The sequence below is a fragment of the Myotis nattereri genome (genome assembly GCF_964212035.1).
Source record: "Myotis nattereri genome assembly, chromosome: 6".
In the NCBI taxonomy this organism is placed as follows: domain Eukaryota; kingdom Metazoa; phylum Chordata; class Mammalia; order Chiroptera; family Vespertilionidae; genus Myotis; species Myotis nattereri.
The window spans coordinates 82,304,394-82,420,411 of NC_138081.1; the positions used below are offsets into that span (position 1 = coordinate 82,304,394).

A 116,018-nucleotide genomic window follows, 5' to 3' on the forward strand; every position below is an offset into this window, starting at 1 on the left:
CTACTTTTGTAACTATTTTAAACCCAGCAGAAATATACCCTAAATGAGTACAGAGCAGTCAAAAATCGCTCTTCTGCTGATCACTACACAGGTCAAATTATAGCTGTTAGATATGTGAAGGAACAATATAAAATACAAAAAGTAAAACATGGTTTGAAAAAGCCTTTTTATAACTATAAATATTTCATTTTCATTCATCCTTCTCTCCATCATTGGAATAATGAACAAAAGAAACTATCAACAAGCCATAGCCCTCCCCCCATCTATTCTAAACAAGCTTAACTTCTCACCTGTAGCCTTTTTGGAGCGACCCAATAGTGTCCGGTTCTCTAAGATCACAGTATTTGAAATGCACTTGCCTCCACCAATGATACTTAATCCAACCAATTCACTTTTTGTCCCGTTTGAATTGATTACTTTTTCTCTATTTCCATTACATTCATGTAAATAAGATAAGTAAGTAGCCCATAGTAGACCTTCCTATTCTACAGGGTCCTTTACAGCTGACCTTATGATATTTTTGCTGCTCCACAGAATGCCAAGTGTCACTGTTTCTCCATCTAAGATTTTCCACCACCCAAGGACTTCAACTTCTTCCCCATGTTGTAGAAACTGCATCCCTTCAACATTTCTGCATAACATTACACTGTTTCTCAAAATGATGATACCAGTTTATAATCCTACCAGCCACAGGCAAGACTTTCTGTTGCTCCATATCCATTTCAATATGCAACTTGATCAAACTTCTAATATTTCAAAAATAAGGTGGGTATGGTATGGTAGTGCCGGGGTCCAGCCCCAGCGGTACAGGGGTTCCCAAAGGTGTGGACGGAGTTGGAGAAGAATGAAGGACACGGAGACAGCGTTCAGATGATCAGCATAGCTCTCTTTATTCTCCGTGGATCCTCCTGTGCCTGGCTGAGGCCACAGAGAGAGATCCAGAGGCAAGCTGAGCCTTTATTTTATTGTCAGAGGTAAACAAGGTAGTGGTTACCATAGTTACACTGTTCTTATGAGTTTCACTTGTTTTGGCAGCACTTCCTGCACCTCCCTCAGCCCATTAGCTTCCCAGGTAAGATCTAGGGAGTGTTATAAAGTCAAGCCTAATTATGCTAAGAGGACTGTGCCCTCTAAGCTGGGTCTTGTTTGTGACTTTGCCAACAGGTCAGTCCGAGGCTTAACCCTATAGATGCTCCCCACATGGTAGTCCAAGTATGTTTAATTACATTTCCTTTTTTCTTTTTACTAATAGGTTGAGTATATTTTCTATATTTATGGGGTCATTTAAGTTTGTTCTTCTAAAAACATCAGCTTTTCTCTGTCACTAAAAGTCTACCAATCAATCCAATCCCTACGCTGAACAGCTTCTATGTGCCTAACTCCCTCCTGGAGATAATGAGGGAAATAGGAGTATTACTTAAAGATATTTACCATCTAGGTGAACAATTACAAAATAATCCAAGACTAACCAAGTGTTTCTTTTCTGTTTGTTTGTTGTTGGGGTTTTTTGTTTGTTTGTTTGTTTTTGTTTTTTAATCTTTATTGTTGAGATTGTTACAGGTGTCCCATCCCCCGCCTCTTGCCTCCCTCCATCTGATTTCCACCCCACCCCAGGCCTTTGCCACCCTATTGTCTGTGTTCATAGGTAATGCATATATGCATACAAGATCTTTGTTTAATCTCTTCCCACCTCCCACCCCCCTTCCCTCTGAGAATCGTCAGTCTGTTCTATTTCCATGCCTCTGATTCTATTTTATTCACCAATTTATTCTGTTCATTAGATTTCTTATTCATTTATTTTGATTTTTAGATTCAATTGATAATAGGTATGTATTTGTTGCCATTTTGTTGTTCATATTTTTTATCTTTATCTTTTTCTTCTTCTTCCTCTTCTTAAAGCATGCCCTTCAACATTTCATATAATATTGGTTTGGTGGTGATGAATTCCTTTAGCCTTTTCTTGTCTGTGAAGCTCTTTATCTGACCTTCAATTCTAAATGATAGCTTTGCTGGGTAAAGTAATCTTGGTTGTACGTCCTTGCTATTTATCACTTTGAATATTTCTTGCCACTCCCTTCTGGTCTGCATAGTTTCTGATGAGAAATCAGCTGACAGTCACATGAGCATTCCGTTATAGGTAACTAACTGCTTTTCTCTTGCTGCTTTTAAGATTCTCCCTTTGTCTTTAGCCCTTGGCATTTTAATTATGATGTGTCTTGGTGTGGTGCTCTTTGGCTTCCTCTTGTTCGGAACTCTCTGTGCTTCCTGGACTTGTAAGTTTATTTCTTACACCAGGTAGGGGAAGTTTTCTGTCATTATTTCTTCAAATAGATTTTCAATATCTTGCTCTCTCTCTTCTCTGGCACCTCCATAATATGAATGTTGGTACTCTTGAAGTTGTCCCAAAGGCTCCTTGAAAGTCTCACTAAGACCCTTGGAGGTTTCTAGAAGATTCTTGAGTAATCTTATAGCTATGATTTTGAACTCTACTGGCCAGTAGTTTGTTTTCCTTCATTTCTTTCACTTGTGACATGTTTCTTTGTCTCTGCATTGTGGCTGCTTCCCTGTGTTTGTTTCTATGTATTGGGTAGAGCTGCTATGTCTCCTTGAGTTGGTAGAGTGGCCTTGTGTAGTAGGTGTCCTATGGGGCCTAGTGGCTCAGCCTTCTCAGTCACCTCAGCTGGGAACTCTAGGCGCATCCCTTTATGGGCTGTGAGCACAGTATTGTTGTAGTTGAGAGTTGATTGCTGTTGGCGTCCCTGTGAGGAATTGACCTCCAGGCCACTTGGCTGTGGGTACCAGCTGCGACTACAGTGGGAGAGCTGCTATGCAGGTGACACTTCTATAAAGCAGGACTTGCTCCAGTGGGGCTTTGGTGCTCACTGAGTCTGCCCCTTGAGTGTGTCGCTTATGGATATGTAGAGCTGCAATCTGGTATGGTCTTACACTCATCACTGGCTATAGTGGCTCTTGGGTCTCCAGGGAGTTGCAAAGTCAGCCACTGCCTGGAGCCACCCAGCAGGAGCTACAGAGATAACTGCAGATTCCTCCTCTTTGTATCGGGTTTGGAGGTGCCCAGACTAGACCCAGCTATGAAGCAAGGGAGGCTGGTGCTGGTGCCTGGTCTGGGCCTTTTATTGATAGGTTTGGGATTCCCTGACCCAGCTGCAGCTTATTTGAGATTTTCAAGAGCAGGCCATTCATATGAAAAAGCTGCTGCAGGCAGCTTGGTGGAGTTGTAAATTAGATGAGGTGGGATCTTAGGGAATCACCAGGGCGGAGCAAACAGAAATGGCTGCCAGTTAGCCTTGAGACCAGAGAGGTCCCAGCACAGGGACAATAATCCCTGCCAGTACCTCCTCTGGGAGAAAGCCACCCCAGTTTCTGCCCTGATGCCAGACAAATGTGTCCCCCAGAGCCTCACCCTTGTGTTGAAACTCAGAGGAAGCAGGACCTTGTAAGTTCAGTTCATGATGCCGGCCTTCTAAGAGGAACAGCTGGGTCTCCAGCAGCTTCTGTGTCACTGAGCTCTAATCTGCACTGGTTTTTACAGCCCGTAGTTATGGGGACTTCTTTTCCCAGCTCTGGGACCCTGGGATGGGGGTTGGGTGTGGGGCTGAGACCCTTTGCTCCTCCAGGTGGCCTCTGCAGAGACGATCTCCCTCCTGATTAAAAATTCAGCCCATGTGGGTGCCAGACCAGCCTGTTCCACTCTTCCACACCTTCTACCAGTCTCAATGTGCTTTCTTCTTTACTTCTCTAGTTGTAGGACTTCCATTCAGCCAGCTTTCCAGCGGTTCTAGATGATGGTTGTTCTGTATTTTAGTTGTATTTTAGATGTGGTTGTGGGAGGTGGCGATTACAGGTGTTTACCTATGCCACCATCTTGGGTCCCTCTAACCAAGTGTTTCAAGTAGTGTGGCAATACTTATTAGTTCTATAGAAATTCAGGAATGGTAGAATTAGGTGCAAGCTAATGTAATACTATTCCTAAAATATGAATCATGACAATAATAGCTAACATTTATTGACAGCTTATAATGCCAGGCACATAGTAATTATCACATTATTTGTTATGATGAGTGCATGTCTCATGCACCATAGAATTACCTTCACCATTTTATAATAATAATCACATAAATTAGGTACTATAAATAAACTGAATTCAACAATATGTGTTAAACATATAAAGAAACAAATGAGTGAGACAAAAAACCTGTGGCTCAAAATATTTAAAAATTTGCCTAAATTTATATGTTAGAAGGATTAGAAACTTAGGATAAGGCTTAGAGTATAAGTAGCTTTTGGACAAGAGAAGAAGGGCATGCCAAATTCACAAAAAACAACACAAAAAAACAGCAAGAGGAAAGTACATAAGCAGAATGAGACCCACTTGCTTCTGGGGAAAGAAACAATAAGTCTAACTAGGACAGGGAGTATGTGTGGTGAAGTATTAGGGAGTACATTTTGGGGAACAGTGCAGTTTCTTGAAGTCTAGGAAGAGTTTGAAAATAATGTAGTAACTATAAGCAGAGTGACATGTATTTTTGGTTTAATAAAACTGTAAACTGGTAACATTAGATAATGTGGATTTGGCAGGAAGAATTTATCTAATATAGAATTCCCAGTAGTCTAAGAATAGAATTATGAGTGTGTAGATTTTGGTAGCCATTGCACAGGAAATAGAAAAGATAAGTGTAGAAAATATTTTAAAAAGTAACTATAGAAGAGAAGGGAAAAGATTAAGGAATGGAGGAACAAATATTTAGTGGGAAGGTATATCAAATGATGATATCACTAAAAGAAAAATAGACATAGAATATATTATTTACCTTCATCAAAAGAAAAAATAGAATAGAGATTGATATCTGTTAAAGGAGAGAGAACAATTTCATATGGAGTTTGAGGTGGTAGTTTTCTCTCCAAATATAGTCTATGCATAAGTAAGAAGAGCAGACTAGGATAAGATAGAATATCAGGTTTACAAATACAGATTTTAAAGTCATGGCATGAAAAAGAGACACATAGGAAGACTATAAAAAACATTTAATGAAAGAGAGGATCCATTTCAAATTCAGATTGTGAAATTGAACTTGAGTAAGTCATTTAACACCTCTGAAAAATAGCTAGCTACTCCATGTTTTAAGCAGAGAAGAAGTATCTACTTCACAATATTTTCAGCATACAAAGTGGAAGGGCTTTGCAAACTGTAAAGCAATGTAGATAAAGATAGAGTTGCATGGTTAAAGTCATGAGAATGAAAGGTAGATTTTTAAAATTTTATCTTATTGTGGAAAGTATTACAGATGTCACCATTGTTTTTTTTTCCCATTGGCCCCCTCCACTGCCGGGAGCCGGTCCATGCTTGCTGTTTCAAGGGACCTGGCATATATGGCATACTGTTCTTAATATGTTTGCTCACCTTCTTGGCACTATGTGTTTTAACCAAGGTCTCTGAGAAAGGTTGTTTCCCCAGGTAGGGATTTTCCCCTGAAGTTAGGGAGGGAATAAAACCTTTTAACTAAGTGCCAGGCGGGTAATTAATCACTTTAACTATGAACAATCATGCTTAAGCTACATAATCTTTACTCCCTGGAATGGAGATAAGAAGCGCCCTAACCTTTGTAATAGAGATTGATAGGATTGAATCAACTGGTATAAATACAGATGTAACAAGACAGCAAGAGACAGAGAGAGAGACAGAAATTGGCACAGAACCTACACAGAACGTTCTCTAGAGACAGAAGAACTTCGCTGGAGAGAACATGGCAAAAGATCCTGGACAGAAACTGGCCTCAGAACCTAGAGACAGAACCTAGCGAGAGAACATGGCAAAAGATCCTGGACTGAACCTGACTACAGAAATTGGCAAGAGAACCTGACTAGAACCTGGTGACTGAACCTGGCTGGAGAACCTGGACAGAACCTGGCTGGAGAACCTAGCAAGAGACCATGGACACAGAACCTGGCTGGAGATCCTAAACAGAACTTCGCTGGAGATCCAGACCAGAACTTGGCTGGAGATCCTGGCTAGGCTGCTGATCAACTGAACACTGTCTCCGTGTCCTTCCTTCTTCGCCGACTCCGTCCACACCTTTGGGGACCCCTGGACCCGCTGGGGCTGGACCCCGGCACCCCACCCTGCATCCAACCTCCCCCCCACCCCCCACCCCACACACACCCGGCTTTCACCACACTATTGCCTATGTCCATAGGTTATGCATATAAATTCTTTGGTTAATCTCTTCCTTCTGTTCCCTCTGTTCCATCAGTCTGTTGCATTCTTCTATGTCTCTAGATCAGGGGTGGGCAACCCCTAGCACGTGTGCCAAACATGGCACGCCAGTAACTTTTGCTGGCATGCGAAACCCTCTCTTATAATCTTCCATTTACAATTGTGAATCTTTGTTCTCAGTGATGAATTTTGTTAAGTCTCGTAATAAGAGTAGCCTGACAGATGAAAGTAGTAGCTAGTGCATATCTCTGAAGGTCACAAAATATAAACCTGATGTAAAATCTCTGTCATCAGTGATGCAGCAGCAAAAGTCCCACTGATAATATCAAACGGAGTCATAAAGTTTTCTGTCGGACTATCAGTGTACATGTATACATTAAAAAATAAATGCATTTTTCATCATCATATACTATGTTTTTGTCGCTTGAATGAATTTTATTATTTCTTCAAGGTTCTTCACATACATACACCTTAAGAGATATCAAGTAGGTGTAACATGTTCTCAAAAAATTAGGGTTGGCACGCAGAAGAATTTTGAGTCAGAGATTTTGCTGGTTTTGGCACGCACTCACAAAAAGGTTGCCCACCCCTGCTCTAGATACTATGCAGCTGTAAAAAAGAGGCTCTCTAACCCTTTGAGAGTATTATGCTAAGCAAAATAAGCCAGTCAGAGAGAGACAAGTGTCATATGATCTCACTCATCTGTAGAATCTAATGAACAACATAAACAGATGAACAAAATAGATGCAGAGACATAGAAGCATGGAATGGACTGGACTGATGGATCTCAGAGGGAAGGGGTGGGGGAAGAAAGAGATTAACCAAAGAACTTATATGCACAGTTAGAGGCCCGGTGCAAGAAATTCAAGCACGGGTAGGGTCCCTAGGCCTGGCTGGCGATCAGGGCCAATCTCTGGGGCAACCGGTGGGGCAATGGGGGGGGCCTCCCTGCTGGTACCCGTGTTGGCCGGCCTGGCGCTGCCCGCTCACCAGCCCTACCCCCTGCCATTGCTGCTGGTCGCCTCCCTCTGTGGAACAACTGGTGGGACGATCGAGGGGGTGGGTGGGGGGGGGCCCTGCTGGCACCAGCCTTGGCTGGCCTGGGGCCTGTGAGCTGGGGGAAGCTCCTGCATTGAGCGTCTGCCCCCTGGTGGTCATTGCAACTGGTCGTTCTGCTATTCAGTCAATTTGCATATTAGGCTTTTATTATATAGGATATGCATAACCCAAGGACACAGACAATAGTAGATTTAAAACTATGTTTTCTTAAGGGCTTTGAATTTGAGACTTTAGCCTTCTTTTCTTGATTGAAGACCCACATCTTACTGTGTTACAGAGAAGATGTTTCATTATTACAATCATTAAAAAGGTCCTTGGCCCTATCTTCTTCTAAAACACGGCAAAAATAATTCCTTTCTAAATTCAGACAAATCACTGAATAATCTTCTCTGAGGCTTGCTTAATTTGAAGATATATAACTTTAACTGGCAAATAAAGGAATAAGGAAGATAATCCCAGTTCAAAAGTTCTTGTAGCATATTTACTTTAATAAAGAAGTATCTTAAATATCACTTATACTCACTGTTTTTTTTTCATTTTCAACCTTGAGATTGCACACTATATTATTAATATACACATTTAAGTATATTGACTGCATGATAATAAATTCTTGATTTTATTATTTCTAAAGTTACTAATTACATTAAAATAAATGCTATCTTAGGAAAAATTTGAAACATAGATGCTTGAACAGTGTATAAGTTCTTGGAGAAGCAGGGCCAGGTATGTTTTGTGTTCTTAGACTATGTTCATAATATAATTTTTAAAAATTAATGCGTAAACATATTTTTATTCATTTTTATCCATTTTGGTTGAATGATACCTATGGATCTTGGCATCTCTTTAGGAAATCACAACTCAAATTTGGATACATAATGAAAAATTGCAGGATATAAATTCTAAATAAATGATTACATTTTACTTAATTTTTATTCCTCTATTTTCCATATGCTTCTCAAGGTCTGAGCTATTGATTACAGGTGTCATAGATATCACATTCCACCGTCCAAAGTCTCCAAAGGATTATATGGCAATTGTTCTAATCCTTAGTCTATAGGTTTGAGCATCCTCAGAACAGGGATTATTTCTTAATGTAATCTTTGCATAACCAGCACCCTGGACAGTGCCAGACATAAAATAGGCACTTATCTATTTTGGAGCAGATGATACATGAATGATTTTGCCATGATAATATACTTATCTGATATATAGCTGGAGATTTGGTTCACCATGGCTTGAACATCCTTTTTATTTTGCTATAATGATATTGCTTGTATGCAAACTACTACTAAATTGTTTCAACTTCGTTTTAATGAGAGATGTTACACTTGGTAAATAAAATATTACACTGAAATTCATGTTAGTATAAAAAATTATTTCAAGGCATTCACCTCCTTTTAGATACAAAACCACAATATTAAATGTAAGAAAATTTTAATTTTTAAAAATACCCTTTTAATTTAAAAATTTTTAATTTTTAAAAATACTTTCTAAAGCAGTGTTTATTTTATTCTCATCTTTAAATTCACTAAGGAATTCTTAGAGGTAGGAGGAGACCTTCATGTTTTCCATCCCACTCCCCACTCCCCCCCCAAAAAAAAAAACAAAAACAAAAACAGGGTGGTAAAAGAGAATTTTCCAGTCAGATTCTTTTTAAGTGTTATTATTGTGGAACAGTATGGACCAGTGTACATCTTACAGGCATCAATTCTGAATCGCCCACCAGCCCAATTCCTTAAGCTCGTATCGTATAAATACACTCGTGATGATTCCTGTTCCACACATGCACTACTATCAAGAGTATGGATCCTAGCAATCGGTGCTGTATTCGCAGAGAAACGAGAGCTTGATGGAGAAGCAAATGTGCCGAGGGCAAACTCGGCTATACACGCTCTCTGTAAACCGGGATTTGTTCTGTTTGCACTAAAGGAGTCGTGGCATCACAGGAACCCTTTGTCTGTGGGATGGTGGGTCTGGCAACCATGTCTACTCATAAAAACGACGTCTGCTGACTCCGCCCGGGCTGGGGGTGGGGACGTGCACCGCGTGGAGAGCTCGACTGAGAATTAAAGTGAGCGAACAAAGAGAACTCCCAGCAGCCGCCTGCCAGCGCCTCGCAGCTGCATCAGGAGACGGTCACGCCCGGAAGGCTGTTCACATCCGTCTCCCGGCGAAAAGAATCCAGCGAATAATTGATGGAGATTGAGCGAGCCCAGGACAAAGCTTTGCGGAAACACAGTGCATCGGATTTCGAGCTGTTTGGGAACCATCTGCCCAGTACGGGGTACGGGAGTGCAGCAAGTACTTTGAGCCGGGCTACAGAGCTTCCATCTCGGGCGTGGCTGGGCCTTTTTGTCTGCTTGCCACCCCCCACCCCTTCCCCCGTCCCCGCCTTCTTCTCCTTCCTCTTGAAAGTAGCCTCTCTTTGGTTACTTCTACTGTGTCCTCCCTTGCAATCCCGCCCCCTCCCTTGCCTAGCCGGTGAGGTCAGCTCATGAATATCATTGGGCTTCCTGGGGAGCGTCTGGCACGGCTTGGTACCTCCGCGGTCCCCTGCTCCGAGCCGCAGCTCCAGCCCGGCCGCGGACCGCCTGGAAGGAAGCCGCTCCGGGGGCCGCTGAGTCCACAGGTCAACGCCATTGTTTGGAGAAATCCAGTGGGTGTGGAACTGGGGCCGGTGGGCCCAAAGTCCTGCTTACTCAGAAAGTCGAATATGATACTACGAAGTTAAACGTTCCTCTCTCTGGACAAAACAATAAACCCTGAGGTCGCTGGAAGATCAGAAGGAAAGCTGCTGATTTGCATCAATTTCCAACCATCTCCTCTGCTGAGAAGTGAATGGTTCTCCCGGATTTCTAAATGGATGGGGATGAAAGACAGGGTAGGTTAACGGGTAGATAAAATTGCAGATTAAACGTGTTCCTTTGGGCTGTTCTGGGGTTGCTTGGTTGATAATTTCTGCGGGGTAGAGACACAGCATCTTGTCACTTGGGGAGAACCACGTGACAGCAGTCAGCTACCTTTGCTTGTGGAAGCCCAGCTTTCTCCTGGGCTAGGCCTGTCTGGGGACCGAGTTTGGTGTTCTCCGGTGGCTCTCAGCTCCAGGATGATTCTGCCCAATTCAAACCAAAAATAAGTTTGCATTGGCAAAATAGCTTGTTTGAGCGATGAACAGATGAACCAGGCCACACATTCCAGGAGTATGTGGCTCAAAGAGAACAGTAGAAAATAAGTTGGTGGACAGCTTTTACCCCCCTCCCCAAGTCTTCTTTGTTCACTTTTATTTTCCAAACTGAGTTGGAAGGAGATCCCGAGAAGAGAAAGGGAGTTGGAGACGGCCCTCTAGTAATATTTCTTTATAACATGAGGATTTACTGCGTGTTGACTAAGTTATGCTACTGAAAATAGACAATAATAAGAAAAAAGCTAGTGAAGTAACTAGCAAGTATCTCGTCTCCTAACAGGAAGATTTTTCTAAAGCAGAACTTTCTGCCTAGTCATGCCCTTTACAGTGCTTTAGAGGAAAATTGTATTTCTAAGGAAAAGGCACCTAATTGACTAGCTGACTAGCTGACTAGCTACCTGGATCACTAGGGAGAACCCAGGAGGCAATGGTTTGCTATGTTCCAGATTTTAAATACCATGGACGGCTTCTTCTTTGAAAAAATACACAATAGAAATTGGTCTTATCACCATGAGTTAGGATGCACCAGCCTTCTGGGTGCAGAGCGAGGATGCAGCAGCCTTATTGGTTGCAGGGTCATCCTGTCTCAGAATTTGGCTCCATAGGAGGGACTGGGCACTGGAAAAATATTACTCTGCCTATGATATATCATCTGAGAAGATGCTTAAGAATAAAAATATTTTCTATCCAGCAATTACACTTAAACATAAAAAAATTCACAAAACTATGAAATGTGGATAAGTGTAGAAAAAGTCATCACCTGTATTTTAAAGAAATTGTGCGCATCTGTCAATAAACTTTTCTAAAAGTTTTTAAAAATTATTTCCCAACGCTTAAAAAGTAAAATCCTTTCAGAACTGCTAATGACTAAACTATATAGATGATTTCTAGTGCCATTATTTTCTTGAAAGTGACATTCATTGTTTAAATATATATATATATTAGTAAAAAGGAAGTTGGGTGCGTTTTTCCAACTAAGAACATTGAGAAAAGTATCATTTATCCCTAGGAAATTTTCTTCAGGAGCCTCCTTCATAACCCTTTTCCTGCAATTGACACTGGGAATATTAATTAAACAGAACCCTCTCCACTAAAGTATGCTATAAATTGCAGTTTTGAGGTGAGAAAAACCAAAGTTGAAAAATTAGGGTATTTACAACTCTAGTTGACATCTCCTTTTCCTCTGAAACTTCTGGATTTTAACCCTCTTTTTTAAAAAAAAAATCTTCCTTGCCCTCCATTCTTTTTCTGGCTCCATGTCTCACCCTTGCCAAAACATGCTACTTTGAGAATGTAAGGTTCAACTGCTTTCACATCGCCATCATTTTAATGGAATGGGTTGGAGATAGCGCCTCCCTTGGCAAAACGAGAATGGACAATTCTGCATCTTACTCCTGAAGTCAAGGCCTCTATTAAGCGCCTTCCAAACCTCATTTTCAAGGACTTTTCTTGCATTGCTCTGTAACAATGCAGACAGCTTGTATGTTTTCCTTCTTTTGTTTCTGTTCCAGATTAGAAAGGAAGTTTGGTGGCGGTGAGGAGGGAAGAAAGTGATCTGGCGATGGACCACTCTAAATCGCATCCAGTAGATTCTTCCTAGACAGCCATGAGTCAGCCACCGACCGGGGGCGCTGCCCCTGCCACAGCCGCAGCTTCCGCTGCCACCGCCGCCACCGAGGCTCGCCTGCACCCGGAGGGCAGCAGCAGAAAGCAGCAGCGAGCTCAGTCACCCGCTAGACTGAGGGACAATACGGTCCGACAGGCCACAGCAGCTACCCGGTCCCCGGTGGGGGCAGGCACTAAACTCAATTCTGTTCGGCAGCAGCAATTGCAGCAGCAACAGCAGCAGCAGCAGCAGGGCAGCAAGGCCGCGGGCCGCGCGGTGCCTGGGGCCGGCAGCCGAGGAAGCGGAGGCGGGGCGGAGAAGGCGGCGCCCCCGGCTCCCAAAGGGGCTGTGCCGGGAGCTGTCCAGCCCGCGGCTGGTGCTGAAGCGGCCCCCGCGGCAACCCTGGCCCCGGTGGGCGGCCGGAGGCTTGGCCCCACGGAGGAGCCGCCGGGGAACCTCGAGCCCGTGTCCTCTAAACTCGGGGAACCCCCTCCGCTCGGGGAAGAAGGAGGAGGGGGTGGGGAAGTAGGAGGAGCCGGCAGCGGCTCTGGGGAAAGGGAGGGGGGCGCTCCGCAGCAGCCGCCGCCGCCCAGGGGCTGGCGAGGGAAAGGAGTCCGAGCTCCGCAGAGGGGCGGCAGCGGCGGGGAGGGGGTCTCCCCTGCGCCATCCTCCTCCGCGGTCAAAACCCCAGGCCCCGGCAGTAGAAACTCCGGAAGCGGCCTAGTGGGGGGAAGCAACAGCGGAGGGAGCTACTGGAAGGAAGGATGTCTGCAGTCTGAGCTCATCCAGTTCCATCTCAAGAAAGAGCGGGCGGCGGCGGCGGCGGCCGCGGCTCAGATGCACACCAAGAACGGTGGCAGTGGCAGCCCCCGAAGCTCCCCGGTTTCCGGCGCCCCTGCCGGTGGCGAATCTCCTGCCGTCCCTGCCTCCTTCCCGATGGCTGCGGCCGCCGAGGGTCCCCAGCAGAGCGCGGAGGGCAGCGCGAGTGGCGGCGGCATGCGGGCGGCGGCGCCCCCTCCCTCGCAGCCGCACCCGCACCCGCACCCGCAGCAGCGCCAGGAGCAGGAAGAAATGCAGGAGGAAATGGAGAAGCTTCGAGAGGAAAACGAGACTCTCAAGGTGAGGAGGGTGGGGGTTGGCGGCTGGGGGAGGGGAGGTGTGGGCCCCGGAGGATTAGGGCGTGTCCGGCGAGGGTGAGAGGCTGCTAACCTGTTAGGGAGCCTTAAGGAGGGAGGGGCACAGGAAACGAGGGGAGGGGGGTGCCCTGGCCTTTTCCGGTTTTTAAACCGCCGGAGATCGGTAGCGTTAGGTTTTCCTGTAAATCCAAATCTGGACCTTCCTTTGCCTAATTACCATGGTCTGCCCACATTTTCATGGAGAGGGCTCGGTGGAGTAGGAACGCGCGAGGAGGCCTCAAGAGGGCCCGTTTGGCTAAGTTTCCCTGCCATTCCTGTCTGCTGGAGAGGGGGCAGTAACGCTGAGGATTTGAAATTGGGATGGGGTGTACCCGGTGTGTGTCAGAGGGGTGGGGGGCGAGGGGGATTTTGACCCGCGGCCTGTCACCCCAGAACGAGATCGACGAGCTGAGGACCGAGATGGACGAAATGAGGGACAGCTTCTTCGAGGAGGATGCCTGTCAGCTGCAGGAAATGCGCCACGAGTTGGAGAGAGCCAACAAGAACTGCCGGATCCTGCAGTACCGCCTCCGCAAAGCCGAGCGCAAGAGGCTCCGCTACGCGCAGACCGGCGAGATCGACGGGGAGCTGCTGCGCAGCCTGGAGCAGGACCTCAAGGTCTGCGGCGCGGGGACTCGGGGCGCGCGGCAGGGGCGGCGGGTGGGGGCCAGGGCCCAGGGCGGGTGGGAACTCCGAAAGGCCTTCAGTAATGGCTGGCAGAGGGCTTTGAGGACACGGAGATTCGCAGTTCTGACCACAGAGTATCAGTGCCGGAAGGAGAAGGGAAGAACAGGCAGGTGGATGGGAAGAGCCCAGTGTGTCAGGCCTGATAGAGAGCGAGCTCTGTGGGCTCTCCTGGGAGTGACGTGGCTCTAACAGAGGCGGTGGGAAGAGGGCGCCCCCCTTCCTGGCGGAAAGCAGGGTGTGGCAGAGCGCAGGCTCTGGCCTGGGTCTGGCCTCCAGAATCTGTCGTGCCAGAGCAGGCCCGGTGCAGTCAGGCGCTCAAGAGCAGAGGAGTTGAAGCCCTGATAGGAACAGCACTGGGAAGAGTTTGAGATTTCTCCCTGCAAGACCCCACCTATCTTCCAGGAGTCCTTTGCAGTACTTACCACTTCCAAAACTCCCCCAAAAGGAAACTGTCCAACTTAAGATCCCTTTTGGAGGTAAAGGGAGAGTGAAGTAAGTAAAAGAAACATTTCACATTATTTTTAATGGGAAGTCGCTTCTTCAGAATCTCCCCCAGAGGAGAAATTTCAACTTGGAAATGCGTTTTTAGGCAGGTGTGGTCTGTTTAGTTCGGTTTGACTGTAAGTCAGTTGTTATCTGCATGGCCTTGAATAACCAAAAATATAATTTTAATTATATTAACTTCAAGATAGGAAAATCAAATGTAATTATCCTACATTTGTTTTCAAAAAAACATTTTATGAAAGTGTATTATTTCTTCTTCTTTTTCTTTTCTTTTTTTTTAACCTTTGTTGGGTATTAACTTCGTTGGGCACTGGGCACCATGGCAAGCATTGTTATATATACAGTGTGTCCCCCCAAAATGTACACACACTTTAACAGTGGATAGCTCAATTTTGAAAATGAAATCTATTTTAATAAACACTGCCTTTGTAATTATTTAAAGTGTGTGTATATGTTTTTGGGGACACCCGATATTATTATCTCATATATTTCTCAAGGAAAAAAAAAACTATAAAGTAGGGATTATTGATAACATCATTTAACAGGTACTTATCCTGAACCTTTTTCTCAGGTTGGGTGCCCAGCCTCCATCTAGCCCTGTAAGTCAGCTGGTAGCTAGCCAGGCTGGCTCCTCACTCCATCTCAAACACAGCCCACTCCTGAGCCACCACACAAGACTGCTCCACTTTTCCAAACCCTAAAATTTCCAGGGTAATTTTAGAACAGGAGGCAAAACTGCCTACACATGATAGATACAATTGAACATTTATTACTACAATGCAGGGTAGAGCTTAAGGGAACAGAGTGGAGAGACAGACTGCTTGCTCACTCATAAGCTATCTGACCTTGAGCATATTACTTCACATATCCAAGACTTAGAGTTCTCCATCTATAAAACAGGAATGATAATCATACCTATTCATGGGATTGTTGTATGTGAACGGCTTATATGTAAAGTATCTGGAATAATGCCTGCATATGGCATATAAGTATTGGCTCTTACTACTTTTAATATGAATATATTTTGTTGTCTTTAATTATATTTTGTTGTTACACACACTTTAATTTAGGTTGCAAAGGATGTATCTGTGAGACTTCACCATGAATTGGAAAATGTGGAAGAAAAGAGAACGACAACAGAAGATGAAAATGAGAAACTGAGGCAACAGCTTATAGAAGTTGAGATTGCAAAGCAAGCTTTACAGAATGAACTGGAAAAAATGAAGGAGGTCAGTATTCAATTATTTCATGCTGTGCTAATTATTTTTAGCTCTTTAGGAAACAATTCCAAGGATTAATATGATTGTTAAGATATTTTGATTTTTTCATGATTATAAGACAGTTTGTTGCCTTCACCCAATAAATAACAGATAGATGAGTTTGTACTAATAAATGAGAATTTGACTTCAGCCCTTCCACTTACTTGATCTATATGAGCTGTGACTAATGTTCTAGCCTATGTCATCTAAATACATGTTAATGAAATAAATTACATTGCTATTCCAAACACAAAAGGGTGTCAAGCATATGAAGGAATAAGCCTTGAGTAAGCAGAGGGGAAGAAATGGTTTGATAATATTACTACTGAGTTCGTAGAACCATGCACCTTTAGGATGAAAATTGCCATACAGTCCATTTAATCTAATATAATACAATCCAGTCTATCCGATCTAATCATTGCTTGAACCCTTTTTATAACAGTCTCCAAATGGTCTAATGCTTAGAACATCAGCAGTGACTAACCCTTAAAAGATCTGCTGCAGCAGCTAATTCTATCACAGCATACCTATTTTTAAAGGTTTCCTTTGTTTGAGTTGAAATCTATTTAATTGGTAGAAGAGTCAGATTTCTCTTCCACATCAGCTATTTCAAGATTCCTTCCATGTGTCCCCGAATCTTCTCAAAAAACTCAACATCAAAAGAAATAATTGAAAGAGAAAAACAAAACAAAACAGAAAAGGCCTATCAGTAATAAGTAACAACTTGAGTTAAAATAATATATATATTTTAAAACGGCCTCAGACATTCAGTATGACTTGTGAAAACTTGAGAATCACCAAATTACATAAGTGGTCTTCTGAACATTTTTCTGTGCTTCAATATGCAGATTTGAAATGAAGATCTTAATCTTTCCATGGACTAACTGAGATATGCAGTTTTCCCATTTGCTGTGCTTATCTCAAAATGGTATAAAGTGTTTCTTCCATGTAACAGTGAAATTATTAATAGTCTGATTAAGAATATGTGCCAGGAATTGTAGAAAACTGTTTCAGTGGGGTAAACTCTTTTTGTGATCTGAGTTTCTGCTTATTCTTATACTATCCTGACTTCAAACATTCCTAACATGACATTTTAATGGCCTGCAGTTCTTGGCTAATGCCCAAGGTGGCTGTGTGCTACTGTAGAAAAATCATGGAGACGGAGCCAGGTGACTAACCTTACTGGTAACTAACTGGGTGACTTCTGTCTATTCAGCTGTGAAATGTAGTTTTCTCGGTTTCTCAGCATCTCCTGTGGCTATCACAGATTTTATCAGGAAATCCAGGACATTATAATTAAAGAGCAGCATGGATTTTTTTTTTCTAAAGTTAAGAGATCAAATATGAAATGGAATAGATATATGTTTCTTCAACAGTAATGTACAGTTGAAATTTATAAAGATTGACAGTTTAATTTCCAGGGAAAGAATAAAGTAGGTAGTTGTATTAGTTTGGTAGGGCTGCTGTGATGAGGTATCACAAACTGGATGGCTTAAACAATAGAAATCTATTTTCTCAGAGTTCTGGAGGCAAGAAATTCAAAATCAAGGGGGTGGTAACTCCTTCTGAGGGCGGTGAACGAAGGATCTGTTTCAGACCTCTTCTTTTGGCTTGTAGATCACTGTCTCCCCTTTCAAATGGCATTCTCTCTATAGCTGCCTGTGTCTAAATTTCCCCTTCTTCTTTTTTTTTTTTTAAATATATTTTATTGATTTTTCACAGAGAGGAAGGGAGAGAGATAGTCAGAAACATCGATGAGAGAGAAACATCGACCAGCCGCCTCCTGCACATCCCCCACCGGGGATGTGCCCGCAACCCAGGCACATGCCCTTGACCGGAATCGTACCTGGGACCCTTCAGTCCGCAGGCCGACGCTCCATCCACTGAGCCAAACCGGCTTCGGCAATTTCCCCTTCTTGTAAGGACACCAATCATATTAGATTAGGGCCCACCCTAACGACCTCATTGTAGCTTGATTGCCTCTATAAAGAACCTATCACCAAACAAGGTCACATTCTGAGGTACTTGGGGTTAGGACTTCAAAATATGAATTGTGAGGACACAGTTCAACCCAGAACACTAGCTATTAAATACCTTCTAATGGGCAAGCAAAGAGAAAGTTCACTGTTGGTTTCATTTTAGGCTCATTCCATGGTATACCTCACTTGCCTTACCCCATATTTGTTTATACAATTAAAAACATTCAAGCCAAAACGAACTTCATTTGATTACCAAGGATAAAAGAGAAACACTTGGTGATTTAGTATCATGTGAATGCTTTTCAAGTGGGTATCTAGAAAGTTGGCTTTCAGGATGGCATCAGAGCTTTCTGATTTTCATCCTATGTCCAGGAAAGGGGAAAATGCCTATAAACTGGCTGTCTACTAGCCAGACAGGTGGGACCACTCCCATCTTAACATAAAAGCCAAAATAACCTGGCTACTGGGAAGAAGGGCTGGAACCTGGGAATGTCCACAGGAGGATCATTGTGATTCAGAATCAGCGTCCTTGATTCTGTTCCTCACACCTTTCCAGTGACTGTTGCCTCTTTCAGGGCTCTAACTCTGGATCAGGAACACGCTCCTGTAGCACCAAGTAGTGTAGGTATATATGTTCCTGCCAAAGGGCCAATTTGCTTTCTCCTTGGAGTCATAAAAGCCAAATTCCAATCCCTGAGAAGAGACTACAACAGTAAAAGAGTAAGGAATTTTAAGAACAGGCATGCACAGTGATGCTGCATGATTTTGTGCATTTAATAGTTGAGTGAGCACTTATCTCCATGGAAGATGGATGTCATAAAACCAAATAAAGGTGAGGACCCTTAAAGAAAAAAAAAAAACCCAGATATGCAGCACATCAGCTTTTAAAGGTAACTTTTTATTAAAAAGATGGGCTCTGAAATAGCATTTACAGTTAGAGAAGATGGTGGGGGTGGCAGAAATAGAGAGGAAGGGCAAGAGAATGGAAAATAAAAATTTGAGGGATTCTAAATGTAACAAAGGGGAAGTGAAAAATATTCTTGCAAGAAAGTTCCATAATAATTCATGTGGTGTTGACCTTTTTAATGTTCAGAAAAGTGTCAGAACTAGTAAAAGTAGTTTAAAAATATGTTTAGAAATCAGAAATGTTTCATTTAAATAAGATTTTTGTAGTTGTAATTTTTTTGCCCTCCAAGAACATAAATATTAAAACTGAATTGTAGTAATAAGTGCCTCACTTTGTCGGGTAGGAGTATGACTTGTCCCTATATGATTATAACGACTTCATTTAACTATCTGCTTCCTTGGTTGTAAAAGGAAAACATATTCAAATCCTTGGTGAGCGTTAACCGGACGACTGTCACCCCTTTGTGGCATTCTACCAGTGGAGAAAATAGACACAGGCCAAGCTTTCCATTATGAAGAGAAGATACTAGTTATGAAGTAAAATCATAAAATATTAAATAGAATATATTAGAGAGAAGCAATCCTCTAACTCCCAGATTTTAGTTTCTTATATGGAGTCATATAGATGTTGAATAGTACAACTGGGACCAACAGCCCATCTGTTGGAGTTGGAAACCATTTACTGAAGGTTTAACTGGCTTCAAGGGTGTTGACCAATTGCTCTCAGGGCTGGTGGCTGCCCAAAGTTCTGTGCAACTGCTCACATCCATCTGCTTATCTCCTCCCCCTGAGAGGATGGAGTAGGCTTCTGGGAGTAAGAAGAGTTGCATAGAGACAGGATGGAGGTAATTAAATATGTTTATTACAGTTTGTTGCTTGTATTGAAATAGCCGATAGTCTGCCAATCGCAAACAAGAGGGACCTCTTAGGATGCTGCCTTAGAACCTTAATGGCATTCTCACTCTGATTATAAAACACTGGTGGCTACTAGCAGTATGCTTTCTCGCACTAGAAAAATGCCTTCACCTTTATGTAACCTGGGAAAAGTGATGGTCTATCTTTTAGCATCACACACAGTCATAGCGACGTTATTTTATGGAAAGTACAACCAACTCTTTGAATTCGAGGACAGGTTAAGGCACAGATAGCATAAAGTGAGGGTCTGTGAAGGGTGAGTCTTTGCTTCATTTCATTGAGGGTCACTGCTCTTCATGGAGTCCCGCTGCTGTAGAAAGAATCTTTATTTTCAAAGCTTTGAAATTCCTCTACTCTTCAGGAAGGAGGGTCTTCTCATGCCACTTTTAAGGTCTGGTGCTTGGAGAGGCATCGAGTGAAAGCCATTTGAGCAAATAAATGGCCAACAGCGGACCTTCGAAAATGGAAAGAGGTAGAAAGTAACTGAGGTGATGATGAGGATGGCTTATTAGATCTTTTACATTTCAGAATCTGTACTCTTTGTGTTGTCTCATCCCTCACTTTCACACAAGAGACTTAAAAGAAAATGATTCTCTTAATTTTTCCTGGTCTTTGCTCTAGAGGGCTCTTAACTGGCCTACTACAATAGCACCATCTACCTTAGGATTCTTATTTTCTGTGTATTTGATTAATATAGCCTATCTATTACCAGGAACTTTCATTCTTGAACAAAAAAATAATTAATGCTATAAGTTTCTGTCTCTGGGTCTTGTTCTTTTCGTTTTTGGGTTTTTGTCTTTACTATAGAAATTATATCTAGCTATATACTCAGATTCTCTTTGCAGACAGAAAACATTAATAAACAAATATTTGCCCTGCATAATTATAATTACCCTTTTATTTTCTTATATAAAATAACTGATTGTAACTATATTTGGTTTTGGTAGGGCATGTAATAAAGAAAAAATGCTGAGTGATAAATTAGCAAAGACCTACAATGCTTCTGGTTATTGCTGTTGCTCAGCATTCAAGACCTGGTTTAGTGAAAAAAATCAGAACTAAAAACCCGGTGTGCTAGGCTGAGGACCGGTGGAGCTTTCTCAATAATCGGAGCCACACTTTTGGTGTAGCCTTCGCTCTTCACCCCCGGAAGCACAAAGGCCTCGTGGTAACCAAAGAATTCAGCATCTTTTCCAGGAGTAAATAAACTAGAGAATTGAAGGATGGCACCCGGACATTCTGACTCAGGCAGAAAGTCTCCGAGGTGACTTTATATAGTTCTCTGGGGTGAAACCGTGTAGTCTTTGGAATGAAATCGGCCCCTGGGTGGCTACCAAGCTCTTTGTAGCGGGTGTGGCACCTGAGGAAAGATTGTTGGTTATGAGTAAACTAGAGGCCCCGTGCATGAAAATTCATACACTGGACGGGGTGTCCTTCAGCCCAGCCTGCATCCCTCTCACAGTCCGGGAGCCTTCAGAGGTGGGAGGCGACCTGGCAATCAGGGGAAGGTGCCACCCCATCACATCTCTGCTGCTGCCACTGCTGGCAGCACAAGCCTCAGCCGGTCCTGGTTACCTGAGCCTTGGGCAGCCCTGGGCGGCTGGGGGGCTGAGGGGACTGGGCGCAGCCATCTTGTGGCTGTGGGTGCTGCCATCTTTGAGGGCGTGGCAGTCAATTAGCATATTTCCTCTTTATTGGCTGTGGGTGCCGCCATCTTTGCGACAGTGTGAGGGTCAATTAGCATATTCCCTCTCTATTAGATAGGATATCCAAACATTTGTATTTTGTTATTATTGAAATTTATTTTTATCCCCCTATGACTTCCTTGATGTTTTTGAAGGTGAAAGTCTCTGCAAGAGGGTAAGAATCTCTCAGGGGTTACCTGGCCTTTATGTATGTGACCGACCAAAACCTCTTGTAGAACTGACCCCCATTTAATGACCTAGTTCCTTCCTCAAGGGACTCTGAGGGTGGGGCTGTGATGGTGCCTTTTGGCTTTTGGGCAGTAATTAACAACACTATTCTCTCCCACTCCCAGGAACTTTCATTCTTGAACAAAAAAATAATTAATGCTATAAATTTCTATAAATTGCAGTTTGTTGCTTGTATTGAAATAGCCTATAGTCTGCCAATCGCAAACAAGAGGGACCTCTTAGGATGCTGCCTCAGAACCTTAATGGCATTCTCACTTAGATTATAAAACACTGGTGGCTACTAGCAGTATGCTTTCTCGCACTAGAAAAATGCCTTCACCTTTATGTAACCTGGGAAAAGTGATGGTCTATCTTTTAGCATCACACACAGTCATAGCGACGTTAATTAATGCTATAAATAATGCTATAAATTTCTATAAATTGCAGTTTGTTGCTTGTATTGAAATAGCTGATAGTCTGCCAATCGCAAACAAGAGGGACCTCTACCCTGGCCACCCTTGGCTGCTGGAGAAGGGCCTCCCCCTTAGCAGTACAAATAGCTTTGTCTCTCTGTCTCACCCTTTTTGTTGAGTCTAAAAACCAAAAACTTTGACTTTATATTAACCACCTTTTAAAGCAAACAGTAAGTGTCACCATGAGAAAAGTCCGTGACCTTAAGTTAATTATTTTTTTATAGACAAGACAGCCTTCTATAGGTTGCACATTTGCATCACTGTACTGAATACTTTGATATGAGGACAGGGCTATACCTGTTTTGATCACTCAACACCAGTTCAGTGCCTGGCATGTAGTAATTAGATACATTCTTCTGTAATACTAGAGGTCCGGTGCACAAATTCATGCACCAGCGGAGTCCCTCAAACTGGCCTATGGGATTGGCCCAAAACTAGCTCTCCGACATCCCCTGAGGGGTCCCGAATTGTGAGAGTGCACAGGCCAGGCTGAGGGACCCCACCAGTGCACGATCGGGGAGAGACATGGGAGGTTGGTTAGCGGGGAGGGACCAAGGGAGGGTTCCAGGGCATGTCCGGCCCATCTCGCTCAGTCCCGATCAGCCGGACCCCAGCAGCAAGCTAACCTACTGGTCGGAGTGTCTGCCCCCTGGTGGTCAGTGCATGTAATAGCGAGTGGTTGAGCGGCCTTAGCATATTGTTAGCATATTATGCTTTGATTGGTTGGACGGCTGACCCGTTGACCGGACACTTAGCATGTTAGGCTTTTATTACATAGGAATTGTAACAATTGTTATTTCATTTGCATATATTTTTTGCCCTGCACTGAACTCCCTGAGAGTAAGGACTGAATCTGTCTTATTCATCACTGTGTCCACAACAAACCAGAACTTGTTGACACAAGATTGATAAACCGTCACTAATTTTGAATGAGAGAATGAATGGAAGTTGGGAGAGGTGTTTAAGACCCTCTTTTGCAGAGAATGAGAAGCATGACTCAGCACCAGGCCTCTTTCCAGGGTGCTCAGTGCAATGCAAACAAAATGAGAAGGAAGCCAATGAGTAACTCGCCACGCTTCCAGAATTAGATGTCTCCTGAGACTTTCTTCCCGATAGAAACTCTCAGTCCTCCACCTTGCTTCTCTCAAACCCTAGTTATTCCCCAGAAGCAACGCATCTTCCCTGCAACAGCTCTTGTGGGCTTCTTGGGAAGGGGAAGGATAGGAGTCCAAGAACAAGGGACACTTCTGACACCTTGACACCAGCTCTGCAATTTAGCTTCCGTGTGAAATGCAGATTCAGACGAGAGAGGACTGCAGATGCTGTCATTCCCACAGACATTCAACTAGATTTGCTTTAAATCTTCAGTGTTTGGGATAGTCAATTCAGCAGTTAATTTGGCTGAAGAGATATGAAAAATTGCCCCAGGGCTGCAGTTGCTTGATAACCATGTGGTAAGTGCTAATTAGAAGGCAGCCACTGTGCCAGATTCTTTATGTATAATTATGTTGTTAATAGTTTCATTTTAGAGATGAACACGGGAGACTCAGGAAGGTTAATATCAGGAGTAGCAGGCTGGCTCCACAACCATCTGTCTGTCTCCAAGCTCATGGTCTCCACTGGCCAGTGCTGCACAACCTCCCTGCAGGGACTGGGGCTGCCCCTTCCACAGCCATCTCCATGTTCTTCCTGACCCACAGATGACCTGCCCTCTTTAGGGACCTCAATATTCTCCAAGTTCTGTATCTCTAGCATACATCTAGGGAATGCTCTGAGACTGCCAAGGTGCCTATAGGAAAAAACTATTTTATCTTGCAAAAAGCAACTCTTTGGGAAAAACAAAAACAAAAACAAAAAAACAAACAACAACCTGGAAACATAGGCCTAGAAAAATATTTTCAGGCCTGTTGACTCTGTCCCCTGTGTTTTTTCAGATAGGTCACTTAATATCTGACTCTCAATTTAATCACCTCTTAAAGGAAAATAAATGTTTTCCTTATCCAGTGTATTCACAAAGATAATATGAGATAATATGTGTGAAAGTGCTTTATAACCTGTAAGGTACAATGTAGATTTTAAATATTATTGCTGCTGTTGTTATTAGTCCCACAGTGCTCTAGATTAGCTAACTAAGACTTCACTCCTAGAAAGAATTTTTAAGTCCATGAGATTGGAAGTTCATCTATGTAGAACTCCAGTTCTTCTATACAGGCCTTTGAAACACTGATGTCTCTTCCCATGAGTGTCTACTACTCCAAGGCTCCCCCTTCACATTTTGCCTCACTATATAGTCAGTCGTTCTAACTTGTTTCTAACTTGTTTCGCCTGCCTGTTCCCTCTCCCATGAGGCATGTCCTTAGTTCTCACTGTTTCCCCACAGTTGGCTCACATTTGCATATGTTTGGGAGGATGTGCAGACAATGCAGCTGCACCCTCTGCCCTTGCATTCATCAGTGCGGCTGAGGACTCCAATCTGTCTGGATAAGTGTGTCTCTCCTTCCTTCGCTGCTTTGTAAATGTTCTTAAACATTTAGCAGTGAGAGGAGGGCTGTTGTATTCAAGCACAAGATACTTTGCTTGACTCCACATCTAAATTCTATGGTTGCTGACTTTAAGAACCATATTTCTATTTCACTCACATGCAAAGATTGTTATACATACAAAAACCACCAATAAATGCTTAGGCAAGAGAAGAGCAGTTCAGAGGCTGTGCTTGCTGTCAGAGGAGTTCACCTGTTGCTCCTTAAATTAGAATTTATTCAGTTCCTTCATTTTCTAATACTTGTGTTGCATTTGAGTAAATATAACATGCAATTTTAGTATTTTCCAAATTGAAAATTTAGTTGTATCTTGAAGATTTTAGACTTGATTTCATTTTAATGGAAATACATCACTCATTTGATATCTGCATTCAAATTCCATTTTTTATGTTTCAGGGTCAGTTAAACTGATCTTTATCCAGATTGTAAATGACAGTTGAAGATGACATGTAAAGACGTCATTTAGTTTCTCTCCTGACACTTCCATTTCATTCTTATATATTTCACTTAATGGAACCATTTATATTCAGCATGATTCAACTCAGAAGTGCTTAAAATTAAAAATTTAAACTATTCTATGTTCATGTTCTAGCTAGTTCAATTATTTTTCAGTTTTTCTGACCAATTAATCATAGTGGTAAGTGGCTAATAAAATGAACTATATTATTTTTCTTTCCTTCACAGAGTAAATGTTCTTACCATTACATTGGCCAAGAACCTTGAAAAATAGTAGAAATAATTCGACAGTACAACTGGTTCTTCTGTTTAAGTGCATGGTGAGCCACTACTAAGTTCGTATGTGGTTTTATCCACCGCCTCCTTGCACATGGAAGAAATTTTCATAGACCTTTATCAAGTGGTAGCCATCTGTGTGAATTTAGGAGGATCTGTTGTATGGAAAGTATTATTTTTCAAGGAAACCATCACCACCTCTAGGGATGAAGACACTGCTGAAGAAATAATGTTACAGGGACCAGTGAAAGCTGGGACTCTGGAGGAAGTCCAGCCAATAGGAGCTGTCATCTGGAGGGGTCATAGCTACTATTATTAAGATGTGTTGAAAAAGTAAGGGAGTGAGGAGAAATACCCTGAACTATCTTTTCTTCTATGCTTCATCCCTCAGCATTTCTGCCAGTGCCTTCTACTGGCCACACCCAGCTAGAAGGCAACTAGTAGAGGAGGGATGCTGGGTAAAACAGTACACAGAGATCAGCTTCCTGAAGCACAGAGAATGACGGAGAAGGGGCAAGAATGCCTTTGGGTAAATGAGAATAAGTAGTTTAAATATATTGCCAGAGCATATCTAGGTGATGGTCTTTGTTTATAATATGTCCAGAACACATAGACCTTTTAATCTGAAAATTAACATTTATTAATTAATAACCTCAGAGGAGCTTTTTTGTAGTATAGGCTTGATAATCACATGTGCTATACTTTTCCTTCTTAGATTTTCTTCACTTTGTACTCCTTACTCCTATCTTCTTATCCTTTTGCCTTCCTTTTATCCTTTTCACCTGTGTCCTTGGACAATTTCTCAAGTTTGTTCTCAATATCATTGAATTAATTTTTTGACATGTCGGTTGTGCTCTTTAAAGACTCCAGTGCAAAATGTAACCCTTGCATTGAATTTTAGTGTCCTTTGTGAGTTTTCTTATTTCCAACAGCTCTCTGTTTCTCAGGGCTTAGCTTCCTCTATGACCTATTTTTAGTTACTAGTGGCCATATTTATTATCTTATTAAGAATACAATATTTTCTAAAGCTGCCTTCTGATTTTCAGAGTAAATCAGCTTAGACATATACTCTTTATTTTTTTTCTTTCTCTTTAGCCGAATATTTCTTTTTACTGATCCAAAAAATTGTAACAGCCTCATTGAAGTATAATGTACATACCATAAATTCACTTGTTTTAATGTACAATTTAATGGATTTTAGTAAATATGTCATTGTGTAAACATCTCTATAATATAATTTTAGGACATTTCTGTCACCCCAAAAAGATACCTAGTCCCCATGTGTCATCACCTTCTGTTCTCATCCCTAACCCCAATCAAGCACCCTATGCTGAGTCATCCCCATACTGCAGAAGCCATCTTCCTCATGCAGAGCCTTCCCATCCATGCAGCATTAGCCTGGAGGGAAGCAATAGCCCCACCCATAGGAACCCCTTTCACCCCACCCTGTGGAGTTTAAGCCCTGCTGAGGACTACAGCTGGAAGCTCATTAAGCGACTGAGACTAACAGACAGCCTGTAGGCAGAGGCAGATCTCTGGGTCCTTTGAGTCTTTTCCTGACCTGCTCTGGGGCAGGGCTAGTAAAAGCAGACCTTGGTGGGTGTGCAGCTTGGTCCTTTCCACACACACACCCAGGCCCAGCAGAGGAAGCCACAAGTTTTGGATCGCTGATAGCTCCAAACAGATTGCTCAGGGCCAGTAATAAACAGTGTATGGCACTTGTTTTTGTTGAAATTAAAGTTTTAGAAATTTAGTGATTGTCCATCTACTCCAAAATAACTTTGGAATGATGTGATTGATTTGATCAAATATAATACACTTTCAAAGAATATCAAGATAGCTTTAATATAAAGTGAAATCAAATTCTGACTTATTCTGGTGAGCATGTGTTCTAATATTTGTAATCGATTTCAAGTTATCTTTTTGGTATATGGATAGAGGTTACAGTAATTCTGTTTGTCCTTGTGTGTTAGAATTCACTAAGGAATTTTTAAGATGTGCATAAGTTTCTTTCAGGACCTAAAACACATACACATGTGCCTACATATGCATCATATGCATGCTCCAATATATGCACATTGCATACAGGCATGCACTCATGCTCATTTGCTCCATGAATGTGCACATATATGTACAAACAAAATATGCTCATGGATATGTTGTTTGATTATAAAAGCTTGGATTCAGTTATTTTCCTTTTCAAATATACTCTGAATTTTTTTATTAAGCCAATTATTTGTGCCTCTACTTTCACTATCTTTCAAAATGAGAAAGGGCCAATTTCCCAGGAATAGTTGCTTATCATTGAATAAAACCATGGCAACAAGATTTTTTCTTGTGCATTTAAGAATTGCAGAGAAAACACTCTATAATTATATTTAATTCATGACTTTTTCTTACTTGGTACATGGATAGAGGTTGCAGAGATTGTGCTTGTCAGGCTTTATTCATAAATCTTTTGTTTTGTTTTCATAAATCTGCAATAAGAATTTAACTCAATCTTTCATTTTATGCCATTTATTTTTAAGTTATTTCAACTATATTGCTAGTTAAAATCTGTCAATAAAAGAATATCTAGGTCTGCTTTTATCTTAATAAAAGAATATCTAGGGAAAATTCTCCCTAGTAGTAATCAAGAAAAATGCATATGACGCCCTGGCTGGTGTGCTCAGTAGTTAGAGCATTGGCCTGCATCCCTGAGGGACTCAGATTCCACTTCCCAGTCAAGGGCACTGTACCTGGGTTGCAGGTTCAATCCTCGCCCTGGGTCAGGCATGCAGGCACGTGTGGGAGGCAACCAGTCAATGTGTCTGTTTCACATCGATGTTTCTCTCTCTCTCTCGCTCTCCCTCAAATCAATTTTTAAAAAATAAAGACATTTTATCCATTAAAGTTATCTGTAAAGGGGATTGTGTTGCCTACCTCATATAGAAGCAAGCTCATGGAAAAGAGCAGGCAGAGTCTAGGTGGTACAGAAATGATTACTGTAAGATACTTACTGGAAGTTTGGGTTTCTTGAGCTCCTTCCACATACATAACCCTAGCTATCCAGGGCAGATAAAAGTGAACATTCCACTTTACTAGGGGCCAAGCAGGCTATATGGGTTATTGAAGCTATTTGTGTTAAGAATGTTGGGGCTAACTGGATATGGTATATCTCAATGTTCAGTTCCAACCCAACATGTCCATACTGTAACCAGGACCCAAGGACTAGAAATCTTGATTTTTGAAATATAAATTGTCTACATTTTAGAATGTGGTACCTAATTCCAAAATCTTCAAAGCACAATTGTAGGCTTTTTAACATGATCTAGGAATTACCCCCAAAACTTGTTTCTGTTCCCTTTCAGTGCATTTTGGGAATTATTCAATACTCTGACCTATTAAAACTTTAGCACTAATATCTTAATGTATAATATATAAAGAATAATTTTAAAGGTCCTTAGAATACCCACCCCTTATTGTCCTGCCATTTGATAATGGCACTTTTAGCATATTTTTTTTGCAAGATTCTGAACCTGATACAACAATAATGTTAATATCATTGCATTAATAACATAGAAGCTGGTTCAGACTCAACATACAAAACACTAGACAAATCATCATTTCAAATTGTAAATGCTGGCTATCAGTAATGCTCAGCCATACTTTTCTAAATGTGTTTTAATTGCTAAATGCAATGGTGCTTAGAACCCAATTCATTAGCTAGAGCAAATTAGAAGGGCGTATAAATCTCTGCATTTGCTGATGACATTCATAGCTTAGTAAGCATACATTTACTGTGGGGCAAGTATCTAAGGCATAAACTAATTTTTAAGGTTTATTATTTCAAAAGTCACTAACCAGGTTCTCTAAGTTTATGTATGTCAGCTGAGAAAGCTTCCAGTTCTAAGTCCCTTAGTTTATGTGGAGCTTTTTGAGGCCTTTGTATTATCCAAGTGGATTATATGCTATGCATATTAGAGAAGCACTTAATTATCATGTTGCCTTTGCTTTTTTAAAGCAAGATGGTCTTATTTTGGGATCAGGTCATTATTGGTAATTTGGAAAACCCTCAAACAACCTATCCTCTTCTCCAAAAGTGGGTTTCTACAATGATGGAAGAGTCTCTGGTATCAGAAACTATCTCACCAGTAGCCTTGAGCCCTTGGGGGGTCCAGAGTAGCTTAAGGAATACAAATGCTACTTCTCCCTAAGGATCTAGAGATATTTTGATAATATGATACGAACCACATAATGGAAGGCAGGCAGTTGTGTCCAAACCTGACTTTTAACAGGAATGTTCTTCATAAAAGATTTTAAAAGCCTCACCTATTACTAAATATCATTATTAAATATCATCCCAGTTTTCTTCCCATTCTATTTCCTCGGGCTCTGTAACAACCACATCCCATTAACAAGAGAAGCCTCCCTTTCTTTTGTTCTCTCTGATAACCCATGGACTTTAAGACCATGGAAGATAGATATTTTTGGAGTTAAGTTCAATATTTTATTTTTCAAGTTGTTGGTTTATATCAACTTCAGTCTACTATAATGGAAAATGAGTTCCCATCTAACAACCTTTAAGAACTGTTAGCAAGCAGTATGTTTTTCCTATGCTAGGAAAAGACCAGAAGTGTTGTCAAGTGGTAATTGGCATCAGGGAGTGACTTTTAAAGGGGAAAAGCATGATGCAACTCTAGAGCCATTGAAAGCTTTTCAGCCCTGAGGAGACAACCCTGACTCCCATACTGAGTCAAAGGTGTCCTTCTTCATTGATGTTCTGGTTTGGCATCATGTTCTAACAAAGCTCACTCATTAATATTTCTTAGCAATACATAATGCACATAACTAAGTGATATGCCTCTGCCACAGATATCAACATCAGCACAAAGGGAGAAAGATGGAGGATCCAAGAAAGGAAAATTAATTAGATTCTTATATCTAAAAAAAAAAAAAAAGCGACAACAAAGAACATGATTCCAACCGTTTTAATTTGTCAGTGGTTAGAGGTTTTTACGGCAGAAAAATTGCTTTTCCAGCATTTGAAAGTGTTTGTTTAGGCATTCACTAGAGATACAAAAAATAAGTTTGGAAGCCTCATAACTCAGAAAATAGGAACGGAAATAACCTTCTGGCAGAAGAGGGTTGAGTACTTATTGAAGAGTAGAGGCCCGATGCACGAAATTTGTGCAAGGGGCTTGGCTCTTAGAGCCCCAGTGGCTGCCTTGGCCCTTGCAGCCCGGCTTCGTGCGGAAGGTCATCCAAACGGTTGACCACTGTTCAGCTGCCTGGTCTAATTAGCATATTACGCTTTTATTATTATAGATGTGGGGCTCCACCTCTGGGAGATACACTTTTCACCTTTGTGACATGAAACTCTGTGTTGATATCCAGAAGATCATCATCTTTCCCAAGAATGGACAGTTCACAGTTGTTTTGTTTTAATTTATTAGTAGCTTCTGGAAACAAATCCCAATTTAAACTGTTGCTCAATTTTCTTCCTCGAATCTTTTTTTTTTTTAATATTTTTTTATTGATTAAGATATTACATATGTGTACCCTCTACCCCCCCTCCCCCCCCCCCCCCGCTCATCCCCTCACCCCCCCGTTGTCCGTGTCCATTGGTTAGTCCTATATGCTTGCATATCAGTCCTTTGGTTGATCCTTCCCCCTTGCCCCCACCCTCCCCTACCTTCCCTCCAAGGCCCGACAGTCCAATTAAAGCCTCTCCGTCTCTGGATCAGTCCTTGTTCATCAGTTTATGTTGTTCATTATATTCCACAAATAAGTGAGATCTTGTGGTATTTATCCGCTCTCCAGTTCCATCCATGCTGTGGCAAATGGTAAGAGTTCCTTTTTCTTCTTCCTCTTCTTAAAGAATACCTTTCAGCATTTCATATAATGCTGGTTTGGTGGTGATGAACTCCTTTAGCTTTTTCTTATCCGTGAAGCTCTTTATCTGACCTTCCATTCTGAATGATAGCTTTGCTGGATAAAGTAATCTTGGTTGCAGGCTCTTGCTATTCATCTCTTTGAATATTTCTTGCCACTCTCTTCTGGCCTGCATGGTTTCTGTTGAGAAATCAGCTGACAGTCGGATGGGTACTCCCTTGTAGGTAACTGTCTTTCTCTTGCTGCTTTTAAGATTCTCTCTTTATCTTTTGCTCTTGGCATTTTAATTATGATGTGTCTTGGTGTGGTCCTCTTTGGATTCCTTTTGTTTGGGGTTCTCTGCGCTTCTTGGACTTGTAGGTCCATTTCTTTCACCAGGTGGGGGAAGTTTTCTGTCATTATTTCTTCAAAAAGGTTTTCAATATCTTGCCCTCTCTCTCCTTCTGGTACCCCTATAATTCTGATGTTGGTACGCTTGAAGTTGTCCCAGAGGTTCCTTACACTATCTTCATACTTTTTGAATCTCTTTTCTTTTTTCTTTTTTGGTTGGGTATTTTTTGTTTCTTTGTATTTCAAATCTTTGACTTGATTCTTGGGATCCTCTTGTCTGCTGTTGGATCTCTGTAAAATATTCTTTATTTCAGTCAGTGTATGCTTAATTTCTAGTTGGTCCTTTTTCATGTCCTCCATGGTCTCACTATACTCCTTGAGGGTTCATTAAATTTATCGGCGGTTTCCATAAAATTCTTGACAAACCTTATAAACGTGGCCTTGAACTCTATATCCAGTCGTCTGTCCTCCTCCGTTTCTGACAATTGTGACCTGTTTCTCTGTCTCCGCATTTTGGCTGGTTCCCTGTGTTGATAGAGTGTCCCTGTGCGCCAGGTGTCCTGTAGGGCCCAGTGGCTCAGCCTCCCCAGTTACCTGGGGTGGGCACTCTTGGTGCACTCTTGGTGCCTTGGTTGATGTAGGATCACTGGGAGGAATTGACCTCCAGGCCAATTGGCTGTGGGAAGCAGCTGTGTCTGAAGTGGGAGAATGGTCCCCCTCTGACCACTGGGTACAGTGGCTCCTGGTTCTAAGGAGGTGCTAATTCAGCCCCTGCCTGAGGCCTCACAGCCGGGCCACAAAGAGGCTCAGCTGTGAAGCAATGCAAGCCGCTGCGGGGCCTTGGGCCTTCTCTTGGAAGTTCCGGGTCTGGCTGGCCAGGCTGCAGTTAGGTAATTATCAGGTTGCAAAGGGCCGGGGCATTCACATGCAAAAGCCTCTGCTGCAGCCTGAGTGGGGCGGGGTCTCAGGGAGTCAAAAGGCCGGAGAAAGAAGCAATGGCTGATTCTCCACGCCCGAAGTCGCGCGTCTCAGTGTCCCGGTAACGGCTGCAAGCACCTCTGAGGGAAATCCACCCTCAAGTTCGCCCGCTGCCGCCTGACAGAGCAGCTTCTCCCCGTATGAGTCCTGGGTCCCCAGAGACTTCCCGGAACCGGAGATCAGAGCAGTCGGGAGCTTGTGATTCAAAAAGACAGCCGCGTCCTCAGGTGCCACCCCCTTTCCGCGCGCGCGAGCCGCCGCCGTACCTCTGCACTCAGCCTCCGCAGCTCCTCTGGCTCTCAGCGTGCTTTTCTTTTCTTCTAGTTGTAGAAATTACACTCAGCCAGCCTTCCTGTTGTTCTGGACGATGTTTGCTCCGTCCTTTGGGATAATTTTCAATTGCTGTGGGAGGCGACTATTTCCCGGTGTTTATCTATGCCGCCATCTTAGTTTTCCTTCCTCAAATCTTTCAAGATTGTTTCTTAGAGTAAATGAATAAATGAGGACTTTCTTTTTCTTTCTCCTCCATTCTACTTTTTAAATAAATTCTGGCCTTCTTAACTATCAGTCAGTGGAAATTTGGAAAACCTAATCTTTGAATTAAATTGAGAATTTTTCTGGGTGTAGCTTCCTTTGAATATGCTTTTATGTCTCAACTCTGTATTGACTTAGTAAGGAATCTTGTAAAATTAAAGATATTTTTCTTCCCTAGCATAGGAAAACTCTAGAAATAGAAGGACAAACAAAATTTGCTAAAACTAAGGGTGGAATTGACAAATATAAATCAGAAACCCCGATCCAGGAAGCACTGTAAATATGTATGTGTACACTTGTTTTTTTCTGAAAAGAAAGAATAAAAGTTAAGTTCAAAGATAAGAGCAACTTCAAAAATGTGCTGAGCCAGACCCTGTAAAAGCTTGACTGTTAGGATGAACTTTATGAGCTTTTAACTCGTATCACACCTTTGGTGCTAATTGAACACCTACTTTTATTAAAACAAGTATGTGCAATTTAGAACTGAAAGATGTAATACTCTTTGTAATACTTTAAGCAATAAAAAAATAAATAAAAATAATAATTTATTTAAAGCTCAGTTATATTTTTAAATTCCTATGAAATTAAAATATTGACAAAAACAAGAAAATAGAAACATTTAAAGTAAAATGAGTTTAATTTTACTTTTTCTATGTTTGATGATCTTTAACTTTTTTCTTTTCTTTTTCTTGGCATTTTACATCTTTTTGCTTTTCTGAAATTTGAATAACAGATTTTTTGTCACAAGTATCAACTGAGCTCATTAGCTTAATGTCTTTTAGAATCTCCATGGTATTTTTTAAATGTAACAGCTTTTGCTATGTAACAAAGCATCCCAAAATTTAGTGGCTTAAAACAACACTCATTTATTTGCATAATCCTGTGGTCCTCTATATGGGTTTCTAGTCTCAGTTGGGTCCCCACATACATTTAGCTGACAGTTGGGAGGCTCTGTTTCTGGGAGTTGGGTGGCTATTGGCTGGGACAATGGAAACAACTGAGCCATGTGACTCCTTTCATCCGGCAGGCAGGTTATCCCAGACTTGTCCCATGAGGCAGCATGTCTCCAATAGAGTGAGCGGACGTGTGCAAAGTCTCTTGAGGGTAGAGTCAGAACTAGCATGTCATCTCTCTTCCCACATTGTACTGCCACCACATTTTGAAGGTCAAAGCAAGTCACAAGGCCAGCCCAGTTTGAAAAGGTATAGAAATAGATTCTGCCTCTTAATGAAACACATTACAAATTGACTGTCCACTGGCAGGGGAAAAATACAGCCAGTTTTGTAAACTGTTTTACTCTGGGAAGCTTTAATCACTAATTAAGTCTATTGTATACTAGGCCCTGGTTGGGGTCCAAAGGATAGGTGCTTTTATGCTCATAATTGCCCGGTTATTTTTGTAAACCCTTACTGAGTTGTATTGCATGGAATGTAACTTAGTTGACATCAGAATTATCACATGACATTTATCTAAGGCTAGGGAAAGTCAAAGAGTCAGGAGAGTCATTGACTTGGTCCCTCCCATGAAGGAGGGCAAAGAATAGGGCACTTTAGAAAGCAACTTGGAGAACTGTGACCTGGAGGGTTAGAGACAGAAGAAAAATGGTGGGAGAGGAGTTGATGAATAAAAACCATGAAGGCACACAGGCCATCGAAGGATATTGGTACCAGGTACTGTTTACAAAATGATTTTGAGACCCAGAATCTTAATTTATGACACTGAGGAAAATAGATTGGTAAACTTAAAAAACAAGTAGCAGCCCTAACCAGTTTTGCTCAGTGGATAGAGCGTCGGCCTGTGGACCAAAGGGTCCCAGGTTCCATTCTGGTCAAGGGCACGTACCTCAGTTGCAGGCTCCTCCCTGGCCCGGGCCCTCGTCAGCATGTGCAGGAGGCAACCTATCGATGTGTTTCTCTCACATTGATGTTTCTCTCTGTATTTCCCTCTCTCTTCCACTCTCTAAAAAATCAATGGAAAAATATCCTTGGGTGAGGATAAATAGATAGATAGATAAATTAATTAAATTAAAAAAACAAGTAGTAGAACAGAATAAAGGTATATTAATAATTCCTATTTTAAGTACTTTTCAGCTCATATATTTTTTGCCTTTTAATCTTTTTGTTGTAAAGTTCGAATAAATTTTTATTTTTCTAAGCTTTGAATAGAACTTTGAAAATGGACTTTTATTTATTTGTTTTAACCTGCTACCAACTTTTTGGGCTTAGGATGCTCCAAAAACAAATCTTTGTAAGAAATAAGGATGACATAACCATTTTCTAGTTCATCTGACACTGAGCTGACTTTGGGTCAGGCCTATATCCAAGAGCCGGAGCTCTAACAGAGAGCAATGCCAAGAGTCTGTGCAGGTGGAGCTCACATTCCAGAACCAGGAGACAGGCATGAAAGAAATGCACAAGCTAAATGATGAGAGGAGCTGTGGACAAAAATAAAGATAAGGAACACAAGGGGCAAAGGAGTGGAATATTTATTATTTTATATAAAGTGGTCTGGAAAGTTCTCTGATGAAGGACCTGAAAGAGCTATGGGAGTGGGTCCTGATAATATATAGGGAGAGTGTTGTAGGCAGAAGAGCGGTCCCCAAACTGGAGGGTGCTTGGCATGTTTGAGGAACCACAAGGATACTTGTGACACCAGAGCAAGGGAAGCAGAGGGGGGAGTATGGTGGGAGATGAGGTCTGAGAGCTTGTTTGGAGTGGGGTGTGGCTGACCATGGAGAGCAGGGTGATGGTTCTCAGAGCCAGCTGCTTGTTATACTCACCCTGGGAGCTATGGACAACATGCCTGGGCCCAATCCCAGAATCCATTTTAATTGGTCTGGGTGGAAGCTTGGTCAAGCCTTTTTAAAACATTAACAGGATGGATCCAGTGTGTAGCTGAGGTCTCCTGTGCCTTAGTACAGCAGGACTCTGACCCTGAGTGAAATGGAAAATGGCAAAAGAATGATATGACCTGGTTGTCCTGGCATGCCTCCTTCACCCACATTTCCCGTGGCCCTCAAGATCATGACTTAGCCTCACCTTTTCTTTCTTTCCTTTTTTTTGTTAATCCTCAACCGAGGTATTTTTCCATTGACTTTTAGAAAGAGTGGAAGGGAAGGGGAGAGACAGAGAGAGAGAAACATTGGTGTGAGAGAGACACATTGATTGTTGCCTCCCACACACACACTCCAACCGGGGCCGGGGATTGAGCCTGCAACCCAGGTATGTGCCCTTGACCAGAATTGAACTCTTGACCCTTCAGAATTCAGGCTGATGCTTTATCCACTGAGCAAGAATGACTAGGCCATTGCCTCACCTTTTCAGAGGAAAGAGTGGGAGAATGTGGTCATGGACAAGATCTTCAGGTCTCCTCCTCTGCCAGGCTCTGGTAGGTGTCAGGGATGTAATAGAAGGAGCGGAGGATGTCTTGTATGGAAAGGGCCCCTTGTGTTCCCTTCTAAAATGGGTTGGAGCCTGCCTTAGCCTATTTGAAATGGTGTAACAAAATACCACAGACTGGGTGGCTTATAAAAAACAAACATTTATTGCTCACAGTTCTGGGGGCTGGAAGTCCCAGATCAGGGTGCCGCAATGGCCAGGTGGGAACCTCTTCTAGGTGGCAGACATTATCCTATATAATAAAACCCTAATATGCAAATCGACTGAACATGGGGTCCCGGATTGCGAGAGGGTGCAGGCCTGGCTGAGGGACCACTCTCCCCCCCACCCCCGTGCATGAATTTTGTGCACCGGGCCTCTAGTTTTATATAAAGTCCTCACAGAGACTAGGGAGCTTTGTGGGGTCTCTTTTATAAAGGCACTAACCCCATTTTTGAGGGCTCCACCCTCATGACCTAAACACCTCCCAAATGCCCCACCTCCTAATACCATCACATTGGCCATTAGAATTTCAACATATGTATTTTGGGGAGACACAGCATTTGGACCATCGCTGGGCCAGAGTTCCTGCTGCTTTCCTTCTCCCTCCAGCCTTCAGTCAGAAATCCCCATGCTTCCCTCTCTATGTTGCCCGGAGTCACTACAGGATGACTCTGAGAAATAATGTCACTTCTGCTGACCACTATGTTGAAAGTATAAAAACACTTGCTGCTGTGTAACAGCTGTAAATTAGTGCCCCCGAACACATGCAGCCAGTTTAAGAGCACAGAGAAGGGTATACTTGGAAATAACACAGCCTCGAACTTATTTTCCTTTTGAGTAACAGTGTAATGTAGTTGTTCAGAACCAGAGCTTTGAAACTGAATAACTTACATTCTGTGTCTAACACTGACTAGCTGGGTGACTTACCCTTTGTGTGCTTCAGATAATGCTGTCAAACTCAGAAGTCTGTTGTAAGATTAAATGAGTGGATAAGTATTAGGTTCTCAGAAAAGTGCATGACACATTTTTTATTTTTTTTTATTTTTATTTTTTTAAAATATATTTTATTGATTTTTTACAGAGAGGAAGGGAGAGAGAGATAGAGTTAGAAACACCGATGGGAGAGAAACATCGATCAGCCGCCTCCTGCACATCTCCCACTGGGGATGTGCCCGCAACCCAGGTACACGCCCCCGACCGGAATCGAACCTGGGACCCTTCAGTCCGCAGGCCGACGCTCTATCCACTGAGCCAAACCGGTTTCGGCAACACATTTTTTTAAAAAATATATTTTTATTGGTTTCAGAGAGGAAGGAAGAGGGAGAGAGCGATAGAAACATCAGTGATGAGAGAATCATTGATTGGCCACCTCCTGCACACCCCACACTAGGAATGGAGCCCGCAACCCAGGCATGTGCCCTGACTGGGAATTGAACCGTGACCTCCTGGTTCATAGGTCGGTGCTCAACCACTGAGCCATGCCTGCCGTGCACATGGCACGTATTTAGTGCTCAATCAGTCCTAGATATATACAGTTATATGTTCCTTCTTGATTTAATCATCATACAAAGGGATTTCTCTCTAATTTTATCAAAAACATAAGAGAATCTTATACGCATAATGGGTCTTTCGGTGGCATTTCTGGCAGATTCTTCCATTGTTTAATTGTTGAAAACGTAAACATGCTGCTTATTAAGTGGTCCAAATTTCAATTGAGGAAGAAAGGCAGAATCAAAACATTTTTAGCACACAAACAATCCATTTTCTATGATTGCTGTGCAAACAATTTTTGGCAGAACTCTCTAATTCCTTGCTTTCACGTGGATAAAAAGAATAGCAGCCTCTTTGGACAAGTTGAGGCTGGGAATGCAAAGAATTACCATGTGGACAAGGCATGTTTTCAGCACTTTTCTCTAGAGGACCATCTGAAGTGCCTACTTCGCAAACAGAGATGAAAATCTGAGATTCAGTTCTAGCATCCCAGACTGCTCCCCTTATAGAGGTTTCTACACAGTGGATGGCGGTGGGGCAGGATGACAAAGAGGGAGGCGAGGAAATTTTATCCTCACAGGAAAGGGCCTCTATGGACTTATTTCTCCAACATTATTTCTCCAACTTTCTCTACCCAAATGAATCTTTCATCTTTGTTTTATGAGAGCCAGAAATTTAATAAAAACTCACTGGAATATGAAAAGATGATTAAATATTTATTGAAAATTTAAATGTGATACTTAAAGGCACTCATAGTCCTTGAGGCGCCTTAAAGGCAATAAACTTTATTTCAGAGCTTTATCTGAGTTTGGCACCCCACCTGAGTGAAATTTAAATAAAAGTGAAATAGAAAAATGCCTCTTAGGAAAGAATGGCCTAGTTTCAGCATTTCTCCTATATTAATTTAGAGGACTCATTTTAACATTGCCCACAGGACAGCCTAAATTTCTCAGCTCTCCAAGCCGACCTCAATCCTTTCAGTGTCATCTCCTACCTCATCTCTAAAGTGTCTCTACTTCCATTATTTCTTTTCAGAGGACAATAAATCTGTAAGACATTCATTCCCCAAGTCTTTGCTTCTGCTCTTTACTTGTTTTTATTTCTATTGAAATTTTGCACACTCTTCAAAAATAAGCTCTCCTGGGTGGTTTTTGTGATTTCCCCAGACCTAGAATTATAGATGCTTCTTTGCTCTCTCAATTCTTTGTTCTTCATTTCATGCCCTTAGTTAATTCTGTTTTCTGTTTTAGCTATTTATCAGCGCCCTTTTTATTGTCATAAACAATTAGCTTTTGGGGGAGAGAGTAAAATATTTCTTCGTCATATTTGTATGCCATAGAGCAACATATATATGCAGAACTCAACAGTATCTGTGGAATTAATGAAACACAAAGACCAGGAAAAACAAAAGCTCTCAGAACTAGAGCATGCTCTTCTTCATTTCCTTTGCATGCCAACCCTTTACCTCAGGGCCATTTGAATTGCCACCTTTGTGGCTTTGTATTTCTTCTAGGATGGTTGGATATGGACACTTCTTGCTTAAAACCCTTCAGTACATACACCTAATTGACCTTAGGGCAATAATTAGACCTTGGTGAGAGGAAACCCAAACTTTATTCAGTGTCCTTTAGGACTGACTCATGCCCAGTCCCATGTCACTCCCTCCCTCACACTTTGTTGCAGCCACAGCGAATTTCTTTGTGTCCCAGAAATGGCCTTTCTACATGGAATGCGTGTTGTTCCATTCCTCCCCTGTCCATCTTCTACTGTCTAACTCCTCATCTACCAGATTCAAGATGTTACTTCTTTCTGGAAATCATCCTTAATTCCCTGTACCATCTCCAGCCTGGGATGGGATTAAGCCTCTCTCCTTTATGATCTAATAGATAATAAAGCTTAGAAAGACTTGGGTCAAGACGTGATTCTGCTTCTTACCAACCAGTGACTTTAGACCAGTGCTTCACAAACGTTATGCATCAGAATCACCCAGAGAGTTTGTTGATTCATAGCCCACTGGGCCCCATCTCCAGAGTTTCTGATTCAGTAGTTCTGTGATTGGTCCTGAAAATGTGCATTTATAATGAGTTACCAAGTGACTCTGATGATGTTCCTGCCTTAGATAATTTATCTAATCTCTCAAGCTTTAGTTTGCCATATGCAAAATGAGGCTAACTGAGGTGTTTTAAGAATTAGTTGTCAGCGTTTGACATGAATTAGTATTCAGTCAATGTTAGTTAATATTGATTCTCCTTTATCATTGCTTTCATCACACTATTAAATTATAGACTAAACTGGCAAATAAAGTAGGAACCCCATGGAAAGCAAGAGACTACATCCATTTTCTTATTGTTTTATTACAGGTGCTTCATGAAGTGCATTAGTTAACACTAAATAAATATATAATGGAATAAATTCAAAGTAAAAGCAGTCAATAAATAAGAAATAAAATGAATTCAGGTAGCCCCCTACACAGAATGTTCCAGGATTCCCTAGTTCAGCTTGCTCTAGTCTTGGTTTTCCTGGGACTGTTTTTGCTGATTGGTTCCTAAATCACTTTTGGTTTTGGTGAGTCAGTCCCCACAGCTTTTGCTTCAAGCAACACAGAAAAACATTTTTCTGTAGGAACTAGAAATAAGCACATGGACTACTCATTTGGTTGTGTAGTTTCGGTTTCATACTGAATGAGAGAACTGCCCCAATGTGCTTCTGTCCTTCTGTGCCTGAACACATGCCTGCATTTAACACTGGATATGGGTTAGAAATTAGCATGAACAACTTAATCTGCAGTTCTTCGCAAATTCATGATTCCTCTTTTGAGAAGACAGTTTCTACTCCCATCCTCCTCTTTGATCTTAGAAACTCATATTTTATATTCACTCATTAGTTCAACAGAATTTTCCCACCATTTATCATGTGGCAAGTATGGTGGTGGTGATGCCACATAAGTCACAGTTCTTGCTTCATAGAACCTAAAGGATGGCATATAACAGCTTGCACTGTAGTTTGCTTCCTTGTCTCCCATGCAGAATTGTGGGCCTCCTAATGGTAGATGCATTATCTGATTGATTTTTGAGTCTCCAGCTCAGTGTCTGGTATATGCTAGATATTCATACACATGGATTATTATTTATACAGAGAGATCCTCCTTGTGATATTGGTGCTTAGAAATAGAACTGAGCTCCAGAGGTCATGGACTGGTAGTCATGAAATGACTTGGCGTTAGATGTGTACTTGACATACAAAGTGTGTTTTAATTCCATGAGGTCCAACCAGTAACATGTGGGAGATATTTACATAACTTTCCAGATTTCCAGCTTCTCTTGAAAGAGCCCACATTTCCGTATTACCCCAATCAGCTGAAGCGAATTCTCACTTTCCCTGCTCTTTGACACGGAGTGTGCCCTCTTGGCTACAGCCCCTACCATTCCCTACTGTGTTACCCAGCTGTCTATGTGTATATTGTGTCGTGTGTGTTTGCATGGATCTGTGGTCAGTAAAGAAATTCTTTAAATTCTACATAAGTCTACTGAAAGTTTGTCGTTACAAGCTTATAACAACCTAACCCTGACTTACTCCTTTTTTCTTTAGTGATGTAGAATGCTAACGAGAATTTGCTTTCATTTGAAATATCTAGCATATTGAGTCATAGATCCACATTTTGTGCAAGTTATTTTTCTGCATTTTCACAGCAGGTTTCCTGTATTTCTCAATTAATTAAATCATGGCCAGCGCCTTTTCTGCTGTGAAGTACATCTCAGTCCAGAGTAAAAATGTACCTAAATCTATCTGGCTTGGGTTATTTTTCTCCTTTATGGTTTTTGACCTAGCACTTGTCACTTGGCTTGGTTTTGTCGTATCAGATTATCTCATTAAAAACATAAAATGGAGTTAAAATTATAGTTTAGCTAATCAAATATATTCATGCTTTGTTTCAGCTCTCCTTAAAAAGAAGAGGAAGCAAAGATTTACCAAAATCTGAAAAAAAGACTCAACAGACTCCCACAGAGGTATGTAGAGAAAAAATTTCACCAAGCATGTCAAGCACCTCTAAATGGATATATAAGCTACTTCTATAAGTAGACATAACAGCCAGACATACTCCTGTAAAACAGAGTTAAGTTATGCATATCGATTATGTAGCTATAGATACAGGCAGTACAAAACATTCAGGATCTTCACTTACAAAGCAAGCACTAACATCCCTATTATTATCATGTTTACAAATGGCAAAATGTCATTAGTACTTTCTGTGTTCCTGTATTTGAGAACTGTACCCATGGTGCTAATCTTGTTCGCTCATCCTATATAATAAAAGCCTAATATGCAAATTGTCCCCTCAATCAGGAGTTTGACCAGGGGGCAGAGCCAGCTGGCCAACTGCCCGTGGCCCCTCCCCCAGGCCAGCTTCACCCCGTCACCTCCCCTCCACCTCCTGATCAGGGGCAATGCTGGCTGGCCAACCTCCTGCATCCCCTCCACCCTAGGCCAGCCAGGCAATGGGGGCGGGCACGCCAGACCCCACCAGTGCACGAATTCGTGCACCAGGCCTCTAGTAATTAATAAGGTCGGTAGAATAGCTGTCCCTATGGTATCGGGGAGAAGAAAGAAAGGGATGTGGCAGGAAGGGATGTCAGAGGAGAGTGGCTTGTGCTGGCTTTAGAGTCCTCGCCTGAAGTAACTCGCTAGACCAGTGATTGGGGGAGCAAAAAATAAAAAATAAAAAATAAAAAAAGGCAACAGAAGAATAAAAGTAAAACGTAAAAGATGGATTCACCATGGGCTTGTTGAGAACCTTAGACACTCGGCACAGTAATGACTAGTTCTGCTTTCAGGGTGAGCAGAAGGTACTGAGAGATGTAAGGAAGGAGATTTTAAAGCAGAAGAGGAAATATTTGGAGGCAGAATGGCTCCAAGAGCACCTGGCCAGATACCTTTTAAGTGCCTATGTTGGGATATGGAGTACTACAGCATGCTTCTTAAAAAAATTCCTTCAAAGGGTTTTCTTATTAGGTAGAAACTAACTAAAACAATTATTTACAAAATTTGAAAAAAGTTGATCATAGTTTTAAAAAGCATAACATATTAAATGTTTATTTTCTCTTTTCCTTTCTCTACCCGTTCTGTTCATGGTTAATTTTTCTTTGGGTACTTGCACAAGAATATTTGTAGACCTGAGTCTTATACCAAAATCATTACTCTTTTTTTACACATTTTTCTCAGTTTCCTGGATAAGTTCAATATGCTCTGTTGCTACAGCTTTCTCACTGTCTTCGGCATAACTTTAGCTACCTCACTCTAAGTATTTTGCTGTAAGTCATCCCCCATGTGGCCATGAATCCTCTTCCCCACCTTATTTAGGGGGAAGATGCTTGTTCTAACGTCTTAAGTCGGCTGTAGTCAGCAGTTTATTTCTTTTCATTCAAGTCCTATTGTTACATTTCCCATGCTAAAGCTTATGCAGGTGTCCTTTTCGATTGTTTTCTTGATTTCCATAAAAATGGTCTCCCATCCTCTTTCTCTCTTTTCCCAAAATGAGGAGGACAATGAAGATCTGAAATGCCAGCTGCAGTTCGTGAAAGAAGAAGCTGCTCTGATGAGAAAGAAAATGGCCAAGATTGATAAAGAGAAGGACCGATTTGAGCACGAGCTGCAGAAGTACCGGTCCTTTTATGGGGATCTGGACAGTCCTTTGCCCAAAGGAGAAGCGGGGGGCCCTCCCAGCACCAGGGAGGCGGAGCTCAAGCTGCGGTTGAGGCTGGTGGAGGAAGAAGCCAACATCCTGGGCAGGAAAATCGTGGAGCTGGAGGTGGAGAACAGAGGCCTCAAGGCGGAACTGGACGACCTGAGGGGCGAAGACTTCAATGGCTCGGCCAACCCGCTCATGCGGGAGCAGAGCGAATCCCTGTCGGAGCTGCGGCAGCACCTGCAGCTGGTGGAAGACGAGACCGAGCTGCTGCGCAGGAACGTGGCCGACCTGGAGGAACAGAACAAGCGCATCACGGCCGAGCTCAACAAGTACAAGTTCAAGTCCGGCGGCCACGAGAGCGCGCGGCACCAGGACAGCGCCAAGACCGAGGCGCTGCAGGAGGAGCTGAAGGCGGCGCGCCTGCAGATCAACGAGCTGAGCGGCAAGGTCATGCAGCTGCAGTACGAGAACCGCGTGCTCATGTCCAACATGCAGCGCTACGACCTGGCCTCGCACCTGGGCATCCGCGGCAGCCCCCGCGACAGCGACGCCGAAAGCGACGCGGGCAAGAAGGAGAGCGACGACGACTCGCGGCCGCCGCACCGCAAGCGGGAGGGGCCCATCGGGGGCGAGAGCGACTCGGAGGAGGTGCGCAACATCCGCTGCCTCACGCCCACCCGCTCCTTCTACCCCGCGCCCGGGCCCTGGCCCAAGAGCTTCTCCGACCGGCAGCAGATGAAGGACATCCGCTCCGAGGCCGAGCGCCTGGGCAAGACCATCGACCGGCTCATCGCCGACACGAGCACCATCATCACCGAGGCGCGCATCTACGTGGCCAACGGGGACCTGTTCGGACTGATGGACGAGGAGGACGACGGCAGCCGCATCCGGGAGCACGAGCTGCTCTACCGCATCAACGCGCAGATGAAGGCCTTCCGCAAGGAGCTGCAGACCTTCATCGACCGCCTGGAGGTGCCCAAGTCCGCGGACGACCGTGGTGCCGAGGAACCCATATCCGTGAGTCAGGTACAGTTCTGCCTCTTGCGAGCCCGGGCGATGGCGAGGCTGGCGCGCGGAGCTGCGGGCCCCGGTGGGGCGGCTCCGCGCCCCGACCCCCACGCCCCGCTTTAGGGAAGTCCCGGCGCTGGGCTCCAGTGGGCGCACCTGTTCCTTCACACTGTCCTTCTTCAGGCCTGAGGTTTTCATCGCCGCATTCCCAGTCACCGTTTCCCCTCTGTGATTTTTAAAGGGAAACTTTATTCCCGCCCTCTGCCCCCCGTTTTTTGTGTAAAGATTAAAGAAAGGGTATTTTAGATTTATAATAATAATTATTATTATTCATATTGTTATTCATTATTAAAGGTCAACATTTACAATATTATTCCACCGATTCTAATAGAACGAGCTGCAAGAAGATCCCTAATAAGGAATCTTCAGTTCTTGGTTTGCAAATTTCCAAGCCAAGATTCAAATTGAGTTTAAAATATGTATTTTTAAAGTCACTAAGTTGATGTGTAAGTACTGTTAAATACAGAAGCTGGCGGAGAAAAGAGCTGATACTGTGTCTAGAGCCCGACCAAACGGAATACATGGAAGCTGTTGCTTTACAGGTTGAGGTGACATAATCATTACTTCTAGAAAATACCACCGTGGGCTCTGCAGTGGAGAATCTCAGGACTGGGGAAGGAGTGTTATTTTTTAACTTCAAGGCCACGCTAATTCAGAGAAATAGTAATAACTATTCCTGAACAGGGAAAACAAGCATTTTTCCTTCATCCTAAATTGTAGAGGCAAGCTTGATGAATTGGACTGAGCTGCTCTAGCCAGGTATGGTGGCCAAAGACCAACCCCTTTTGTCAGAGTGAACCACCTAAGAGATAATTCAGAAAGCAAAACAGGCAGCGCCCCCCCCCCCCCCCCCCCACCCCATGGCAAGCCTGGTATCCCGTATCCATTGGAGAACCCGTGGAAGCACAACATCATGCATGGCTTTTAAGACATGCCAGAGGTTTAAATTAAAAACCCACTTTATACACAGCAGCATGACATTCATTTAACTGCCTGTTAGTCACAACTAGGAACATCGCAACCCTCTTGCTTATTGATCTTGCATGTTGCTCTGCTTTGCTCTGGAAAGAAAACAAAATAGTCTTATGATAAAACTTGTTGAATTGTTTAAATGTTGAGGCTTATTCCTTCTATTGATCGTATCACAACATTGGTTTCTGGTTTCCTCGTTGAAGCTTTTTTGGGTCCTGTGAGCATGTGGTTTTTCACCTGTGCCCTTGGGAAAAAAGGGACATCAGAGCAGGAGAATGCACTGTGTATAATAACAGGCTTTCAGATCTGGTCAATAGAGGCATAAGGGGGGTTCCGCTTTATCTGAAGTTGAATGAATGCTTCGATGAGTTGATATAAATGTAAGTTTTAAAAATTATTATTAATTCTTCTCTTTGTCTTTGCATTTACCTTCCCAGATGTTCCAGCCTATCATTTTACTTATCCTCATTCTTGTATTATTTTCATCACTTTCTTACACAACAATATTTAAACTTGTCTTCCTTTTTACGCTGTTTTTTGTACTGTAAATATTTCATCATTTATCATTCATTGTAGTATTTTCAGTTTGTTTATTTTGTTCATCCTTCAAGACAAGAAGTAAAAGAAGTATAATTTCTGTAGTAACCAATGCTATAAAAACACTGAAGACTGCTTAATTTCTTTAAAAGACCCGTCTCACCACTTCCAAAATTCAGTAAGAAGCCCAGGGACTAAAATATTTCAGGTAAGGAAGTAAGTGTGACTTTTTTTTATTATAAATCATTTTAACTTGTGCTTCTGTCTTTTACATCTGAATTTGTATTCTTCTCCATAAAGAATTGGCAGAATGACTATAAAAATTGGCTAAATCAGTTATTTCTCATTAGCTGACTAATGATAATTCAAAAGCTAGACATTCACTCACAAGTTGGTTACATTTCCAAAAAATACGTAGGCTTTGCTAGTTACATCAGACTAACAGGATAATTTTGATATCCAATAATATATATGAAAATTTTGGTGAATGAATGAAATGGGGCCCTCATAGAAACTAAGTAATTATTTGCAATGTTGATGGTGTGCTGTTAAAAAAAAGATGTGTTTTGAAACATACGTGTGGATTAGGTCTCAGTTCATTGAGAAAATAATTATTCCCATCCTACTGCGTTTGGCCATCTTTCAACCAAACTATTATACTTTGAGCCATATGTTGCTAATCAAGTTTGTTGCTTGAAGTCCTGTCCTCTATAATAGATTGTTACACAGAACTGCTTCCGGAGCAGGAAATATGCTAGAATTATAATATGTGAAATGTTTTGAATAGGAACTATATAGTCATTCTCTAGAATTTTATTAAACCACAAACCACAACCAGTAGTATATAGTTCCAGTAGGCATTACTCTCTAGACATAAACTTTCTATGTTGAACCTAAGCCCCCTTCCCCTCCTATCTGAATTGGCTCCATGTACCCAAAGGCCTTATCAGTCCATCTCGTTGTGCATTTACCCAGTGGAAAGGTGGGCTGCACCTGTACCACTGGCTATTCAGAAGTCACAGTGCTCGTTGAAGACACATATTTGGAAATACTCTCAGATTGGTTGGCGAATATGAAAATCGGTAGTCAAACTAAGCCAACTAAATCAGAGAAGACAAGTAGGAATAATATATGACAGAAAGGAGAACCAAGATGAATATTGTGTGTGTACAAAGTCACACATGCACACACGGAGATGGAGGTGCATGTGCACACTGAATGAAAGCCTCAAAATGACCCCCCCACACACACACCTTACCAATGCACCTCTTTGTCATTAAGCCATCTCTGCCACAAAGCTCCTCTTGTTCGTTAAAAATGAGGATATGATATCCCACAAATCCACCTGGAATGATGGATGCCGACTGACTCTGCCCTCCAAATCCAGATAAAGCGCATACTCAAGAGATGGGAGGATGGAGCAAACATTTTGAAGTATCTGCTCTGTTCAGTACAGAGGAAAGTGAGATTCAGTTTCCACTCTTTTAGAGCCTTCAGTTGGTTGAAAGAGCAGGACAGACACGCAAACAGCTAATTCTAACATGTAGTGTATTGAATTGCAAAAAAAGGCCTGTGGTTATAATGTATTGTTTATTGGACTCCTAATAGCATGTTAGATTTTCCTAAAAAAGAAAACACAAAAAAACCCACACATACAGAACAAAATTCTTAGGCATTCTTGGATAGGATGATGCCATAAATACATGCAGGGATAGTGCAGATACCTCAACAGTATCTTGTGAGCAGAATTAGGAAGGATTGGCTCGCCAAGGGAGGGCTAGGCTAACTGAAATGCCAGCCTCATCTTCAGGTCTCTTAATGGGGACTTTAGGTCATCCGGGCAGTGGGGTCATTAATCTTACCTGTGTGCTCCTAAGGTACTGATTTTCTAGGAGAATTTCATGGGCATCTTAGACTCTATCCAGGCCCTCTATCTAGGGAACCCCAGTAAGATGTTAGGGAGAGAAACAGGACTCACTTGGCTGCTGCTCACAGATTCTGGGGGTTGGGGTCACTCAGAGGCTCGTCTGAAGTCAGGGAGGCAATTTTTCTGTACAGTGAAAGTCCAGGCAAGCCCTTTCCAACTCTGCCCCACCCACTGCATAGCTGGCTTCCCCGTTTGTTTCTGCGTGTACACACACCCCTACCGCACCGACGTGTACAGTGAGTGAGGCCCCAGCGTCAGGGCATTCAGACCTGCTCCTGACTGAGGGGACGGCACCTGCTGGGGGTGAGTTGTTAGGAGATGGCCTCGGCAATCAGCCAGCAGCACGCAGTGACCTTGTCCCTTGCCTTCCTCTCCCTGGAACATCAGGCTGCTCTGTAGACATCCGGGGTCCAGTGAGCGTCTTTTCCCTGCATCACTGGCTACAGGCTTGCGAAGAGAAGTAAACAAAGACAGTCCCCAGGACCTCAGAAAGAATTCCCGGTATCTTCGTCCTCTCCCCTTTTCATCCTGTCACTTCTATGACAGTATCTTTATTGTGTAAAGCTTGTTCTAAAACAGGAACACCCAGGCTTCTTTGTTCATCAGGAGAACAAAATCCCTGAATAATTTAGACCAAGAATCCTCCCCTATTTGCACTTTGAAGCTGTGCTATTTAAACATCACGTTGAAAATAAATTCAAACAAATCAGCCTTATTGTAGAAAATGTCCTTGTGTGCACATTCTTGGGTGGGAAGGAGTGTCTTTGTAATTTGGCCTAATTTAAGAAAAAAAATGCAGTTGACTATTTTTAAGCATAACTAACTCAAACTCGTAAAACAAAGGGAAACTCAGTGCTGAGCCTGGAATGTGTATTGGCCTGCATCCCCCAACCTTCACTTCAGTTTGCGTGGTGGAGTGGGATACGGTTGTTTAATCAGCTGCCAGTGAAGTTTGGAATGTCAATTTGGTAGCTCAGCCTTAACCTCAAACACTCATGCAGTGTTTGTCGCTCTATTCTTATAGAACCACAGCCCATTTTCATCTGGTAAAGTCATGCGATGGGTCAGATACCCTAATTGAGTGTGAGGATTGAAGAAAAAAGTGGTGGAGGAAAATACCAGAAAGTGAGAAAAGTTGACTGTTCATTGAACTCCTGGGATTTGGGACAATTCGGAAACAGTATTTGTGAAGACACTGCTGCTTAAACCATAGTTATACACCAGTTAGGTCTAATGAAAGTTTTATTCTGTTTGTAATTTTGATTGAGCTTTTAAAGGTGAAGCGATTGCATACACATTTGGATGAGACTTACATTTCCTGAGTAGGTCCTGGTACTCTCGACAGCCTCCTTGTGGAATTTCAGAGGGAAACGCACACAGAATAAGAAAGCTTTATGGCCTGGGCATGGCAGGAAATCCTTTGTAGTGACTGTATTAAATGTGGTAGCATACTCAGTATTTCTCAGTACTCTTGTGTTGATCAGTTGGGAGAGGAGGACGTGGTGTAGCTACTTTAAACGTTGGCCATTCTGGAAGTGTGTGCAAAATCACTGAATCTCTAACGGTCCTTTCCATGTAACATAATACATTTCAGTTCACACCTTCTCTGCTCACTCACCCTAAACTATTCAGTTCAGTTTAAAAATAACTCTGCAGCTGTCCTCGTGGAGTTATGGGTAGTTGTTAGAACCCCACCAGGAACAACTTTCAAGTACGGTCCTTAAAGCCTCACTTGATCAGAGAATAAGAGCTGCAAGTGTAACAACACTCACCTCTCAAAAGTAAGGAACGACTTTGGAAATCTCCACCTGTCCAGTGTAAAACAGGCTGTGTTGTCCTAAAGAGCCTCATTTATATCTCAGGTGTTTATGTTTAATAAGCTTGAAGGTATTGACATTTCCTGGTTATTCAGTTTCATTGTGAGAATTAGAAAAGGTTTTTTAGCTCATAGTTTGAGGGTTTGTTTGTTTTTTTAATCACAATTAGCTATTTATCACAGTAGGGTACCATCAAAATCCAACATTTGAAAATAAAATTGCATGATTTTATAAACTTATAAAATTTATGATATAAGAATATACAGGGTATCCCCAAAAATGTACATACACTTTAACAGCTGATAGTTCAACTTTGAATGAAATGTATTTTAATAAACACTGCCTTTATAATTATTCAAATTACGTGTATACATTTTTGGGGACACCCTGGATATCAGTAGTTTCTAGCAATTATTCAGCCTTTTCAAAACTATTCATGTAACTTTATTGACTGGTGTGTTAGAATGTTTCTTTGAATGTTGGCTACACCAGAATTCCTGTTTCGGGTGTTTCAAGCCCAGTTTATATTATTTTGCTTTTGTCTTGATTCTTTTAAATTATCAGCACATTTTTAGATATATGAATTAATTAAAAGCTTTTCTCTTATACAAAACTGTTTGTTAGATAAACAGTGAATTGGAAGATGGCACACTTGAAAAGAAACGAGAACCTTTCAGAAGAGCTTAGAACACAGACTCATTTCCCAAAATGGCAAAGTGAGCCCGAGCCTTCAGGAAGGTGCTGCCTCTTCAGGAGCTCTTCTGCGCTGCACTCCTTGACGAAGCTCTGGGGGTCAGCAGTGCTGAGCACGCTGCTTTTCCGTAGTCTCTTCTGAGTGTTAGGAGTTGAGCTGTAGTAGAATCCACGTTAACAAACAAAATGTCTTAAGTGGTTTTTGAAGGCTGGCTGGCAACATTCGTACCTTTCGGACGTTGTCCAACGTCATGTGCCTTCAAAGTCAGCAAGTCGGCTCTTTAAATTCCTGTCGAAGGCACCTGTGTTAGCCCAGGCCTTTGAAACTTCAGAGGGCATGAGGGTCAGAGGGAAACTCATCCATTTCCCACTTGCCTCAAATGACTTAGTGAAGGAAGAGAATTTAAGAGCTTAAAACAATACCTACGGAGTCTTTTCTTTCTTAAAATAAGAAAGCTCAGCTTAGCGTGTACTTGAGAAGTCCCTTTCTTATTTTTCGTGAATGTGCGCAATTTTTGCACAGTTCATGCCACTCCTTCTGTGTCATTGACTCCTGGACAGATAAAACAGAGTTAGACATTTTATTTTTTTAAAATATGTTTTTATTGATATTTCTTTTTAGAAAAAGAGAAAGGGAGAGAGAGAGAGAAACATCCATGAGAGAGAACGTTGGTCGGCTGCCTCCTACTGGGGATCGAGCCTGAAATCCAGGCATGTGCCCTGACTGGGAATCAAACCAGGGACCTCTTGGGGTGCATGGAACGGCGTTTAACCACTGAGTCACACCAGCCGGGCCAGAGTTAGACATTTTAAGTAGAACATCCTACATGTCAGCCTACATCAGTCATTTAGAACTTCAGATGGAGAGCTTAACATGTCAGCAAAATTAATTTATTCTGGATTTTTAGGTGACTCCTAGGAATCTGAGCTCCTTTGCCTAAAAGGAAATGTGTATCAGCAGAGGTCCGAGGGGCACTGCACGGAGAGTGTTAACGTTACCCTAACTGCTTAGACTCCTTATGTGGAAAAAAACACAAGTGAAGTGGCCAAAGATCATTGAAGAAAAAGTGGGCATGCCCAGCTTTGGACCTCACAAATCAAGTGAGAAAGCCTCACGGAGGAGAAATGTATGTCCTTGGCCATGCTCCTCACTTTAGAGGGAATGTAATGTGTTGGGTAGGGAAGAAAGAAGTTGTAGGACTCCTACTGTTCAAAACATTTCAATGACAACAACAGCAAAAGAATATAGAGTAAGGGCCAGGACAGCCGTTAAGGTTTTGTGTTTGCAGCTTCATGCGCCTGCACTGAGATCCCTAGGTGTGGAGATGGGCCTGGCGGGCTCTGAGGTCCTCTGATCAGAGTGGGTCCCAGGCCGCATGGAGGTGTGACTTTGAGCCTCCCTCCTGTACCCTCATCTCCAGATCATCTGCCTGAGCCTCTCACATTGTGATGCCACATTGAACCCTCAAAACCCAGGACCCACTCATGTGATTCTTCATTCTGACCTCCCCTCCCTGCCCCCACTCCATGCCCCGTGAGCAAAACAGATCCTTTTCCTGAGCTCTGATGAAAGCTTACCTATATTGACATGTTTTTCCCGGTCCTTTCTGTGTGCTAGCTGTTCTTTTCTATGCCACGGTGTGACTGCATCCTCTGTCGAGGGCATTTCATTGGACGATTACTGTAAATATAATGCTATCACCTAATGGCGCATAATCGAACATTTCAGGTAGAAGATATAGTTGGGCTAGCAACTCCCTAGGGATGGGGAGTGAAAGAGAATAGGGATTAATTCCTGTGTCCTTCCATAATTTATACTCACTAAATGGCCTCTCCTGCTTACTTCTAGAACTTCCTGAGAGATGTGACTCAGGGTGGCCCCCTTGTGGTGGATAGGCGTTCCCAAGGCTCTTTTCTGGAATAAAATGCAGCCGAAGAAGAGTCCCCATATTATTTACATTTTGTTGTCAACATTGTCCCCATCTCTCGAGTCAAGCATCTGGAAGTAATATAATGAGATGCTAAAAACACATTTGAAACCCCTTTATAAAAACTCTAGTTTTAAATAGCCCACATTTCTAAAATGTTTTATTTCTTCAGCGTACACATCAGTTCTTAAAAAGAACACAGTTTTGAAACTGTTTCTTTTGAATATTTCTGTCATCTGGAAATTCCGGAACATAGCCCCGTGGCAGATCGGCTTGACTAAGGAAACCTGTTGACGTGTCACCAGCCCTCAGCCAGTATCTCATGATTCCCGGGGACAATAGCACATTAGCTGGAAAACAGCATCGAAATATGTAGCTTCCATGGGTCACAACTGCTCTGTATGTGACTCTCAGAATTTCATAACCCAAACCAGATTCTTAAAAGGATCACATTTATACTACTTTTTATAGCACAGAGCCCACCCTCTGCCATTCTAGGACTCAAAATGACACAGGACCAAATTGGACAGAATCCGGTATGGAACTTGATAGAAACGAAGAAACCATGGTCTCCTTCAGAAAGTCAGGGGGAAAGTTAACGGCTTCAGTGACTTTTAGAATTATTCCGAGGGACTGTGGTGTGCTGCAGAGGCTGGGAGGGATGCTAAACGGTGGCCCCCTTGGAGGAATGCTGTGGGACCACCGGGGAAGGCTCTCCACCTTAGTTTATGGACAGTGAGCTACCCAGGATGTGGATGGTCACGCTACAGGTCGTACTCGGGGATCTTATGAGTGGACTGACCTTGTTGAGGGGATGGACCTGTCTTCTTCCAGTCCTCAGGATCTAACAACACCGGGCACAGAGCTGGTGCGTACAGGTGTTTATTAACTGCAATGTTCATTGCAGTGCCAAAGACCTCCCCTTAGAAATGGAAGATAATTTAAGATTCTAGGCCAGGGGTGGGCAAACTTTTTGACTCGAGGGCCACAATGGGTTCTTAAACTGGACCGGAGGGCTGGAACAAAAGCATGGATGGAGTGTTTGTGTGAACTAATATAAATTCAAAGTAAACATCATTACATAAAAGGGTACGGTCTTTTTTTTTTTTAGTTTTATTCATTTCAAATGGGCCGGATCCGGCCCGCGGGCTGTAGTTTGCCCACGGCTGTAATCTAGGCAGTGGTTCTCAACCTTCTGGCCCTTTAAATACAGTTCCTCATGTTGTGACCCAACCGTAAAATTATTTTCGTTGCTACTTCATAACTGTAATGTTGCTACTGTTAATAATCATCATGTAAATATCTGATATGCAGGATGGTCTTAGGTGACCCCTGTGAAAGGTCGTTCGACTGCCAAAGGGGTCACGACCCACAGGTTGAGAACCGCTGTTCTAGAGAGTTCTAAACAACGGAGGTCATGAACCCTAAAGTACTTTGAAAATCGCAAAGGGGCAACATGATTCTAGAAGGAAGGATTATTTTAAGTGCATCACATATAGCAGCCTCTAAATTTTAATATTCATAAAAATGAGCCCAGTTTTTCCAAGTCCTCACTTTTCTATTTTTTTTTCTATCTCCTGGCTGGTAAAAATAGAAATACAATTGCCCTTTTTCTGCTAAACATGTTTAAAAAGTATAGGAAAAGGGGACTGAACAACTATGCAAGCAAGAAGTCAGAAGCCAGCCAGTCTCATACCCAGCTAGGGTTGTCATCATAAAAAGATTAAACAGGTAATTGCTTTGTGGTGCGTCAAGATCATCCTGCAGACAAAAACCTAGAAAGTAAGTGTGCACAGGCATGCCAAAGGCAAAACTGTTTTGTTTTTTTATCCCCACATTTTTTCCAACCACTGAGTGAAAGTCCTTTTGTTCTTGTGTGTTTTGACACAAGCCTTTCAGTAAGTAGTCCTCGAGATAAACACTCTGCTCTGTGACTCCTGAGTTACACTTGGGAGCTGGAGTCCTGCCGTCCTCGTTTGGACTAATAGGAAAGCTGAATTTAAAATGTGACAAAGCCAGAAACCAACCTCCCACCCCCCAAGCTCCTCTCCCTGGCTTCTGCTCCCTTCCCTTGAATGCCTTGGAATTGCAAACGCCAAGGCATCCACCGGGAAGGAGAAGACCTGGATTCTGTTCCTGGCATGGCTAGTAGATGGCTCTCTGACCTTGAGCAAATGACGCAACATCAGGGCTGCTTTCCTCGGCTGTAAAGCGAGAAGGTTGACTAGATGGTTCCAGAGGTCTTTCTGGCTGTCAAGTTCCGTCAGCCTGGAAACACCTGCCTGCGACCTGGGTGTGCTCGGTGCTCCTCTGCCACTCTTTTCGGAATGTTCTAGTCCGTGGCTTTCTATCGCACTCACATCAATCTCTTCAAATCCTTCCTAGGATTTTCTTGTTTGTGTCTCGACAGCAGCTTCGGTTTCTACATTTACTTTACATTAAGTACTACACACACTTCTTAAATATTTGTAAGGAATCGGAAAAGGAGCAGTCTGTTTGATATGAATGATTTCTCCAAATTCTCTGCAATACCTAGAGCAATGATTTGGATCCATTTTATATTTGAAGGTTTAAATATTGAAATGGTTTAAAGTTCTCCTGGATTACACAACAAATTGCATTTTTTCCCAAACGGTTTTCAGCCGTTCGGTCACCGGCTTGAAAGTGTCCAGCACTTCAGAAAGTCTGAGCGGCGCTGCAGGGCTGAGTGCACCAGCACCAGTCTTTAAATCCAGCAATTTCGTGGACATGGCAGCAGAAACTTTTCCTTACAGCAAAGTTTTCTTCAAACAAAGTTTTTAGTGGAAAGGTTAAAAAGAAACCTGTGCTGAATATGTACTGCCTATGTATGCTATCACCTAACTGTGTTATTTGTTTCTTTTGAGTATGAAACATAGCATGGAGATTTTAGCTAATGCGCATGAAACATTATAACAGGGGGTTGGTTGATACTATAAGAAGTGATGGACTTGGCATGAAATTGTTGTCAAAGTCTTTCCTTCATTTTTTATTGTATACTAGAGGCTCTGTGCACAAAAATTTGTGCACTCGGCCGGGAAGGGGGAGGGCCCTCAGCCCGGCCTGTGCCCTCTCACAGTCTGGGACCCCTCGGGAGATAACGCCCTGTTGGCTTAGGCCTGCTCCCGGGTGGCAGAGGGCAGGCCCAATCCCTAGGTGCAGCCCCTGGTCGGGCTCAGAGCAGGGCCCATCAGGGGGTTGAGGAGCTCCCCCCTGTCACTCACAGAGTAGGGCCGATAGGGGAGTTGGGGCGCCGCCACTGTCACACTCAGGGCAGGGCCGATGGGGATGTTATGGTTCTACCCTGTCACACACAGAGCAGGGCCCGTGGCGGGGTGGGGTTGGGGCGCCATCCTCTATCACCCACAGAGCAGGGCCGATCAGGGGGTTGGGGCACCGCCACTCTCACACACAGAGCAGGACCCTGTCACACACAGAGCAGGGCCAATCAGGGGGTTTGAGCGCTGCCCCCTGTCACGCTGATCCCAGTGCCGGGAGGCCTCGCGGCTCCGCTGATCCCGGTGCTGGGAGGCGCCTGGTGAACGGGTGGGGGCTGGCTGGTTTGCCCTGAAGGGTGTCCTGGATCAGGGTGGGGGTCCCCACTGCGGTGCCTGGCCAGCCTGGGTGAGGGGCTGAGGGCTGTTTGCAGCTGGTCACACACCCTTCAGGGTGGGGGTCCCCACTGGGGTGCCTGGCCAGTCTGGGTGAGGGGCTGAGGGCTGTTTTCAGGCTGGCGGGTGACTGAAGCTCCCAACCACTCCTTTTTTCTTTTTTTCTTTTTTATTCTGGGCCAGCTTTAGCTCTGGCTCCAGCTCTGAGGCCTCTGCTGCTGAAAGCAGGTATCTGGTTTGTTTGTGTTCTATAATCGAAACTCTGTATCAACTCTAGCTCTGAGATCCCGGCTCACTGAAAGCAGGTTTCTGGGGTTTTGTTCAGCTTCTGTTTTTGTTACAATGTTTCAAACTGCAAGCTCAGAGGCCGGCAAGGCAGGCGGGGAACGTTGGAGTCCTCCGTCACTGAAACAAACAAGCCTCGTTCATGTTCGCTTTAAGCTGCCTGGCTGCCGGCTGCCATCTTGGCTAGCAGTTAATTTGCATATCTCTCTAATTAGCCAATGGGAAGGGTAGCGGTCGTACGCCAATTACCATGTTTCTTTTATTAGATAGGATGTAATTTAAGTTCAGCTTTACCATGACAAGAAGCAGATGAAGCACCTGCAATAAATAATTGCTGGTACATCCATGAGAAGGGGCATTGACATAGGTACTATTGAGTGATAGTATGGAGTGTATAGGCAATGTAATTTCTTCTATAACTTAACCACATACTATCTGAAATTCTCTTTCTATTGAATTTAGTGGGGTGAATTAGTTAATAAAATTATGTAGGTTTCAGGTACACAATTCTACACCACATCATCTGTATGCTATACTGTGCATTCACTACCCCAAGTCAAGTCTCCAGCCATCATCATTTATCCCCCCCCTATCCCCTCGTCCCCCAACTCCTCCCACCCCACCTCCCTGATTTTACAAAGCCAGAAATCTAACCTCCCACCATCACTACACTGATGTCCGGATCCATGAGTTTTCTCTCTCTCTCTCTTTTTCTCTATCCCTCCCCACCCCCCCTCACCCCCCCACCCCCCCAGCCAGCTCCCTCCTGGACAGCCTGATCTCTATCTATGATTCTGTCTCTTTTGCTTGTTAGTTCATTTTATTCATTAGATTCCACATATGAGTGAAATCATATGGTATCTGTCTTTCTCTCACTGGCTTATTTCACTTAGCATAATACTCTCCAGGTCCATCCATGCTGTTGCAAAGGGTAAGATTTCCTTCTTTTTTTTTTTTTTTTTTTTTTTACAGCCAAGTGGTATTCCATTGTGTAAATGTATCTCAGCTTTTTTTATCCATTGATAGACATTTGGGCTGCTTCTAAATCTTGGCTATTGTAAATAATGCTGCAATGAGCATAAGGGTGCATATATTCTTTCAAATTAGTGTTTCAGGTTTTCTAATCAGATTCAGAAAATATTCTTAATTTGATTTACAAAAGACACATGGAAATTAAGAGGCTTGGAGTGGGTAAGCGGGAATAATGTTACTAGATAATTCTGTATAGATGCTCTCTTGGGGCAACACATACACACACACACACACACACACACACACACACACCAAGATCTTCCTCCTGTGCTCATAAGCATGTAGGCAGAAATGAGCTGACATTTCTTGTATGCCTCACACTGTAAGTATCTCTCATACGTTTACAACAAACTCATAAAGGAAATACGATTATCCCTTCATGGAAGAAGCTGGAACTCACATTTCACACAAATAAGTGGTGAAACCAAGATCTCCGTGACAGAATTCCAGGATCTCCTGTTGGAGAAGCTGGTTCCAAGCCGCTCTCTTTCTCATAAGCATGTTTCTATGAATTTAGGCAAGACTCCTTACCTCTCCGAGCTGTGGAGAGGTAGATAAGAAAGATAAATTCAAAGTACTTAGCACAGAGCCTTGCCAACAGCAGTCTCTCCATGGTAGTCACTATGAGAACTATTATTGCTGTTAATGCTTTTGAGATTATGATACCAGGCTTTCAAAACACAGAGCATGATTTCATTCCATTGTCCTCCATATGCTAAAGACCTACTATGAGCAGGTTGCTATTATTAAACTTTTTTAGTTCTCCAGGAAATATTTACCTGGAAGCAGGCAAAAATCATGAGAAAGTGAAGAACCACACAGACTCGAGGATAAGGCCTTATTACTGAAACCGTTATCGAGCTTATAAATTGGACACCAGATTGATCTAGACACTTTCCTTAAGTCAGTTAAACCAAATATGAGCAGATGAGTGGACATAGAGTTCTCACACAACCTGGGAATGTTGCTGGGGAAGCAAGGTTTCCTAACATTTCCAGGGCTGATCCGTTTGATCATGGTTTAGGGAGCCTCGCCATAGCCCTGAATTGCAGCACACGGCAGTTGAAAACAGCACGTGGGTATCTCATTGGCTCTTTTCCTCCAGTAATAAGTATCATCTTTTCCCAGGGGCTCTGATTTCCTCTAGCAGAAAGCCAGCACTATCGCTGTAGACACAGGCAGCACGCTCTCATAGAGTCACAAGGAGCTGGGGCGTGGGTCTTTAAACGTGTCCCGTTTCTACTTTATTTAAAGATATAAATGTGATGCATTTTTAAAAATCTCTTGAGATCGTGTGTGTGTCTCCTTGCTACACATGTTCTGCCACATCCACATTCTGATGCTAGCCGAAAAGGGGGAAGAGAGAGGCATGCAAGGAGATCATTCTTGCTTATTAAAAAAAGAGTTGAATCTTCCAAATAAAAGGAATCTAAAATTGGCCATTGTCATCGTGTGAAATTACCACCAGCTCTTTTGGCAAGTTTGAAAATACTGAGCTCCATCATAAAAGCTAAAAATGTCCTGGACCTGGAGTTGTTTACCCAGAGAAGGAGCGGCTCTAAAGTTACAGAGCTCTGGTTGGAAGAGGTGGCCCAGAGGCCAGCCCCTCTACCACCCCCCTCCCCCCCAGTCACTGACGTCACAGGAGTCCAGGCTGCTGCTGTGAGACTGAGCGGAGCAGCTTTTTGATTTGTGAAAGTGCTGAAGGTTTCAGAGGGACTTGTCAGTACCGCTCTGTTGAATGGTTGGACTTACTTTGCCTTTCCATTTCTTGCAAAGAAGCAAGCTTCACCAAGCGGAGACTTTCCTCTCTAAACAACTAGCTATCCTTCCACTGCCAGAGTGGCCAGTGTCCGAACATCCATAGGATTTCTCCCCAGAGCAAGAAGGTATGTGTCTTTCTGGCAGTTTGAAAGCCAGTGACTAATTCTGGCAAAATGTAAAGGGTCTGTGTGAAGCTATGTTGACACGTTAGAAACTGTGGATACTGTGTACGCGGAGGCTGATTTCCACATCTGCCTGTTTCAGTGTCTGTGTCTGGCCGTAGAGACAGTGGGGCGGGGTTCATAACGGATTTTACTGACTCCCGGGTAACGGCGGCTTCAGCTGCTGTGAGCGGATTTCCCAACTCTGGACTGATAGTGCCATCCGCTCTCAGACACTGTTTTTCAAACACTGCCTCAGTCCTTCAAATAGCACCTTGCCTACCACGGAGTTCACTGACTTTATTTACTTTATTTACATGCTATTTTCAATAGGGTGAAGTTTTGTTTTGTTTTTTACCATTTGCCAAGTACAGCTCACAAATTGCAGTGAAACATAATAAATAAATGTAGTTTCATCCAAGATGATGGTTTGCTCACTGCATGATAAGTGCTTCTGTAATTTGAGTTGAAGAATGTGCCATTCATAAGGGGTTAATCTGTGGTTAGGTAGGAACCTTACCACCACATGTTCTGTTTAAGCGGGTTAATTTTAGATATTTGTGTACCCAACGAAGCCAACAGTTTCTTTCAAAGCTTTATTTTATGAGAGATGTAAAATTACTACACCTATATCTTGGATGTTTTGTAGTTTGAGTATATAACTGGAGAGAAAACAAGGAAGGAGAAAAGATCATAAAATGAGAAGGCAAAATTGATTACTTCAGAATTGCATGTGGTAGTATCTCTTTGACCTTATTGGAACACAAGGAACATGTTGAAACAGCAAGAAAAATTATTCCCCTTTGCCCTGTAACACAATCAAATCGTGGCTGTCTTTGGAATGATGCATTTGCCAGTGAACAATCGGGGAGGAACAAGGTCTGTTAGCTGAAATGATGCAAGCGATTTATAATGGCCTGGAGACATAGGGCTAGAGAATCTTCAAGGTAAGTGGTGCATTACTCTGATGGGTATTGATGAGGGAATTTCTCATCCCTCAAAGCTAAGAGGAAACTGAGCAACTCCCCGTGCAAATGATTGTAGGAACTGCGAGATTGACGGTACCTACTGTGTGTGGTATTCCTATTGGAATTTCTAAGCTCCTACAAGGAAAACATCTTCCACGATATGAAAAGTAACATGTTTAGAAAGAGGAACTAGGAGAGCAAGGAACAAATACTCCGAACGAAAATCTCAGGAGAGAGGAGCATTGGAGTCAAGTTCTCTAACACTGTTTCATTTGCCTGGCTAACGTCCAGTTTCCACTGGGGAAGCTGAAATGGTGGTGATGACCAGGAGGAGCAGGGATGGAGCTGCCCTCAGACAAAGAAGTGGTACCATGGCCAGTTGAGGCTAATTTAGGAAATGAAAATGATTTATCATGAGATTCCTGTGTTAGTCTTAGCACAGGGCCGGAAGGTTAACGGAACTATTTCCCTCCCATCACCCGACTTATGCAACCCACGCACAGCTCTGCAACTCTGGCTTGCAGCCTTGGGGAGGGGGTGCAGCTTGAACGGATTATGTAATGCTGTCTTAGAGTGGTTGGGGGAAGAGCCTGTGCATGACTAAGTAGTGCAGCTCACTCTACTCTTGTACATTTGCCCTTATACATTTTTATTCTGAATGAAATTCTGGGAGGAATGAAATGAAATAAGGAGGGGTACACATAGCAGAAATCCTTCCTTCTCTCCCACATAGATGCCAATATCCGTGGGCGAAAAAGAGTGACAATAAGGGACAAAGAGAACTTTTGTATTGGCCTCAGTTGAACACTGAAATTGAGTGTTTGAATCTGGTGAACCACTCTATCCCATAACTTCTCATTATAGAACATTATGTTCCTACAAAGTTGCCTCATTAGTTGGATTTTTATAAAATATATATTTAAGGAGAATAATAACAAAAGCAGCTTTATAGAAGATTTGTTTATTCAAATATTTACTAATAATTTTTTTTCTAAACTTTTAACCTTCCATGAATCCTTGAAATACTAGAAAACTACTGAGTTCACAGGAAAATTATTGAAAATATGAGAGTTCACACATTAGACTTGCTTCTATCAATTATCTAATTAAATAAAGATCAAAACCATCAATTTTATTTTAGGGGAAAAAAGCAGAGAGAGGGATAGATGAAGGGAAGAAAAGAGCAAGGGAGGGAAGACAAGAAAAAGACAGAGGGAGAAAGGGATAGAAAGAAGAAACCAAGAAACAGGCATTTATCAAACACCTGCTATGATCCTAACGCTTTTTTTTTCTCTCTCTTGCTCACTTGATCCTCAAAACTCTATGCCCCACACTTTATTTTTAGAGCTGCTAGCACTCTGTTCGACCATATTACATTTGACATTTATAAGACAGATGCTAAGAGGGCAAGAGAAATCCTTCCCCCAGAATTGGCGCACATACTGCTCTATAGGAGTTTTCTTTCTAAGGCTTGTTTTTGCTCCATAACCATTACATTTCCTGGCGCTAAGAATTGTTCTGGCTCTGGGAAGCTTTGTAGACTGGCCCTTCTCCATAGTAAGTGATGAGTTTGGCTCTCTGAGATGGAGTGCAGAATTATGTCTGCTTTGGAAACATGCATCTGGGTTCATGTGTCGGCCTCCTACCAGGAGCAACCTGATGTAGCGTTTGCCTGGATGATCTTCAGTTGGGTGAAAAAGAAAAGGGTGTGTCACCTTTTAACCCTGGTCTGCAAGTGGTTCAAGGAGAGTTGGGACTAGAAAGAAAAATCGAAGCCACTCGCCATCTAATTGTAGGAGCAACTTTATGGTGACTTCTGAACAATCCCAGTGTTGAAAGATCACCAGGATGAAACACAGACTCTCATAACACATCTTTCCCAGGTGGTTTGAAATTAGTTTGCCCCCTTCCTATGATTTGGGTTAAATGTGCCACGCTCTCTTCATGTCTTAAGCCACTCCACACTCCCTAAGAACTCCCAATGTTAAATACCTGCTAGTAAGCAAGATAGTTTAAGCTCACAGTTGATTACATACAGCTTTCAGGCGGTCTGCTAGTCTCTGAAAATAATCACTGTCTGCATATCCTGTGCATAGCTTAAATGAACCTAAAAGATTACCACGTGATCAAAACCAGTGACAGATTCACTAAAACAGAAACCAAAATTCTGTATATTCTTTACTGTCTTCGTTTTATTAGGTCTTCATTGCTGTATTTGGTTGGGATCAACTTATATTTGCTATGGCAGGTACTTATGGTCATTGGCTTATAGGTGTAGAGCAGGGGTGGGCAAACTTTTTGACTCGAGGGCCACAATGGGTTCTTAAACTGGACCGGAGGGCCGGAACAAAAGCATGGATGGAGTGTTTGTGTGAACTAATATAAATTCAAAGTAAACATCATTACATAAAAGGGTACGGTCTTTTTTTTTTTTTTTTTTTTTTTTAGTTTTATTCATTTCAAACAGGCCGGAACCGGCCCGCGGGCCGTAGTTTGCCCAAGGCTGGTGTAGAGGGCGGAGAAAGGAAGGAAGGATGCCAGAGGGTGGAAAATGAGGTTAGAAGAAAAGCATGGCTAATTGGATAAATCTTTAATAGTTAAATATGAAGTTACTTCTTTTTCTTCAGTGCATTAGTCATAGTAATGTGCCACAGAAATAGGTAAAAATGATGCAAGTATCTATAGCAAATTGTTTGAGAAAAAAGTAATAATACATATCCCAATATTATTAGGGTGTTTTTGAAGGTGGAGTGCTGTGTGTAGCACTAACATTTTTATCCTTATTAGTCTATTATAGTTCATTGCTAGATAGTAACTGAGACAGTACATGCTTGGAACAGTTTACCACTCAGATATGCGTGTTCAGAACAGTTTGACAAAGATTTAAATTAGGCTTCAATGTTTATCTTATATTTGCGCTATGACATGCAGCTGTCTTCTGTTAAATGAAATGCGCATGCTGCATGGGTATGTTGGCTTCAGCCCACAATTCCAGCACCCAGGCAGCTATGAACTCTTGGGAACATTGTTTATCATTAGCATAAAGTGCCACCTGCTAAGGTGAGACCTATTGGTCATGGCCTAGAAACCTGAAGAGTTAGGTTTCTTATAGGCACGATTTTCTTAGACTGAGATTCAAACATTTTAAACATACTTCTCTACCCATTAACCATGTACTATATGACTTCATTAATAAAAAAAATTTTTCAGTGAAAGCCAGAGCAAGATTTTTAAAGCAAAAAATAAGGAAAAATTTCTAAATTTCTCAAACTACTATGCATTTCCTATGTCATTTAATCTCTAGAACAACCCTGTGATTAGCCCCATTTTAATGTAAATAAACTAAATCTCAGAAATTTTAGATGACTTGTAACAGAGCTATTAATCTGGTATTTTTAAAATATATTTTTATTGATTTAAGAGAGGGAGAGAGAGAGAAAGAAACATCAATGATGAGAGAGAATCATTGATCGGCTGCCTCTTGCATGCCCCACACTGGGGATCGAGCAGCAAAATCTGGGTATGTGCCCTGACAGGAATCCAATCTTGACCTCCTGGTTCATAGGTCAGTGCTTAACCACTGAGCGTTGCTGGCTGGGCCTAATCTGATATTTAAATTACATGTTTAAACCCTAAATACACATGCCCTAAATGCTAGAAATCTAATTATTTTAGGTACTGTTTAATGTGATCAAGGGTTTCCCTGCAAGCTGCACAAAATGTTTTCTTTAACTCTCTCTATTTAGTATCCAGAAAAGGTTCTGATTTGTAATCTACTAGAAGGAAAAGAGAGCATGGATACATTTTACCATTTGGCTCTCAGAATAGTTTTGCTGCTTTTACATTTTTCTTGAAGTAAAATAATGAACATATTTTCTGTGTGATTTAGTTTGGTTTCTTGCTAATATACCAGTCCTAGATTGACTTACCAACTTTGGGGTCTTATTAATGCAGTAATCACATTTGGGATGGGCTTGAACTCTGAATATACAATCGAGACTCTAGGTCAGCACTGCCTCAGGACTTCAAGTCACAGAAATATATAATCTGGTTGTATAATCCAAACAGAAGGAGTAATTCCATTGCAGCAGCATCTACCACGGTTGTGTAGATGTGCCCATGCAATTGAATTTTAGGCTTCCACTCTTAGATAGCCATGAAAAATTCTATGTTTGGGTTAGGCAGTTAGTTAAAGGAACCCTTATATCTCACATATAATACATTTAACAATCTTGTCCACTATAATTTTGCTGTCTAGTCTCAGGAAAGGGTAGAAAAAACTTTAGACAATACTTATTTTTTTGACTGTGTTTGTTTCTTCTTAAGTAGATTGCCATCTCTTTTCTTCTAAGTCCAATTTTCCTATAATGTATGTCCATGGCTCTTGACAATGTGATAAAATGTTGCCAGAAAGCAGATGGGTTTGAAACTCTCTCTTCTTGTGTTTATATTAGGCTTTATTTTAAAGGCAAGTGAGACTGCTTCAAATAAAACAACTCTAAGCTTCCAAGAAACAGTGAAGAGAAGGCAGAGACGAGCAGAAACACCGCTTCAGTCACACTCACGTGGTGGCCATGGACCTGCACAAGCAGTGGGAGAACACAGGGACTGCCTGGCACAAGGAAAAGATGGAGTTACTGGACCAGTTTGACAATGAAAGGAAGGAATGGGAAACCCAATGGAAGATCATGCAGAAGAAGATAGAAGAGGTACAAGTTGATTTGTTTTGAATACATTTGAAACTTGAAACTCAGAATGAAAATGCTGTTGAAGGTGTTGTTGTTTTTTTAAATATTACCAACTATTTTTATTTTCTGAATCCCACGTAAGAGATGCTTGTCTCAGTGACATTTACTACACCAAAAATAGTGTAACCTTACCCAATGGTATCAGACGTTCTAGGCTTATTTTATAGCCTGACATGAAAATTAAGAACTTGAACTGTCACTCTAAAGCAGCCGTTCTCAACCGGTGGGTCGCCCCTTTGGGGGTTGAACGACCCTTTCACAGGGGTCGCCTAAGACCATTGGAAAACACATATATAATTACATATTGTTTTTGTGATTAATCACTGTGCTTTAATTATGTCCAATTTGTAACAATGAAAATACATCCTGCATATCAGATATTTACATTACGATTCATAACAGTAGCAAAATTACAGTTATGAAGTAGCAACGAAAATAATTTTATGGTTGGGGGTCACCACAACATGAGGAACTGTATTATAGGGTCGCGGCATTAGGAAGGCTGAGAACCACTGCTCTAAAGTGTATCCTTTTATTATTTTCTGACTAGAGTGTCTTGGTATCAAAAGTAAGGTATGTATTTTTCATGATTTTCAAATACTGAGTTCAGGAGGAAAATGTAAGAAAGACATAATTGGTAAAACAAATCAGCCAAATTACAATTGAGCATTAAAATGCAGATCTTCCCTGTGATGATTTATGAATAATGTCTATTAAAGGAAATTACATATTAGAAATTCAGAAAGGGTGCCATATCTCAAACAGAAAATGGCAATGGACATGATACTTATTCTGGTAGGGTATGCCCCATTTACCATGGCAATGAAAAATGACATCCTGTGAATCTGATAGTCATTTATTCCCCTGTTAACCTTCCCTCAACATGTTGAGCCCAGAATATTCCCTTTAAGCATTTACATTGATGGGTACTTAAGCTTGTTACAACCAAAAAGTATTCATTCTTATCTTGCTTTCTCCTGGTAACATAGATGGTCTTGACTTACATGATTTAGTGCACATTGCCAAAGCAATTATTTTCATAGATTCCTTGGCCTTTATTCAGAGACAATAAAAGCTGGTGCATTATGTGTTTGTAGTGAAAATATTTTTATATTAACAGCCATGTAATTGGTTGTGAATAAAATACAAATTGGCATGCTACAAGAAAGTATTTTTAAAAGTGTAGCTATTAAACTATTCCTCGAAGGTAGATGTGAGAAGGCAGGCATGTAATGTATAATTAGAGACTGTTTAACCAATCAAAGCATAATATGCTAATGATATGCTAAGGCAGCTCAACTGCACAATATGGCATGCACTGACCACCAGGGGGCAGACACTCCAACTGGTATGTTAGCTTGCTGCTGGGGTCCGGCCAATCGAGAGTGAGTGAGACAGGTCAGACATGCCCTCGAGCCCCCCCGCGGTCCCTCCCAGGCCCTGATTGTGTACCAGTGGGGTCCCTTGGACTGGCCTGTGCCCTCTCACAATCTGGGACTCCTCGGGGGATGTCAGAGAGCTGGTTTTGGCCTGACGGCAGAACAACCGGTCACTATGATGCACACTGACCACCAGGGGGCAGAGGCTCAATGCAGGAGCTGCCCCCTGGTGGTCAGTGGGAGCGCCACTCAGACAGAAAGTGGGCTCACAGCTGGTGAGCTCAGTGGCTCTGGTGGGAGCTTCTCCTACCTCTGCGGCAGTGCTAAGGATGTCCAAACTGCTGGCTTAGGCCCTTAAGCCATCAGTCAGACATTCCCTGAGGACTCTTAGACTGCGAGAGGGCACAAGCCGGGCTGAGGGACCACCTTCCCCTCCCCCCACCCCGAGTGCATGAATTTCGTGCACTGGGCCTCTAGTAGATTTATAAATATCTAGGGAAATAAATGCACTGTATAACCTTCAGGCGTCAACTATATATAGTGCTCTCTCATCTGAGATTCAGGTAAATATTGAGCAGCAATAAATCTGTTATTCCTTAAATAATAGATGTAGTGCAAATATAGGTTGTGGCTATAAAATGTAGTCATTGGTTTTAATGGTTATTTGATCGCCTCCTTTGAAATTTGACAAGCTTTCCCAGAACTCAAGCCAGAAGAGAAAGCCACTTATTTCCTTTATTCAGAGGTGAGCTGAATGAGTGCCTGCAGGTTAAACTAAGTTCTCAACAGGAAACAATATGGGAGCCCAGTCCGGGTGGCTTGGTTATTTGAAGCATTGTCCTGTATACCAAAAAGATGGTGGGTTCGATTCCCAGTCAGGTCACATACCTAGGTTGAGGGTTTGATTCCTAGTCAGGATGCATACGGAAGGCAACTGATCTGTTTCTCTCTCACACTGATGATTTTCCTTCTTCTTCTCTCTCTCTCTCCCTTTCTCTCTAAAAATCAATGAAAACATCCTCAAGTGAGAATTTTTAAAAAAAGAAATAATTTGGGTCCACTTAACAGATTAATAGACGATCAAAACCTTAGAGTTCTTTTATATCACATAAGACAGGTTCACATTTGTTTTAATCAAGATTAAAAACTTTTTTTTAAAGTTTATAACCTGGCATTTTAAAAAAAAACCTCAATATTAACTAGCCCTCACCAATATAGCTTCCAGTGGAAACATCCTTTGATTGTAAAATGTCTACTTAGGGGATAGAATAAACTGACTCTATGTGATTGTCAACTTATTTACACAGTTAAAGGTCAGTATACAAGGGGGATCATGTATTTAAAAACATGACTTTAACGTTAGTTAAACTCTTGCTTCTCTCTGAAAGCAATGAGAGAGCATGACCAGTAAATGATTCGGGTCATTCCACTATTATGACAATGCTTCTGTAGTATAGTATCTATATGTAGATACAGTTTGATTTAATTTTGACTGAGTTGCTTTCTAATCAGAAAAACAGAAACTATCATCTGTGGATTGGCCCATGAAAAGTAGTCTTTATGGTTTATCAAAGTTTTCCAGCTAATTCAGATTTTATTTTTGTTTCATTTTTGTTTTTATATATTTTTGTTTTATTGATTTCAGAGATGAAGGGAGAGGGAGAGAGAGAGATAGAAACATCAATGATGAGAGAAAATCATTGATTGGCTGCCTCCTGCACGCCCCCTAATGGGGATTGAGCCTGCAACCCCAGTATGTGGCCTGATGGGGAATCAAATCAGTGACCTCTTGGTTCATAGGTCGATGCTCAACCACTGAGCAACACCAGCCAGGCTAATTAAGATTTTAGAAGCACTATTCGGAGGCATAAGCATTAATACCATGGGTGGTATATAGTCATATAGCAAAGAGAACTCAAAATAGTGTGCTTAGCTTAAAAAATATGACAAAGTAAATTAAGGAGGGAAAAAAGTCTTGCCTTTGTTTGCCTTATAGCTTTGCCATGAAGTAAAGCTTCGGAGGAAAATCAACATGAGTGAACGTGCCAAGGTCATTGATCTTGATCGTGAGAAAGCCATGCAAGATAAAGTGGTGGAATCTTCTCCAAATTACCCCAATTCAGGACCATGCAAATTTACAGGGATGAATCACAGGGCCGGTCTGGAAAAAGACAATAAAACGGAGCAGAGCTTACTCAGTGAAAAAAATCAAGTGTGTAAGGAACAAAAAGCAACCAAAAAATTAAAGGTAGGGTTTATGGATCCACTGGCCACAGACAGGCAAAAGGAATGTGAGGCCTGGTCTGACCTGAGGACTTCTGAGGAAGCGAGCAAGAGCTGTTCTGGCGCCCTCAACACAGTAAGTAACATGACTGGCCTAGAACTCTTTCTAAAGAATTATTTACATTTCAAAGTGCTAACACGCTATTGCTTATATACATAAAGGCTCTTGAAGAACTTGCCAAAGTCAGTGAAGAATTATGCAGCTTCCAAGAGGAAATCCGAAAGCGGTCTAACCATAGAAGGTAGGCTGGGACATCGATGATTATTTTATGTTGGGAAATCAAGATAAATACTGCTTCCCATCAGTGAATTCTGTACACTTTGTTAGTGATAATTAGCAATGAGTTATTAAAATCTGTTGTCTTAGATAAGTGATAACATCTTTAATTGAATATTTCCCTGTTTGGTAATTCTTAAAACAGGTCTTCTAATTCTCTTTGTAATTTGACTATTAGGAATACTTTACTCTTTTGGTGTTCAGTTAAAGGATGCCATCCATCATAAAGTACCAAGTATCTTCTAAAGAAGTTATTTTTTTTCCTCATTTTGAATATTTAGCCAATGGAAGAGTATACAACTGGGCTAGTCCAGTTAAATACATCTTAAACTATGTCAGATTTAACAACATTGTGTCTTAATTACATAATGATGTTGCACTAAAATGTTTTATACCTAAGGGTCATTTATTTCTCTATATCTATATATATAAAAGCCTAAGCGACAGTTATGACCGAACGACTGGTTGACCAGTCGCTGTGATGCACACTGACCACCAGGGGGCAGACACTCAATGCAGGAGCTGCCCCCTGGTGGTGAGTGCACTCCCACAGCCAACCTCCCGCAGCCCCTTACCCCAGCCGGCTGGCCCCCAGATAGGCCTTGATCATCACCTAGGCTAAGGGTCCCCACTGTGCACAAATTTGTGAACCAGGCCTCAAGTTTATTATGTGTTTAATGGAAGCATACATAATTTTCAGAACATACTAAAAATATGTACACACATTTTACAGTGCTATAAAAATAGTGTTTCAATTCAGAAATACCTCTATAATTGTAAAAGCAAGTTTTAGCCAAATTAAAACATAAATTGGAATTTTATACAAGTTAGGTAAAGATGGGTTGTCCTAGGATCAACATTTATCTCCAGGTGAGGCAGGATAATTCTCTTAGAAAGCTATAGCAATGAGCCCTAGCCAGTTTGGCTCAGTGGATAGAGTGTTGGGCCGTGGACTGAAGTGAAGGGTCCCAGGTTCGATGCTGGTCAAAAACACATACCTTGGTTGCAGGCTTGATCCCCGGCCCTGGTCAGATCTGTATAGGAGGCAACCAGTTCACATTGATGTTTCTCTCTATTTCTCCCCCTCCATTCCACTCTCTCTACAAATCAATGGAAAAATATCCTCAGGTGAGGATTAACAACAACAACAACAAAGCTATAGCAATGTGCGTACCCTTATTTCTCTTGAGCTCTTAGGAAGCTCAGAGAGAATTTTTGTACTGACTTACAATATATTTTCTTCAACCTTGTTTTATCCGTAATTTTGCTCTCTACTTGCCCATTTAGCTTTTGTCTACTACTCTCTGTAAATTAGTATTTATCTGTACTTTATTGTGAGCCAGCAGACAATATTTTATAAGTTGAAGAGTTATAAATATGATTTATATTTTGTCAATATGATTAACTTTAATTTGTGAATCCCCATGTTGCTATATGTAAGCTTTTATTTTGATGAACTCTGAAAAGACTTACTTGCCAGTTTTCTTTTACAAATTAGTATAAAATTCTCCTTGTTACTTCATGGCATGTAGGGAAAATTTCAAAATCCTTAACATGTAATTCAAAAACATTACAATTACCTAATGTTTCTCACTTATTTTCCACCATTCTCCCCACTCAGCTTTATAATCCATCCACACCAACGTACTCACTGTTTTTTGAGTAGCCACACTGCTTTTACTGCAGCTCACTTTGCTGATCTGCCCTTTACTCACCCCCAAAATTCTTACTTTTCTTTCAGGCCAAAATGCCACCTTCCATTTGGTGTTACCCAGGTCTTGCTATGCTTTTATTCAGATTTCTGTCACACTACTTAGAATATTACTTCAAATTCAAGGGCTCAGGTGACATAATGCATAGGAATTCAGCAGGCAGAGCAGAGGTAAGGAAATACCTAGAGAAAACTTGTAGAAATGGGAATACTCAAGAGTCTGAGTATAGGTGAAGTTTTAGGAAATAGAAAAAAAATGAGAGACAAGGTCGCAAGGATAGTTTGGGTCAGAGTAAGCAGAGCCTTGAGTGCAGCACTGAGAGGTAGGCTTTGTCCTACAGTAAAAAAGACTTAGAGGCTTTGACTAGACGATTTATGTAAAAAATGATGCTTCAGGAAGTTGTGACTCCTTTTCTTATAGCAGAAATCCATTACTTAAGCCATATTTGTTTTTGTTTTGAGCTTATCCTAAATAAAGTTTTCACTATTATATCATACTTTATCATTGTTTAGGATGAAGTCAGATTCTTCTCTCCAGGAAATGCCACATATAATGAACAAGTCCCCTGGAGACCATGGGATCAACAATGGCCAGTGTGTTCTTCCGATCAGTTTAGAAAAAGAAAAACAGAAAAATAGCAAGAATCTGAGTTATACTGACGTGCTCCAAAGCAATTTTATGAAAACATGTGGAATTGATACAATTGATCCAATACAAAGAAATGAAACTCCACCAGTTCCTCCTCCAAGAAGTACATCTCGAAGTGTTCCCAGTGTGTATCCTGAACAAGCCCATGAAAGTTTGAAGGAAAGTTTAGGCCACAATAGCCAGGTGGTCCAAGAGGGTCAAGGTGAAAGGAACTGCAGTCCTCATGTCCCCCTGAGGCATGACGAGATGCCTACACTGTGTCTAAATGAAGGGAAGACTTTGAAAGATGGTATCGTCTTTTCTTCTTTGGCATCTGAAGCCAAAATGGATAACCAGCCTCCGTGTAGTGAAGATGTTGGATGTGGCATGTGGTCTTACGACACAGTGATAGGCACAAAAAATAGCCCTTCTACCTTGTGGTTTCAGAAAACCTGTTCTACTCCCAATAAGTCAAAATATGAAAAGATGACCCCAGATCATCCTGCTAAATTTCACTCTGACCTTCACGGAAGCAATGACTATAGTTCCTTGGTGACACAGAGCAGTGGCCCGCTTAGAAGTGTCAGTTGTGGCTTTGAAAAGAGTACTAGGAATGAAATGCTGGCAGCAAAGACTGATGAATTTAATAGAACCGTGTTCAGAACAGATAGAAATTTTCGTGCAGTACAGCAAAACCAAAGCTACTCAGAATCGTCTCAAGATCTTAAGCCCTGTGATACCTTAATTACTCGTATAGGCAACATACCAGAAAATGACAATGTGCCTGGTATTCTGAAAACCAGTGCCCACGTGCCCGTGCCTAGAGAAAATGTGCCTGATAATCCCACCAAAAAATCCACAACAGGCCCAGTCAGACAAACACAGGAGCACGTAACTCCCAGTAGTTATCGGAATATGCTCTACGAGCATGACTGGAGACCTAGCAATTTGTCTGGCCGACCAAGATCAGCTGATCCTAGGTCAAATTACGGTGTTGTGGAAAAGCTGCTGAAAACCTATGAGACATCAACAGGGCCTGTATTGCAAAATTCTAAATGCTGCCAGGATAATTGGACCAAATGTAATTCTGATGTCAGTGTTGGGGCCACATTAAGTCAGCATTTAGAAATGCTCCAAATTGAACAAGAGCTTCAAGGAAAAACAGCTTTGTGTAGGGCACAACAAGTGAAGCAAGGAGTGGACTGGAAAACGATAACAGAGGTGAGAAAGCAATGATCATACTTTGGTAGAACTGCATTCGTATTTAGCCATGGCTCAGGGCTCAGTCCCTTGCATTCATATAAATAGAATGCGGGTGTATGTTTTGGCATCTTAACTTTTTGATCCTTCACTTGTTAATAACTATGAACCTTAACTGTAACTCAAATGAACTTTTCAAAATGTAGTTTCAAAACTGGGGTTAGCACATTATAACTTTTTAAAATTCTGAAATGGGCTAACAAATATAATAAACTAGAGGCCTGGTGCATGAAATTCATGCACAGATAGGGTCCCTAGCCTGGCTGGCGATAAGGGCCAATCGGGTTCCCTGCCTCTCTGCCTCCTCCTTCCCTCCCTTCCTCAGCACCCTGCCACCACTGGTCACCCGCCATGATTCGTGCCGCCCCGTGGTGGTCATAGCAAGCGATCGAACTCCTGGTCTCCTGGTCCAACTCCGGCGGGGACCATGCATATTAGCCATTTATATATATATATAGAATAGGCTTAAGAACAGCCAGAAGTGCAAATGTTTGTTTTAAGTTTTTTGAAAAGGTATTCTGAATATGCATTTGTTGATTTATAGAATTTCATTCTTTTAAAGTATATGGGAAATATTTTTAAAATAGCTTGTGCTTTTTAGTTATTAACAATGAATGGTTCAGTCATTCCCAGCATTTGATTCATGTTTTTTCTCATGGGATTAATCTCCTAAATGAGAATATGGGCCAAACATATTTAAAGTAGCATCTTATAAAGTTCTCTTATTTGTGGAGCTAGCAGGCAGTACATTGAAATAAAAAATGACATTATAACTTAAAAAATGTTAAGGTCATTCTTATTTGTATAAATTCTTAGCATGGAAGTTGCCCCCCCCAAAAAAAAAATTATTTGAATAAATGGTATTCTATTTTTGTTCCAGACAGTTTGCAAGAGTATATATAATCTTCATTAGTTATAGGTGAAAAAGATGTGGAAGAAGAGATTGGTATTTACCAAGAAGAGTTATCCAATAGTCCCCTTGTATGCATAATTTACAAAAACTTACAAGGTGACATGTTATTATAATTAGCTAATACTTTAAAAGTTCTTGTTTTACATAATGCAGTATGTAGGCAGCATAGTTCTAAGCTATGCAGGTTACTTCTTTCTTGTGTAAAAAAGTATATTTTAGGTGGCTTTCAAACCCTACAAAAATATCAGTTTTCATTCATTTTATCAGAGACCTTGTACAAGTTTGCACAATGTACAAATGATTATCCTGCTTTTGTATCTTTGTTTTTTGTTACATTAAAAAATTTTTTTTCAATTACAGTTTCCATTCAGTATTACTTTGTATTAGTTTCCAGTGTGCAGCATACTGGTTAGACAGTCATATACTTTTACAAAGTGTTCCCCTTAATATTTCTAGTACCCATCTGGCACCATACATAGCTATTACAATGTTATTGACTTTTTTTCCAATGCTGTATTTTACACCCCCATGACTGTTTTGTAACTATTAATTTGAATTTCTCAATCTCTCCACCTTTTTTCACCCAGTTCCCCAACCCCATCCCCTCCGGCAATCATCAGTCTCTTCTTTGTATCTATGAGTCTGTTTCTGTTTTGTTTGTTCATTTAGTTTATTCTTTAGATTCCACATGTAAGTTAAATAATATGGTATTTTTCTTTAACCAACTGACTTATTTCACTTAGAGTACTCTAGGTTTATCCATACAAATGGTAAGATTTCATTCTTTTTTATGGCTGAATAATATTCCATTGTGTATATGCACCACAACCTTTTTACCTACTTGTCTGTTGGGTTGCTTCTATAGTTTAGCTATTATAAATAACTCTACAATGAACATGGGGTGCACATATGTATCTTTCTTTTAATTTCTTTTTTTAATATATTTTTATTGATTTCAGAGAGGAAGGGAGAAGGAGAGGGAGAGAGAGAGATAGAAACATCAATGATGATAGTGACCAGACAGGCTGAGAAGGCGCTGGGGGACCACAGTGCCCTTGTGCCCTGGCTTTGGCCAGCACACCCTTTTCTCCGTGGTTTTTGCTTCCCCAGCTCTCTCCCTCATCCTGGACACTCAGAATGACTAGTTTTACCTACATACTTAGACATGTCCAACTCCTGTCAAGCACTTTAGTTAGTTGTGGTGTTTGGATGCCAATGTTTTATATTTATATAGAGAGAATTTTCTAATATAGCCTATTATACATATATACAGAGAGAAAGAGAGAGAGAGATACAAGCAGCCATTCTCTCTCTCCCAGACAGCTGTTGTACATGGGGAATGGGATGTGTCCCCATCTGTGCCTCAACCAGCAAAGCCAGAGCTCCAGAGTGTAGGGGGCGGGCAGCCACATGTTCTGAGCACCCCAGAGCCCGGGCTTTTCCAGGGAAAGGCTTTGTGCAATTGGCTACTTTTTTCCTTTCTTTTTTCCATGTACCTCCCTGGCCCCCAAATCTCTGCACCAAAGCTGTTAATAAGCAATGTTGGGAAAGAACTGCATTTGAAAGAAAAAGAAGACGGCACTCGGTCTTGTTTGGGGCCAGCCTGAGTGCCCTCACGTCACTCAACATGACTGCCTGGGCTGGTGTTAATGTCGCCTGCGTTGCCTGCGATGCTGCCTGCTGTTGGCCAAGGATATCTGGCCCAGGACAGGACTCCTTAAAATTAAAAAAGAAAAGAAAGAAAAGAAAAAAATAACATCAATGATGAGAGAGAATCACTGATCAGCTGCCTTCTGCATGCCCCACACCGGGGATCAAGCCTGCAACCCAGGCATGTGCCCTGACCAGGAATTGAATCTTTACCTCCTGGTACATACGTCAACACTCAACCACTGAGCCATGCCTGCCAGGCTGTATCTTTTTTAGGTGAGCCCATAAATACCTGTAAGGACCTGTAGCTTCAGGTGGGAAATGGAAACATCCTGTATATTAAAAGCCCAGCGACCATAACGGCATAATGACCAGAACGACCACTTGACCAGCTGCTATGAGGTGCATTGACCACCTCTTGGTCCCTCCCCCCCAGGCCCACAGGCTCCGATTGCCTGATAGCAAACAGGAAACTGGGGTGGGTGGCGGCGGGGAAGGACTGAGGACTGGCGAGCAGGTGGAACGGCCGACCTCTTGGTCCCTCCCCCCGGCCCACAGGCTCCGATTGCCAGATGGCGAACAGGGAACCACCCAGAACCTGGGTGGGTGGTGGCGGCAGGGCGGGACTGGGGACTGGCAAGCAGGCGGAAAAGAGTCCTAATTGCAGGCTAGGCCTGGGATCCTACCCGCACATGATTTCATGCGCTGGACCTCTAGTCCTATATAATAAAAGCCTAATATGCTATGTGTCCGATCATCCAGTCGGCCGTTCAGCCAATCAAAGCATAATATGCTAATGACATGCTAAGGCCACTCAACTGCTCATTACGACGTGCACTGACCACCAGGGGCAGACAGTAGACCAGTCGCTATGACGTGCACTGACCACCAGGGCAGAGGCTCCAACCCGTAGGTTAGCTTGCTGCTGGGGTCCAGCCGATAGGACTGAGCGAGATGGGCCAGACACACCCTGGAGCCCTCCCGCAGTCCCTCCGCAGCTGGCCAACCTCCCACATCCCTCTCCGGCCCTGATCGTGCACCAGTGGGGTCCCTCGGCCTGGCCTGCGCCCTCTCGCAATCTGGGACACTTGGGGGATGTCGGAGAGCTGGTTTCAGCCGGACAGCAGAACGACTGGTCGCTCTGATGCGCACTAACCGCCAGGGGTCAGATGTTCAATGCAGAAGCTGCCCCCTGGTGGTCAGTGCACTCCCACGGGGGGGGGGGGGGGGCAGTGCTAAGTAGGACTTCCCCCGAGGGCTCCCAGACTGTGAGAGGGCACAGGCCCATAGTGTATACAATAACCAGCCAAATTCTCATTAGCTAACAAGAACTATTACTAAGTATTTACCATTTTTGCATTGATTGGAGGCTTGGGAAGAGTCCTCTACTGTGGATCCTTAGGATCCCTCTTCTTTCCAAAAAAATAAATTCCAATGAAAGAAAAAGAAAATGCAGGTGACTGTCATAGAAATTGAGGCCATCCTCACTGCCGATCCCAGATAAAAGAGCAAAGGCTTTGTTAAAAAGGTCAGTTAACAACCTAAGCTATAAAATGGGTCACACAAGCTTTTTAATTTTCTTTTTAATTGCAAGGGTCTGAGAATGCTTTTCTTCCATTCAAATAAAAAAGCAAAGAAGGAAGAAGTGAAAGAAAGGGAAGGGGAGGAAAGGAAACATACTGTCATCAAATGATGCCCAATAGTGATAGTAACTATTAGCAATTTTGAAATTTTTGAGAACTTGTAACAGTGGCTCTTAGTGGAGAAGGAAGAAGGCACCAGGTAAATCACGTGATGGTTCGTGCACTTTTTGCTTATGGCTTCTAAAAATGTCAGTAACTTGAGAAAAATGAAGTTTCTTCTATAAATTTTCTTGTTTTCAAATAACACTGAAACATTATGAAATTCCGCCAAGAAACATCTGCAGTTCCATTATATCAAAGTTACCTAACATGAACTTCTAAATACTGAACTTTAGATCTAAAAGGAGATCAGTTGTGTTAAAATTTGTCAATGTGAAGAGATGATTAAATGTCATGTTTCTTATTCTAAGTGAATTGCTTTGATTAAAACATTCAAGATCACAAATATTAGATCATCGCCATTAGTTTTTCAATTGTTGTGTGAGGCGACTATTTCCCGGTGTTTATCTATGCCGCCATCTTAGTTTCTCCCCATCGCCATTAGTTTTTGATGCTTTTTCTTGCTTATAAATATGCTAATACATCAATCCCATTGTTGGGATTCATAAAATATCAAGCCCAATGTTAGTGCTGGGATAGTGAGGTGAATGTTTTCTTTGATGTTGTAGGAATCCATGGCCGTGAAATGCTCACATGGAAAAGGATTTTCCCGTCCAGCTAGACCGGCAAATCGCCGTCTCCCATCCAGATGGGCGTCGAGATCTCCATCGGCGCCCCCTGCCTTGAGGAGAACTGCCCAAAGCTGTACTATTTCTCTGCGATCTGAAGCACCGATGGTCTAAGTCTCTGGCCTGAATTGCTAGATTTCAAAAATCCCAATTGCCAAACAGATAATTCTAAGTGTTTACAGGCAATCCTGTCTCTTTGGTATCTTTCAAGATTTCTGGGACAATTTAAATCTTAACTTCTCATCAGTCTTCAGTGTTTTTAATCTATGGAATAATTATCTTCCTACATGTTGATTTCTTAGATCAGAATTTTTTAATGCCATCCTCATTAATTTTCCAATATGATTTAAGTTGAAACAGTGTACTATATTGTATATACCAACTTCCTTGCAAGTGGCAGAAAGCAAGGTTATGTGCATGGCTGTGTGTTTGTAGGTGCATGTGTTGAAGTAGGAAGTATCCTAGTGTGTATTTAGATAAGAGAACTTATGTGTTAGCGTTGACTTTGAAATTATAACATGTATACCTATATATTCTTTGTGTTTATTTAACTTTTTTGAAAATATACAGTACTATTTATATTTTGTATACCTTTTCCTAGGTATCCACTTACAGCATATGAAGTACATATATTAACTGACAATTTCCTTGGCCCAACTACATTGAAAAATAAGAATTATACACATATCTATATTGGTAGATTTCTATGTGCAACTCATAGTTTCTTAACCCATATAAGGATAATACCACTGATCTCCTGTTTTACTCTTTTAAATAAATAAAATTGTCACAGGTTTAACAGATCAGCCTTCTAAAGCAAACATAAAATGTTCACAAAAGCTTTTATATGCCATTTGGTAGTCTATTATGGCTTTAAATATATACTTGCTCCACAGAGCTAGTATCATGAGACTGCCTTATAAACAACATGACTTAAAATGAATTATTTTGTCAAATTCAGTAACAAACATCCTTTAAATAGGATATAAAAAGAAATGAAATTATGTTGAATTCTACCCTTTATTAAAATTGTAGTAAGCTTTAGTTCAGCTACTTTATTTGGAGTCACTCATCTTTAGAGGTAAGTCATTTATTTTTTCCTAAAATTAGTAGGTAAAATATTAATTTGCTTCTTTGTGAACAAGGAAGATAAGGAATGATGTCTTATTGAGGTCTGAACTGTACTGTATTTCTTATAGTGTGCTACATAAAAAAGCCTTAAACTAAACTTTGGCACCCATGGGTAGCATAAGGGGTGGAAACATTTTTTGGCCACAATGTGCATACAGCGGACACATAAAATCTGTATTGGAAACTGACAGATATATGAATGTTGAGGAGCACGGAATCTCTTAGAAGCAATTTTGCTCTCCATTGTGTCTGTATAAAACCAACCATATTATTAGATATTAAGTCTATTTAAGCTTTTCTTTGACTACCAAAAAGGTCAAGAAATTCTTATGACAAAAGTATCCAAAGAGCCTTCTCCTTATGATATATTCTAGCAATTTAGAGAAATTCACTTCATAATACACCAAGTAAATAATTTCCAAATCCCAGACTGCCTTAACAGGCTCAAGACTGTTGCATGGTGTTGGACAGATTTATACTTTCCAATAAGGGAGTTTCTAGGAGTTGAGCGGAGTTAAACTTCTAGAATGTGAGGTTGGAGCAGATGGTATCGATCCACTCTTTTCATTCTTGTTTCTTTCAGGAATATCCTTTTCCCTAGGAGGGCTATCAGAGAAAAATAACCTAGACACAGGTGATGTCATTCATATAATACGTATTTCACACAGAAGGGAGAAGACACTAGGGGTGGTAGCATGAAATGATGGACCTGTTAGGAAGATGCTGCTGTGTAACCTCGGAGAGCCTGCCCATGAACTGTACGACATACCTGTGCCTCTGCGCCACTGTATCCCAGGTAGTCTGCTGTGGATCTGTGGTTCTGGCCTGTAAGTTCAAGTCAGAATATTGAGGATCTCTTACAAAATTAGATTTCTGACCTCACCCCATAATTACTATAGCAGATTTTCCAGATGTGGGGAGTGGGAATATGGAGTTTTTAATACAACAAAACAAATAAAAAATCAAAATTATTTGATGATTAGGAAGATACGGAAGAAATGGCATTGATACCCAAATGGATGGGTAGCCACATTACTTCCTTGGGACTTGTCTTTGTTGTCTATAAATTAAAAGTGTTATATATTAGGCTTTATCATTTTAAGCCATGTTTTCTATTAACGATTTAAACAGTGGAACACAATTTAACACGTTGGCTAAAATCATAAAACATTAGAGCTGAAAAAACTTAGCATTTAGTACATCCCCTTGGTTGTAAAGATGAAGAAACTAAAACAAAGATTATATGAATGCTCTGCTTTCTCTTTTAGAGTATTTTGTAAATTTTAATGGAAAAACTTATTAAGGAAATTACCCTTGAAAAATATTTTTGATGTATTGTGATTTTTAATGAGTAGTTTTTATTTCAGATGGGCATTTTCTTTCCAACACCATACCCTTCATTATGCCACCATTGAGTGATTTAAGGGATTTGTAAACATTTTTGAAATATTTGGTTAGAAACACTTGTATCATGGAAGTTTCCCCTAGCAGGCTTTGGAGAGGAAATCTTAATTATTTCAACTGAGGATTACTGAAATTATGGGTTATCTCAGAAAGGAATAAGAATCCTTTAGTTTGTGTGTGTGTGTGTGTGTTTGTGCCTGTGTGTGCATGTGTCTAACACTTGCACAAGTTCTCTATAAACCCTTATGTCAAAGCCAAATATAAAATATAAATGGTATTTGCATAATTCACCTTATCAAAAATTATCTATAGCTTTTCTTTGTTTTTGCAATAAAGATGGCCAAATTATCATGCACAAAACATGATTATCTTCTACATAGAGGATTTAGCCATACTCCATGTCATTCTGAAAACACATCTGGGCCTAAGAAAAGAGAATCTGATTCCCTACAAAAATTTTTTAAAATTAGTTGAGGCACATTTGTGACAAACCACTATTTGATATTGAGATCTCCTTCAGTCATTGGAAGCTACCAGATAGGATAGGTGTGGAACACCTGCTGTGGAATCTAAATACAGTGAGAATATTTTTGTTTTTCTTCTTTTCTACACTGATTTTCATTAAAGCTGAAAGTTTTTATAAAAGTCTGAACTCAAAATGTATGCAGTTCAACCTAGCATCTCCTAAAATATGTGTGTGTGTGTGTGTGTGTGTGTGTGTGTGTGTGTGTTTTCATTTCAATCTTTGCCAGAAGTTCTGTATTACAATTAGCTCAGTAAATTATTTTTCTGAGTTAATGATATCTGGAGTGAAATTGTTAATTTTCAATGATAGCCATAGGACTATTTACTCTATTTTTAAAGGAAGTTACCAGTAGGAGTGAAAGGGGACAATAGTCTCTGTATGTTAAGATTCAGAAGATAGATCAGTGGGGATAATAGATTTTTCTTAGGGAATTCCTGGCAAGGAGAGAGAAGTTGAGACCAGGCATATCACCTCTTTAAAAAGGAAGCTGGTGGTGGTGTAGCCTGGGGAACCAAGCCTAAATGAATTCAACTCAACAAATACAAATACTAGGCTTTCCCAGGCAAATCAAGAGCCTTGGAAAAGCACATCATCAAAGACTCCAGGAGGGACCGTGCTCAGAACTCAGGCAGGTGGTCATCTTCAAGGTGATTCTTCATAAAGGAGCTGAGACCAGATAGTAGGTCCAGGACCAGGGTAGGAATGAAGTGTCCAGGGAAAGAAATTGGCAAAAGTAAGATGCTAGATCTAGAAGCCCAGTCCTGGAAACCAGCATGAAAGAACGTTAGGAGATGCAGCTAGTGGTAGGGAGGGAAATTTCCATCAGAACCAAGAATGGAGGGGTCTTCACCAGCACAAAAACTCTTTACGGATGTTGGGAGCCAAGAAGACTTGGGTAGCCAGTGAAGGACCCACGTATAGGCAACCAGAAGTGTAATCACCACAAAGCTGAAATAAGGGAGGGTCAGTGCAGCTTGAACTCTCATCTGGGATATCTGCAGGAACTAGAATTGATAGGAGACCATCAGGGGACCAAACTTTAAGGGACTTAAAAAGATAAAGGCAAAGATGATGAGGTGAAGACTGATACTCTTTTCAGCTCCTGTTATTGTTATTTTCTTGTGACTATCACCAGAATCTAAAATTTTATCCCGATAATCGAATACATAAAGTAAACCATCTATACCTTCATATAATAGACAATAAAAGCAAAATTAGACACCCCAGAAATGAAAAGTAATATTTCTCTCTGATAAAAGTTAAAAAAAAACACAAACCACAACAGGCACATAATCAAATGGTAAGACCATTTTTAGAATAATCTAGAATATCACAAACTTGTATACATGAAGTGGGTGAGCATTGATCCCCAAGAGTAAGAATATTCAATGTTGATCCACTGCTGTCTGGTGGAAAAGACCAGGGTCTGAGAACATGAAATTTCTGGACCCAGGTCTGTTCTGTTTTGTCGTGGGAGCAGGAGGCTCCCCCAGACTGATGATATATGTCACACAGATATCCCTCAAGGTAACCCAATTCCATCAGCTCACTTTTCCCACACTCACTCAAGCAGCCTTCTAGTCCTCAAATGAACTACCTACATACGTATAGAAATAAGAAAGCATCTAGATTAGTGTTTCTTGAATGTTTCCAGTAAGTTCTCTAAGAGCAGAGAAAATAAATAGCTATCCAAAGGTCTTGGATAGGGTTTAAAATTCTTCAAATTTGGGGGAGGTTTAACTTGAAAATTTTTACAGTCTTTAAGTAGGGATTTTTGTCTTTGTTCACTGATTATGCCAAGTACTTAAAAAAGTGTTGGCAGATAGTAGGCTCAATAAATACTTGTTGAATAAATTAACAAAATTTTAAAATGTTTTAATTGTGCTATCCAGAAAAACAAAACAAGTTTCCCTCTCTGCTTCCTTATTTAATCACAGCTTGGCTGAATGTACTTATTTCATAAAATTGAGCCAACCTTAATTTACTTTGTATAGTAATTTCTTTTCTTGTCATAGTGTCACCATATTTTGAGAATGTGAATCTACTTAAAACTGTGCATGAAATTGTAATTTTTTTTTACTGTTTTGCAAACTTTATAAGCATAATCCAATCCTTAAGGTAAAATACCAGAACATTAGAAGAAATTTTGTTGGGCATCTTTTAGTTGAAAAATCAAGTGACTCATGTCATATGAAATATTTTAAGGCTGCCTCTTTTATTGTCTTAAGGGAAAAATAGTTGAAGGGCCTTTTCAAAGGGAGAAAAACATATATGTGGACTAACTTTTATCACATACAATTGAATTAAAGTTTCCAAAATTCCATTGTCAATAAAGTCAACTCTTCACAATTCTCACACTGTTTCTGCTGCAATCTTAACACACCCAGCAAAAGCTCTCACAACCTCACTCATAAAGAATTCACCCATAAACTGTTTGCTGAATAAGCCACCTTTGAGAACTACAGTTTATCCTTAGGCAAAGCAATGATTTATCATTTTAACCCATGTTTTAATCATTGTTATAACACATTTTCAACTCTCTGAAAAGAGTAATTCCATTATATTGAAAATCTGTTCTCCATTTTTCTCTGCCTTAAGCCAGCACATATATGTCAAAGAGCAAGTTTTCAAACTAATTTTCTAATTCTTTGCATATATATCTAAAAAGATAAGCATCTAATTGTTTCTGCTCTAGCGGGTTTTGCTCAGTGGATAGAGCATCGGCCTGCAGACCAAAGGGCCCCAGGTTCCATTCCAGTCAAGGGCACGTACCTCGGTTCCAGTCAAGGGCACGTACCTGATCAGGCCTCATGCAGGAGGCAAGCAATTGATGTCTCTCTCTCATACACTGATATTTCTCTGTTTTTCCTTCTCTCTTCCACTCTTTCTAAAAATCAATGGAAAAATATCCTTGGGTGAGGATTTAAAAAATAATTAATTCTGCTAATTTTCAATAAAATTCAGCATTTTTTTTCCAGCCCATTAATACACAAAGAAAAGGAATACCAAGGCTTTGAGAGGAGATCTTCCCTAATATCAGCACTGTAACCCTGTTTTCTGCTGGCACCAGTGTGTGTTTTTCCATTTATTAAAAGTACAGCTTGTATCTTTTTAAACTCATTTACTGGTTATTTTATTAGAAATTATCCTTACAGCCCTAGCCGGGTTTGGCTCAGTGGACAGAATGTCAGCCCACAGACTGATGGGTCCCAGGTTCGATTTGGTCAAGGGCACTTACCTATGTTACAGGCTCAATCCCTGGCCCTGGTCAGGAGGAGTGCGGGAGGCAACCAATCCATGTCTCTCTTTTACATCGATGTTTCTCTCTCCGTCTCTCCCCTCCCTAAAAAGAGAGTCATTGGAAAAATAACCTCAGGAGAGGATTAACAACAACAAAAATAAGTAAATAAATAAAGTACCCTTATAAAATTCATGAATAAACATCAATATTTAATAAAATTGTTAGTGTTTCAATTAAAAATAAAGAGCAAGGGTAGCATTCATCTCTCAACCAGCCATTTCAAGACACCCTTCAGGCAAGTGAGAACTATGGAGCATCATTCAGGAAGCATGTCTTTTCCCCCTGCTAGTTTCTTTTTAAACCTCAAATATAACTGACTATAACAACAGCGGGAGCATGACCAAGATTTTTTTTTCTTTGATATGAGGCTAATATTGGCCTCACAGACTGAAATGTAAAGTGTTCTCTCAAGCCCAGATTTCAGGATCCGCAATAGACCACCAGGGAGCCAGCTGAGTCCGATGCAAAAGCAGATAGAGTCTTTATTTGAGCTAGCTCGTGCTCCCCAACCACACTCGCTGACACAATGGCAGGGGGCAGAGAGAGCTAGCCCTGTGGGAAGAGGGATTTTATAAGGGGGTTGAAGTAAGGGGAGGAGAGAGGACTGTGGGCCCTGACAATTGGCCAGGCGCAAGTCTGGGTCTTGTTACACAGGATGTGGTTGTGTCTATGGCGCGCACTTCCCTTGATTGTCATTGGTTAGTTTAAAGAAATCCTAGGTGTGGCTAGCAGAGGCTTGGGCTTCCGGGAAGAAGCTCCTTGCTGAGCACATGGCTAATGGCTGCTGCCCAAAAATGGAGGATCTGGGGTAAGATGGAGGACGTAGCCCTCGCCCTTTCATTCTCCTCCTGTTTTTTGTTTGTTTTTAAGCGTTTGTGCAGGATTGGTGTTAATTTTTTCTTACGTGTTTGGTAGAATTTACTAGTAAAATTATCTGCCCCAAATCTTTTAAGAATAAAAATATATTGTCTTTCAAAATACAATCTTCAAGTGAAATTTACTTTCCAAAAAAGCTGTGCTGAGTTTATAGTATGGCACCCCACTGCATTGTCATCTCAGAAGCATGAATATACTTCATCATTTTTGTGAAACCATGTGACTTCCAAAAGGAGTATAAATGTTGAGGTGCCCCTGCCTTCTGGTGTCAAAGACAGAGGCTCTGTGTGTAGTAGAGGATGTCTAGTGGCTTCTTATGACTACTTTATCAGGAAGGCTCCAATCAGGAGAACAGAAACAACAGTAGGAATCTAAACACATAACAAAAAGTTGATTAACACAGGTACCGGAATATCTGGAAGAACAAAATGTGATGGGGGCTATAGGAGCAAGAAGGAAAAAGAGAGAATTCCCAGAGTTCCAGTGTTGCTAATGCTCCTGGCTGGGGAGCACACATTTGGTGCTCTGTGGCTGGAAGCTGTCAGGGCTGAACTGGAATGCTAAGGAGGGACCATCGCTGCTTCTGTTTGTACTGTAGAGTCTGGAATGACCTCACCTCATTACCATTGCAAAACTACCAGCAGTTTTCAAAGGGCAGGAGCCAGAAGCTAGAAGCCTTTCTCTTCCTGTGTCATTCTGATCTGCAGTGTCAACAGAGCCTAGGAAATATAATCTGTAGTTTCCCAGCCCAGACCACACAGCAGAGGATGATACAAAGGCAAGTGGAAAAAAGCAAAATGCTTCTTTAGAACAAATTCCTTAAATAAAAGGAAAAAATGATAGAAGATAGTTCTTATGGGCAACTTTCTGTTTATTCTAATATTTTGAAGCAAAATAAAATCATCTCAATATGTAGTAAGATCATTTACTGAGAGCTCTCAGTAAATTAACAAAAAGGATTTATAAGGTTTTAAATTGGCAGAAATTCCAAACTGCTAGAGAAGAGAATAAAGAGGTTTGGTTGCCCCACACACAAATACCCACCCAAATTATACTGAGGATATTAACTTGTTTGTATGACAGAGAAAAGCAAGAAATAAGTCACCACAAAAGTATTCAATCCATCCACCATTCCATCCCCCCCAAAAAAATAAAATAGGTGATTATATTTCCTCAGGCATATATCTTTGCTTTCTTTCTCCTAAGCTTAGTCTAAAGGCTCCAGCAGACTTGTAACCAGGGGAGCAGCAGGCAGTTGCAGCTGGTCCTGGGCTAACCCCTTGAACCTGTCTCCAAGGACCCTCCTCTTGCCTCTGTAATTTGTTCCTTGAGTTCATGAAGTCCAAATGGCTCACTTCCACCTTTGTGACTTTCTTTCTAAAGGGCCAAGACGGCCTTGCCTAGGCTCACTCCTGTTGCTATGATCTTGCCTCTTCCATGAAACTCTTCCTTTATTTCACTATCCCCAGGTTTAGTAAACATACTCTCAAAATCACCTGAACTCGTGTTGTGAAATCTTTCCTGTACAAAGTCAAGAACCCATTCTAGATGCCAGGGCAGACCCACCTCGGTCCCAGTTCCTTTCTGGTGACAAAAGAAAGGGCTAACCAGAATTAATAATAAATTGGTTGCTTTGGAAAGCAGAGAAGATTTTAAGTTTATCTCCATGGGATACTAGAGGAGCTCCTGGTTGTAGCAAGATGGTACTGACATGTATTTTCCAGGCATGAAATCCTACAACATGCAGCTCAGAAGAAAATGACAGTCAAAAGAATTTCTGTCACTATTCCAAGTTAAAAGAATTCTTATGACTTTTCCAAGTCAAAAGAATTTAGAGCAGAGAGAAGTCTATAGCTTACAGTAGAATTAAACTAATAAAATAGTTATCAACTGATTGCTAACAAAAAGACAAAGAAACTATCAATTAGAAAAATAGAAAGCAATTATAAAAAATTATCTTCATAATCATAATAAATCTCAGTTTGCAAAATCTGAAATTGTTGAAGAAATTTAGTTCATAATGTTTTTCCAACCCAAAAGGTGATAAAGAAAGCAATTTTATTATTTTAAATTGTATTTTTCCCTTACCAAAAAGTTAAGGAGATTTGATACCTATACCTGAATATAATCCCATTAGCATTTTGATGTATTTTTCTTATAAAGTATTCTTTATATATTATTTTGTTTGTTTTTATCATACAAATAAACATTATTTTATGTCTGACTTGTGCCCTTGACCAGAATTGAACCTGGGACCCTTCTGTCCACAAGCCAATGCTCTATCCAATGAGCCCAACCAGCTAGGGCTAAATATCACTTTTAATGTCAGTGTTTTAATGTTTGCATTATGGTTCATTTTATACAATTGGTAATATCTTGGTGAATAAAGCTTTTACTGGCTCACATTTGCTATATTCTTTTAAAATATTATTAGGTATAGATTTCTGGGTAAATAAAAATGAACATTTTAAAGCTTTTAATAGATGTTGTTGAATCACTAAAAGTTACTTTTTAAAATAACACAATGTTTTATCACAGTTTTCCTCCTCTTGTTCTTCAAGCAATTGTACAATGCCTAAGATTTTTAAATTGACTTTAATGATTTCTTATTTTTATTGCAATTAAAAGAATTCAAAACCACTGGGAGTCATGATAAAGAACAACCCTGTTATCCATCTTTCTCTCTTTTCAAGGAGAGCCCTACCCTCTTTGCCCTCATTGGAAGTCCAACAAGCCATCACTAACAACCCAACAGCAGCTATCAAAGATGAGAGGAGAAATACTAGGTGAATCTCAGGTTGCCTTCAATTATGCTTTGAAACCTTAATGAACACTTGTGATAATTTTATACTCATATAGAGAAACAGATTGCATAACCTCATATTAATAACCAAAGGATGGATTTTCAAATACTATGTTTGGCTGTATTATATATTTTTCTTGCTCTGTTCCAACCTGTCATGTTTACTCTTGGAGAGCTATGGAAGTAAATCCTAGAGACTCCACTGACCCGAGTTTCTGAGGCAGCCACTGATGCCTGCGATCAGTGGATAAAAAAAATAGGTCCCTAAAACAAAGCATCTTTTCTCTTTCCCCATCCTACGATTAGCTCGTTCACTTGTGTCAGCTGCTTGAAAGCTCTAACTAAAATCACTGTGTTCTGATTCACAGCCAACCCCCAACAGGTTGAATTACAACTCACCTTGCAGTCAGAGACTCAGGCTGGGTCCTAATGAAACAGGAATTTTAGGGGAATATAGGCAGGCTTAGGGGATTTTTAGAATTGGGGTCCATGGGAAAAGACATAGGCCTACAGACTGGGAGAAGATACCTCTACATAACACAAGGAAGCCAGGTGCAGCTACATTTCCATAAGACAAGGGAACTGGAAGTAGCCAAAAAAGGTCTATATTTACAAAATAAAGAAGGAGGAAGAAAGCCTAGAAGGAATGGAAGGACAATGAGGGAGGAGGGCCTCAGGAGTCACTATAGTAACCAATTCGAAAGGGAATATTGACCAAATAAAGTGGATATCAGGACTCAGGAACTGCAGCCTTTATAAACTGGAAACAGGAAGTCGGTGGGATCCTTTCCCCCTCCCCATGTGGGAGTCTGTACTTGTTCTTCAATAAATCTCCACCTTTGCTATACTACCCTCTGTCCGTAGATTCATTCTTTGACTCCGGCGGACAAAGAATCCGGGTTCCAGTCCAAAAATTCCACTTCACTAACTTTTCAGGCTAAGATAGTGGATAACTGGCAATGTTTGATCCAATTTGGCACTGGTTTTCTGACAGAGAGACAAAAAGTGGGGGTATATAATTTTTATATTAATATACAAAGCATGAACATCTTTGTCACATGATTATTTTTAATTACCTCAAATCCACTGCAATTAACAACAAAATTAAATACTAGCTTCGCATATTACTAACCAATAAATAAGATATCAAATGTGACATCCTCTAGAAACATTTCATCACTGTATCAAATGCAGTCCATTGACTGACAAATGTTTCTGTTTGTATAGAATAGAAAGAATGGGCATAATGAGGAGACGAAGCAGAGTTGGACAAAAGTAGGTTTATAGTTGCTTGTATGGAAAATAATGCAATAATTAATAAATAAGAATCCAAGAATAAACTCTGTGTTTCAGGTACTCACAACTATGGTCCTTCTTTTGCCTCACCCTGTATAACAACTACACAGCACTCAATGATTTCAGGATGGAGAAATAATATAGTTGCACGTAAAATGGTAACTAATATAAACACTACATGGAATTGAACAAAAATTAAAATGATATACCCTGTATTTCTATAGCTATTCAGAGTTTACAAAGTTTAACCTTTACAACAACTCTGTGAATTTGGTATTATTACCACCATTCCACAGATAAAGAAATTGGGATTTAGGTAGACAGGCCCTTGTCCAAGCTTTCACATCTAGTAAAAGGTAAGGTCTGACATCGAATTCATGATTCTGACTATTCTAGGCAATTAAATGTCTAGAAGGTCAGGAATGGAGCATGGCCTGATCAGGGGAGCATTCATGACAGAGGTTGGATTTGACTAGGAGGCCTAGGCACACAGGTCACATTAAGTGTAAGACAAGTTTGTTGACTAAGGCATGGCCCTGGGACTTCTTAAGGCCTCCATTGGAATTTGGAGGACAGAGAGTTGACCAGTGTGCCTTAAGGGGAAGCTTCAGGTGAGGCTGGAATGATAGGCTAAGTGTTTATACTTTATTCAGCAAACCAATGGTTAACTAATAAAAATTTTGGAACAAGGGAGTCTTGTATGTCTTTGAAGAAAATTATACTAGATTCAATAAGTTACTCGAGTCAGAAGTGCTCTTTATTTTTTTGTATATTACTTATAGGAACTCAGCACTGCCATACTATGACAGAATAATGTTCATACCGCTAACCTTGGCAAAAATGGGATAGGTATCATTGAATTATCAAAATCCTGTCAGAGGTACTCTAATTCTATTTGATAGTAGCTAAAGGATATCCACTTATGTCAACTGCTTCTCTGTTACATTGCCCAAAAATTCTAGGAATCATAGTCTGGATAAGAAATTTGGATCATTATCATCTTGAATGGTTTTCATTTTCAAGGACTTTAAACATTTTCCGAGGCACAGTGTTGTTTCTAGAAATCCCTGAGATTCCCAAGAAACTGGGAAGAAGCATAGCAAAGAGGAAGTGAGTAACATAACAGTGACAACTGGTTTGGAGTCTATGGGGTGAGACTTTAAGTCATACCAACAAATTCAGCCCAAGGGGGTTTGGCTCAGTGGACCAAAGGGTCCCAGGTTCAATTCCGGTCAAGAGCAGGTACCTTGGCTGTAGGCCCCTCCCCAGCCCAGACCCTGGTTGGGGCTTGTGCAGGAGGCAACCAATCAATGTGTTTATCTCACATGGATGTTTCTCTCTGTCTTTCCCTTTCTCTTCCACTCCACTCTCCCTAAGAATCAATGGGAAAATATCCTCAGGTGAGGATAAAAAAAATATATATACCAATAAATTCAGATCTAGGATTAGGAACATTGTTTCTTTTTCTTTTCAAGGTCGGAGCTGAAATAGTCAGCTTTCCAGGTTGCTGAAGCAACAAAATAAAGGCCTACACCACTCGTACTTTCTCCAACAGAACTTTGCCCTCTTCTAAAATTCTCTGTGGGTGAAGAATCACAAGAATCTATGGGTTTGAAGGATTCACTACAATTGTTCTTATGAATACTAGACCGAATACTTTTATAACAACATGTGGAAGCAAGTCACACCACGGTCAATAAGACTAATTAGCATTGTGAAGATGTTCTCAACACTTAAGCATTGGCAATAAATGTTGAAACACTCTAATAGAAAAATGATCTTTTCACTAATTCCTTTCCTTCCACTCTCTGATTTTAAATTTCTTGATATTTTAAGGGCATGCGGGAGTTATTTGTTCTTATATGGATCTTGAAAAGCTTGCTATAATTAACACCCATGGATAAGGCTATAATTTCTCTGGCATTATTTGACTCATTTAATTAAAAGGCAGTCACCACTGCACCAAGTCAAGCTATATTTATTGAGCCTCTTGCACCACCAATTTAGACATCATAGAAACCTGGTCCTTCACCCTCAAGTTTTAAAAATTGATTACAGAGAAAAATGCATGCACATATCTTTGAAGCATTTCCAGAGTTATCAGTCTGTGAGCATAAAACACCATTCTAATAGCACACGTTAAATACAAGCATATAAAATAAAATTAGAGTGGAAATGGCAGATTAGATGGTTTGAGTAATTATATTTCTGACCACAGATGCTGCCCACATCCCAGCCAGCACATGGAGTTTCTCAAGGTCCCAGGCTTTGGCAGGTCCCATTCTAAGACCTAGGAGAAATAGGTCATCTTGGTTCAGTCTGACTACAATCCTGCTGACAGTGCCAGTCTTGAAAAAAGAAAGTCTCTACACAGTAATTCAAAATTTTCAGAGGGATGAAGGAATTACTCTAGATTCATAGAAACCCGTAAGAAGAGTAGTAGTTTCTTTAACAAACCCTAAAGATCCCCCAAACGCACTGCACAATTATCAGAGAATAAATAGCATCATTTATTTCATTTAACAAATACTTATTGAGCATTTTTATGGGCTGGGCACTGTTGTAGGTCTTGACAAGCCCAGCCATGAGCTAAACTGATCAAATCCCTTCCCTCAGTAGATATATTAGTAAAAGGTATAGGATGCTACATGATGATAACTAGTATGTTGGAAAATGAAACAGAAAGAGGATAGGGTGTGCTGGAGCAGAGATTCCATTTAAATAGTGGGATTAGGCAGGTGACATCGATAAGACGGTATTTGAGCAAGGAGCATAAGAACTCGAGGGGAGGAACTGTATAGGTATCTGGAGGAAAGTGTGTTCTAGGAAGAGGGAATAACAAGTGCCAATGTCCTGAGGCCGCGGTGTGTGTACTGTAGGCACAGAAAAGGAGCTAACGTGGCTAGATAGGAGTGAGCGAGCAAGACAGAGAGCAATGGAAAACACTAAAGGGTAATGAGGGGCCAGGGGGTGTAAGGACCTCTGTGGTGTGTGAAGACCTATGTTGTCACTCCTCCAAGTAAAACAGAAAGCCCCAGCAGGGCTTTAAATCAAGGAACGACATGATCTTACAGTTTTAAAGGTGTTGCTCTGACTATATTGAGTTGTTGTGTGTGTGTGTGTGTGTGTTTTTATGTAAACACAAAATTCTCCTTTGCCTTGAAAACACTGAGTCCATAAAAGTATTTTATACAGGGGTTGGCAAAAGTAACTTTACAGTTGTTCATATGGAAAATAATAGAATAATCTATAATAATAAAAGCATAATATGCTAATTAGACCGGATAGCTGAACGAACTTCTGGATGTCATTCCAGATGTCCTTCTAGTCCAGCCGTGGGCAAACTACGGCCCGCGGGCCGGATCCGGCCCGTTTGAAATGAATAAAACTATTGAAAAAAAAAGACCGTACCCTTTTATGTAATGATGTTTACTTTGAATTTATATTAGTTCACACAAACACTCCATCCATGCTTTTGTTCCGGCCCTCCGGTCCAGTTTAAGAACCCATTGTGGCCCTCGAGTCAAAAAGTTTGCCCACCCCTGTTCTAGTCAGTGGTTTTCAACCTTCTGGCCCTTTAATTACAGTTCCTCATGTTGTGGTGACCCCCAACCATAAAATTATTTTTGTTGCTACTTCATAACTGTAATGTTGCTACTGTTATAAATCGTAATGTAAATATCTGATATGCAGGATGGTCTTAGGCGACCCCCGTGAAAGGGTCATTCGACTGCCAAAGAGGTCATGACCCACAGGTTGAGAACCACTGTTCTAGATGAAGCTGTGGTGGCGGGGGTCCAGGCAGAGACAGTTAGTGGTGATCAGGCAGGCAGGCAAGCAGTTAGGGGTGATCAAGCAGACAGGAGAGAGGTTAGGGATGATCAGGCAGGCAGGCAGGAGAGTGTTTAGGGGCAATGAGGCAGGTAGGCAGAGTGGTTAGGGGTGATCAGGCAGGCAGACAATTGGTTAGGACCCAGTGGTCCTGGATTGCAAAAGGGTGCAGGCTGGGCTGAGGGACACCCCCCCCCCCAACCCCATGCATGAAAGTCATGCACCAGGCCTCTAGTTAATAAATAACAATACAAGAATAAACTGTGTTTTGAGTAATCACAACTGTAAACCTGCTTTTGCCCACCCCTGTTTATCAACTGAAAAAAAAATCCCTTGTCCTTTGTATACACACACACGAAAAGTGGCAAATTTATCCTCACTTGAGCATTTGGCTGGAAAATGGTGGTAGTGTGGGAGCAGATCCACCCACCCCTCTAAACCGCCACCCTCATGACGGTTACACACCCAGGAACCAGCTGGTCAGGATTAGCTGCTTCCTGCCCCCACTGAGGAATGAAAGGAAGGTGTAGGCCACAGCAGCTTATTATTAGAAAGTGCAAGGTGTACTCTTATCTCCCCTCCTGCTCCCACTCATCAGCTTATAAAAGTAAGATTTCTTTACTTCAATTACTTTTTCTAAAAAAGTAGAGTGCAAAATCACCCGAGTGAAATGCACAATCCCAACCTAACACACAAGGCTTCTTCCACACAGCCCTGTTCACATTTTCCATTTTTCCTGAGCACGGACAGGGAGCTTTAGTCAAACCGAACAGCTGTTTTCTGTTCCTTTGTTCATACTATTTGCTACACTTAGCATGCTTTTCTAACTCCCATTTCTCCTGGTCCAAATCAGACCCCAAATGAAGCAACAAAATGAAGGGGAAAGAGCAAGAACTTAAAATGAGAAGCCCTGGGTGACTAATTTAAATTTTGGTGTCATTACTTTAAACTCCTCAACCCATTTCCCTATCTGTTATTACCGACCTCACAGAATGTGTTAGACACCGGCTAGATTATGCACGTAGACTGCAGAAGTAAAAACGCCACATTAATTTATTGAGTCAACAAATATTTATTTCATTGAAAAGGAAAGGCTGCCAGCCAGCATGGCTCAGTGGTTGAACATCAACCTATGAACCAGGAGATCATGGTTCAATGCCCGGGTTGTGGGCTTGATCCCCAGTGTGGGGCGTGCAGAAAGCAGCTGATCATCATTGATGTTTCTATCTCTCTCCTCCTCTCCCTTTCTCTCTGAAATCAATGAAAATATATTTTTTAAAAAAGAGAAAAAAAAGAAAAGGCTGAGGAGACTAGGGGGGGTGTGGGAAGATATTTAGGAAAGCTCAGTGGTCAGTACTATCTCAGAGGGCGTCTGTGGCTGCCTGTGGACTCTCCCCGCCACTGTACCTGTCATATGGCGGGAAGCAACCTGTTCCACCCCTGACATTGGTGAGGCTTGGGGCAAAAGCACACACGGAGGCCCATATTTATATGTCACATACCTTCATAACAACAAACTGCAAAATCTGTGCAAAGCTATGGTTTGTTTACATGACTTGAAAGTCTGTTTCATATTTGGTATTCTGTTTATAGACTGGTGATATGTTGAGTCATAAAATAAAAGACAAACATAATTAGTAAATAACCATACCCTTCCATTAACTTTATTTTTCTTATTTTGCTTTCATTTTGACAAAATCATTAAAGATGTGTTATGAATATAAAATATACAGTTTGAAGACTTGCTACCAAAAAAAATGAATGTGTATCTCATGAATAATCTTTATTGGTTGTATATTGACATAATACTTTGTATGTATTGAGTTAAATAAGACATTATTGAAATTTAAAAAATCATATAGCACGCATTTACTTCACATGTTTCAGATAATACTAGACACTGAGCAGTCTAAATCTAATTTGGGATAACGCCCCTTTTCATTTTATTTCTGAGGCAGGGGAAATGATAGAGCAGTCTTAGTGATCACTGGTCCTTCAGTTCTTTCCCTGAACAGATATGAGAACATACCAGGAGCCAGAGCGGCAGCTTAAGAACCTGGCTCAGGATCCGGCGCCCTAGGTCCAGTCAAGCCCACCTTTGGCTACGCTCTGCCCTGATCTATCCCTACCTTTGGAGTTGCTATGAGCCTGATCATTAGACTGAGTGGATGGAGGCAGGGAGGGCTCTGAATCAATTCTGGCTCTGTGAGCGGGAAGAGCCTGCGTCGCATGGCATGGTCTCAGAGTTCCCAGAACACCAGACCCAGAAACCTTCTTCCTCAGAGAGACCTGAAATACTGGGAAGAATGTCCTTCTAAATTAACGTCACAGGAGCAAAGGGACAGCCCCCAAACTACCTCACACACAATTGTATTTCATATAGAAGTCAATGAGCAGCTTGTGAAACCAAGGACTTCAGAGTCCCCTGAAACCCTGAAACTGAAGTCAATGTAAGTGACTTAGCGCCTATCAGATAGTAAGTAGGTCCACACCTTTACACATAGCACTGCTATGAATTATCTGGCTAATGACTCTAACTTGAAAGGCTTAAATCTCTCTCTCTCTTTTTAATCTGAATTAATTAGGGTGTGGAAGTAAGCCAGGGATTTAGAACATTTAGGATATATGTGTGCGCTGGGGCCTGGGGTTTGACCACAGGGACAGGGAGGTGAATTTCCTTCCCAGGAGCAGTGAGCTGTTTGGGAGAAAGGTGTTGAGGTACCTGTGCGGGGCGGGAACTTCTCATGGAACAGCAGGGGAAGTGGGGAGCGTGAGGGCCAGTGCCCCTTCTCAGCACGGGCCTCAGAGCAGAGCGAGATTAGCACTGAGTGGGGAGAAGGTAAAGTGGTAACGGGAGAAAAGAGACAGTAAGTCTGCTTGTTTTCTCAGTCTCCTCCTGCTGCCTTTCACCCAATAAAAACCACATGCACACAACCCCTCATGGGAGAAGCATTTCCTGAGCATTAAAATACCAGGGCTGTATCCAGGATACAATTATGTTTTCATCTGAAGGCAAACACGCGCGCGCACACACGCACACGCACACGCACACACACACACGCACACGCACATGCACACACACACAGTCCTTAAGAAAGTGCTAATGAGGCACTTCAAAAGAAAGCCCATGCTAGAGTGCACCGACACCTCACAGAGGTGACCAGGGCCACTGAAGGCAAAGGCATCAGGCTCAGGGCCCAGTGGTGACAGTCAGGAACCTTTAACAGGCCGATCGGAGGCCAGGAAGCCAAGCAGCCAAAGAGGTGGCAGAGAGAGAGAAAAGCTGTTGACACTGAGTAGCAGACCATCTGTTATAAGAGAGTGTTGTTTGTCCAAGCGGGAGACAAAAGGATACCATGATTGGTAAGATACTCCTAAGGTGCAGGACTCCTCTGCCTGCGCTGTAAAATGTGATGTGTAGCTCCCGGCAGGCAGAGAAAAGATTGAGGGAAAGAATCCGATTAGGAACCTCATCCACATTAGGGTGAAATGTAACACAAACATTACTGTCGGTATCAGGGTTCAAATGGATGTTAACTTAGAGAAAGACAGGGCAAAGCTCCTCCCTGATTTTTTTTTTATATCTTTAGGTTTATGCTATAGTGTCTTTAGCAATCAAAGTTAGCCTGTCCTTTATTATTTATTCTTTATTCTGGAGGACAGATATGCTGGTATTTGCCTTTTTTCATTATTCAACAAAAGTTCACTGGCCTTTTTCTTCTACTTAGATCACAATGAAGAAGAAGAAGAAGAAGAAGAAGAAGAAGAAGAAGAAGAAGGAGGAGGAGGAGGAGGAGGAGGAGGAGGAGGAGGAGGAGGAGGAGGAGGAGGAGGAGAAACCTTCTAATCTTTTGACTCTTTTTATGATATAATGTAAAAATAACTATTCTGATTAAACATTTCTGAAAGAGTTGATGTTTGTATGAGTACTTAGTAGCCTTTGAATATGGAGAATATTGATTTTTTAAATCCAATCCAGACTGAGCAATTGGAAAACTATACTAAAAGCATTTACAAAATTATATTTGGGCAAAAGCTACTTGACAATTATTAAACCAGCTACAGGAAAGATATAAGACTGAGACAATATGTCAATGTGCACATTATCAAAAGGAGGTCATGTTTCAGGGCAACTGCCAAACATTTTCAGTAAAGTTTTTTCAATCTGAATTTTCCACATGCCTGGGACATAATTTCATCACTGTAAAATATTATTTTTAATTTGAAGAAATATACCTCATTGATTCATTGCTATTCATTAAATAAACAGCCAAAACATGTATGTATTAAAAAGACAAAGATAATTAATTATACTGAGGAGCTACTGATGTGATCGCTTACGTGATGAACAATCACATAAACAATCTGTTTTCTAAAATTTGGAATATCTTCTATGAATTAAATGGTAGTATTAGGAGGAGAGGGAAGTATTTGTGCCTAGCCATGTCATTCATCTGGGAAAAAAACTCAGATTTAGATCAGTCCGATGGTTTCTTTGCTCGTATCTATTGGGACTAGGGAGAAACCCGGAAGAAATCCTACACCTTTGAAGTTTCTGTGTCTCCACAAAGGGCAACCCTCAAGTTTACCTGGGCCTCAGTGCCTGGCACTCCTTCGGTTTTCCCGAGTCATCCCTCTTCCACTGTGCTATGGACGGTTCAGTCCTCCACTTTTCCCAGACCCTCTACTTCATAGCCCCTCCTGTTCCAGCGGTTTACCTCACCTCATTTTTAATTGAAAAAAAAAAAAAGAGGCTATTCTGCCAGAGCAGGATCACCTTTCTTTCCACACTCACGCCAAGCCACCCGGCCTTGACTCCTTCCTCCATCTCCTGTGCCCTAGATGCTAGCTCCAAAGTCCTCTGTATCCTAATACAATCATTGTCATGTGAGTCTTTAAATATGTTCTCTTTAAAACATGTCCCCAACTCAACATGCCCCGTACCCCAAGTCATCTCCCTTTTCTCTTTCTGTGATTTCTATGGCTTTGTTTGCCTCACAGCTGTTCCTTGATGCACAGCATTCCGGCATGTACCCATATGAACTCTATAAACTTATTCTTCCCCAGGGCCCTCAGTAATTTCCTTGTTGGAAGTAATTTGGAAAGTTTTCAAATTATTCTCCCCTCTTTGCAGCATAAGTCATTAAAAACACTGACATTGCTCTTCCTCTTGAAAGATTATGTTTTTCCCGTCCTCTGATCTTCCTTCAAATGTAGATGGCCCATGGTTTTCAGTTCTCTTCTTTTTATACTCTTTAAAAAATTTGTCTTTATTGTTGAAAGTATTACAGATATCCCCCTTTTATGTACTTTTTGTATATTTCCCAGGAAATTTCACTCACCATAATGGATTTGATTAAAGCTTTATTCCAGTCTTTTATTTTTCACTAGAGGCCCAGTGCACGAAATCTGTACACTGGGGGAGGGGGAACCCCTCAGCCCAGTCTGCACCCTCTTGCTGTCCAGGACCCCTCAGGGGATGTCTGACTGCTGGCTTAGGGGAGTGGGCCTAAGCCAGAAGTCAGAACATCCCTCTTGCAGTTTGGGACCCCTTGCTCCTCACTGTCCGCTTGCTCCCACCTGCTTGCTGCTCCTTACCACTTGGCTAGCAGCTCCTTATTTCCACGGAAGTGGGAGAGGTTCCCGCCACTGCCTCTGCACTTGCCAGCTATAAGCCTGGCTTCTGGCTGAGCAGCACTGCCCCTATGGGAACACACTGACCACAAGGGGGCAGCTCCTATGTTGAGCGTCTGCCCCCTGGTGGTCAGTGAGCATCATAGTAACCATTTGTTCCATTGGTCGTTCCACTGTTTGCATATTAGGCTTTATTATATAGGCTTGCTCCCTATATATCCACTATTATCTGTATTTATGTAAAAGAATAACTATTTATAATTAATAATTTATCATTTTACGATATTTATATTGAAATGTCGGTCAATGTGATGGTTTAAAAAATGGCCACAGATTCTTTCTCTTCCTGAACCCATGTCATTGCAATATAACTTTAAAGATCTTCCCATCAAATGGAGGGATCTAGTTTTCCACCTTTGATTTGGGCATTAGCAAAGGAGACACGAGCAGCAGAAGCTTCACAAGCACTTGCACCTTGGAGCTTGGCTATGAGAACAGGCACACAAGGTCAAGGATGGCAAGTCACATAGAGCAGAGACAGCTGAGACCTCCCAGACCAAACCCCAGCCAACCTGGGCTGACTGCAGACCTCAAAGACCTGCAGACCAATGGAGCACAAACAAAATGGCATAAGCCCAAATAAATGTTTGTTGCTTTGTAGTGCTAACTAGTGATATGGTTTGCCATGAAGCAAACCCAACGATATAATCAGTATATTAACATTTTAAGCCTAAGAAATAAAAATGAACAAAAGCAAGTAGAGCAAATCCAACCACAACCATGTATGTTGTCTCTCTTGTGAGCTTTAACTCAACATGGTATGGGATAGTAAGCAAATTCTAAATAAACTATTAATCTCCTCCTGTTATTCGCTCTATTTTTAATATATATTTTAATTGATTTCGGAGAGGAAGGGAGAGGGACAGAGAGATAAAAACATCAGTGATGAAAGAGAACCTTTGATCACAACCCAAGCATGTGCCCTGACCAGGAATCGAACTGTGACCTCCTGGTTCATAGGTCAATGCTCAACCACTGAACCACACCGGCTGGGCTGTTATTTATCACTTTAATAAGAACCATGTGTCTTAGATTTCAGGTAATTCAACTTTTTTTGTTTCCAGGGTAACTGATAACGGTTTGGACCCAGGTTTTTTTGTTGGTTGGTATATATGTTTTGTTTTAATATGCAAAATTAAAAAAACAAGGGGCTACATTCTTTACTGATCTTTAAAGAACAACCCTTTACAGAGCATTGTCTCTCAGTTCTTTTGGGTGCAGTCCACCACCTAAAAAAACAGAAAGCAGAGTTTCGTTTCAAGCTCTCCTTGGCCTTTCCCCTTTCATGGTGATTGTCTCTGATGATATTTCAGTTGCTCACAATAAAGCTCACCAATGAGCATTCCCAGTCCCACGCACGGTTTATTATAGCCCACGAGAAATTTTTTCTTCTTCCAATGTCTCAGCTTTCTTCCGGGTGGGCATGAAAGTGAGCAAGACACATAACAAAGTTAACATTGAAGACAGAAGTCTAGTTCAGATACCAGCTTTGTCACTTAAAAACCATGGGCACATTATTTAACATTTCCATTACTCATTTTTCTCATTTGTAAAATGGGAATAAGTGATAATTTATAGGATTGTTCAGAATAAATGAACACTTATAAATGTATTTTGATAGTGTTTGGTGGAATAAAATTCTTAGTAGAGGTGTTTTATTATGATTTTCATTTATTTACTACTAGAGGCCCAGTGCATGAAATTCATGCACAGATAGGGTCCCTAGGCCTGGCCAGCAATCAGGGATGATCAGGGCTTTCCAGCTGCAGCCAGGGCCTTCCTTTGGCTGCCAGCTGCCAGCTGCTGGTCTTCCTTTGTTCTGCGCCGCCCCCTGGTGGTCATCGCACATCATAGCGAGCAGTCAAACTCCCGGTCTCCTGGTTGAACTCCTGAAAGGATACTTTGCATGTTAGCCACATATATATATATCTGTCTAAACACATTGATTCCAAAGTTATTAACTGACCATCCAGACATAATGAAGATAAACCTGTAATGTTAACATTAATAACAGTAACATATTTAGCACTTCAAAATATTAAAAGCACTTTCATTAGTTTATCTCAGACTTCAAAATAATCCTATGAAATGGTTATTATTATTCCCAAACTTACTCCATCATTGTATTCTGATGTAACTTAAGTGAGATATTTTTGATCAATGAATATACAGTATTTCATTTTGAAAAGCAGAAATCATTATTGGGTCATGTAATAAAAAGATCATATTAAGAAAAGTAACAAGTGCTACTTAAAATTACTTAAAAATCAGTGATAAAAGCAAATTTTTACTGCTGACTGTCATAACAGAATGCAAAGACTTGTATCACCAGAACTGATTGGTGTGCTGAGCTAATGCTCAGCAGATGTCAGGCAGACAAATATAGATCTTACAGTTGCTCCCATCACTTCAGCAATACGTAATTGTGTGATTAGTGCCTCAGTCCTTGTTAACACACCCTAGAGGCCAAGGAAAATATTCGATCCAGCATAGCACTCTCTAATTTACAAGTCCTATTAGCAATCTCTTAGTGTTGATTATTTTAATCCACAGAAATGTGATTAACAATTTTATAAATGAAAATAAATAAATAAAATTAAAACGTTACAAATGAGCTGCTCGTTTGATAAAATGAGAACATTTTAATATATTTCCTCATTAGCACAGCAAGCAATAATGAGAAATATATCCACAATGCCAGAATAATGCGTTATGTTTTAAATGTTAAAAAGTGAAATCTTTTAAATGGCTTCATAAAGCTGATAAAATGAGATGACTGATTTCAGGGTTGGGACAAAGAACGTGCAAGATGAGCCGGGAACCCAATATTGTAGCAGAAATTAAGGAAGTGCTCACCAAAAAACCCCAAACCAAAAACAATGGAGGCATAACTAAATAACAGAAAAGCCAGCCTGAAGTGTCTCCGCCTTGGCAATCTGAGGCATTTTAGTTATGAGAACAGAAATATGTTCAAATAAAATAGGAATCCATGAATCCACAATGGAGATGGATAAGGAGAGGAGAGGAAATGGCTCTTCCTTAGAGTAGAATGACAACTGACCAACATGGAAGGAGTACTGGAGTTGTGAAATCATTATTTTGCCTCCATGATTGTAAATATTGCTTTAGGCAAGAATAATCAATGGGTGGATATGAAGGCAAGGTGTAGGAATCAAATTTGGCAAAGAGCAGAGTGTTTTCATGGTTTCAAAGTATCTCCCCAAAGATTGTTGAATAGTTTCAATGGGAAAATTAGTAATTATATAGTAAGAAACCAGACAATACATTGAACAGTGATCAAAATTAATATCACCAAGGAGGGCATAGATGGATATCATGTGCCTCCACATATGACACTCTAGAAAGGAACAACACTGTTTTTGTAGCGTTCTTACCTACATCTAACTACAAGGAAACATCAGAAAAATAAATATTTAGGAATGTTCTATGAAATAACTTGCCTGTATTGTTCCAAATCTCAATGTCATTGACTGGAGAACTATTCCAGATGACAGTATACAGGGACAAGAAAACTTTCATAAATGTGTAATTCTAGATTGGTCTTGTACTGAAGGGAAAAATACTACATGAACATTATGAGAAAATTAACAAAATTGTAATATAGATTGTAGATTTGAAAAAACTATTGTATCAATGCTAAACTTACTGAATTTGATGACTATACTGTGGTAACGTAAGTTATTCAAATTTTTCTTACAACTTGTCTATAAATTTGAAATCATTTAAAAATAAACTTTTTAGAAAAAAGAACATCTACACTAATAAAAGAGAAAAATGGTAAGTGGCGTACGACGATACCCTTTTCATTGGCTAATCAGGGCTATATGCAAATTAACTGCCAACTAAGATTGGCAGTTAACTGCCAACTAAGATGGTGGTTAATTTGCATATGTAGGCACAATGCAGGGAGGCGAAAGGGAAAGCAGGAAGAAGCCCCCTGCCACTGACAGTGATCGGAAACCCAGGGGGGAGCTAAGAGCTGGGGGGCAGGGCAAAGGCAGCCCTGGGGCCGCCTTTGCCCTGCCCCCCAGCCATGATCGGAGAATCAGGCGCCTTTGCCGGCCTGGCCAGTGATAGCAGGAAGTAGGGGTGGAGCCAGTGATGGGAGCTGGGCACGGTCGAAGCTGGCAGTCGCGGGAGCTAGGGGTCCCTTGCCTGGGCCTAAAGCGAAGCCCACGATCGCGGCACCCCCCGCTGCCACTGCAGGTCCCCGCTGCCCGGGCCAGACGCCTAGGCCAGAGGCGTTAGGCCTGGGCAGGGGCAGAGCCTGCAACCGCGGGGAGCTGGGGGTCCCCTGCCCAGGCCTGACACCTCTGCCGGAGGCCTCAGGCCTGGTCAAGGGGCCGATCCGGTGATTGGTGATCGGAGGGTGATGAGGGTCAACTCCTCTGGCCGAGGCATCAGGCCTGGGTGGGGGGCGGAGCCGGGGATTGGGGGGATATGATGGTCCCCTTGCCCAGGCCTGAAGCCTGGGTCAGAGGCGTCAGGCTTGGGCGGGGGGTGGAGCAAGCGATCAGAGGGAGATGGGGGTCCCCTGCCCAGGCATGATTCCTGGGCCAGAGGCCTCAGGCCTGGGCTGGGGCCAGAGCCAGTGATCGGGGGGAGATGGGGGTCCCCTGTCCAAGCCTGACACCCTTGGCGGAGGCGTCAGGCCTGGGCAAGGGGCCGATCAGGTGATCAGAGGGTGATGGGGGTCAACGCCTGAGGGCTCCCAGTATGTGAGAGGGGGCAAGCTGGGCTGAGGGACACTCCCCCCCCACACACACCCAGTGCACGAATTTCGTGCACCGGGCCCCTAGTATATTATATTGTTCTAACTCAATGGTTCATAATACTTTGTAATAGATTATGTAGATACATCCAAAGAACAATAGACATTTGAGCCAAATAAGCAGAAAACCAAATTACTCACTGATATAAATCAGTTAACCTTTTTTTGTATAAAAGCTTTATTTCCCTTTATTTCCACTATCAAGATCTAATTTATTTTTTATATGTGTGCTTCAACTTTGTGCAGGTTCTATTCATCTGCATTCATTCTATTTCAAGTCATTTTAATAACAAGTATTACAGGTTATGTGTGTAACTATTTCAATTAATTAAAAAATTGATAATACTGGAAATCTGGACCAGGACTTCTAATGAGGTCCTGGGTTGATGAACTAAGTGCAGTAGAACTGTGGCCCAGCTTTCCAGTATTATTATCACTAGCCAAAAATAAAGTCTTTTTTAAAAATTAGTATCATCCACTGTATTTATCTATTCTTTTATCTCCTGGTTATTGAGAACAAAGCAAGACCACCTGTTTTTGTGAAAACTGTTTTTATACGATTGAAAAGGCATAATAATAAATGGCCTACAAATGACCTCTAGATTTCATACATTCTCAAATGTTCCAAAATGAGCTCTATGCTATATTCCTGGACTTGCTTGAAAATGTATCTACAACATGCACTATTTATTCTATTTTCTAAGATAGAAAGTTTGGAGCTTCTTTTTTCCAACATCCATCCAAAAAAGTTCTGGTGATGTTACATCAGAAGTATCTCTTTATTTTGCCCACACGAAACAGCTCAGCATTTCCCAAACATCACACGTCCCTTTTATAACTTTGTGCTTTTGTACATGCTATTACTTGCAAGGAAGAATTTTTCTCCTACTGTCTGGCCAAGTTCTCTCGTTCTTCAAGTTCTGTGTCAGATATCCCCAAGCATAGTTGGCAATAGTCTCTCCTGTGCTCCAACAGTAGTTCTGTAATTTTTGTGATATCCTGGTATGGTAATTTATCTGTTTACATACCTATCTGGCACAGGAGACTGTGAAATCCTTCAGAATAGGGAACGTATCCATCATTGTATCTCATCCAGGATGTGGAATGTGCATCATATAAGGCACATATTTAATAAATGCAAAATGAATGAATGTAATAATAAAGAAAAAACCAAACAAATAGAGGAAGAAAGCATGAGAATAAAATTAAAGAGCTAAAGAAAGGGAAGGGGACAAGACTTTTTAGAAAATAAGAGCTAGAAACTTTTAGCCACTGGGGATGTATAGAATATTCATAAACATATGTGTACTGTCATTTTTTTTAATGGAAATTATCTGGGGTCCAGAAGAAGAGTTCCTAGATCAAACTTAGGAAAAACTCATATCAATGCCAGAAAGAAGGCCTGGAAGTCTTAGTTTGCCAGGTATAACCAGCCAGCCAGGTCCCGGCGGGAAAGTTCTTCCTCTGAAAAACAACAACCCTTTTGCATAGCAACTCTGTGAGCTACCTTCTGGCATGTGACAATTCTTACTTTTCATGCAATTATATGGTGCAGACCACCTCTCCCTTTCTTTGATCATTCCTCACCTAGCACTCTGAATCATATATCTAAGAATTGCATGTCCCTGTTCTGTATAAAACCCTACAAGTTCACCTTGGTTCATGGGATAGCCTTCTACCTCCACCAACAGCTGGCCTGGCCTCTGATTCCTTCTATCTATATACACTGAGTGGCCAGATTATTATGACCACCCCATCAGTACAATGAAGTGAATTAGTTATGCAAATAATAATAATAATAATAATAATAATAAAACCTTGAGAGAATTTGCTTAGGAAGTTTTCAATATTCAGTTTTTTTTGGAAGTGTCAATGAAGTACTGATGGGGTGGTTATAATAATCTGGCCGGTCATAATAATCTGACCACTCAGTGTATATAAAAGCCTAAGCCAGTGGTCGGCAAACTCATTAGTCAATAGAGCCAAATAGCAACAGTACAACGACTGAAATTTCTTTTGAGAGCCAAATTTTTTAAACTTACACTATATAGGTAGGTACATTGTTATTAACTTAATTAGAGTACTCCTAAGGCTTAGGAAGAGCCACACTCAAGGGGTCAAAGAGCCGCATGTGGCTCACGAGCCGCAGTTCGCCGACCATGGGCCTAAGCGACTGGCTGACCAGCCAACCAGGCCGGCTGGTAGCTATGACATGCAAAGACCACCAGGGGAGCAGACGCTCAACACAGGAGCTGCCGAGCGACAGCAACTTTGCAGAGTGCCCTAGTCTAATATAAAGGAGAGAAACTTTGATGATCCTGAGGCTTCCTTCTAGCTATAAAATATTGTGATTCTAATGTTAATAATGGTAATATCAGGTTACAATGACAACACAGGTTACCCGGTGGGTTGCCAGCTAAAAATCACCAGTCTGTACCATGGATAAAGGTTTCTGAGGCTGATAGTCACATAACTCAAGGTGACTTTTGCAGTGGTGGGGCTGAGAGAAGCCACACGTTTAGTAAGCCACCTGGCCTGAGTAGGAAGCTGTGTCAGAAACCATGTGCTGGGCGTTCCCACAGAAGCATGGGCCTCTCAGTGTGGCCCAGCAGAGCTAAAATATCTTAGACAGCTCTTATGTCTCTGAGGCTCAGTTTTTGCAAAAGTGAAAAACAGAAAAACAGTGTTGGATTAGGCCTTTCATAAACCATAAACTGGAAATACCAAAACACAAGCTTCCACTGGAAAGAAGGGGTCCGGATTTGTCATCTGCCTTGTGTGAGGGAGGGAGCAGGATAATTGATATGCCTGTTATTTATATCCAGGCAGCAACACCATGCTGGTAATTAGAACTTTGTAAGAAAGGAGTGTTTTTGATTTCTGGATAAGAGTTGGATCATATTTAAATGATTCCAGGCATCCAAATGAGAAAAAAACCCAAAAAACTTTTTGTGATCTATGAATGGGAAGGTAAACGAATGCTTTGAATGTTCTACAGAAAGCTACATATTTGATGGAATTTACATATTCACACAGATCATTCTTTTTTTAAATATATTTTATTGATTTTTTACAGAGAAGAAGGGAGAGGGATAGAGAGTTAGAAACATCGATGAGAAACATCGATCAGCTGCCTCCTACACCCCCCCGACTGGGCATGTGCCTGAAACCAAGGTACATGCCCTTGACTGGAATCGAACCTGGGACCCTTGAGTATGCAGGCTGATGCTCTATCCACTGAGCCAAACCAGTTAAGGCTTTAATATATTTCTTTATTGATTTCAGAGAGGAAGGGAGAGGGAGAGAGAGATAGAAACATCAATGATGAGAGAGAACCATTGATTGGCTGCCTCCTGCATGCCCCACTGGGGATCGAGCCTGCAACCCAGGCATATGCCCTTGGCCGGAATCAAACCTGGGACCCTTCAGTCCACAGGCTAACAGCTCTATCCACTGAGCAAAACCAGCTAGGGCCACACAGATCATTCTTGACATTACACAGGTATGGCCTTGGCAGTGAACTACTCTAAGGAATTATGGGCTTTGGACACAGGCTGGTGAATGGGTTGTCTGTGAGCTGGGTTGACCCTCCTCCTGTGAAATGTCCACCGAGCTTGCTAGCACACAGTCACTGCAATGAGGTGCACACTTGTCCTGCCAATTAGTCTGTACGTGAGGGGTTCCTGCCTGTGATGATGTCAACACATCACATTCTTAGTCCTGGACATCGCTGAGCATTGCAAAAATGTGTGATGCCCTCTAGCCCACTATAGTTCCTCATTCAGTCAGTCAAAGTGCCCAGCGATTTCTTGGCCCTATAAAGTGTGTGTTCTCATTCAAAGAAAATTTTTGGCTTGTCTCTGACCTTTTTTCATGAAAGGTATTTTGAGCTCACTTATTGTACTAGTTCTAGTAGAGAACAGAATATTTAAAATCTGTATGAGATGTTGAATTAGATTAGAAGGAAAGTGTTGTTACTACGTTTTTACATAATGGAAATATCTAATAAGTCCGGAATATGTTCTGCCATATATCTCTTTCTTCAACATCTTAAAAAACTGGCATGTTCAAGTTTTTCTCTTCATTTTAAATAATTTATGCAATGCAGCTCTTATGAATGTTATTGTATTCATTTTCATCTATCTCAGAAGGGAATTACTAGGTAATTGGTAATTTATGAATCTTGTTGGTTAATTTTAAGTGAGACTTTTAGTTTTTGAAGGAAACTAAAATCAAAACTAAGACAAATCTTGTAAGAAAGGCACGTGGTAGAAAGAGCACGATTTTTAAAATCAGGCATGTCTGGCTTTGAATCCTAAGTCTGCTCCTTACTAGCTCTGTGCAATAGGAAAAGTGACCACTGCTACCAACCGGTTTCATCATCTTAGAAATAGGAAACTATTTTGCATGGAAAATGTCTTTTTTGAAGATTTAACGTGGTAACCTGTCAAACTCCTAGTGCACTGAAGGACAGATGCGGCATCAGGAAATGTTAGTTCCCCATCTACTTACTCCTCCTTTCTTAGTAGCCTTAGACTTTGTTACAAGAAATCTCTCTTCCCCTTTAATTTCTGTACCCAGTAGAATAATAACTGTTACTAGGCTGTACCCATTATTTTGTTTGGTCCCAAAGAGCTTCACAAAAGAACTGGTTTGGAGCAGGGTGCCAAGCGCTGGCGCCTGGAGAATCGGGTCACCATTCTGTTGGGAACCTGCTCTGTGTCAGTTCACAAACGGGACTGCGGCCAGGGTGTCTCAGACGTGCACAGCCCTGATGTGTAGCTGTGCAATAGGAAGAATGAGCATGGGTTTGCCTCTCTGCTGGGAAAATTCTCAGAAGCTTTCCCTGCAAAGTTACTGCTATTCTGGTTTCTGGCCAAGAACTCCAGGAAGCCAGTTTCTTATTACTTAATCACCTTATTAAGTGAGAATCCCTTTCAAAAGCTGTTCTCTCAGCGTTTCATACAACGTGTTCTTTATACAAGTCTGCCCGGCGTTCCGCTCTGACGGGGAGGAGAGCGACTATGAAGGGGATGCTGGTTGCCCAAACAGGTATGCTCAGAGCTGTAGGGACACGGTAGTGACCACTTGGGCCGCGTGTGGAGAAAGCAGTTAGAAGAGAGATTCCTGCTAACTCCCGCTGTTACCGCTCCTCTTGATGCATGTCAGAGCAAGACAGGCCGAGTTGATGTTGTAATAGTCATCAAGTCAATCCAGGAAGCAAGAGCTTGTCTGAGTCTTCACAACAATTATACCCTCAAGCTCTCTGATTACCTACTGAACAATAGGGAGAGCGCTAATTCACTCTTAAAAGTCCCTTTAAGACATATTTGTAACCAGTGAATGAGCATAGGAAAACCCATAAATCCAAAACTATCATATGTGATATAAAACATACTTGGAAACATAGTCATTTCACAGTGTTTTGTCAAATCATAGCTAAGCTGTACCCGAGGAATAGGACATGCTAACAAATCAAGGCAACTGTTTGCATTTAATTTAATAAGTGTAAAAAGGTTGAAAAGGTGATTGCCTTTGAGTCATGTGCCTTGAAATGTTGTTTAAAATGTGAGCATTATTTGCAAGATACTAGCTCCTTACTATTTGGTAACAGGACTGATGTGACAAGTTATATAGACTAATAAGGACCAATGATCAAGGACCGTGATAAGGACACTATATATTATCCTGAGGGCAATGGAGAGACCTTGGAGACCCAATGAAATGTCACAATGTACATCTAACCCCACAGTTAGATCTAATATCTGACTATTTAACAGGTATTCAGGCATTGGCTGACCACAGACATTGATAGCAACAACAGAAGTGAATTTTCAAGGCTAGATGTAATTTCACCAGGACATACTAAATTTAAATGTTAGGGAGACTAGACAATCAGACTTATGTAATTGATTTTTTAGTGCTAGTGTGAGATGTCTGAACTACAGGTAAAGAAGTGAGAGTACCTACCAATAATCTATAAATATAAAAACTAAAGTAATAGTTAAAACTACCTAAGAAAATGATGGCATTTCTTTGAAAAAGGCTGTTAATGGAGCCTTGGGGAAAAGTTGCACCCAAAACAAATTTACCAATTAGCAAGGACAGTTCCAATGGAGAAAATAGAACCCAACTTCTATGGGGAAAATATAAGAAACTAGAGGCCTGGTGCACGAATTCGTGCACTAGTGGGGTCCCTCGGCCTGGCCTGCGGGATTGGGCTGAAACTGGCTCTCTGACATCCCCCGAGGGGTTCCGGATTGGGGCTGGGGAGTGACGCAGGCGGTTGGCCAGCCAGGGAGAGGCCGCGGGAGGGTTCCAAGGCATGTCCAGCCCATCTCGCTCAGTCCCCATTGGCCAGACCCCAGCAGCAAGCTAACCTACCTGAAAAGCGTCTTCCCCCTGGTGGTCAATGCATGTCATAGCGAGCAGTTGAGCAGCCTTAGCGTATCATTAGCATATTACACTTTGATTGGTTGAACAGCCATCTGGTCAACCAAATATTTAGCATATTAGGCTTTTATTATATAGGACTAGAGGCCCGGTGCACAAAAATTTGTGCGCTCGGGGCGGAGGGGGGTCCCTCAACCCGGTCTGTGCTCTCTCGCAGTCTGGGACCCCTCGGGAGATAACGACCTGCTGGCTTAGGCCTGCTCCCGGGTGGCAGAGGGCAGGCCCAATCCCTAGGTGCAGCCCCTGGTTGGGCTCAGAGCAGGGCCGATTGGGGAGTTGGGGCGCCGCCCCCTGTCATGCACAGAGCAGGGCCAATCAGGGGGTTGGGGCGCCGCACCCTGTCACACACAGAGCTGCAGGGCGATCAGGGGGTTGGGGAGCTCCGCCCTATCAGGCACAGAGCAGGGCTGATCAGGGGGTTGGGGCGCCTTCCCCTGTCACGAACAGAGCAGGGTGGATAGGGAGGTTGTTGTCCCGCCCCCTGTCACACACAGAGCTGCAGGGCGATCAGGGGGTTTGGGCGCTGCCCCCGTCACGCTGATCCCGGTGCTGGGAGGCCTCGCAGCTCCGCTGATCCCGGTGCTAGGAGGCATATTACCCTTTTACTATATAGGGTAGAGGCCTGGTGCACAGGTGGGTGCCAGCTGGTTTGCCCTGAAGGGTGTCCTGGATCAGGGTGGGGGTCCCCACTAGGGTGCCTGGCCAGCCTAGGTGAGGAGATGATGGCTGTTTGCAGCTGGTCACACACCCTTCAGGGTGGGGGTCCCCACTGGGGTGCCTGGCCAGTCTGGGTGAGGGACTGAGGGCTGTTTTCAGGCTGGGGGGTGACTGAAGCTCCCAACCGCTCCTTTTTTTTTTTTTTTTTTATTCTGGGCCAGCTTTAGCTTTGAGGCTTGGCTCCAGTTCTTAGGCCTCTGCTGCCGAAAGTAGGTTTCTGGCCTTTGCTTACAATGTTGCGATCCTGCTGGCTGAAGCCCGGCGGACTAAAGTAGGTTTCTGGGGTTTTGTTTAGCTTCTATATTTGTTACATAGTTGCTTAGAGTTGCAGCTCAGAGGCCTGCAGCGGCAGGCGGGGAGCGTTGGAGTCCTCCGTCACTGAAGCAAGCAAGCCTCATGTTAGTTTCAAGCTGCCTGGCTGCCGGCCGCCATCTTGGCTGGCAGTTAATTTGCATATTGCCCTGATTAGCCAATGGGAAGGGTGGCGGTTGTACACCAATTACCATGTTTCTCTTTTATTAGATAGGATAGTATTGGAAGGCAAGGAGCTCTGAAAGAAAGAAGGGATAAACTTCCACACTATCCCTGATTGTCAGGGGAATTTTTCTGACCCTGAGCACATTGCAAAGGAAGGAGTTGGGTGCCAGCCCACTGCACTATGCAGGGGTGGGGAACTTTTCTCCTGCCAAGACACTTGGATATTTATGACATCATTCGGAAGCCATAAAAAATTACCAGCTTAAAAATTAGCCTGCTATATTTGGTGAAACATCTAGCTAACCAAATGATTTCAAGGGCCTTATATGGCCCATGGGCCGGATGTTCCCCGCCCTTGACCTAGGGTGACAGCACAGGCAATTTATAGAAGATTTGAAGTTTTCACACCCCAGGGTCCATGGGAAGAATCCTGTGATACTTTCAGCACCTTCTGAAGTGATTGGCAGACCCACAAGTCACCTTTTCCTGGGAGCCAGCCCCAACAGTAGGAAGTAAAGGTCCCTAAAAGCTATGTCTGAAGAAAATGACACCTAACTACACCTCTGTTTATCATAATTGTCTATTTCCTTGTCAGAACCCCCACTAGACTGTAAGCTCCATGGAGAGATGGAACATGACTAATTTGCATACCAATGAAACCCATGCACTTAGCACAGGGCCTGTCATACAGTAGTTGTGGCAATATTGTTTACTGAGTGGAGGATTTAATGACCTAGATACCTTGTCATCCTCACCATGGCATATTTGGCCACCTTGGCTAAATTCATTTGTATTTTCACACTAAAACTGCTAATACTACTTTCTTCTTATTTATTTTAGGGCTTCCATTCACATTGCCTTACAATTTTTTCTTTTTCTAAATCTTAAACCTAAGTCCGTTCCTTTGCTGTGTACAGCCAAATTTATCCTGAGCCCATACTATGAGCATAAGATCATGACTTTACTCAGAAACTGAGTTTCAAATATGAAAAATGAAGTACAGACTGGCAAAAAATAGCAAGTAATGTAACTTGCAAGGAATCACAAACATCTGGCCAAACAAATTATTTTTTTCTGGTCCATCCCTCCATGTGAGAAAATCAGTCATCTGTTGGTAGGCATCTAGCATGGCTAATGCAGTTTGCCAAGCATTAGAATCAGTGCCCTCTCAGCCTGGGTGTGGCGGAAAGGAGTGAGGGAGGTGATTGTCTAGGGAGGGATTTGGGTCTGTATTGAAATAGCTGTGGAGAAACTGGATAATGCCATGCCTATTCACAAATCCTTTCTTTCTTCCTTCCAAGATCGGACACGTGAAAACATCTGACCTAAGGTTAAGGGATCTGAATATTTTCCATGACTTTCTGGGGAAAACAAAAACACCCTTGTTATATGGCATTTGCTGATTTCCATGGTGAACATTGATTCTACCACAGTCAATGTCCGGATGCCAATGGGCTATCAACCAGCTCACAGAATCCCTTAGTATTTGTCAGCTGAATCTCTGAACTGGTGTCAGTAAACTCTGGTGCACCTGGAGGACTGTTTGTCACATAACTCAGCCCGTCATGGAGTTTGGTTTCATCTACTAACACATGCATCCTTCTATTCGTTTACCAAACTAACTTTTATGAAGTGTCTTGTGATAGAAATGGGAGCTAAAAAGATTAACCTTATCTTCTGAGGGTGGTAGTCTAACCAAAACAAGTTCATGTCCTATTAGAGATATGTACAGAGTATGCTGGACCACAAACAGCAAAGTACTTAAATCTATCTGGGGCAGCCAGGGAACATCATGTTAAATATTTAGTCATTTAATAGCATGCTTTTAACAATGACTATGTACCAGGAACTGCTAAGTAGCTGATCATACAAAATCAAATGAGATATTTCTATAGAGGGTCTCACATCATAATAGGAAAGAGAAGTGTGCAAAAGATCATAATCTAGTGGAGGTACAATTATAGGAGTGAATATTAGACAGTGATGGCATATAAAAAAGCAGAAAATTCACCCTGCTTAGCACAGCTGACCAGACCCCAAGTCACAGTGACCCTTCACTCCTCGCTAGTCTCATTGTGGCTGCACCACGGAGCCCAAGCTCCAATGTAACCGAGCATCTTGAAGCTCCTCTGAAATGCCTGCCAGGCCCCCGCCATTTCCTGCCACCAAATCGTGGGCTTAGCTCTTCTGGACCCACGTGGAACTGAATATCTCCATCTAACTTTTTGGAAGGGAAGCGTGCTAGAATAGTCTTTGTCCATCTTTCTGTTGGACTCTCTGCTGTTCTTTGCTTTTTAAAAAGTCATCTTCATTCATATAACTTTCACATAATAGCATAATAAAATTTACCATTTTGTTTGTTCAGCAATCGTTTTGCATCCCAAACTATCTTACTTCCTCTGAAGCACATCAGTAAATGCTGCTTTATGCTGGGCAGTAGGTCAGTTTTCTACTTGTAAATGGTATTTTTATTTTCCCCTCATTCTTAAAAGGTTTGGCTAAACAGGCAATTCTAAGTTCAGAGTTATTTTTTTTCAATAGTGATTTCTTCTAGATTTCAATGTTGCTGTTGAAAGTGTTGCAACCTTATGGTTGTTGTTATTCTTTTGGAGTTTGGAGCAACATGAATAACAATGGGTCTGTAACCGTTCCTCTCTTCAGATGGACACCAGAGGCAAATTTAACCCTGAGCAGAACTCCTTGCAACTGTTGACTGGTGAAATTAACTAAGAAATATGTGCGTATCATGCAGGAGGTTCATGTACTGATTACAGAGCTAAGGATGCTTTTAGCCTGGTATATCTGTTCCATCCAGCTTGCTCATGGTAAATAGTCTGCAGTTTATAAACTGAATTGCACTGAAGAATGAAAGACATATAAACTAGCTCTCCTGGGCTAACTTGGCCCATTCTCTACGTTATGGGACTAAGTGGCATGGCCCCTTCCCCACTGGGGATTGGGAGTCCTCAGAGTATCTCAAGAAAAAGAATTTTCTGAGACTCACCTGGGAGGATGAGTGATTTTTGTTTCTGTGGAATGACATCCCTGTGTTTCCAAAGTCCCATTCCCCTCAGTTCAGGCACAGAAGTGTAGCTGGGGTTTCAGTAGAGCTAACATCAGAGCGAGTGTCCAGAGTTTTCTTTCCATGTTGGAGCTGGGTCCGGTAGAGCATTAGGCTAGCTCAGTCCATTAGTCCATTATACGTGGGGTCCACATGGCCATGGGCCACACAAGAGGATGAAGGAGAGTGTGCCTCAAGCCACAAGAGTCCCAAGGCACCAAGAGGAACCAAGAGAGCAAATTATTTCGTTCAGGAGATTCAGCATCCCGAATCCCACGCCCTTGCAGTGGCCTGGCCCATTCTAGCCGCATGGACTTTGTTCTCAGGTGTGACTGACAAGAAGCACCTTCCCTATGTCACCCCAACTTTGCTGGGCATGTGTTTACATCCCTTGGGTGGACCCCTGAGGAGTGTAAAGTTGTAGCTTTCCAAGTGACATGCCTATAATGGCTGACTTCCCCCATGTTCCTTTCCTGTTATTAATAACTAGGCTGATTACATCAGTATCATCAACACTCAAAAACTAAGCACTTACTGGTGAGGTGAAAGATCCTGGAAATGGGGTTCTGGAAGTTTGGGGCTTCCTCATGTGGAAGACACCCCAGGGTTTTATGTGATTCTGATAGTGAGTCTTTGTGAGCACCTGCAAGTGTCTGTTCCTCTTTGGCTAATTGTAAACCGTTGTGTTTTTTTTAATCTTTGGTGTTTTGTAGTTTCACAATGATTTGTCTATGTATAGATTTATATTTATAAATTGCAATACAACTTTATTTTTTTAATATATTTTATTGATATTTTTACAGATAGGATGGGAGAGGGATAGAGAGTCAGAAACATCAATGAGAGAGAAACATCGATCAGCTGCCTCCTGCACACCCTCCTCTGGGGATGTGCCCACAACCAAGGTACATGCCCCTGACCAGAATCGAACCTGGGACCCTTCAATCCGCAGGCCCACACTCCATCCACTGAGCCAAACTGGCTAGGCTAGGGCTGCAATACAACTTTAAATGGAGAGGGTTTCCCTGAGACGTATAGTACAGAACAAAGAATCGCCAGTCATTGTAAGCCAGGCAGCTGGAGGGGGAGTGGACAGCCGCACGTAAGAGCACAGTTCTACATCCTGTAACACGGGCTAAAGCCTTAAAGGCAAACCAACAAAGGACCTTAAACTCCAGGCTGGCATTTCTGACAGATCATAAAGGATAATATTTCACTTAGTTAATTTTCAAAGTAGATATTAATGTTCAAAGTTACATTTTGTTTGTATCTTGCTGTCTTTTTAAAATATAAGTCGCTATATTCACCTGGACAAAAACAGTTGGTGATCAGTTTGAGTGCAGATAGCACAGACACCTTTTCCCCCAGAGGTATGGCTTCTTTCGAGTTATATTTTCTTCCATGAAATTCAATTTTTAAAGATCTCAGAAGAAGCATTTCTAAAATATAAATGGTGACTGCAGTAGGAAAAAACCCCACCGGGTGTTTCATCAGATTGAATGCTGAGTTTAGCTGTAAAAGCAAACGCGTTCCAGTTGCATATTTGTCCAGATCTGATATAGCCATGAAGTCAAGAGGCACTGAGGTCAAAGCCAGCCTTACTTGCCTGAGGAGGCCGTTGCCTGCCTATGCAATGTTCTTTCAGGGACAACAGGAAGGCTTAGAACAACTCCTCTGTCTAAAGACTGACTCCTGGTGCCTTTACAGAGTAAGAAGACTTGCATTCTCTCTAAAAAGAGACTTTTAAAAGGTTGCCAGAGAAAGTGGGCTCTTGTCATGTCGTGGGAAAAGAAGTTCAGGGACACATGCGTGGGAGAAGCTTAAACGTAGTGGAAAAACTTATTGGGGTGAAAAGAAATAATATGCCGTTGGGGATATAAAGAGTGGGCAGGCTCTAGAAGCAGCTGCCCCAAAGTTCTTGCTAATTCCACAAATATCTTCTTGTTTCAGGAACAAGCTGGTTGTCTTTCAAACTATCAACCTCTTTCCTGATTCCTCCTGTAGCTGTGCTGGGCCCTCCCCCTATCCAATCCCTTTCCTGGGTCTTCTGGGGTTCCATGCCCTTATGCTATCTGATCCTTTCCCCATTTTCACAGGCTAGACTCCTCCCCTTTTGGTCACCATTTTTGCCACCTCCTGTGCATGCCTCTAAGTTCTGCTTGTCATCTGGCTCCTACTGTGCATGTGCCCAGCAAAGGAAATCCCCCCTGGCTGT

The 116,018-nt window shown here is 41.8% G+C and overlaps 2 protein-coding genes across 2 annotated transcripts; both read left to right on the top strand.

Moving 5' to 3' along the window:
• Positions 1-11,989: 11,989 nt before the first annotated feature.
• MTCL3 (MTCL family member 3) lies at positions 11,990-64,930 on the top strand. The gene is made up of 7 exons (XM_081094212.1): positions 11,990-13,203; positions 13,653-13,877; positions 15,521-15,679; positions 41,690-41,761; positions 43,291-44,466; positions 45,918-46,225; positions 64,676-64,930. The coding sequence occupies exons 1-6, from the start codon at positions 12,085-12,087 to the stop codon at positions 46,026-46,028; spliced, it is 2,862 nt and encodes a 953-aa protein (XP_080950338.1). The 5' UTR covers positions 11,990-12,084; the 3' UTR covers positions 46,029-46,225; positions 64,676-64,930.
• On the top strand, positions 58,225-77,972 carry KIAA0408. Its single transcript, XM_081094213.1, has 6 exons — positions 58,225-59,217; positions 64,676-64,930; positions 68,345-68,707; positions 68,794-68,873; positions 71,133-72,468; positions 77,382-77,972. The coding sequence occupies exons 2-6, from the start codon at positions 64,796-64,798 to the stop codon at positions 77,553-77,555; spliced, it is 2,088 nt and encodes a 695-aa protein (XP_080950339.1). The 5' UTR covers positions 58,225-59,217; positions 64,676-64,795; the 3' UTR covers positions 77,556-77,972.
• The last annotated feature ends 38,046 nt before the right edge of the window (positions 77,973-116,018 follow it).

Excerpts from the sequence above, each read along its gene's own strand:
- MTCL3 (XM_081094212.1), top strand. The coding sequence starts at position 12,085 with ATGAGTCAGCCACCGACCGGGGGCGCTGCCCCTGCCACAGCCGCAGCT. Across the intron at positions 13,204-13,652 it reads AGGAAAACGAGACTCTCAAG|AACGAGATCGACGAGCTGAG; the intron begins GTGAGGAGGGTG and ends CTGTCACCCCAG. Across the intron at positions 15,680-41,689 it reads AACTGGAAAAAATGAAGGAG|CTCTCCTTAAAAAGAAGAGG; the intron begins GTCAGTATTCAA and ends GCTTTGTTTCAG.
- KIAA0408 (XM_081094213.1), top strand. The coding sequence starts at position 64,796 with ATGGACCTGCACAAGCAGTGGGAGAACACAGGGACTGCCTGGCACAAG. Across the intron at positions 64,931-68,344 it reads TGCAGAAGAAGATAGAAGAG|CTTTGCCATGAAGTAAAGCT; the intron begins GTACAAGTTGAT and ends TTTGCCTTATAG. Across the intron at positions 68,874-71,132 it reads AAGCGGTCTAACCATAGAAG|GATGAAGTCAGATTCTTCTC; the intron begins GTAGGCTGGGAC and ends ATCATTGTTTAG.